Here is a 144,179-nt window from a genome sequence, read left to right as displayed (position 1 = left end):
CCCTGTCTGTATCTCCCTCTCTATACATATCTCTGTCCGTGTCTCCCTGTGTGTATCTCCCTGTCTATATCTCCCTCTCTATACATCTCTCTGTCTGTGTCTCCCTGTGTGTATCTCCCTGTCTGTATCTCCCTGTCTATATCTCCCTCTCTATACATCTCTCTGTCTGTGTCTCCCTGTCTGTATCTCCCTGTCTATATCTCCCTCTCTATACATCTCTCTGTCTGTGTCTCCCTGTGTGTATCTCCCTGTCTGTATCTCCCTCTCAATACATCTCCCTGTCTGTATCTCCCTGTCTATATCTCCCTCTCTATACATCTCTCTGTCCGTGTCTCCCTGTGTGTATCTCCCTGTCTATATCTCCCTCTCTATACATCTCTCTGTCTGTGTCTCCCTGTGTGTATCTCCCTGTCTGTATCTCCCTGTCTATATCTCCCTCTCTATACATCTCTCTGTCTGTGTCTCCCTGTCTGTATATCCCTGTCTATATCTCCCTCTCTATACATCTCTCTGTCTGTATCTCCCTCTCTATACATCCCCCTGTCTGTATCTCCCTGTCTATATCTCCCTCTCTATACATCTCTCTGTCTGTGTCTCCCTGTGTGTATATCACTGTCTGTATCTCCCTCTCTATACATCTCCCTGTCTGTATCTCCCTCTCTATACATCTCCCTGTCTGCATCTCCCTCTCTATACATCTCCGTGTCTATATCTCCCTCTCTATACATCTCCCTGTCGGTATCTCCCTGTCTGTATCTCCTTCGCTATACATCTCCCTGTCTGTATCTCCCTCTCTATACATGTCCCTGTCGGTATCTCCCTGTCTATACATCTCCCTGTCTATATCTCCCTCTCTATACATTTCCCTGTCTATATCTCCTTCTCTATACATCTCCCTGTCTGTATCTCCCTCTCTATACATCTCCCTGTCTATATCTCCCTCTCTATACATCTCCCTGTCTGTATCTCCCTGTCTGTATCTCCCTCTCTATACATCTCCCTGTCGGTATCTCCCTGTCTGTATCTCCCTCTCTATACATCTCCCTGTCGGTATCTCCCTGTCTATACATCTCCCTGTCTGTATCTCCCTCTCTATACATCTCCTTGTCGGTATCTCCCTCTCTATACATCTCCCTGTCTGTATCTCCCTCTCTATACATCTCCCTGTCTGTATCTCCCTCTCTATACATCTCCCTGTCGGTATCTCCCTCTCTATACATCTCCATGTCTGTATCTCCTTCTCTATACATCTCCCTGTCGGTATCTCCCTCTCTATACATCTCCCTGTCTGTATCTCCCTCTCTATACATCTCCCTGTCGGTATCTCCCTCTCTATACATCTCCCTGTCGGTATCTCCCTGTCTATACATCTCCCTGTCTATACATCTCCCTGTCTATAAATCTCCCTGTCTATACATCTCCCTGTCTATACATCTCCCTGTCTGTATCTCCCGCTCTATACATCTCCCTCTCTATAAATCTCCCTGTCTGTATCTCCCTGTCTGTATCTCCCTGTGTGTATCTCCCTGTGTGTATCTCCCTGTTTGTATCTCCCTCTCTATACATCTCCCTGTCTGTATCTCCCGCACTATACATCTCCCTGTCGGTATCTCCCTCTCTATACATCTCCCTGTCGGTATCTCCCTCTCTGTACATCTCCCTGTCTGTATCTACTTCTCTATACATCTCCCTGTCTGTATCTCCTTGTCTGTATCTCCCTCTCTATACATCTCCCTGTCTGTATTTCCTTCTCTATACATCTCCCTGTCTGTATCTCCCTGTCTGTATCTCCCTGTCTGTATCTCCCTGTCTGCATCTCCCTGTCTGCATCTCCCTCTCTATACATCTGCCTGTGTGTATCTCCCTCTCTATACATCTCCCTGTCTGTATCTCCTTCTCTATACATCTCCCTGTCGGTATCTCCTTCTCTATACATCTCCCTGTCTGTATCTCCCTGTCTGTATCTCCCTCTCTCTATCTCCTTCTCTATACATCTCCCTGTCGGTATCTCCTTCTCTATACATCTCCCTGTCTATACATCTCCCTGTCTGTATCTCCCTGTCTATATCTCCCTCTCTATACATCTCTCTGTCTGTGTCTCCCTGTGTGTATCTCCCTGTCTGTATCTCCCTGTCTATATCTCCCTCTCTATACATCTCTCTGTCTGTGTCTCCCTGTCTGTATCTCCCTGTCTATATCTCCCTCTCTATACATCTCTCTGTCTGTGTCTCCCTGTGTGTATCTCCCTGTCTGTATCTCCCTCTCTATACATCTCCCTGTCTGTATCTCCCTGTCTATATCTCCCTCTCTATACATCTCTCTGTCTGTGTCTCCCTGTGTGTATATCACTGTCTGTATCTCCCTCTCTATACATCTCCCTGTCTGTATCTCCCTCTCTATACATCTCCCTGTCTGCATCTCCCTCTCTATACATCTCCCTGTCGGTATCTCCCTGTCTGTATCTCCTTCTCTATACATCTCCCTGTCTGTATCTCCCTCTCTATACATCTCCCTGTCGGTATCTCCCTGTCTATACATCTCCCTGTCTATATCTCCCTCTCTATACATCTCCCTGTCTGTATCTCCCTCTCTATACATCTCCCTGTCGGTATCTCCCTGTCTATACATCTCCCTGTCTATATCTCCTTCTCTATACATCTCCCTGTCTGTATCTCCCTCTCTATACATCTCCCTGTCTATATCTCCCGCTCTATACATCTCCCTGTCTGTATCTCCCTGTCTGTATCTCCCTCTCTATACATCTCCCTGTCGGTATCTCCCTGTCTGTATCTCCCTCTCTATACATCTCCCTGTCGGTATCTCCCTCTCTATACATCTCCCTGTCTATATCTCCCGCTCTATACATCTCCCTGTCTGTATCTCCCTGTCTGTATCTCCCTCTCCATACATCTCCCTGTCGGTATCTCCCTGTCTATATCTCCTTCTCTATACATCTCCCTGTCGGTATCTCCATCTCTATACATCTCCCTGTCTGTATCTCCCTCTCTATACATCTCCCTGTCTGTATCTCCCTCTCTATACATCTCCCTGTCGGTATCTCCCTCTCTATACATCTCCATGTCTGTATCTCCTTCTCTATACATCTCCCTGTCGGTATCTCCCTCTCTATACATCTCCCTGTCTGTATCTCCTTCTCTATACATCTCCCTGTCAGTATCTCCCTCTCTATACATCTCCCTGTCGGTATCTCCCTGTCTATACATCTCCCTGTCTATACATCTCCCTGTCTATAAATCTCCCTGTCTATACATCTCCCTGTCTATACATCTCCCTGTCTGTATCTCCCGCTCTATACATCTCCCTCTCTATAAATCTCCCTGTCTGTATCTCCCTGTGTGTAACTCCCTGTCTGTATCTCCCTCTCTATACATCTCCCTGTCTGTATCTCCCGCTCTATACATCTCCCTGTCGGTATCTCCCTCTCTGTACATCTCCCTGTCTGTTTCTCCTTCTCTATACATCTCCCTGTCTGTATCTCCCTGTCTATACATCTCCCTGTCGGTATCTCCTTCTCTATACATCTCCCTGTCTGTATCTCCTTGTCTGTATCTCCCTCTCTATACATCTCCCTGTCTGTATTTCCTTCTCTATACATCTCCCTGTCTGTATCTCCCTGTCTGTATCTCCCTGTCTGTATCTCCCTGTCTGCATCTCCCTCTCTATACATCTCCCTGTTTGTATCTCCCTCTCTATACATCTCCCTGTCTGTATCTCCCTCTCTATGCATCTCCCTGTCTGCATCTCCCTCTCTATACATCTCCCTGTCTGTATCTCCCTGTCTGCATCTCCCTCTCTATACATCTGCCTGTGTGTATCTCCCTCTCTATACATCTCCCTGTCTGTATCTCCTTCTCTATACATCTCCCTGTCTGTATCTCCTTCTCTATACATCTCCCTGTCTGTATCTCCCTGTCTGTATCTCCCTGTCTGTATCTCCCTCTCTATATCTCCTTCTCTATACATCTCCCTGTCGGTATCTCCTTCTCTATACATCTCCCTGTCTATACATCTCCCTGTCTGTATCTCCCTGTCTATATCTCCCTCTCTATACATCTCTCTGTCTGTGTCTCCCTGTGTGTATCTCCCTGTCTGTATCTCCCTGTCTATATCTCCCTCTCTATACATCTCTCTGTCTGTGTCTCCCTGTGTGTATCTCCCTGTCTGTATCTCCCTCTCTATACATCTCTCTGTCCGTGTCTCCCTGTGTGTATCTCCCTGTCTATATCTCCCTCTCTATACATCTCTCTGTCTGTGTCTCCCTGTGTGTATCTCCCTGTCTGTATCTCCCTGTCTATATCTCCCTCTCTATACATCTCTCTGTCTGTGTCTCCCTGTCTGTATCTCCCTGTCTATATCTCCCTCTCTATACATCTCTCTGTCTGTGTCTCCCTGTTTGTATCTCCCTGTCTGTATCTCCCTCTCTATAAATCTCCCTGTCTGTATCTCCCTGTCTATGTCTCCCTCTCTATACATCTCTCTGTCTGTATCTCCCTCTCTATACATCTCCCTGTCTGTATCTCCCTCTCTATACATCTCCCTGTTCGGTATCTCCATCTCTATACATCTCCCTGTCTATACATCTCCCTGTCTATAAATCTCCCTGTCTATACATCTCCCTGTCTATACATCTCCCTGTCTGTATCTCCCGCTCTATACATCTCCCTCTCTTTAAATCTCCCTGTCTGTATCTCCCTGTCTGTATCTCACTGTCTGTATCTCCCTCTCTATACATCTCCCTGTCTGTATCTCCCTCTCTATACATCTCCCTGTCTGCATCTCCCTCTCTATACATCTCCCTGTCTATATCTCCCTCTCTATACATCTCCCTGTCGGTATCTCCCTGTCTGTATCTCCTTCTCTATACATCTCCCTGTCTGTATCTCCCTCTCTATACATCTCCCTGTCGGTATCTCCCTGTCTATACATCTCCCTGTCTATATCTCCCTCTCTATACATCTCCCTGTCTGTATCTCCCTCTCTATACATCTCCCTGTCGGTATCTCCCTGTCTATACATCTCCCTGTCTATATCCCCTTCTCTATACATCTCCCTGTCTGTATCTCCCTCTCTATACATCTCCCTGTCTATATCTCCCTCTCTATACATCTCCCTCTCTATATCTCCCTGTCTATACATCTCCCTGTCTATATCTCCCTGTCTATACATCTCCCTGTCTGTGTCTCCCTCTCTATACATCTCCCTGTCTGTATCTCCCTCTCTATACATCTCCCTGTCTGTATCTCCCTGTCTGTATCTCCCTGTCTGTATCTCCCTCTCTATACATCTCTCTGTCTATATCTCCCTCTCTATATCTCCCTGTCTATACATCTCCCTGTCTGTATCTCCCTGTCTGTATCTCCCTCTCTATACATCTCCCTGTCGGTATCTCCCTGTCTGTATCTCCCTCTCTATACATCTCCCTGTCGGTATCTCCCTGTCTATACATCTTCCTGTCTGTATCTCCCTCTCTATACATCTCCCTGCCGGTATCTCCCTCTCTATACATCTCCCTGTCTGTATCTCCCTCTCTATACATCTCCCTGTCTGTATCTCCCTCTCTATACATCTCCCTGTTCGGTATCTCCATCTCTATACATCTCCCTGTCTATACATCTCCCTGTCTATAAATCTCCCTGTCTATACATCTCCCTGTCTATACATCTCCCTGTCTGTATCTCCCGCTCTATACATCTCCCTCTCTTTAAATCTCCCTGTCTGTATCTCCCTGTCTGTATCTCCCTGTGTGTATCTCCCTGTGTGTATCTCCCTGTCTGTATCTCCGTCTCTATACATCTCCCTGTCTGTATCTCCCGCTCTATACATCTCCCTGTCGGTATCTCCCTCTCTATACATCTCCCTGTCTGTATCTCCCTCTCTATACATCTCTCTGTGTGTATCTCCCTCTCTATACATCTCCCTGTCTGTATCTCCCTTTCTATACATCTCCCTGTGTGTATCTCCCTCTCTATACATCTCCCTGTCTGTATCTCCCTCTCTATATATCTCCCTGCGTGTATCTCCCTCTCTATAAATCTCCCTGTCTGTATCTCCCTGTCTGTATCTCCCTGTCTGTATCTCCCTCTCTATACATCTCCCTGTCTGTATCTCCCTGTCTGTATCTCCCTCTCTATACATCTCCCTGTCTGTGTCTCCCTCTCTATCCATCTCCCTGTCGGTATCTCCCTCTCTATACATCTCCCTGTCTATATCTCCCTCTCTATATATCTCCCTGTGTGTATCTCCCTCTCTATACATCTCCCTGTCGGTATCTCCCTCTCTATACATCTCCCTGTCGGTATCTCCCTCTCTATACATCTCCCTGTCTGTATCTCCCTCTATATATATCTCCCTGTGTGTATCTCCCTCTCTATACATCTCCCTGTCTATATCTCCTTCTCTATACATCTCCCTGTCTGTATTTCCTTCTCTATACATCTCCCTGTCTGTATCTCCCTGTCTGTATCTCCCTGTCTGTATCTCCCTGTCTGCATCTCCCTCTCTATACATCTCCCTGTTTGTATCTCCCTCTCTATACATCTCCCTGTCTGTATCTCCCTCTCTATGCATCTCCCTGTCTGCATCTCCCTCTCTATACATCTCCCTGTCTGTATCTCCCTGTCTGCATCTCCCTCTCTATACATCTGCCTGTGTGTATCTCCCTCTCTATACATCTCCCTGTCTGTATCTCCTTCTCTATACATCTCCCTGTCTGTATCTCCTTCTCTATACATCTCCCTGTCTGTATCTCCCTGTCTGTATCTCCCTCTCTATATCTCCTTCTCTATACATCTCCCTGTCGGTATCTCCTTCTCTATACATCTCCCTGTCTATACATCTCCCTGTCTGTATCTCCCTGTCTATATCTCCCTCTCTATACATCTCTCTGTCTGTGTCTCCCTGTGTGTATCTCCCTGTCTGTATCTCCCTGTCTGTATCTCCCTCTCTATACATCTCTCTGTCCGTGTCTCCCTGTGTGTATCTCCCTGTCTATATCTCCCTCTCTATACATCTCTCTGTCTGTGTCTCCCTGTGTGTATCTCCCTGTCTGTATCTCCCTGTCTATATCTCCATCTCTATACATCTCTCTGTCTGTGTCTCCCTGTCTGTATCTCCCTGTCTATATCTCCCTCTCTATACATCTCTCTGTCTGTGTCTCCCTGTTTGTATCTCCCTGTCTGTATCTCCCTCTCTATAAATCTCCCTGTCTGTATCTCCATGTCTATGTCTCCCTCTCTATACATCTCTCTGTCTGTGTCTCCCTGTGTGTATCTCACTGTCTGTATCTCCCTCTCTATACATCTCCCTGTCTGTATCTCCCTCTCTATACATCTCCCTGTCTGCATCTCCCTCTCTATACATCTCCCTGTCTATATCTCCCTCTCTATACATCTCCCTGTCGGTATCTCCCTGTCTGTATCTCCTTCTCTATACATCTCCCTGTTTGTATCTCCCTCTCTATACATCTCCCTGTCGGTATCTCCCTGTCTATACATCTCCCTGTCTATATCTCCCTCTCTATACATCTCCCTGTCTGTATCTCCCTCTCTATACATCTCCCTGTCGGTATCTCCCTGTCTATACATCTCCCTGTCTAAATCTCCTTCTCTATACATCTCCCTGTCTGTATCTCCCTCTCTATAAATCTCCCTGTCTATATCTCCCTCTCTATACATCTCCCTCTCTATATCTCCCTGTCTATACATCTCCCTGTCTATATCTCCCTGTCTATATATCTCCCTGTCTGTGTCTCCCTCTCTATACATCTCCCTGTCTGTATCTCCCTCTCTATACATCTCCCTGTCTGTATCTCCCTGTCTGTATCTCCCTCTCTATACATCTCTCTGTCTATATCTCCCTCTCTATATCTCCCTGTCTATACATCTCCCTGTCTGTATCTCCCTGTCTGTATCTCCCTCTCTATACATCTCCCGGTCGGTATCTCCCTGTCTGTATCTCCCTCTCTATACATCTCCCTGTCGGTATCTCCCTGTCTATACATCTCCCTGTCTGTATCTCCCTCTCTATACATCTCCCTGTCGGTATCTCCCTCTCTATACATCTCCCTGTCTGTATCTCCCTCTCTATACATCTCCCTGTCTGTATCTCCCTCTCTATACATCTCCCTGTCGGTATCTCCATCTCTATACATCTCCCTGTCTATACATCTCCCTGTCTATAAATCTCCCTGTCTATACATCTCCCTGTCTATACATCTCCCTGTCTGTATCTCCCGCTCTATACATCTCCCTCTCTATAAATCTCCCTGTCTGTATCTCCCTGTGTGTATCTCCCTGTGTGTATCTCCCTGTGTGTATCTCCCTGTCTGTATCTCCGTCTCTATACATCTCCCTGTCTGTATCTCCCGCTCTATACATCTCCCTGTCGGTATCTCCCTCTCTATACATCTCCCTGTCGGTATCTCCCTCTCTATACATCTCCCTGTCTGTATCTCCCTCTCTATACATCTCTCTGTGTGTATCTCCCTCTCTATACATCTCCCTGTCTGTATCTCCCTTTCTGTACATCTCCCTGTGTGTATCTCCCTCTCTATACATCTCCCTGTCTGTATCTCCCTCTCTATATATCTCCCTGCGTGTATCTCCCTCTCTATAAATCTCCCTGTCTGTATCTCCCTGTCTGTATCTCCCTGTCTAGATCTCCCTCTCTATACATCTCCCTGTCTGTATCTCCCTGTCTGTATCTCCCTCTCTATACATCTCCCTGTCTGTGTCTCCCTCTCTATCCATCTCCCTGTCGGTATCTCCCTCTCTATACATCTCCCTGTCTATATCTCCCTCTCTATATATCTCCCTGTGTGTATCTCCCTCTCTATACATCTCCCTGTCGGTATCTCCCTCTCTATACATCTCCCTGTCGGTATCTCCCTCTCTATACAACTCCCTGTCTGTATCTCCCTCTCTATATATCTCCCTGTGTGTATCTCCCTCTCTATACATCTCCCTGTCTATATCTCCTTCTCTATACATCTCCCTGTCGGTATCTCCCTCTCTATACATCTCCCTATCTGTATCTCCCTCTCTATACATCTCCCTGTCTGTATCTCCCTCTCTATACATCTCCCTGTCTGTATCTCCCTCTCTATACATCTCCCTGTCGGTATCTCCCTCTCTATACATCTCCCTGTCTATATCTCCCTCTCTATACATCTCCCTGTCTGTATCTCCCTGTCTGTATCTCCCTCTCTATACATCTCCCTGTCTGTATCTCCCTGTCTGTATCTCCCTCTCTATACATCTCCCTATTTCAAACCCTCATGCAATGTGTTTCTCATGCATTCATTCAAATAAATGATGGAAAAAGACATCCAACAAAATACTGTAAGTATCTTCCTATGGACTGGTTTCCTGCACCTCCCTCTCCCTCTCCACACTTAAATGTTCTGTTCATGGCACTCTGGAGATGTGCTTAAAGTAGGTATGTGTATGAGCTGAAAAACATAATTTTACTGCTTTTACAGACTCCAAGAAGGTCATATGGAGAGACAGTATGATAAGCAAACAAATGTTCTGACTGTAATAGGGTAGAACTGTTGTCTACTCTTGCGAATGCAATCCACTGGCATGATACATCAAGATATGATTTGTTATAAGTTATTACACAATGTTCCACATTCTGATTAAATGTGTCAGAGATGGACAAGGAAGTGGGACAAAGATCTTGCCACGTTGTTGCCTAATCTCTCACCCACATTTCTCTGCCTGGGTTAGTGCCCTACCCTCGTTATCAGCTGTCAATCATATTCTCAGTCTCCGCCCACGTCCCTGCCGAGCAACAGAGCCACTGGCCAAAAACCTCAACTAAATCAAACACCCCCTCTCCTTCCTATCAACTAAAGCATCATTATAAAAGATTGTGTCAAGCCCAAATGTGGAAGGGGAGAAATTAAATGAAAGGGGACACAAATTACAGAAAAATAAACAGACATCAATGGGGGAATTAAAAAAAATATATCAAACACAGTCCCCGGAGAAGGCTTGATCTTTCTGGGGACAATTTCTTTCAGTAACAGGGAGGGGTGATCGGGCCCTGGAGATTTCTCTCTCTTGCTTTTTCCCTCTCGCTTTCTCTCTCTCTCTATTGCTCTCTCTGTATCTCTCTCTTCTTCCCCCTAACCTCCTCTCTCTCTTTCTCTCTCTCCATCTCTCTCTTCTTCCCCCTAACCTCCTCCTCTCTCTCTTTCTCTCCGTCTCTCTCTTCCACCAGACTTACTCCCTCACAGGCTACCATTTCTTCAAGAGGCTGCTGCTTGCCTTGCAGCAGAGTGAGCTGGAGCACAATGGGAGGTCTGCCACACACACACACACACACACAGACAAACACAGACACACACACAGACACACACACACACACACACACACACGCACACACACACACACACACACAACCCACTGGGGGAGTTATTTACAGACCTTAGGAACCTTAATACAGGGACTTTAATTTGCACAATGTGGAAAACCCCGGTTTTAGTTGTTACTTTGTTTTTAAAGCCAGAGGGAGGGCTTTTATTGAGATTGTGAAGGTGGACTGGTTGTGTGCTCTGTAATGATAAGGACTGTAGCAGTTAGGCTCTCACATAATAAACCCAGACTGTGTACACCTCCATTATAGTTGACATGAGTCAATAAACAGATACAAATACAGTGTACAAGCAAATGAACTACCCTGCAAACTAACAGAAGAATGAAACCAACTAAATGAATGGATTGTACCTAATCAGTGTACACACTGAATTAAATATATTAAATATTGTTATTGTGGCCGTTTAACAATGCCACATTTCAGAACAAACCGTTTAACCTAATTATAAAGTTTACCTAACACATCTGTTGTTTACCAAAAGTAATGCCAACGGGATTGAGCTACGTCCTGCCAACTCGCAAATCATCTAGCTGCAGACTTGTGGAGCAAGAACCAAAGGGGGGGAGAAAGAGAGAGACGAGAGAGAAAGAGGGGGAGAGAGAGATACGGACCGGGACTGCAGCCGTGGCTTGGCAGGACCTGCTGCTGGCATGGTGCACTGACTATCAGCGCTGACTGACCCACTTTGCTCATTATTGCCAGACTAGAGTGAAACAGACCAGCTGTGGGTAGCCTGTTTAACCATGACACCCAAGGGGGAAACTGCTGTCTGACAAAACGTAAACAGCCCCTGTCAGGGCTTTGCATATCTAGAGAGGATGAGCGATACATAGGTGAGTCTTTGAACAGAGGAACGCTGATAGAGCAGGAAACAGAGACAGAGAGGGATCTAAAATTGATTATACAAGAGAGAGAGGATGAGAGACAGAGAGAGGATGAGAGACAGAGAGAGGACGAGAGACAGAGAGAGGACGAGAGACAGAGAGAGGATGAGAGACAGAGAGAGAGGATGAGAGACAGAGAGAGAGGATGAGAGACAGAGAGAGAGGATGAGAGACAGAGAGAGAGGATGAGAGACAGAGAGAGAGGATGGGAGACAGAGAGAGGATGAGAGACAGAGGGAGGGGATGAGAGACAGAGAGAGAGGATGAGAGACAGAGAGAGAGGATGAGAGACAGAGAGAGGATGAGAGACAGAGAGAGAGGATGAGAGACAGAGAGAGGATGAGAGACAGAGAGAGAGAGGATGAGAGACAGAGAGAGAGGATGAGAGACAGAGAGAGAGGATGAGAGACAGAGAGAGGATGAGAGAGAGAGAGAGAGAGAGAGAGAGAGAGAGAGAGAGAGAGAGAGAGAGAGAGAGAGAGAGAGAGAGAGAGAGAGAGAGAGGATGAGAGACAGAGAGAGGATGAGAGACAGAGAGAGAGGATGAGAGACAGAGAGGGGATGAGAGACAGAGACAGGGGAGAGTGAGATATAGGGGAGGAGAGAGAGAGAGGGGAAGAGAGAGAGAGAGGGGAAGAGAGAGAGAGAGACAGAGAGAGAGACAGAGAGAGAGAGAGAGAGAGAGAGAGAGAGAGAGAGAGAGAGAGAGAGAGAGAGAGAGAGAGAGAGAGAGAGAGAGAGAGAGAGAGAGAGAGAGAGAGAGAGAGAGAGAGAGAGAGAGAGAGAGGGAAGAGATAGAGATACAAAGCGAGAGAGAGAGATGCAGGAGAGAAAGAGAGAGACAGAGATGCGGGAGAGAGAGAGAGAGAGAGAGAGAGAGAGAGAGAGAGAGAGAGAGAGAGAGAGAGAGAGAGAGAGAGAGAGAGATGTACAGAGCAAGAGCTGGACTGTGGGCTACGCTTCTTAGCTGCTGGTTGTGTATTTGGTGTCAGCAGCGTGATTTAGTATTCTGTCTGTGTCTTAGGTGGGTAGCTGGAGCCTGACGGGCTAGTGGCTGAGGCTGAAGCTGAGGCAGAGGGAAAAGAGAGGGATTCATGAGATGGGCTGGTCGGTTGACTCACAACAAACACAGGAGCCCAGGGGCCCCAGCTGCCCAGGATGACTGGAGATCTGGGGGTGTCTGGGAGGCCGACTGAGAGCTTGAGCTGGTGGTGAATTGATCTGGGTTAAAGTTAGGAACCGCATTGCTCCTATCTAACCCAATCTGAATTATTGAGTCCATAGAGTCAGGAAGAAGGGGGGGGGGGGGGGGGGGGGGGCTGAAACTAACACACATAAAAACAATCTGAAACTCCTTCAAAGATAGATGGGGTCAGTCAAACGCTGCCACCTGCCTGATGTTCATACTCCTGGGTCCATAGAGTTACCGGACAGGGCAACTGAAACAAACTACTTCACTAGTACCCACCCTTAACCACCGGTTGTTTAAAGCTATGGTGTGTGTTCTGTTCAATCCAACCAACGTCAGGGTGATACTACACAACAAATGCCAATGAGTGATAACGATCAAGGCAGTAAGCATAACAGGTAGCTACTGTATTGTTGGCAACAGTCTATGGAATATACTTGAAACATAGCAGAGAGGAAAATGTCTGTCACCTCAGAGAGGTGTTCTAGGTGATGATTGGTAGGCTACGTGACATTTGACCCCAGAGAGGTGTTCTAGATGGTGATTGGTAGGCTACGTGTCATTTCACCTCAGAGAGGTGTTCTAGATGGTGATTGGTAGGCTACGTGACATTTCACCTCAGAGAGGTGTTCTAGATGGTGATTGGTCGGCTACGTGACATTTCCCATCAGAGAGGTGTTCTAGATGGTGATTGGTCGGCTACGTGACATTTCCCATCAGAGAGGTGTTCTAGATGGTGATTGGTCGGCTACGTGACATTTCCCATCAGAGAGGTGTTCTACATGGTGATTGGTAGGCTACGTGACATTTCCCATCAGAGAGGTGATCTAGATGGTGATTGGTCGGCTATGTGACATTTCACCTCAGGGAGGTGTGTTCTAGATGGTGATTGGTCGGCTACGTGACATTTCACCTCAGAGAGGTGTTCTAGATGGTGATTGGTCGGCTACGTGACATTTCCCATCAGAGAGGTGTTCTAGATGGTGATTGGTCGGCTACGTGACATTTCCCATCAGAGAGGTGTTCTAGATGGTGATTGGTCGGCTACGTGACATTTCACATCAGAGAGGTGTTCTAGATGGTGATTGGTCGGCTACGAGACATTTCCCATCAGAGAGGTTTTCTAGGTGGTGATTGGTAGGCTACGTGACATTTCCCATCAGAGAGGTGTTCTAGATGGTGATTGGTCGGCTACGTGACATTTCCCATCAGAGAGGTGTTCTAGATGGTGATTGGTAGGCTATGTGACATTTCACATCAGAGAGGTGTTCTAGATGGTGATTGGTCGGCTACGTGACAATTCACCTCAGAGAGGTGTTCTAGATGGTGATTGGTCGGCTACGTGACATTTCACCTCAGAGAGGTGTTCTAGATGGTGATTGGTCGGCTATGTGACATTTCACATCAGAGAGGTGTTCTAGATGGTGATTGGTCGGCTACGTGACATTTCACCTCAGAGAGGTGTTCTAGATGGTGATTGGTAGGTTACGTGACATTTCAAACATCTCTACTGGCCTGTGATTCATTCATCTGCTGGGGAGAAGGTAGAGACGGAGTAAATTAAGTTTGAGCCAAAGGTGAGTGACCACTTTGAAAGGGGCAGGTTTTGAAGAATCCTGCCAGGACCGTGTTATTAAGGGGAACGTTATGGAAGCACACGCTTTATTACACTTTTTGTTGCTTGATTACAGAGGAAAATAGTAATTACATGGATAATTAGGGATGTGAACGCTAAAGATTATAATGTAGCTGTACGGACAGAACAGACGGACAGAACAGACCCAGAACCTAAACAATTCACCACAATCCACCCTTTAACATGAGTTATTTCTTCTTTAGAGGAGACATCAACAGATGTTCACTGATGTTGTCCGTAGGATGAATCGCAACACATCAAAGACCCTCTCATCACACACGCCACATCCACACCACAGAGATAATCTAGTCCTATCCCTGCATTTCCGTCAACATCAAAAGTTGTAGTATGTGCTGCTTCGGCAAGCATAAAATAGCAACGTTTTGGTTCGCTTTTGACTGAACAGAATGGAATTGATCACCGTCTAGGTTTTCGGAGTCACCTGCTATAAGAGGACATTACGTGCACAAAGGAGGACATTATGTCTCCGCTCAAGAGCCACCTGCACGGATCAATGTGGGTGTTCCTGTTGGACTATGTAACCGGCAGCTGATTCATGTCACGTAGAAACGCATTAAAGTGCGCCAGGCGTATGATTATGCTCCTGCAATATTATAGACCTGCAAATAGATCCTCTCCCAGCCCTGTGGGCCCCTCTGTCCCCGTACACTCACCCAGTACAACTGCTGTATATCCACAAAGCATCTTCCTTAGAATGGCAATTAAATCTGGGTTTAATAAGCAAGAACCTACGTTTGAATGACAATTATGTCTAAATCGACTAAGTGCCCATTTTAGTGAATGACAATGAAATCAAAATTCAGGAAGTATTTCCGTGCAAGTGAGAATAGTTTGTCGTCAAAGCAGGAATGATGGTGCTGCAGCCTATTGATTTGATTTGACATGCTAAGCTTTTGTGTTTTGTTTGCATTATTGTGACAGCGTATTTACCCTGCGTTGTGCAATCACCTGTGCAAAGCATTTTAATGAGCTGGAAAAGATCAGGTAGTATCGTCTAACCATGCAATTATGGTCTAACCATGCAATTATGGTCTAACCATGCAATTATGGTCATCCGGGAACAAAGACGCCATGATTAATGCTTCCCCAGTAATGGATTATTCACCTGCGATTATGCTACACTTCACCACCGCTACATATTTACATAAATATTGGCTGCTGCATGCAAGGCTAACTATCGTATATCGTTTCAAGTAGCCAGTCGGCAAGGCTCCAACAGCGTTATCTGACCAAGTTACATGTCCGGTGTTTGGAGGCCCACCCATGTGAATCTGAACACTTTAACACGTATCAAGTTTACAGTAATGTACTGTTAAATCAAAGTTTATTTGGAATTGAAGGTAACATACTGTTTTTTTACAGCAACTTACAGGTAACTGTCTGCCGGTAAATTACCGTAAAAACAACAGGATTAGGAGGATAACAGTTTATATCTTGTGAAGCTGACATAACAGCCATTGCACCTTCACAATGGGGAGCCTTGACTATTGGGACGACAAGCAGCCATTTTCCCAAGAATTTTATTAAACAATTATATACTCTTTCAAACACACACGTGTAAATATACACACACAGATATCACAAGTAAACACACACACACACACGTACACAGAGAGAGAGGGAGAGAGCGAGACAGACAGACACACACAGTCCTTGGGCACAAGCTCAACTAATCGACGTAGGGAAACAGTTCCTAAGAACAGCTCTTACTGACATGCTGTGTCTCAGACGTGTTGATTTGACTGTAAAAGCTCTCAATAGAGGAAATGTCTTAACATGAAGAGGGGATGATTCTAGACACAGTAACATCCTCACTAGTCTGACATACTGTCGGGCAGTTAGAAAGTGAATGCTGACATTATATCAGGCAGTTAGAAAGTGAATGGGCTGAATTGTAACCCACAGCCTACCTATTAACCGCTTATAGCAGTGTAATGATATAGATAAATATATAACAAAGTGTTATCTTTTAATTTCCACAGGAAGTGCCTACAAAATACCCAAGATAGACAGGCCCACTGGGCTAAAATTGGACCAGTCCATCTGGCATTTGCCCGAAATGGCAGATGGCCAATCCATCCCTGCTGGGAGCCTGGTGAGCAGTTGTTGTGGGGGGGGGGTTCAGTGCCTTGCTCAAGGGCACAATGACAGGCAATGGCATCTAGGAATTGATGCCAGCCATCCTCTGGTTGCCACAATTGCTAAAAAAAAAAAAAAAAAACAGGAAACTAAGCTATCCCTAGTGCCATTAAACATTGTGTACTATCACCTGTAAAGGATCTGGTAACTAAATGCTTATCTTCGTCTCATCAGTCGGTAAATACTAACCTGTCTCTACTCACCACTGCTGGGAAATGGCTCTCTAGATGAGCGTGCACCGTAGATGGACTTGGTTTCTTCTGTTTGGGGGCGTTTTCATTATTCACCAAAAACGCTAGTTTCTGCAAAATATGTCTTTATTTTGATTAAACGTGTCAATTTGCAATTGTTATATTTGTTCAGAATGTACTAGGATTGAATATTTTCGGTATTTTACAAATGTCCCATCCCGAGAATAAATCACTTTTCTTCCGGGTTTCCCGCCAAAACCGGAAGTGTCATTCGAAAGCATTACAAAGCATATAAACACAGTATGTCTGGATTTGATTAGAGCTTTGATCACCATGACAATTCTAACCCGATGCTAGCTGAGCCTGATTAGCTATATATTAAGTACATTTTATGAGTTCTACATTAACATCATTTAATGAGCCCAAGACCAAAAAAGCCAAATGACTGTGCCATTATCCAATACATATATTATATAGGCTATTGCACATTACGCACAACCGAAAACACACAAAAGCCCATAGATGTAGTGTGGATAAATATAATGGATAAATACATCAAACTATCTCCAGGCTAATCTTTTTGAGTGTGAACTGTATTACTGTACAGTATTGTATTATACTCTATTATATGGAAGGGAATTACGCACATCGTTCAAAACATGACAGAACAGAAGAGAACATGTGATTCTGGTGCATCACATTCAGCCTACAAAGTTACAAGTATAGGCTAGCGAATTTGATTTGGAAATATGATGGGGCCTATTTCTATAATTAATAGGCTGACGCATATATACCTTTCATAATATTTCCACTAATGTTATTAGCCTCCCTCCTCTTTCTATTTTTTATTATCGCTTCATTCCTTCCTGGCATTCAACAGTTAAATGAAATACATTTTGTTGTCCTAATCTGCATCCTTCTAATTCTAATCATCATTCTAATCATCATATCGGCATCATTCTAATTACATCCTTGGATAATATAAGACTAGAATTAGATTCAGAAGGCGTTCACTTCTCTTCACGAAGATTGAATGGTTATGGGTCTGAATAAATTACTGCTGAAGCCTAATGCCATCATGAGTTCGCCCTTCTTTCAAACTACTGCTATATTTAACGTTCAGCAAAAAAGAGCATGCGTCCCTCTTCGAATAGTCTATTGGTATAAGAAATGCACACAAAAAAAGGATGTCCAGCAAGATATTCTAGTCTAGATTTTCCTGCATGGGACTCCAACAGCTAAGGAGAGTTTTTTTAAGGAGAGGCCAGTGGAGCACAGGTGTGTGCGTATTGCGCAAGAGACAGATGCTATAAGTTAGAAGCTTATTATGCATAACTCATCATTAACTAGTTAAATATAAGGCTAATACTGCATTGAATTTATTACCTGAAAGAGGTAGGCTAGGACATGTACAGTATACAGTGCATTCGGTCAGTATTCAGACCCCTTGACCTTTTCCACATTTTGTTACATAACAGCCTTATGCTAAAATGGATTAAATAAAACATTTTCCTTATCAATCTACACACAATACCCCATAATGGCAAAGTGAAAACAGGTTTTTAGAAATGTTGGCAAATTTATTACAAATAAAATAGTGAAATAACTTACTCACATACGTATTCAGACCCTTTGCTATTAGACTCTAAATTGAGCTCAGGTTCATCCTGTTTCCATTGATCACCCTTGAGATGTTCCTACAACTTAATTGGAGTCCACCTGTGGTAAATTCAATTGATTGGACATGATTTGGAAAGGCACACACCTGTCTATATAAGGTCCCACAGTTGACAGTGCATGTCAGAGTGAAAACCAAGCCATGAGGTTGAAGGAATTTTCCGTAGAGCCCCGAGACAGGATTGTGTCGAGGCACAGACCTGGGGAAGTGCACCAAAAAATGTCTGCAGCATTGAAGGTCCCCAAGAACACAGTGGCCTCCATCATTCTTAAATGGAAGAAGTTTGGAACCACCAAGACTCAATAGTGCTGGCCGCCCGGCCAAACTGAGCAATCGGGGGAGAAATGCCTTGGTCAGGGAGGTGACCAAGAACCTGATGGTCACTCTGACAGAGCTCCAGAGTTCCTCTGTAGAAATGGGAGAAACTTCCAGAAGGACAACCATCTCTGCAGCACTCCATCAATCAGGCCATCATGGTAGTGGCAAGACGGAAGCCACTCCTCAATAAAAGGCACATGACAGCACCACTTGGAGTTTGCCAAAAGGTACCTAAAGGACTTTCAGACCATGAGAAACAGGATTCTCTGCTCTGATGAAATCGAGATTGAACTGTTTTGCCTGAATGCCAAGCATCATGTCAGGAGGAAACCTGGCACCATCCCTACAGTGTAGCATAGTGGTGGCAGCATCATGCTGTGGAGATGTTTTTCAGTGGCAGGGACTGGGAGACCAGTCAGGATCGAGGGAAAGATGAACGGAGCAAAGAGATCCTTGATGAAAACCTGCTCCAGAGTGCTCAGGACCTCAGACTGGGGCAAAGGTTCACCTTCCAACAGGACAATGACCCTAAGCACACAGCCAAGACAACGCAGGAGTGGCTTCGGGACAAGTCTCTGAATGTCCTGGAGTGCCCCAGCAGCGACGCTCCCCATCCAACCTGACAGAGCTTGAGAGGATCTGCAGAGAAAAATGGTACAAGTGTGATATTGGTGTGCCAAGCTTGTAGCATCATAGCGTCATACCCAAGAAGAATCGAGGCTGTAATCGCGGCCAAAGGTGCTTCGACAAAGGACTGAGTAATGGGTCTGAATACTTATGTAAATGTGATATTTCTGCTTTTCACATTTTTTTATTAGCAAAAACATCTAAAAACCTGTTTTTGCTTCGTCATTATGGGGTATTGTGTGTAGATTGATGAGGTTGGGGAAAAAACGATTTAATCCATTTTAGAATAAGGCTGTAATGTAGCAAAATGTGGGAAAAGTTTTGGCCAAATAACCTCATTGTTTTGCTCAACCTTTTTGTCAACAACCTCATGTTTATAATTTGTCGGATTTTTGTAGATATATTTCTCGATCCAGTCTTCTCCATCATCTGCACTACATACAATCAGCCTACTGCCTCTCTCTCGACTGTTACCACGGCAACTAAATAGTTCTGCCAGGGCGCTCTGTCATAACAGTCTCCTTGAAGTGGACGCTGCACAGAGTACGGCCAGCCTCGGCAGGCAGACAGACAGACAGGCCGGCAGACAGACAGACAGACAGGCAGACAGACAGGCAGGCAGACAGACAGACAGACAGACAGACAGACAGGCAGACAGACAGGCAGACAGGCAGACAGACAGACAGGCAGACAGACAGACAGACAGACAGACAGCCTCGGCAGGCAGACAGACAGACAGGCAGGCAGACAGCCTCGGCCGGCAGACAGACAGACAGGCAGACAGACAGGCCGGCAGACAGACAGACAGACAGACAGACAGGCAGGCAGGCAGGCAGGCAGGCAGACAGACAGGCAGGCAGACAGACAGACAGGCAGACAGGCAGACAGGCAGGCAGACAGGCAGACAGGCAGACAGACAGACAGACAGACAGACAGACAGACAGGCAGGCAGACAGGCAGACAGACAGACACACACAAGCTCCTTGGGCACAAGCTCAACCGATCAACTAAGGAAAAACAATTCCCTAAAAGCAGGCCTCCCTGACCTTTCTGACGTGGACAAATCAGTTGGGATTGACATTTTGCCAGAAACCCACTTCTGAATAACAATCGGACAGGTGTCCACCTGTTCACACTACAGAAATTCAAAATATACAATAGATCCCTGATAGTAGGGTTGTTTACTCAATTCAGAATGTATGAATACTTCATGGATGTTGGACACAGCAGGAATACCCCAATCTGACCGATACTGTTTACGTGTTATGTATCCGTATCTATCTGGTGGTATGCTCTTGAGAGCACCTGGTTGTTTACTGAACTGAGTGAGGACAGGAAGTGTAAACTTGTTCTCCTTGTTCTCCTCAGCCTGCAGGAGTGAGTACAACAGATTTTGTGAACTAATGGCATCTTACGAACCCATTAAGATGAAGACCCATTTCTTTTCCATTTACAAGAGAGAATAAATTGACTATCATTACGACAAAATTGTTCTTGTACTGTTGTTGAGAACATTGCTGTCCGCAATTGATTCTAAAGTAGCACAAACACACAAAATGGTGGGGGATTGCTCCACACGTGTGTTGTGTGGCGCAACCACAAATCCCTCAGATTACAGTGGAGAGGCATACAGCCAACCGCAGAACACAACCACCACTCAGCCTAGCCATCGTACTGACAACCACTAATCACCACCAAGAATCTCAGCCTCAAAACCCCCAAACCCCTTGCAACTCACAGGATATAAGATATGAGTCTTCCAGGGCTTGTAAGGGATAACCGGCCAGGCCGTACCCAGCTCGAGGAGAACATTCTGGGGCAAGATCCAGGGCTGTGGTGTGGGAGCCCTGGAGTTCAGCCAGCTAGGCTGTGGGACCAGAGACGGATGTTAACCAAACACACCCCCCAGGGAGGTCAACTCAGTGTTTATTCTCAGACCTAGACCCTATTTTAACTCATTCAATCTGGAGTATTCCCCTTATTGAACCCACTTGGTTTCCTTTAAGTTGTTTATGGGAGGCATTTTTCTTCAGGCATGATGATGGACAGCTGTGTCTCTTTGACAGGATGTAATGACGGGGGCCATTTTGTCTCTGTCTCACAGTGACCTTCCCTTCATGCCTGTCTGTGTTTATAAGGCACCATTTCACCGACTATGGCTCTCCCCCTGAATGCACAAGGAAGCAATCAGCCTAACTCGTTCTGGTTAAGTAATTGGTGAGAACAAGATTGGAATAATTTTCTCTCGTCAAAATCACAGACCGGGGAAAAAACACTCATCAACACATTCCCTTTCATCTTCCTTTCTTTTTTTTTACGAACTTGAGGGTTGTTATATATTCCAATCCCATTATTCCTGCATGGTCAGGTATTAAAATGTATCTCACAGATTCATTTAAAACATGCAGGTTTCTTTGAGGGAGAAAAGCTCAATAAATGATCTTTACAGAATGTTAAGTAGCTGTTTGGAGAGAAAATAAATCTCTCTCTGGTTATTTTTCGTCGTCCAGGAATGCAAGCAATGCTCTTAGATCAGTGTCATAACATATACGGTCCATTGTCCCACGAATTCTCAATGTCTTCGACCTACGAAGAAAGTAAAGATCAGGATAGAGGACAGAGGACAGGGAATACTGGCACTCTATGGTACAAATTGATTCCAGAGGTTTTCTGACATGGACATGGCACTAGAATGAGGGATTGAGACATTGAGAAGTGTGTGTGTGTGTGTGTGTGTGTGTGTGTGTGTGTGTGTGTGTGTGTGTGTGTGTGTGTGTGTGTGTGTGTGTGTGTGTGTGTGTGTGTGTGTGTGTGTGTGTGTGTGTGTGTGTGTGTGTGTGTGTGTGTGTGTGTGTGTGTGTGCACGTGTGAGTTCGTGTGAGTGCATGTGTGAGATCGTGTGAGTGCGTGTGTGTGTATGTGAGTGTGGACTGTCCCCCACTGATCTCCCATTGGGTCATGACGGCCTGGCCCGAACCATTCTCACGCTCTGACTGAGCCTCCCCAAAATACAACAGGAAGTTAGTGGGTCAGACCGTGGAAAGAAGGCTCTGTCAACGGGAGGAGCAGGGGCCTGGTAGCCTAAAGTGTGTGTGTGTGTGTGTGTGTGTGTGTGTGTGTGTGTGTGTGTGTGTGTGTGTGTGTGTGTGTGTGTGTGTGTGTGTGTGTGTGTGTGTGTGTGTGTGTGTGTGTGTGTGTGTGTGTGTGTGTGTGTGTGTGGTTCTTCTCACTGCGGGGTATTTTTAGAGTCTATCAGGCTCCAGCTGAGTCTCATCCAGGACCAAGCAACAACACACACCCACACGGAGCCCTGACGACACAACCTAACCGTGACCACAGCTTTGACCCGCCGTTTGTCGTACCCTCTAGTAGACTAAAAACTGGGCCAAAAAAAGGGTACTCCTTTCTCCCCAAGGGGCTACGGTACTCTGGGAGATCATTCAAAGCAACACTTAAACATTCAAAGAAAACCACATGAGGTCCTTAGAGTGAGGAACACAGCCGTTGCTTCTCAAGCCACAGAACATATTCAATTAAACTGTCTAAATGTGTAATCACATCATTATTAACCCCTCCCATCCCAAAAAACGATGATGTCTATGACGTTAGTAATCCACTCTGAGTAAGGTCTATTTTGATCTAGTACTATACAAATGTACATTGATGTCTGTGAAACGTAAGTACGGTAGGACAAATCTAGGCCTACAGGAGTAGATAGAGGACAGGAAAGAGGTGAGTCATTCTCACAGTGTTTTATAGACGGACCCCATGATCCATCTGCAGGCGCCGAGTGCTTTCAGCATGTTGGTGCGATTAAAGAGAATAGCAGGGGGCTGTATTACACTCATCGTGGCCCCTGTCTGAGCTGTTTGTGTGAGAGAGGAGACGTTCCTTATAACTCCCACTATTAGGGGGAATTTAGACCGACCTGCTGCAAAGACACATCCAAAGGATGTCTTGAAGACCTTGAGTTAAGGGACAATTGGAGACGTTTTACAAAACAACACTGCCGGAGGCTGTTGGTGGATAAACTTACATTTGGCTTCTGCTGAGTTAGATATTTGAATTGAGTAGATGTGGTATTTCAATATAATTTTCAGTGAGAGGAGGCAATTTACCCTGTTGGATTTGAGCAATTCCAGTCCTGTAGTATACAGACATTTCAACAACAAAAAATGGCTGTGCAAAGAACACTCCAACAAAACCGTCAATGACAACAGTCTCAGAAAGTGATCATCAAAACTCACAATTTCTTAGTGGGTCCCAAATATTGTATGACTTCCAGCCTAAACAAACGATTGATCATCCTGTTTCAAATAGGAGACCAGAGGATCAAGTGCTGAAGATATGGGGAGTGGAGTCAGACTCACATCTCCCAGTCTGTCAGTAGTCCTTAAGGCTGCATGCCTTAAAAGGGAAAAAAACACCATATGACTAAAGAATATTATACAGGCAGGCCCCAATGTAAAATTGGACTATGACTCTCGCTGTCGCTGTCAGAGAATCTGTGGAATTTCTGTGTTCGTGTCAAGCCCGAAGAAGCGTAGGCGAAGAAGAGGATAAATAAACTAGAACAACACAAATAAGAAGCCAAATACCCTTGAGAGGATGAATGACTGTCGAGCGCAGTGGACATCGCTCAGAGACATCTTCTTCTCCAGGAGGAGAGAGCAAAGGAAAGGGAAAGATAAAAAAAGACAGAGGGATTAGGGATGTACAGTACTGTTCCTCCTCCTAAGGGAGTGCCTACTTGCCCCCAAAGCAAATGAGAAAGGGGGTCAGAGAAAAAGAAAGCGAGAGAGAGAGAGAGAGAGAGAGAGAGAGAGAGAGAGAGAGAAAGAGAGAGAGAGATGATGGATGGATGGACTATCACCCGAAGGGACCCCCTTCTCGTCCCCATCCCACTCTGTGTGAAACTGTGACCAACAGAGGAATTTGGGGACAGTTAGTCACAGCGGTGATGTTTAAGGGTTTGTGTGGACTCTATTAATAGATGATCATTCTAAGACCGAGTGGGAACATCTTGTACTCGTCACCGCAGGGGGCAGGCGGAAGAGTGGGAACGGACGATAACCAGAAGAGATCACATCACCGATCACAGCTTCTCTCCTCGGCCGCGTCGCTCTTATGTTTCTTACTTTCGTGTCACACCCTGATCTGTTTCACCTGTCTTTGTGCTTGTCTCCACCCCCCTCCAGGTTTCGCTCATCTTCCCCAATATCCCGAGTGTATTTATACCTGTGTTCTCTGTTTGTCTGTTGCCAGTTCGTTTTGTAGACAAACATTGGCATTAGAATGGCCTTATTGAAGAGCTCAGTGACTTTCATAGGATGCCACCTTTCCAACAAGTCAGTTCATCAAATTTCGATCCTGCTAGAGCTGCCCCGGTAAACTGTAAGTGCTGTTATTGTGAAGTGGAAACAAAGCAACAAAGGCTCAGCCGCGAAGTGGTAGGCCACACAAGCTCACAGAACGGGACTTCAGAGTGCTGAAGCTCATAACTATCATCTGTCCTTTGTTGCAACACTCACTTCCTAGTTCCAAACTGCCTCTGGAGGCAACGTCAGCACATGAACTGTTCGTCTTCATGAACTGGGTTTCCATGGCTGAGCAGCCGCACACAAGCCTAAGATCACCATGCGCAATGCCAAGTGACGGCTGGAGTGGTGTAAAGCTCGCCGCCAATGGACTGGAGTGTAAATGCGTTCTCTGGAGTGACGAATCACGCTTCACCATCTGGCAGTCTGACGGATTCATCTGGGTTTGGATTTGTGCCCCCCCCCCACCCCTCTTTTTACGCTGCTGCTACTCTCTATCACATATACATAGTCACTTTAACTATACATTCATGTACATATTACCTCAATTGGCCCAACCAACCAGTGCTCCCGCACATTGGCTAACCGGGCTATCTGCATTGTGTCCCACCCACCACCCGCCAACCCCTCTTTTACGCTACTGCTACTCTTTGTTCATCATATATGCATAGTCACTTTAACCATATCTACATGTACATACTACCTCAATCAGCCTGACTAACCGGTGTCTGTATGTAGCCTCGCTACTTTTATAGCCTCGCTACTGTATATAGACTGTCTTTTTGCTGTAGTTTTATTTCTTTACCTACCTATTGTTCACCTAATACCTTTTTTGCACTATTGGTTAGAGCCTTAAGTAAGCCTTTCACTGTAAGGTCTACTACACCTGTTGTATTCAGCGCACGTGACAAATAAACTTTGATTTGATTTGATACCAAGAGAATGCTACCTGCCCGAATGCATAGTGCCAACTGTAAAGTTTGTTGGAGGAGGAATAATGATTTGAGGCTGTTTTTAAGGGTTTGGGCTAGGCCCCTTAGTTCCAGTGACGGGAAATCGAAACGCTACATCATCTAATGACATTCTAGACAATTCTTTGCTTCCAACTTTGTAGCAACAGTTTGAGGAAAGCCCTTTCCTGTTTCAACATGACAATGCCCCCGTGGACAAAGCGAGGTCCATACAAAAATGGTTTGCCGAGAACGGTGTGGAAGAACTTGACTGGTCTGCACAGAGCCCTGACCTAAACCCCATCGAACACCTTTGGGATAAATTGGAACACCGACTGCGAGTCAGGCCTAATCGCCCAACATCAGTGCCCAACCTCACTAATGCTCTGGAGACTTGCAACTATATTATGTGCAGATTCCATCAACTCACTACAATCAACTCAGAGTATTCCCACGGTTCGACTGGTTTTGGAAACAGACCGGTCATGTTGATGGCAAACACAGCCTAAGTACTGGCACCATTTAACAAGAAAACTAAAAGCTTTTTCAAAAGCACAACAAACAACCGACCTGAGTCTTTTATCTTGGAGAATCTGAATACTGGCCCTTGGAGACATCTTAGTCAATGTCCTTTAGAGTGACCCATAAGGCAAATCTCTGTTCATTAGCCAGAGCCATTGTGACTTAAATGTCTCTGCTTGCGTAATCGTGATGACTCATTGAAATGTGGCGGGTTGAGAGAAAAACTGATCGGACCGACTCGTATCTCGCAGAGCCCAGCTAATGAATGCAGATGTGTCTATCTGTAATATGGAACTGCCGTTGATGTGTTTACGTCAACATTTTACACATTGTACACTATTACCGTTATTGACTAAAAGTGACTCGTTTCAATAGGGGTGCCAATAAATCAAATCAAATCAAAGGTTATTTCTCACATGCCCTGAATACAACAGGTGTAGTAGACCTTACAGTGAAAGGCTTACTTACAGGCTCTAACCTGCATGCATACGGATGCTTCTATAAGATAGCCATTAGCCATCCCCCAAAATTGATTGATTTATTCATCCATTCTGTATATCATATAAATAATTAATGAGAAACCGGGTAATGAACCAAATTGGAGACACGGTTGGAAGACTTATGCCTCATTAAGGGAGAAACTCACACCACGGTCAATATGGCTCTTTAACATTGTAGAATTGATAGTGCAAACAGATCATTAATTAATGAGAGCCCACACGTCGTCTCATCGGATATCTGTTAGATGTCGCTCGCAAACAACCTTGACACACACACACACACACACACACACACACACACACACACACACACACACACACACACACACACACACACACACACACACACACACACACACACACACACACACACACACATACACTGATTAGTTGGCCATTGAAGTCCAATTACTTCATCAGAATGTATCCCTTTCCACTTACAGCCCCACTCTGTAGCCCTGCAGGCCCTTTTCCACTTACAGCCCCACTCTGTAGCCCTGCAGGCCCTTTTCCACTTACAGCCCCACTCTGTAGCCCTGCAGGCCCTTTTCCACTTACAGCCCCACTCTGTAGCCCTGCAGGCCCTTTTCCACTTACAGCCCCACTCTGTAGCCCTGCAGGCCCTTTTCCACTTACAGCCCCACTCTGTAGCCCTGCAGGCCCTTTTCCACTTACAGCCCCACTCTGTAGCCCTGCAGGCCCTTTTCCACTGACAGCCCCACTCTGTAGCCCTGCAGGCCCTTTTCCACTGACAGCCCCACTCTGTAGCCCTGCAGGCCCTTTTCCACTTACAACCCCACTCTGTAGCCCTGCAGGCCCTTTTCCACTTACAGCCCCACTCTGTAGCCCTGCAGGCCCTTTTCCACTTACAGTCCCACTCTGTAGCCCTGCAGGCCCTTTTCCACTTACAGCCCTACTCTGTAGCCCTGCAGGCCCTTTTCCACTTACAGCCCCACTCTGTAGCCCTGCAGGCCCTTTCCACTTACAGCCCCACTCTGTAGCCCTGCAGACCCTTGACGTTGGTATAATCACCATATGTAAATCTTGCAAATGTACATAACACATGGCTACCTTCCTCATTACACTGGAGCAGTAGGGATATACAGTATATTTCTAATAGATTGGTCTTCCATGCATTTTTATGGGTCCATAGGGTGCAGTGACTGTGTAGCAAGACAAGCACAGATTTATTGGGAAAGACTGCTAGGGAACTTTCCTCCCCAAAAGCCATTGAAAATCTCACTGAGAAAATACACCCTCACCGACATAGGCGTCAGGAACAACAACAGGCGAGGAATCCCAATGAACATCAACAAGCCATACAAGGAACCTAATACATTCCAATGGAGGCCAACTAAAGAGTGGGGATTGAGAAAATTAGAAAACTCTTAGCCTAGCAAGTCTATAACCTGTAGAATGAGCAATCTATCCATGGCTCATTCCGGAATTCCCAGGTCCCGCTGCTGTCCGGTTAGCAGAGCCTGAGAATGGAAGGTTAGTGGAAGAGGCCGGGACAGATGTGGGAAAAGTGAGAACAGGGGCTGCCTCAGGCCCCTTATCCAAACACTGGTTTAATGAGTTGACTAATGGTGGTAGTGGTGTGTGTATCGGGTGGCGGGGAAGGGAGGGGGTCCCTGGTACAGTTCTGTGTCAGTCGCCACATATTGTTGACCCTGTGAGGTTATCAGATCCTACACAAACACACAAGCTAGAAGCCTTTATGGCCACAGGGTCTGTGTGTCTGTCCAATGTGTGTGAGGGCATTCCAACAGGCAGAGCATCATGGGAGATTCTACTGTGTGTCTGTCGGAGCTCAGGGGAGAAATTAGAGACAGGTCCAATAAGTCAAAGGTCACCAGATGACAAGGCTACTAGGATCTGGAATTTGTCCTTGTTAGGTTACGTGAGGAAACAGACATTTCTCATTCGAAATATGTCAAAATGCTGACATTTATCCAAAGTCATTATACTGTACGTCACCCAAAATGACACCTTAGTGATATGTCTGTTACAAGAAAAAAACGCATGGCCCTAGGTGTATAACAGTTTGTGCTCAGTGGGTCAGGCACATACACTTGAGGAAATGCAAATGCCATTAGGCCGGAAACATTTCCTCAAATGCTTCAGTATCCTGGACTTAACTAGACTTAAGTAAACTTAACTAGATACCGCCCCTAGTTAATTTTCAGCTCAAAACACATAAGCCGAAGACTGAAGCTATGTGGATAACTTCCTATAGTTTTTACTGTTGGGTGGTCTCTACGTTCTAAAGCTGGTGTAGATTTCCAAAGACATATACAGACAGTGCCTTCGGGAAGTATTCAGACCCCTTGACTTTTTCCACATTTTGTTATGTTACAGTTGCGTCACAATCCTTATTCTAAAATGGATTAAATAAAACATTTCTAAAAAACTGTTTTTGCTTTGTCATTATGGGGTATTGTGTGTAGATTGATGATGGGAAAAAATGATTTAATCAATTTTATAATAAGGCTGTAACGTAACAAAATGTGGAAAAAGTGATGGGGTCTGAAGACTTTCCGAAGGCATTGTATTGAAGGACATAGCTTATACGGCAGCATTTCTGATGACACATAAGGGTTGCGAATGCAAATCTATATCGAAAACTGTTTATTTAACTGTCAGGGAGCCATATTTTGTGAAAATATTAAATCAACAATCAGGAAACTCCTATCAAATTCTCTGCAAATACAGTATCAGCACAAACAATGATTGTGAGAAATTGGAATCATGTTTAATTGTTTGTGTAGTTGTGTGAAACATTAGTTGTAGACAGAAAAGGAGACATTGTTTCAAGTTTCATGTGCAGAAAATAAATAGACCTGAAATTTTCCATACGCACACAAAAGCATATTTCTCTCAAATTTTGTGCACAAGTGTATTTACATCCCTCTTACTGAATATTTCTCCTTTGCCAAGATAACCCATCCACCTGACAGACGTGGCTTATCAACAAGCTGAATAAACAGCATGATCAATACACAGGTGCACCTTGTGCTAGGGACAATTAGAGGTCATTCTAAAATGTGCAGTTTTGTCACACAACACAATACCATGGATGTCTCAAGCTTTGAGGGAGCATGTTCCCGTTCCAGCTAATATCCAGCAACTTTGAACATCCATTGAAGAGGAGGGGGTCAACATTCCACAGGCCACAATCAACAACCTGATCAATTCTATGTGAAGCAGATGTGTTGCGCTGCATGAGGCAAATGGTGGTCACACCCTGACCGGTTTTCTGATCCACACCCTTAGCTTTTTTTAAAGGTATCTAATGTGAAATCCATTTCCTTAAATGAACTGTAACTCAGTAAAACCTTTGAAATTGTTGCCTGTTGCATTAACATTTTTGTTCAGTATATTAGCCTCAGGTTATACAGCACTTCAATTCAGTTTTATCACCTGTGCCAATATGTGATAGAATTCAGGGCCAGACTGGGACAAGAATTCGGGCCTGGCATTAGCCACATCACTGCGCAAGCCCCCCCCCCCCCCCCCGAGTCAATACTCAATATTTTGTAGAAGCACCTTTGGCAGCGCATACAGCTGAGAGTCTTTGGGTAAGTCTCTAAGAGCTTTCCACACCAGGATTGTGCAACATTTGCCCATTATTATTTTCAAAATTCTTCAAGCTCTGTCAAATTGGTTGTTGATCATTGTTGGAGAACCATTTTCAGGTCTTTCATAGATTTTAAAGTAGATTTAAGTCAAAACTGTAACACGGCCACTCAGGAACAGTCACTGTCTTCTTGGTAAGCAACTCCAGTGTAGATTTGGCCTTGTGTTTTAGGTTATTGTCCTGCTGAAACATGAACTGAAACATAAAACTGACATTTATTCCTGATTATTATTTGACCATGCTTGTCACTTATGAACATTTTGAACATCTTGGCCATGTTCTGTTATAATCTCCACGCGGCACAGCCAGAAGAGGACTGGCCACCGCTCATAGCCTGGTTCCTCTCTAGGTTTCTTCCTAGGTTTTGGCCTTTCTAGGGAGTTTTTCCTAGCCACCGTGCTTCTACACCTGCATTGCTTGCTGTTTGGGGTTTTAGGCTGGGTTTCTGTACAGCACTTCGAGATATTAGCTGATGTACGAAGGGCTATATAAAATAAACTTGATTTGGTTTGATTTGAATTCATCTCTCAGTGTCTGGTGGAAAGCAGACAGAACCAGGTTTTCCTCTAGGATTTTGCCTGTGCATTCAGTTTATTTTTTATCAGTCCTTAACGATTACAAGCATATCCATAACATGATGCAGCCACCACTATGCTTGAAAATATATAGCATAGTACTCAGTATTGTATTGTTGGATTTGCCCCATACATAACACTTTGTATTCCAGACAAAAAGTTAATTGCTTTGCCAAATTTTTTGCAGAATTACTTTAGTGCCTTGTTGCAAACAGGATGCATGTTTTGGAATATTTTTTATTATATACAGGTTTCCATCTTTTCACAAAGTAAATGTGTTTAGTATTGTGTAGTCTCTACAATGTTGCTGATCCATCCACAGTTTTTTCCATTGACAGTCATTAAACTCTGTAACTTTTTTCAAGTCACCATTAACCTCATGGTGAAATCCAAAAACAGTTTCCTTCCTCTCCAGCAACTGAGTTAGGAAGGATGCTTGTATCTTTATAGTGAATGGTTGTGTTGATACACCATCCAAAGTGTAATTGATAACTTCACCATGCTCAAAGGGATATTCAATGTCAGTTTTTTTTTACCCATCTACCAATAGGTGTCCTTCTTTGCAAGAAGTGGTTCAACGCCTGAGGAGGTGGAAACTCAAAAAATAGACCGCTAACTATAAATATAATACCCACTGCTAGTAGCCATCTATTCATCCAAAAGTAAATGTAATGTCCTAAAAAAAACGTAGCAGTTGTAGACTATTACCCATGAAAACTATAAGCCTATGCCCTCGCAATGGCTGGTGCATATCTCAAAGCTATATCATATCTTGGCTATTAAGCTGAATATTGAAAGTTAAGAAATAAAAATTATACATACAGAAAGCTTTGACGGGGACAAAAGGACAAAGCTTTCAAAACTGTGTTTTTCCCACAGTTGCATTTTGAAATGTAATACGATCAGAGCACATTTTTCTCTGGAGAGCGTGGGGGGAGAGAAGAGTGGATCGCTCATCACAGCGAAACAGGCAGAGAGAGGGCAGGCAGAGGGGCAGGGCAGACAATTTCATTACAGGAATTTTTGTGTGACAAATGTAGAATGTTTCTCTGTTTATAGTCACCGTATTCGTTTTTTAAGATCTGTCTGATGACAGAGCCAGAGCAGGTCTCTCTGCTGATGTCGCGTTTGACTTTGAACGTGAGTTTGCGTGACCTCAGCTCAGCCTATCAGTGTAAAGGTAGTCATTGTTGTTCTCCCCCTTAGACGAGGAGGAGCATGGATAGGACCAAGATGCGGATTGAGGGAAATAAGCCATCTTTTAATGAAAACAAGACACTACAAAACTACAAAACAACAAACGTGACTAACCTTCAACCGTCCATGTGTGGACACAGGAACAAACACCCACAAAAGCCTACTGCCTATGGCTACCTTAAATCTGGCTCCCAATCAGAGACAAATGAATGACAGCTGTCTCTGATTGAGACCCAATCTAGGCAGCCATAGACATAACTAGACAACCTAACAAACACTATCCCATACACATACAACACCCATGGACTAACCAAACACACACAACATACAATGCCCACCCCAACTCTCGCCCTGACCAACTAAACATAATCAAAATAACATAAAAATAGGTCAGGAACGTGACATAACCCCCCCTCAAGGTGCGTACTCCGAACGCACCACCAAAAGTCTAGGGGAGGGTCTGGGTGGGCATCTGTCCACGGTGGTGGCTCCGGCTCTGGACGCTGTCCCCCCACCACCATAGTCACTCCCCGCTTCCGTATCCCCCACCCAATGACCACCCTCCAACTAAACCCACCTAACTGAATGGGCAGCACCGGGACAAGGGGCAGCACCGGGACAAGGGGCAGCACCGGGACAAGGGGCAGCACCGGGACAAGGGGCAGCACCGGGACAAGGGGCAGCACCGGGACAAGGGGCAGCACCGGGACAAGGGGCAGCACCGGGACAAGGGGCGGCAGGTCTCTGGCAGGGACTCTGGCAGGTCCTGGCTGAGGGACTCTGGCAGGTCCTGGCTGAGGGACTCTGGCAGGTCCTGGCTGAGGGACTCTGGCAGGTCCTGGCTGAGGGACTCTGGCAGGTCCTGGCTGAGGGACTCTGGCAGGTCCTGGCTGAGGGACTCTGGCAGGTCCTGGCTGAGGGACTCTGGCAGGTCCTGGCTGAGGGACTCTGGCAGGTCCTGGCTGAGGGACTCTGGCAGGTCCTGGCTGAGGGACTCTGGCAGGTCCTGGCTGAGGGACTCTGGCAGGTCCTGGCTGAGGGACTCCGGCAGGTCCTGGCTGAGGGACTCCGGCAGGTCCTGGCTGAGGGACTCCGGCAGGTCCTGGCTGAGGGACTCCGGCAGGTCCTGGCTGAGGGACTCCGGCAGGTCCTGGCTGAGGGACTCCGGCAGGTCCTGGCTGGACGGCTCTGGCAGGTCCTGGCTGGACGGCTCTGGCAGGTCCTGGCTGGACGGCTCTGGCAGGTCCTGGCTGGACGGCTCTGGCAGGTCCTGGCTGGACGGCTCTGGCAGGTCCTGGCTGGACGGCTCTGGCAGGTCATGGCAGGACGGCTCTGGCAGGTCATGGCAGGACGGCTCTGGCTGGTCATGGCAGGACGGCTCTGGCTGGTCATGGCAGGACGGCTCTGGCTGGTCATGGCAGGACGGCTCTGGCTGGTCATGGCAGGACGGCTCTGGCTGGTCATGGCAGGACGGCTCTGGCGCTAGGCAGACGGCAGACTCTGGCCGGCTGAGACGCACTATAGGCCTGGTGCGTGGTACCGGAACTGGAGGCACCGGGCCGTGGGGACGCACCTCAGAGCGAGTGCGGGGAACAGGAACTGGGCACACTGGACTCTCGTGGCGCACTCCAGGCCTGGTGCGTGGTACCGGAACTGGAGGCACCGGGCTGGAGACCCGTACCATAGGGAGAGTGCGTGGAAGAGGAACAGGGCTCTGGAGATGCACTGGAAGCCTGGTGCGTGGTGTAGGCACTGGTGGTACTGAGCTGGGGTGGGAAGGTGGCGCCGGATATACCGGACCGTGAAGGAGGACACGTGCTCTTGAGCACCGAGCCTCCCCAACCCTACCAGGTTGAATGGTCCCCGTAGCCCTGCCAGTGCGGCGAGGTGGAATAGCCCGCACTGGCCTATGCAGGCGAACCGGGGACACCACCTGTAAGGCTGGTGCCATGTACGCCGGCCCGAGGAGACGTACTGGAGACCAGATACGTTGGGCCGGCTTCATGGCACTCGGCTCGATGCCCAACCTAGCCCTCCCAGTGCGGCAAGGTGGAATAGCCCGCACTGGGCTAAGCACGCGTACTGGGGACACCGTGCGCTTTACCGCATAACACGGTGTCTGACCAGTACGACGCCCTCTTACTCCACGGCAAGCCCGGGGAGTTGGCTCAGGTATCCAACCCGGCTTCGCCACACTCCCCTTTAGCCCCCCCCCCAAGAAATTTTTGGGTGAGCCTCTCGGGCTTCCAGCCTCTCCTATGTGCTGCCTCCTCATACCAGCGCTCCTGGGCTGTGGCTGCCTTCCTCTCCTCCCGAGAGCGGCGATTCTCTCCAACCCTTCCCCAGGGTCCCTTTCCGTCCATGATCTCCCAAGACCATTCCTCCTGTGTCCAGTGCCTTAGTTCCTTTTCTCTCTCCTCAATCCGCTTGGTCCTGTTATGGTGGGTGTTTCTGTAAAGGCAGTCAATGTTGTTCTCCCCCTTAGACGAGGAGGAGCATGGATAGGACCAAGATGCGGATTGAGGGAAATAAGCCATCTTTTAATGAAAACAAGACACTACAAAACTACAAAACAACAAACGTGACTAACCTTCAACCGTCCATGTGTGGACACAGGAACAAACACCCACAAAAGCCTACTGCCTATGGCTACCTTAAATCTGGCTCCCAATCAGAGACAAATGAATGACAGCTGTCTCTGATTGAGACCCAATCTAGGCAGCCATAGACATAACTAGACAACCTAACAAACACTATCCCATACACATACAACACCCATGGACTAACCAAACACACACAACATACAATGCCCACCCCAACTCACGCCCTGACCAACTAAACATAATCAAAATAACATAAAAATAGGTCAGGAACGTGACAATCAGAAAACCAGGCCGGCCTATCTTGATAGGGTGGGGCCAGCCGTTGTCCACTATATAACTAAGAAATTGCGCAAAGACCTTTAAAAAAATATCTTAACAGGCCCATGGGCTGCTGGCCATGTTAACTTTTTCTATATCATTTATTTGTTGGTGTGTGTGTGTCAATTTCGACCAGCCCACCCAACTAAAAAATGGTTCAGCCTATCTGGCATTTGCCAGAATTGCCAGATGGTAGTTCTGCACTATTAGGACAATCTGCAGTCTACTAAATCAATAGTATCCATGTAATGCTAAGTTTCTAACATGGATGAATCACATACGAAAACTTTGCTGGTGTTCCGTTACTATCACCCCTATGACAAAATGAAAACAGGTTTTTAGACATTTCTGCAAGTTTATTAAATATAAAAAAATGAAATACCTTATTTACATAAGTATTCAGACCCTTTGCTATGAGATTTGAAATTAAGCTCAGGCGTATCCTGTTTCCATTGATCATCCTTGAGATGTTTCTACAACTTGATTGGAGTCCACCTGTGGTAAATTCAATTGATTGGACATGATTTGGAATGGCTCACATCTGTCTATATAAGGTCCCACAGTTGACAGTGCATGTCAGAGCGAAAACCAAGCCATGAGGTCGAAGGAATTGTCCGTAGAGTTTCGAGACAGAATTGTGTCGAGGCACATCTGGGGAAGGGTACCAAAACATTTCTGTAGCATTGAAGGTCCAAGAACACAGTGGCCTCCATCATTCTTAAATGGAAGAAGTTTGGAACCACCAAGACTCTTCCTAGAGCTGGCCACCCGGCCAAACTGATCAATCGGGGGAGAAGGGCCTTGGTCAGGGAGGTGACCGAGATCCCGATGGTTACTCTGACAGAGCTCCAGAGTTCCTCTGTGGAGATAGGAGAAACTTCAAGAAGGACAACCATCTCCTTGAGAGGCCCAGCCAGAGCCCGGATCGAACATCTCTGGAGAGACCTGAAAATAGCTGTGCAGTGACGCTCCCCATCCAACCTGACAGAGCTTTAGAGGATCTGCAGAGAAAAAAACTCCCCAAATACAGGTGTGCCAAGCTTGTAGCATCATACTCAAGAAGACTAGAGGCTTTAATTTCTGCCAAAGGTGCTTCAACAAAGGACTGAGTAAAGGGTCTGAATACCTATGTAAAAACCTATTTTTGCTTTGTCATTATGGGGTATTGTGTGTAGATTTATGAGGGGGAAAAACACTATTTTATCCATTTTAGAATAAGGCTGTAACGTAACAAAATGTGGATAAAGTCAAAGGGTCTAAATACTGTCTGAATGTACTGTATATTACCCTATAATGTTATTTTCACGTAATACATATGGAGGTCCGTGTTACACGCCCCTGCCTATTACCATAGCTACGGTGAGGTCATAATTTCACAACCTCACAGACAGTAAAGCTCATGTCCCCGTTCCTTAGCAGGTGAGAACAATTTCAATGATAAAACCATAATACCACTACCACCATCTAATGCCTGTCCTTCAAAGGCGGATGCTATAGTTATTTCTTGTCACGCGTATGTGCCCTTTCAAAGGGAAGGTGGAGATTTGTTCCATCTCATCTGAGCTTCCAGGAGAGATGGAGAGTGACGACTGATGGAGTGACGACTATTACAGGCTATCACGCCTGGTTGTCTGTCACACACACAGACGCACGCACGCACACACACACAACCAGCACCATCCCCAAGACCTAATCTAGTCCAGATGTTGACCCCCAGTGACCCTTTTCCTATACCGTCCTCCCCACTCCAGGCACCCTAGGCTCGGGTCAGGGGGTAAAGAATGTCACGTAGGAGTGGTAGGACATCTCCAAGTGTTACATTCCTCACCGTATGGGGCCCCGACTGGGGGGAAAGAAGAGGGGGAGGAGAGGAGAAGAGAGGAGGTGCTGCTGTGTTCACTCGGAGTTTGACCCAGGTGTCTCTGATTGCTATAAGAAGAAGAGCCTGCACAGTCACAAGGGGCCTTTTGTATTGGAATGGAAGGGCAATACCTCAGCCGTGTTGCAGACTTCTCTATAAGACAGTGCCTTGGCTATGGTCATAGGAGGAAATGGGGAAATGCTTTAGCCGATGTAGCCAAAACCAATTTTGACTAGACTGCAGGCTGTCCTGGTGTGAATACAAAATATCTCTAGCTGACATTGACAGGGGTAGACTGTTACTGGAGATATGGCATGGCTGACACACACTTACACACACACACACACACTTACACACACTTACACACACACACACACACACACACACACACACACACACACACACACACACACACACACACACACACACACACACACACACACACACACACACACACACACACACACACACACACACACACACACACACACACACACACACACACACACACAGCCATGCAGTGTTATCAACACTGACAGGTCAACATCACAGTGTTCCATAACGAGAGGGTCCTGTGAATCATGACAAGGTGTCACGCTCAACAAAAGCCATGAAGCACTGATATGAGAAGAGTTAAGTGGCTACATGAGAGGTGAGATCACCCAATTATGGACTGTCCGTACATATTATCTCCTGTCCTAAGACAGCATGTTATCAAGTGGTTTAACATGCACTGGCATGTGATGTCATAGTGACAATACTGTCATGTGCTCTCAGAACTGAACTGTCCATTGCTATGAAAAAAAACAAATTGGAATTGGAAGGAGTCCAGTTTGAAGAACTAAAATCAAACAACACATTGTGGGCCTTGTTTGTCCCCAGTGCTGATACCTGTGTTTTGTTTCTGTGTTTTGTTTGTGTGTTTGTGTGTTTGTGTGTTTGTGTGTTTGTGTGTGTGTGTGTGTGTGTGTGTGTGTGTGTGTGTGTGTGTGTGTGTGTGTGTGTGTGTGTGTGTGTGTGTGTGTGTGTGTGTGTGTGTGTGTGTGTGTGTGAAAACCTAACAAGAATATCTGGCCTGCTCCCAATACAATATGTATGCATTGCGTGATCCCTCCCTCAGAAAAAGAGGAACATTTCATCAGATCTGATCAGTTTTTCTTTAATATGATCTTGTCCGTCTGAGCTGGAGGCGCACGTTGTTGTGTTACTCAACGAGTTTCACAGGATACTGAATCACATCTAAGCCAAATCCGCTCAAAGGCATTTCTCTTTACAGGCTGACGGTTTTTTTTGTATTTCTTTGCAATGCACTTCCCTGGGGATGTTCATCTGGGGTATGGGATGCCAATGCCAAGACCAAAGGATTCGACTGTCTCGACATTCTCCAGCGAATAGTATTAAAGACAACACATGTATCCACTCAGGTTATCGCAAGGCTGGTTATGCTGTGTAGTGGGGTTGTGAAATAAATTGAACGATATGAAATACTGACCTAAGAGCAGTGGTGACATCAGTTTGGCGTCCAGGATAAAAAGGCACTTGTGCACGAGATCAACACTAGAATGGGGTTTGACACGTTACACACATGGGCATAGCTGTAGGCTGCACAATATACAATTCATTCTGGGTTTTACAATGATCTCTGGTACTTGGGATCCCATTGGACAAAGGCAAAGGATTGTCATCACAATACTAGTCCATGGTTCCAAATCGCAGTGTGCAGCAAAGGCTTACATACATGGAGGCAGGCATGCATACACACACACACACACACACACACACACACACACACACACACACACACACACACACACACACACACACACACACACACACACACACACACACACTTCACAGCCTCACACAGGGGGAAAGAGCCGTTGACAGAAGTTGCTTCCACTCTCCTTCAACATGTGTACTAGGGGGGTTACAACATGTGTACTAGGGGGGTTACAACATGTGTACCAGGGGGTTACAACATGTGTACTAGGGGGGTTACAACATGTGTACCAGGGGGTTACAACATGTGTACCAGGGGGGTTACAACATGTGTACCAGGGAGGTTTCAACATGTGTACCAGGGGGTTACAACATGTGTACCAGGGAGGTTTCAACATGTGTACCAGGGGGTTACAACATGTGTACCAGGGGGTTACAACATGTGTACCAGGGGGGTTACAACATGTGTACCAGGGAGGTTTCAACATGTGTACCAGGGGGTTACAACATGTGTACCAGGGAGGTTTCAACATGTGTACCAGGGGGTTACAACATGTGTACCAGGGAGGTTTCAACATGTGTACCAGGGGGTTACAACATGTGTACCAGGGAGGTTTCAACATGTGTACCAGGGAGGTTTCAACATGTGTACCAGGGGGTTACAACATGTGTACCAGGGAGGTTTCAACATGTGTACCAGGGAGGTTTCAACATGTGTACCAGGGAGGTTTCAACATGTGTACCAGGGGGTTACAACATGTGTACCAGGGAGGTTTCAACATGTGTACCAGGGGGTTACAACATGTGTACCAGGGAGGTTTCAACATGTGTACCAGGGAGGTTTCAACATGTGTACCAGGGAGGTTTCAACATGTGTACCAGGGAGGTTTCAACATGTGTACCAGGGAGGTTTCAACATGTGTACCAGGGAGGTTTCAACATGTGTACCAGGGGGGTTACAACATGTGTACCAGGGGGTTACAACATGTGTACCAGGGAGGTTTCAACATGTGTACCAGGGGGTTTCAACATGTGTACCAGGGGGGTTTACAACATGTGTACCAGGGGGGTTACAACATGTGTGCCAGGGGGGTTTCAACATGTGTACCAGGGGGGTTTCAACATGTGTACCAGGGGGGTTACAACATGTGTACCAGGGGGGTGACAACATGTGTACCAGGGGGGTGACAACATGTGTACCAGGGGGGTTACAACATGTGTACCAGGGGGGTTACAACATGTGTACCAGGGGGGTTTACAACATGTACCAGGGGGGTTACAACATGTGTACCAGGGGGGTTACAACATGTACTAGGGGGGTTACAACATGTGTACTAGGGGGGTTTCAACATGTGTACCAGGGGGTTTCAACATGTGTACCAGGGGGGTTACAACATGTGTACCAGGGGGGTGACAACATGTGTACCAGGGGGGTGACAACATGTGTACCAGGGGGGTTACAACATGTGTACCAGGGGGGTTACAACATGTGTACCAGGGGGGTTTACAACATGTGTACCAGGGGGTTACAACATGTGTACCAGGGGGGTTACAACATGTGTACCAGGGAGGTTTCAACATGTGTACCAGGGGGTTACAACATGTGTACCAGGGAGGTTTCAACATGTGTACCAGGGGGTTACAACATGTGTACCAGGGGGTTACAACATGTGTACCAGGGGGGTTACAACATGTGTACCAGGGAGGTTTCAACATGTGTACCAGGGGGTTACAACATGTGTACCAGGGAGGTTTCAACATGTGTACCAGGGGGTTACAACATGTGTACCAGGGAGGTTTCAACATGTGTACCAGGGGGTTACAACATGTGTACCAGGGAGGTTTCAACATGTGTACCAGGGAGGTTTCAACATGTGTACCAGGGGGTTACAACATGTGTACCAGGGAGGTTTCAACATGTGTACCAGGGAGGTTTCAACATGTGTACCAGGGAGGTTTCAACATGTGTACCAGGGGGTTACAACATGTGTACCAGGGAGGTTTCAACATGTGTACCAGGGGGTTACAACATGTGTACCAGGGAGGTTTCAACATGTGTACCAGGGAGGTTTCAACATGTGTACCAGGGAGGTTTCAACATGTGTACCAGGGAGGTTTCAACATGTGTACCAGGGAGGTTTCAACATGTGTACCAGGGGGGTTACAACATGTGTACCAGGGGGTTACAACATGTGTACCAGGGAGGTTTCAACATGTGTACCAGGGGGTTTCAACATGTGTACCAGGGGGGTTTACAACATGTGTACCAGGGGGGTTACAACATGTGTGCTAGGGGGGTTTCAACATGTGTACCAGGGGGGTTTCAACATGTGTACCAGGGGGGTTACAACATGTGTACCAGGGGGGTGACAACATGTGTACCAGGGGGGTGACAACATGTGTACCAGGGGGGTTACAACATGTGTACCAGGGGGGTTACAACATGTGTACCAGGGGGGTTTACAACATGTACCAGGGGGGTTACAACATGTGTACCAGGGGGGTTACAACATGTACTAGGGGGGTTACAACATGTGTACTAGGGGGGTTTCAACATGTGTACCAGGGGGTTTCAACATGTGTACCAGGGGGGTTACAACATGTGTACCAGGGGGGTGACAACATGTGTACCAGGGGGGTGACAACATGTGTACCAGGGGGGTTACAACATGTGTACCAGGGGGGTTACAACATGTGTACCAGGGGGGTTTACAACATGTACCAGGGGGGTTTCTGTACCAGGGGGGTTACAACATGTGTACCAGGGGGGTTACAACATGTACCAGGGGGGTTACAACATGTACCAGGGGGGTTACAACATGTGTACCAGGGGGGTTTCAACATGTGTACTAGGGGGGTGACAACGTGTGTACCAGGGGGGTTACAACATGTGTACCAGGGGGGCTTCAACATGTGTACCAGGGGGGTTTCAACATGTGTACTAGGGGGGTTACAACATGTGTACCAGGGGGGTTACAACATGTGTACCAGGGGGGTTTCAACATGTGTACTAGGGGGGTTACAACATGTGTACCAGGGGGGCTTCAACATGTGTACCAGGGGGGTTTCAACATGTGTACTAGGGGGGTTACAACATGTGTACCAGGGGGGTTTCAACATGTGTACTAGGGGGGTGACAACGTGTGTACCAGGGGGGTTACAACATGTGTACCAGGGGGGCTTCAACATGTGTACCAGGGGGGTTTCAACATGTGTACCAGGGGGGCTTCAACATGTGTACCAGGGGGGTTTCAACATGTGTACCAGGGGGGTTTCAACATGTGTACCAGGGGGGTTACAACATGTGTACCAGAAGGGTGACAACATGTGTACCAGGGGGTTACAACATGTGTACCAGGGGGTTTACAACATGTGTACCAGGGGGGTTACAACATGTGTATGAGGGGGGTTTCAACATATGTACTAGGGGGGTTACAACATGTGTACCAGGGGGGTTACAACATGTGTACCAGGGGGGTTACAACATGTGTACCAGGGGGGTTTACAACATATGTACCAGGGGGGTTTCAACATGTGTACGAGGGGGGTTTCAACATGTGTACTAGGGGGGTTATAACATGTGTACTAGGGGGGTTACAACATGTGTATGAGCGGGGTTTCAACATATGTACCAGGGGGGTTATAACATGTGTACCAGGGGGGTTACAACATGTGTATGAGGGGGGTTTCAACATATGTACCAGGGGGGTTACAACATGTGTATGAGGGGGGTTACAACATGTGTATGAGGGGGGTTTCAACATGTGTACCAGGGGGGTTACAACATGTGTACTAGGGGGGTTACAACATGTGTACCAGGGGGGTTACAACATGTGTATGAGGGGGGTTTCAACATATGTACCAGGGGGGTTACAACATGTGTACTAGGGGGGTTACAACATGTGTACCAGGGGGGTTTACAACATATGTACCAGGGGGGTTTCAACATGTGTACGAGGGGGGTTTCAACATGTGTACTAGGGGGGTTATAACATGTGTACTAGGGGGGTTACAACATGTGTACTAGGGGGGTTTCAACATGTGTACCAGGGGGGTTACAACATGTGTACCAGGGGGGTTTCAACATGTGTACCAGGGGGTTTCAACATGTGTACCAGGGGGGTTACAACATGTGTACCAGGGGGGTTACAACATGTGTACCAGGGGGGTTTCAACATGTGTACTAGGGGGGTTTCTGTACCAGGGGGGTTACAACATGTTTATCACACAGGATTATCATTTCTGGGAGCTGAACCGGGACAGGAGACCCCGTGTAAATATTAGAGCCAGAAAAACGAAAATCTAGAAATGTGTGTTGAATTGGAGAAGATATTTCCTGGCGAGCTCAGTAAAAAGTTACAATGGAAGAAGCTGTCCATTTAGATAACAGAGATGAGCATAACAGAGAGGCTGCAGAGAGCATTATCAAGTGTGTGTGTTCAGTTTTTCGGTTTATTTTCATAATAATTCTTAACATTCTAACCAATTGTGCCCTAGGAAACGGAGAGAGAGATATGAGAGATTTTCTGAGCTTCGGAGGCCAGGTGAATACGGACACTTACTGCCTGGATGATGCACCTCCCATATGAAACACTTTCTCTCCCCTTCTGATAGATGTCCTGAGACAGAAGCGTTTGGCTTTCTTGCAAAGATAAATGATCAAGTAAAGTTAAACTCTTTGTCTGGCTGATGGGTAGATATTGAGATGCCTCTAAAATGTTCAAATCACTCTCCTCTGCGATGGATTCGCAAATTGTGTCAAAAATACTTCTAAGACCAAGAGAAACAGGGTGTCAGGGAGAGAGACAGAGAAACAGAGCTCCTGTCTATCATCCCTAAGGCAGGACACTATCTTGGAAAAACTAGACAACTTATACGGCATACCTTACATAATCAAGAAATTAGATAATTAGGACATTTAAAAGTGCATTTTCCCCAGTCAGTTAAAACTCCTGAGAATAATCATTGATTATTGAACAACAAAAAAAGCCTGGCATGTCTGTCATTTAACTCCCATGTCAACAAGGACCGTCTAGACCAATCAATCACGTAAGGGAGAGATTCCATCACCACAGAAGCTCCATTCTCCTATCAAAATGAATGTACTGGCACGTATAGTGAATGTACTGGTATGTATAGTGAATGTACTAGAATGTATAGTGAATGTACTGGTATGTATATTGAATGTACTGGTATGTATAGTGAATGTACTAGTATGTATAGTGAATGTACTAGAATGTATAGTGAATGTACTGGTACGTATAGTGAATGTACTGGTACGTATAGTTAATGTACTAGAATGTATAGTGAATGTACTGGTATGTATAGTGAATGTACTGGTACATATAGTTAATGTACTAGAATGTATAGTGAATGTACTGGTATGTATAGTGAATGTACTGGTATGTATAGTGAATGTACTGGTACGTATAGTTAATGTACTAGAATGTATAGTGAATGTACTGGTATGTATAGTGAATGTACTGGTATGTATAGTGAATGTACTGGTATGTATAGTGAATGTACTGGTATGTATAGTGAATGTACTGGTATGTATAGTGAATGTACTAGAATGTATAGTGAATGTACTGGTACGTATAGTGAATGTACTGGTACGTATAGTGAATGTACTGGTACGTATAGTGAATGTACTGGTATGTATAGTGAATGTACTGGTATGTATAGTGAATGTACTAGAATGTATAGTGAATGTACTGGTACGTATAGTGAATGTACTGGTACGTATAGTGAATGTACTGGTATGTATAGTGAATGTACTAGAATGTATAGTGAATGTACTGGTACGTATAGTTAATGTACTAGAATGTATAGTGAATGTACTAGAATATATAGTGAATGTACTGGTACGCATAGTGAATGTACTAGAATGTATAGTGAATGTACTAGAATTTATAGTGAATGTACTAGAATGTATAGTGAATGTACTGGTACGTATAGTGAATGTACTAGAATGTATAGTGAATGTACTAGAATGTATAGTGAATGTACTAGAATGTATAGTGAATGTACTAGAATGTATAGTGAATGTACTGGTACGCATAGTGAATGTACTGGTATGTATAGTGAATGTACTAGAATGTATAGTGAATGTACTGGTACGTATAGTGAATGTACTAGAATGTATAGTGAATGTACTAGAATGAATAGTGAATGTACTGGTACGTATAGTGAATGTACTGGTATGTATAGTGAATGTACTAGAATGTATAGTGAATGTACTAGAATGTATAGTGAATGTACTAGAATGTATAGTGAATATACTGGTATGTAGAGTGAATGTACTAGAATGTATAGTGAATGTACTGGTACGTATAGTGAATGTACTAGAACGTATAGTGAATGTACTAGAATATATAGTGAATGTACTGGTATGTATAGTGAATGTACTGGTATGTATAGTGAATGTACTGGTACGTATAGTGAATGTACTGGTATGTATAGTGAATGTACTGGTATGTATAGTGAATGTACTAGAATGTATAGTGAATGTACTAGAATGTATAGTGAATGTACTGGTATGTATATTGAATGTACTGGTATGTATAGTGAATGTACTGGTATGTATAGTGAATGTACTGGTATGTATAGTGAATGTACTGGTACGTATAGTGAATGTACTGGTATGTATAGTGAATGTACTAGAATGTATAGTGAATGTACTAGAATGTATAGTGAATGTACTAGAATGTATAGTGAATATACTGGTATGTAGAGTGAATGTACTAGAATGTATAGTGAATGTACTGGTACGTATAGTGAATGTACTAGAATGTATAGTGAATGTACTAGAATATATAGTGAATGTACTGGTATGTATAGTGAATGTACTGGTATGTATAGTGAATGTACTGGTACGTATAGTGAATGTACTGGTATGTATAGTGAATGTACTGGTATGTATAGTGAATGTACTGGTATGTATAGTGAATGTACTAGAATGTATAGTGAATGTACTGGTACGTATAGTGAATGTACTGGTATGTATAGTGAATGTACTAGAATGTATAGTGAATGTACTAGAATGTATAGTGAATGTACTAGAATGTATAGTGAATGTACTGGTATGTATATTGAATGTACTGGTATGTATAGTGAATGTACTGGTATGTATAGTGAATGTACTGGTATGTATAGTGAATGTACTGGTACGTATAGTGAATGTACTAGAATGTATAGTGAATGTACTAGAATGTATAGTGAATGTACTGGTATGTATAGTGAATGTACTGGTATGTATAGTGAATGTACTGGTATGTATAGTGAATGTACTGGTATGTATAGTGAATGTAATAGAATGTATAGTGAATGTACTGGTACGTATAGTGAATGTACTAGAATGTATAGTGAATGTACTAGAATGTATAGGGAATGTACTGGTACGTATAGTGAATGTACTAGAATGTATAGTGAATGTACTGGTACGTATAGTGAATGTACTAGAATGTATAGTGAATATACTGGTATGTAGAGTGAATGTACTGGTATGTATAGTGAATGTACTAGAATGTATAGTGAATATACTGGTACGTATAGTGAATGTACTGGTATGTATAGTGAATGTACTAGAATGTATAGTGAATATACTGGTATGTAGAGTGAATGTACTGGTATGTATAGTGAATGTACTGGTATGTATAGTGAATGTACTAGAATGTATAGTGAATATACTGGTATGTATAGTGAATGTACTAGAATGTATAGTGAATATACTGGTATGTAGAGTGAATATACTAGAATGTATAGTGAATGTACTAGAATATATAGTGAATGTACTGGTATGTATAGTGAATGTACTGGTATGTATAGTGAATGTACTGGTACGTATAGTGAATGTACTGGTACGTATAGTGAATGCACTGGTATGTATAGTGAATGTACTAGAATGTATAGTGAATGTACTAGAATGTATAGTGAATGTACTAGAATGTATAGTGAATGTACTGGTATGTATAGTGAATGTACTGGTATGTATAGTGAATGTACTGGTATGTATAGTGAATGTACTGGTATGTATAGTGAATGTAATAGAATGTATAGTGAATGTACTGGTACGTATAGTGAATGTACTGGTATGTATAGGGAATGTACTGGTACGTATAGTGAATGTACTAGAATGTATAGTGAATGTACTAGAATGTATAGTGAATGTACTGTTACGTATAGTGAATGTACTGGTATGTATAGTGAATGTACTGGTACGTATAGTGAATGTACTAGTACGTATAGTGAATGTACTGGTATTTATAGTTAATGTACTAGAATGTATAGTGAATGTACTGGTATGTATAGTGAATGTACTGGTATGTATAGTGAATGTACTGGTACGTATAGTGAATGTACTGGTATGTATAGTGAATAAACTGTTATGTATAGTGAATGTACTAGAATGTATAGTTAATGTACTAGAATGTATAGTGAATGTACTGGTACGTTTAGTTAATGTACTAGAATGTATAGTGAATGTACTGGTACGTATAGTGAATTTTCTGGTATTTATAGTGAATGTACTAGAATGTATAGTGAATGTACTGGTACGTATAGTGAATGTACTAGAATGTATAGTGAATGTACTGGTATGTATAGTGAATGTACTAGAATGTATAGTGAATGTACTGGTACGTTTAGTTAATGTACTAGAATGTATAGTGAATGTACTGGTACGTATAGTGAATTTTCTGGTATTTATAGTGAATGTACTAGAATGTATAGTGAATGTACTGGTACGTATAGTGAATATACTAGAATGTATAGTGAATGTACTGGTACGTATAGTGAATGTACTAGAATGTATAGTGAATGTACTAGAATATATAGTGAATGTACTGGTATGTATAGTGAATGTACTGGTATGTATAGTGAATGTACTGGTACGTATAGTGAATGTACTGGTACGTATAGTGAATGTACTGGTATGTATAGTGAATGTACTAGAATGTATAGTGAATGTACTAGAATGTATAGTGAATGTACTAGAATGTATAGTGAATGTACTGGTATGTATAGTGAATGTACTGGTATGTATAGGGAATGTACTGGTACGTATAGTGAATGTACTAGAATGTATAGTGAATGTACTAGAATGTATAGTGAATGTACTGGTACGTATAGTGAATGTACTAGAATGTATAGTGAATGTACTAGAATATATAGTGAATGTACTGGTATGTATAGTGAATGTACTGGTATGTATAGTGAATGTACTGGTACGTATAGTGAATGTACTGGTACGTATAGTGAATGTACTGGTATGTATAGTGAATGTACTAGAATGTATAGTGAATGTACTAGAATGTATAGTGAATGTACTAGAATGTATAGTGAATGTACTTGTATGTATAGTGAATGTACTGGTATGTATAGTGAATGTACTGGTACGTATAGTGAATGTACTAGTACGTATAGGGAATGTACTGGTATTTATAGTTAATGTACTAGAATGTATAGTGAATGTACTGGTATGTATAGTGAATGTACTGGTATGTATAGTGAATGTACTGGTATGTATAGTGAATGTACTGGTATGTATAGTGAATAAACTGGTATGTATAGTGAATAAACTGTTATGTATAGTGAATGTACTAGAATGTATAGTTAATGTACTAGAATGTATAGTGAATGTACTGGTACGTTTAGTTAATGTACTAGAATGTATAGTGAATGTACTGGTACGTATAGTGAATTTTCTGGTATTTATAGTGAATGTACTAGAATGTATAGTGAATGTACTGGTACGTATAGTGAATGTACTAGAATGTATAGTGAATGTACTGGTATGTATAGTGAATGTACTAGAATGTATAGTGAATGTACTGGTACGTTTAGTTAATGTACTAGAATGTATAGTGAATGTACTGGTACGTATAGTGAATTTTCTGGTATTTATAGTGAATGTACTAGAATGTATAGTGAATGTACTGGTACGTATAGTGAATGTACTAGAATGTATAGTGAATGTACTGGTATGTATAGTGAATGTACTAGAATGGATAGTGAATGTACTGGTACGTATAGTGAATGTACTAGAATGTATAGTGAATGTACTGGTACGTATAGTGAATGTACTGGTACGTATAGTGAATGTACTGGTATGTATAGTGAATGTACTGGTACTTATTGTGAATGTACTGGTACGTATAGTGAATGTATTTATTTATTTTTATTTTACCGTTATTTTACCAGGTAAGTTGACTGAGAACACGTTCTCATTTGCAGCAACGACCTGGGGAATAGTTACAGGGGAGAGGATGGGGTATAGACCCCATAGGACAGTACTCTCCTGTAACTAAAGGCTGTGTTTAGAGTGTGTCCACTCAGCCCTGTTGCTTACAGAAGGAGGTAATTATAAAAACAGCACAATGCCCCAGGAACAAGACAGGATGGATAAACCTCCCCCTTAAGAGCCGGCCGGTCACATATCAACCAATTCCCAGTTGTATCAGACCAGTTTAAGCTGGGACAACTGAAATGCAGGAGGACCGTAAAGGGACAGCTCAAAGAAGAGGTATGGTCGACCACGTGGTGAAAGCATTACGCTCCGAAACCACTGAAAAAGTTAGGAAGAGTGCCACATGAAACAGTGATGAAAGAATCACCGTTACGACAGCCTCTCAAATCACCCACTTCCCAACACAAAACCATGATTTTATTGGACGGGAGTGGTGAAGTAGAGTCTATCTAGTAGTTGTATGGTATGAATTAATCGGGTCAAATCGAGCAGGATCAAGCATGTTGTGTAGAGGGTTTGGGTTTTAAATGCGGAAGACACATTTCAGTTGAATACATTCAGTTGGACAACTGACTAGGTTTCCCCTTCCCTTTAATAGACCCCGGAGGTAAGCTGCTCCGGGGTCTATTAAAGGGAAGGGGAAACCTAGTCAGTTGTCCAACTGAATGTATTCAACTGAAATGTGTCTTCCGCATTTAAAACCCAAACCCTCTACACAACATGCTTGATCCTGCTCGATTTGACCCGATTAATTCATACCATACAACTACTAGATAGACTCTACTTCACCACTCCCGTCCAATAAAATCATGGCCTTTATGTAAATGTGATCTAGCATGGATTTATAACTTCAGTTGAAAGCCATACAGCGTCATTTGGAGTGCAGTGTCCATGTTAGGGGATGTTGTCAATGGGGGAAAACCTTTCTTATCAGCACCAGAGGAAGATGGACGACTCAACGTATAGCAACTATGACTGAATTAAATGACACACTACTTTCCCAGTTAATGACCGACCTTAACCTTTAGACAGTAAACCATTACATAGACCGTCTGCCTCTCTAGTCTGGAACATAGACCGTCTGCCTCTCTAGTCTGGAACGTAGACCGTCTGCCTCTCTAGTCTGGAACGTAGACCGTCTGCCTCTCTAGTCTGGAACGTAGACCGTCTGCCTCTCTAGTCTGGAACGTAGACCGTCTGCCTCTCTAGTCTGGAACATAGACCGTCTGCCTCTCTAGTCTGGAACGTAGACCGTCTGCCTCTCTAGTCTGGAACGTAGACCGTCTGCCTCTCTAGTCTGGAACATAGACCGTCTACCTCTCTAGTCTGGAACATAGACCGTCTGCCTCTCTAGTCTGGAACGTAGACCGTCTGCCTCTCTAGTCTGGAACGTAGACCGTCTGCCTCTCTAGTCTGGAACGTAGACCGTCTGCCTCTCTAGTCTGGAACGTAGACCGTCTGCCTCTCTAGTCTGGAACGTAGACCGTCTGCCTCTCTAGTCTGGAACGTAGACCGTCTGCCTCTCTAGTCTGGAACATAGACCGTCTGCCTCTCTAGTCTGGAACGTAGACCGTCTGCCTCTCTAGTCTGGAACGTAGACCGTCTGCCTCTCTAGTCTGGAACGTAGACCGTCTGCCTCTCTAGTCTGGAACGTAGACCGTCTGCCTCTCTAGTCTGGAACGTAGACCGTCTGCCTCTCTAGTCTGGAACGTAGACCGTCTGCCTCTCTAGTCTGGAACGTAGACCGTCTGCCTCTCTAGTCTGGAACGTAGACCGTCTGCCTCTCTAGTCTGGAACGTAGACCGTCTGCCTCTCTAGTCTGGAACGTAGACCGTCTGCCTCTCTAGTCTGGAACGTAGACCGTCTGCCTCTCTAGTCTGGAACGTAGACCGTCTGCCTCTCTAGTCTGGAACGTAGACCGTCTGCCTCTCTAGTCTGGAACGTAGACCGTCTGCCTCTCTAGTCTGGAACGTAGACCGTCTGCCTCTCTAGTCTGGAACGTAGACCGTCTGCCTCTCTAGTCTGGAACGTAGACCGTCTGCCTCTCTAGTCTGGAACGTAGACCGTCTGCCTCTCTAGTCTGGAACGTAGACCGTCTACCTCTCTAGTCTGGAACATAGACCGTCTACCTCTCTAGTCTGGAACATAGACCGTCTGCCTCTCTAGTCTGGAACATAGACCGTCTGCCTCTCTAGTCTGGAACGTAGACCGTCTACCTCTCTAGTCTGGAACATAGACCGTCTGCCTCTCTAATCTGGAACGTAGACCGTCTGCCTCTAGTCTGGAACATAGACCGTCTGCCTCTCTAGTCTGGAACACAGACCGTCTGCCTCTCTAGTCTGGAACGTAGACCGTCTACCTCTCTAGTCTGGAACGTAGACCGTCTACCTCTCTAGTCTGGAACATAGACCGTCTTTACCTCCCGGCAACCATAACAACAGGAAGCTGGGAGTCATGCGTTCGTAATGGCTATAGTTCGACCTCGAAAAGAGGACCAAGAGCGGATAGTAGGCCGGGTTAGAGGGTCATCTTACTGAATAGGCTGCATAGCTTCCCTTCAAATTGAATTAGGAAGAATGCCTACACTCACTTCAGAGACCCAGGCACTCAGTGAGGCCAAACATCGGGCTTTGTTTCCCCTCTCTGGTTACCATGTATTGGGCCTGTCCATTAGAGTGACTGGGATGACAGCTGGGGGATCACATTCTGCAAAACACTTTGTTTCGTAATCCCATTTCTCGATCACCTAAGGCTCTCAACCTCAACTCTGGGCCTTGAAGCCAGTTCCACGGCATTTTTTCATTGTTCCCCTCTAATCAGGGACTAATTTAAACCTGGGACACCAGGTGTGTGCAATTCATTATCAAGTAGAACAGAAAACCAGCAAGCTCCAGACTTCGTAGTGTAAGATATTCTTACCCCTGACTTAAGGGAAGCGACGTCCCCAGTTTTCTATACTTTTACTGTTTTTGCTGCACTAATGTAGTTCCAAACCCCTCTATGTAGGCGTGCACGTCTGTGTGAAAAAACCAAACATAGACAGACAAAGCAGTGGCACGTCTGAATCCACATATATGCCCAACCATTCACTTTCCATGGGTTTTTAAAGATGTAAGGATTTATTTAAGACTCTCACTAGAAGAGTGAAACCCCCCTCTGGGTGGCTTTAACTTCCCCTCAGCTCTGGTAGGGGACCAAAGCCCTAAACCAAGCAGGAAGACATTCCTTCTGCATATCTTTCACCCAGGGAGAGGGAGAGAGCGCCAGGCGCTCAGTAAGAAACATAGAGAGGTCCTGTGAAGCCCCCATAATGAAAAAACTGACCTGACCCTATCCTGTCCAGGTTGAGAGGTGAGCAGACTGGCATGGGGCAAACACACACACACACACGTGCCTGCACATACACACGCATACACACTGAGGGAAGGCATATACACACATACACATGTTCACACACACAACACCCTTCTCTCTGTCTCTCTCTTTTCTCATAACAAACACACTTCACACGTCTGGGCTCTGAGCTGACAGCCGTCTCCCACCGCGTGACTCACAGGGGCAGGAAATATCTGCCTTCACGCCTGTATGGATGAATAGGCCTTTATCAGTCTATCAGTCCTCTCTGGTATGTGATCGTAAAGAGACAGAGACAGGGGGGGGGGGTGTGTGTCTGCATGTGTGCGTGCGTGTGTGTGTGTATATGTAAGTGTGCACATATGTGTGTGAGCATGAATGTGTGTGTGCTTGTGTCTTTATTGAGACAGAGAAAGAGAGCGACTGGAACCCAAGGGTGTGGGTTAAGCAAACACTCCTCATTACCCGTGGGGTGCTGGGTGTCTTCATATCATCCAGCCTAGAGAGTTGGGGTGATGCTCTGGTCTTCATATCATCCAGCCCAGAGCGTTGGGGTGATGCTCTGGTCTTCATATCATCCAGCCCAGAGCGTTGGGGTGATGCTCTGGTCTTCATATCATCCAGCCCAGAGCATTGGGGTGATGCTCTGGTCTTCATATCATCCAGCCCGGAGAGTTGTGGTGATGCTCTGGTCTTCATATCATCCAGCCCAGAGCATTGGGGTGATGCTCTGGTCTTCATATCATCCAGCCCGGAGAGTTGTGGTGATGCTCTGGTCTTCATATCATCCAGCCCAGAGAGTTGGGGTGATGCTCTGGTCTTCATATCATCCAGCCCAGAGCGTTGGGGTGATGCTCTGGTCTTCATATCATCCAGCCCAGAGCGTTGGGGGGATGCTCTGGTCTTCATATCATCCAGCCCAGAGTGTTGGGGTGATGCTCTGGTCTTCATATCATCCAGCCCAGAGCGTTGGGGTGATGCTCTGGTCTTCATATCATCCAGCCCAGAGCATTGGGGTGATGCTCTGGTCTTCATATCATCCAGCCCAGAGCATTGGGGTGATGCTCTGGTCTTCATATCATCCAGCCCGGAGAGTTGTGGTGATGCTCTGGTCTTCATATCATCCAGCCCAGAGCGTTGTGGTGAGACTCTGGTCTTCATATCATCCAGCCCAGAGCGTTAGGGTGATGCTCTGGTCTTCATATCATCCAGCCCGGAGAGTTGTGGTGAGACTCTGGTTTGTGTGTGAAGGACAGAGACGTGACCTCATAGACACCATGCTACAGAACACACTCTATATGTATGTAGAGAGGAGGTACTATGAAGCTCTGCTCAACCAGCTGGTGAGTTTCAAAATGGCTGCATGAATTCTCTCACTAGTAGGATGACGACAGGTAACGTCATTACAAGTCACTGGCTATATAACTGCCAGCCATTTCCTCATACTCCCTACTTTAATTGGAATATTACTGGACAGGTAGTTTTTTCCTGAGCTGACCATCTAACCTTAGTAGGAAAAACTCTGAACGTTCCAACTAAAATCTAATCATTCGAAATGGAAGATACTGAGAATAGCAGTAACATCATGGAATAATCGACCATATTACCACAGAAAGAGAATATGTGCCGTATGCATATCATTCTTTAGAAACAGAGGAAAGACATACTTATTACTTGTATGAGGGTGTGTGTGCGTGCGTGTGTGCATGCGTGTGTGTGCGTGTGTGTGTGCGTGCGTGCGTGCATGCGTGCGTGCGTGCGTGCGTGCCTGCGTAACATCATTTCATATTCCCTTCATGATGGTGCGAATTTGGATTGCGCCTCGGATTAATCAATCTGATTTTACAGTGATTTTACACTGATTTACAGGTGTTGCCACTGTAATTAGTCTGCGGGTCACAGTGACCCAGTGTGGTGGATATGAGGCTCCATCCTCACACAGTCACACTCTCATAACACCGCTGGAGGGACACTAGTCCCCATCACAGCACAGTACAGTGACCTAGACAGCTACTCTACAGGGACATGAGTCCATGTCATGATGTTACGCCACCCATCATAGCCTTCACAGGACCAACAGCACAGCTATTCAATACGGTGTGATTTATTAACACCACCTTACACTGACATACCCTCACGACCAGCAGCGCTTTGCCCTAGAGTCCTGGGATGCTCTCTGTACACAACAATCCCTCCTCCATTACCCTATGGATCCTTGAGGTACTTGCTGATAAAAACAAATTCAACCAGATTAAGAAAACAGATAAAAGAACACTTTACGACACGACGGGGACTGTGAAGAGACACACAGAAATGTTTTTTCAGTTTGTATTGTATTATGTATGTGATACATGGTTGGGATACGACTGTGATACACTGTATATACAAAAGTATGTGTGGACACACCTTCAAATTAGTGGATTTGGTGTATAAAATCGAACACACAGCAACACAATCTCCATCCCCACACTGGCAGTAAAATGGCCTCACTGAAGAGCTCAGTGACTTTCAACGTGGCACCGTCATAGGATGCCACCTTTCCAACAAGTCAGTTCATAAAAAAATGTCTCGGTGCTCCAATCCAGGGCGAACAATTTACTATTACTACTTGACCAACACCTCCCCCACCGTGTTAATTTTGTAACATTTAATTTGGAATCGAACCTAATTTACTAATCTGGCTTTTTTTTCGTACATTTTTGGACTTTTAATCGTTAAATGTTAAATGGCCACAAAGGAGCAGGCCTCTGCTGAAACCTCGGGACACCTGACACGGACTCTGATTGTAACTGCAGCCTTCCTCCTCTTCGCCTGAAGAGGAGGTGTAGCAGGGATCGGACCAAGACGCAGCGTAGTTGGTGCTCAACATATTTAATAATACGAACTGTGAACACTACAACAATACAAAAATAACAAAATGTGGCAAACCGATACAGTCCTAGCTGGTGCAGAGAAAACACAGAGACAGGAAACAACCACACACAAACCCCAACACAAAACAAGCCACCTATATATGATTCCCAATCAGAGACAACACAAAACACCTGCCTCTGATTATTAGAGGCCAAACATAGAAACAGACAAACTAGACACACAACTTAGAATGCCCACCCAGCTCCCATCCTGACCAAAACTAAAACAAGCAAAACACACAAGAACTATGGTCAGAACTTGACACTGATTGCCCCGACCGAGCCATACTAATGGCGGCTATCATTAAATCTGAACAGACTGTGCTGGCTAAGGTGGAGTCATTATCCACTGACTTATCCTCACAAATAGCTATCGCCCCGAGATCAACATAAAGATCGACTCCGTTAACGAAGACTTGGCGAGACATGACACCTGTCTGAAGATGGAGCAAATATTTACTCCGACAAAGTGGTGACACTGGAAGAGTAAGTCACCCGGCTATCATCAGATGTCGTCAAACTCACTTCCAAGGTTGAGGACCTCGAGAACAGACAGCGCCAGGGGAACGGTTGCATTTTCGGTGTGAGAGAGGGACTCGAGACCGTAGGCGGACTGCGGCCTACTCTGTCCATAGCTAACCTGCTACAGGATATTCTAGGCCTCGATTCCGCCCCCACCCTTGACCGTGAGCACAGAAGCATACAGTCCCCACCGAAGAATGGGGAGCTGCCCAGAACCACAGTAGTTCAATTCCACTACCTTTAGGAGAAGGAGGGTGTCTTCCGTAAGGCAGCGTGAGCGGCACCCATCACCCACGGCGGCCAGAATATTCGCATTTACCCAGACTACACAGCGACAGTCATGAAGAAGAGGTCAGCCTTCAATGAGGTGAGGGGGCTCCTACACTGCTGTCTGGACACCAAGTTCTTCATTCTTTACCCAGCTATACTGAAGATCACTACTCCTGAGCAGATGACACTCTCAGACATTCTTCTTAGACATTCTTAGACCCAAACAAGGACCAAGAATACATTGTCGCGCACCTACATCCACAGGAAGACAGGCAACATAATACTAATTAGCCATTGTGGGCTCGTACTGCGACCCTGCACTAGCCGTGGAAACGCGACCAAGTCCTAGAACCAAGAATACATTGTGGCGCACCTACATCCACAGGAAGACAGGCAACATAATACTAATTAGCCATTGTGGGCTCGTACTGTGACCCTGCACTAGCCGTGGAAACGCGACCAAGTCCTAGAACCAAGAATACATTGTGGCGCACCTACATCCACAGGAAGACAGGCAACATAATACTAATTAGCCATTGTGGGCTCGTACTGTGACCCTGCACTAGCCGTGGTAACGCGACCAAGTCCAAGGACCAACTAGTGAATTCGTATCTTGATTAGAAATGTGCCTCCACCCTGCTGCTGCAAAAAAAACAAGTATTCATCCAGGAACTTAACGTTATGAACAATGATGGTATGTATAGGGTGACATGGTCTCACAAGGACAATATAGTTTGAAAAGTATTTTATTTACAGCACAATTAGCTTTTACCAACTACCAGCAGCTGTACAGCCACGGTGCTAGGTGGTGCGGTAATAATTAGCCTAGTCGCTACCTAAGGCTAGCCACTGAGCTCTCTTTCTATGCCTTAGTAGGATACGCTACTAACATACGGTGAGCATGTTTAATACATACAAGTTTATACTCCCAAAGGACCATGTGTATTATTCCCTACTGTTTAACTGGTTGGTCCGACCTGGTGCTTGGTGGGAATGGCATGGGTTTGCAGGTTGTATAGCCGAGCGAACACTGCAGCTCTGCAGGACGGGTATTAATTACCAAGCGTTTGCCAGTCAATTTTCCGGGTTCTGGCTTGTTAGGATATTCAACAGAGGGTTACATTATACCTCCTTTTTTATATGTTGTTTATTATACCTCGGATGACTGAGGTGGTTCCCTCCAGAATCCCCTTCCCTATGTCTAAACTTGATTGGCCCTGGATAGAGCTCTACTGAGGATCAGTTTAACATGGTAGTATTTTGCTCTAGTCTAGGAGAGGTAGATGCAGACTTCCAACAGGGGGAAGGCCAGCATAGGGGTCCAAGGTTTTCTTCTGGGTAATTCGTTGTTTTTTTATTTATATTTTATTATTCTGACCTTTCAGCACACTGGCTATGTGATCGTACTAACATTTCTGATTACTATGACTACGCCTAATTCACATACTCTGGGCTCCACTTGCTTTATCAGCTGGAACGTGAAAGGTATTACCCAGGTGGTCAAGCGTAGCCGAGTGGATTCTCATCTTATGTCCTTAAGTCCGGACATTGTTTTTCTCCAAGAGACCCATCTCCGGTCCAGCGACCATGATAAACTAAAGAGAGGATGGGTAGACCAAATATTTCACTCCACCTTTGGTACTAAGGCCAGAGGGTCAGCCATCCTTATCAGAAAAAGCACTTACCCTCCAAAGTAATTTCAGATACTAATGGCGGATATATTATAGTGATGCGGAAATAGTTTAGCACACAGGTTATTCTCTATGGTCCTAATTGGGATGACGCTCAACTTTTCTCTGACGTCATCGCAACACTTCCCGACCTTAACTCTCATCATTTGATATTGGGCGGAGATTTCAATTGTGTATTGCATCCAAGTATTGACAGATCCAGACCGAAACTCAACAATGTAATTTCAAAATCAGGTGCAGTAATCAACTCATTTCTAGGAGCAATCCCACTGCTAAACAGTACTCCATTTTTTCTCCAGTCCACCGCTCATACTCTAGGATTGACTTTTTCCTGCTGGACAATATAATTCTTCCTTTTGTAACTAATAGCCAATATCACAGCATCATTATCTCAGACCATAGCCCTGTCCAGCTAGATATCCTCTTTCCGGACAGTACAGTGTCACAACGCGCGTGGCAACTTGACCCACTACTACTATCCTGTAGTGCCTTTAAAAAATACATATCAACTGTGTCTCTACTGTGTGGGAGTCATTAAAAGCATATCTAAGGGGCTAAATTATTTCATACACAGCGTATGACAACAAACAGCTCACCAAATGCTTATCGGAGCTATCTCAACTCATTCTAGATGTAGACAACAGATATGTTTCTTCTCTGACTCCTGAACTCTACAAAGAGAGACTGCTACACCAATCGGAATTTGACAATCTTTCCACCAAACAAACGGAGCAGCTTCTGTTTAAGTCGAAGCAAATATTCTATGAACACAGAGAGAAAGCTGGCAAGTTGTTATCTCACCGGCTTGGACAATCCGCTGCTAGCACACCATACCTGAAATCTGTGTTGCAGCTGATTTAACTACTGTCAATCCCAACGAAATCAACAATCAATTTAAGCAATTATATTCTGCTCTTTACTCGTCAGAGGCTCATCCTGACACATCTCGTATGCATGCATTTCTAGACAATCTGGACATCCCTTGTCTCAATTCAGATGAACAAACCAACATGGATGCCTCAATACGTGATGATGAAGCTACTCTGGCAGTCCAGTCCATGCAGAGCCGTAAAGCCCCTGATGGCTTCCCTATTGAATTTTATAAAGCCTTCTCCTCTAAAGTATCCCCTATCCTCAGCTCAATGTACAAGAAATCCTTTCTAGTCAGAAATTTCCCCAGACACTTACCCAGGCGACTATTTAGGTTTTTCTTAAAAAAGACAAGAATCCCCTAGACTGTGGCTCATACCGCCCTATAAGCCTTTTGTGCTGCAATTATAAAATTCTCACTAAGGTCCTCGCGTGCCGTTTAGAGACAGTGATGCCCAATGTAATTAACTCTGACCAAACAAGATTTATCTCAGGTAGGAAATCTTTCTATAATATGCTCCGGCTATTTAATGTTCTTTATTCTGCCCACTCAACTCGACAGCCAGAGGTTGTCATCACTCTTGATGCTGAGAAGGCTTTCGACGGGGTTGAGTGAGAATATCTATTTACAGTACCAGAGAGATTTGGGTTTGGCCCGTCATTCCTTTCCTGGATTAAGAATGTGTACTCGTCCCCAGTGGCTTCTGTTCACACCAACAATGTTACCTCCAGCTACTTCCCTCTCCACAGGGGGACCAGGCAGGGTTGCTGTTTATCTCCTTTCCTATTTGATATGGCTATTGAGCCTCTTGCTATCGCCCTGCGGGCAGAGGAGAAGGGAATATTGACAGGCAACATAACTCACAAGGTGTCCTTATAGGCAGACCATCTTCTTGTATACATCTCTAACCCTGTGGAGTCTATACCCTATCCCTTGGACATGCTACAAGGTTTTGGGACATTTTCTGGTTATAAGTTAAGCCTAACAAAAAGTGTGCTCCTCCCCATGAATCACTTAGCAGAAGGAATTGGGTATGCCCATTCAGGTCTTTACTTATTTGGGGATAAAGTTTACACGCTCATTTAAGGCTCTGGTTAAACATAACTTCAAAACCCTCCTGGTGCACATTAAGCAGGATTTCATACGGTGTTCGTCTCTTCCCATTTCATTAACCGGTTCGCATTCATTCTGTTAAGATGACTGTACTACCTAGGGCTTTCTACTTATTCCAAATGAATCCCATTTTTATGCCAAAGTTGATGTTCAAACAACTGGATAGCTACACTTCCAGCTTCATTTGGAACAAGTCAAATCCACAACTGAGAAAAGTATATACAGTTGAAGTCGGAAGTTTACATAAACTAGTTTTAATGACTCCAACCTAAGTGTTTCAACCACTCCACAAATTAATTGTTAACTAACTATAGTTTTGGCAAGTCGGTTAGGACATCTACTTTGTGCATGACACAAGTAGTTTTTCCAACAATTGTTTACAGACAGATTATTTCACTTATAATTCACTGTATCACAATTCAAAAGGGTCAGAAGTTTACATACACTAAGTTGACTGTGCCTTTAAACAGCTTGGAAAATTCCAGAAAATTATGTCATGGCTTTAGAAGCTTCTGATAGGCTAATTGACATAATTTGAGTCAATTGGAGGTGTACCTGTGGATGTATTTCAAGGCCTACTCAGACATCATGGGAAAATCAAAAGATATCAGCCAAGACCTCCACAAGTCTGGTTCATCATTGGGAGCAATTTCCAAACGGCTGAAGGTACCACGTTCGTTCATCTGTACAAACAATAGTACGCAAGTATAAACACCATGGGACCACGCAGCCGTCATACTGCTCAGGAAGGAGACGCGGTCTGTCTCCTAGAGACAAACTTATGTTGGTGCAAAAAGTGCAAATCAATCCCAGAACAATAGCAAAGGATCTTGTGAAGGTGCTGGAGGAATCAGGTACAAAGTATCTATATCCACAGTAAAACGAGTCCTATATCGACATAACCTGAAAGGCCGCTCAGCAAGGAAGAAGCCACTGCTCCAAAACCGCCATAAAAAAGCCAGACTACAGTTTGCATCTACTTTTTGGAGAAATTTCCTCTGGTCTGATAAAACAAAAATATAACTATTTTGCCATAATGACCATCGTTATGTTTGGAGGAAAAAGGGGACGCTTGCAAGCCAAAGAACATCATCCCAACCGTGACGCACAGTGTCACGTTTGTCGTAGTGAGGAGACCAAGGCGCAGTGTGATTGGAATACATTCTTCTTTTAATGAAGAATAAACACAAAACAAACTAACAAAGTAACAAAACAAACGTGAAGCTATAAACACTGAGTGCTGACATGCAACTACACATAGACAATAACCCACAAAAACAAAATGGAAAATGGCAACCTAAATAGGATCCCCAATCATAGACAACAATAAACAGCTGTTTCTGATTGGGAACCAATTCAGGCCACCATAGACCTACATTACCTAGACAATACCAAAACCCCACAAAAACACACATACCACCCTCGTCCCACCCTGACCTAACCAAAATAATAAAGAAAACAAAGATAACTAAGGTCAGGGCGTGACACACGGGGTGGCAGCATCATGTTGTGGGGGTGCTTTGCTGCAGGAGGGACTGGTGCACTTCACAAAATAGATGGTCTCATGAAGGAGGAAAATTATGTGGATATATTGAAGCAACATCTCAAGACATCAGTCAGGATGTTAAAGCTTGGTCGCAAATGGGTCTTCCAAAAAGCATACTTTCAAAGTTGTGGCAAAATGGCTTAAGGACAACAAAGCCCTGACCTCAATCCTATAGAGAATTTGTGGGTAGAACTGAAAAAGCGTGTGCGAGCAAGAAGGCCTACAAACCTGACTCAGTTACACCAGCTCTGTCAGGAGGAATGGGCCAAAATTCACCCAACTTATTGTGGGAAGCTTGTGGAAGGCTACCCGAAACATTTGACCCAAGTTAAACAATGTAAAGGCAATGCTACCAATGTCACGTTCCTGACCTGTTTTCTGTTGTTTTGTATGTGTGTGATGGTCAGGGCATGAGTTTTGGGTGGGCAGTCTATGTTTTCCGTTTCTATGTTGGTTTTGGGTTGCCTGGTATGGCTCTTGATTAGAGGCAGGTGTTTTGCGTTTTCCTCTAATTGAGAGTCATATTAAGGTAGGTTGTTCTCACTGTTTGTTTGTGGGTGATTGTCGCTGTGTCTGTGTTTGTTGCACCACACGGTACTGTCTCGTCTCGTTCATTCGGTCGTTCCTGTTCATGTGTTCTTCATTTCATGTAAGTTCGTAGTTTAGGTCTGTCTTCATCGTTTATTATTTTGTAGGTTTTCAAGTTTAGTTTGTTATAGTGTTTTCGTGTTTTTTCCCGTCTTGTTTAATAAAGTCATTATGTATTCACAACCCGCTGCGCCTTGGTCTACTCACTCACCGAAAGAGAGCCGTTACAGAATCACCCACCAAACCCAGATCAAGCAGCGGGTTAACGGACAGCAACGACAGCAGCAGTGGGAAAAGGAGTATTGGACATGGGAAGAGATCCTGGACGGTAAAGGACCCTGGGCACAGCCAGTGGAGTGTCGCCGCCCCAAAGCGGAGCTGGAGGCAGCGAAAGCGGAGAGGCGACGTTATGAGGAGGCAGCACGGAAGCAAGGCTGGAAGCCCGCAAGTACTACCCTAAAATTTCTTGGGGGGGGCTAAGAGGTAGTGGGCCTAAGAGGTAGTGGGCCGAGGGCAGGTAGGAGACCTGCGCCCACTTCCCAGGCTAACCGTGGAGAGCGGGAGTACGGGCAGACGCCGTGTTACGCAGTAGAGCGCACGGTGTCTCCTGTACGGGTGCATAGCCCAGTGCGGGTTATTCCACCTCCCCGCACTGGTAGGGCTAGATTGGGCATTGAGCCAAATGTCATGAGGCCGGCACTACATATCTGGCCACCAGTACGTCTCCTTGGGCCGGCTTACATGGCACCAGCCTTACGCATGGTGTCCCCGGTTCGCCAACACAGCCCAGTGCGGGTTATTCCACCTCCCCGCACTGGACGGGCTACGGGGAGCATGCAACCAGGTAAGGTTGGGCAGGCTCAGTGCTCAAGGGAGCCAGTACGCCTACACGGTCCGGTATTTCCGGCGCTACCTCCTCGCCCCAGCCCAGTACCACCAGTGCCTACACCACGCACCAGGTTTCCAGTGCGTTTTAAGAGCCCTGTTCCTCCTCCACGCACTCTCCCTATGGTGCGTGTCTCCAGCCCAGTGCCTCCAGTTCCGGCACCACGCACTAAGCCATCTGTGCGTCTCCAGAGCCCTGTACGCACTGTTCCTTCTCCCCGCACTCGCCCTGAGGTGCGTGCCCTCAGCCCGGTACCTCCAGTTCCGGTACCACGCACCAGGCCTATAGTGCGCTTCGAGAAGTCAGTGTGCCCTGTCCCTGCTCCCCGCACTAGCCTTGAAGTGCGTGCCGTCATCCCGGTACCTCCAGTTCCGGCACCACGCACCAGGCCTACTGTGCGCCTCAGCAGGGCAGAGTCGGCCGTCTGCCCAACGCCTTCTGCACTGCCTGTCTGCCCAGCGCCGTCTGAGCCATCCGTCTGCCCAGCGCCGTCTGAGCCATCCGTCTGCCCAGCGCCGTCTGAGTCATCCGTCTGCCCAGCGCCGTCTGAGTCATCCGTCTGCCCAGCGCCGTCTGAGTCATCCGTCTGCCCAGCGCCGTCTGAGTCATCCGTCTGCCCAGCGCCTTCTGAGTCATCCGTCTGCCCAGCGCCTTCTGAGCCATCCGTCTGCCCAGCGCCTTCTGAGTCATCCGTCTGCCCAGCGCCTTCTGAGCCATCCGTCTGCCCAGCGCCTTCTGAGCCATCCGTCTGCCCAGCGCCTTCTGAGCCATCCGTCTGCCCAGCGCCTTCTGAGCCATCCGTCTGCCCAGCGCCTTCTGAGCCATCCGTCTGCCCAGCGCCTTCTGAGCCGTCCGTCTGTCCCGAGCCATTAGAGCCGCCCGTCTGTCCCGAGCCATTAGAGCCGTCCATCAGTCAGGAGCCACTAGAGCCATCCGTCAGTCAGGAGCCGCCAGAGCCGCCAGCCAGTCAGGAGCCGCCAGAGCCGCCAGCCAGTCAGGAGCTGTCAGAGCTGCCCTACAGTCATGAGCTGCCCTACAGTCATGAGCTGCCCTACAGTCATGAGCTTCCCTACAGTCATGAGCTGCCCTACAGTCATGAGCTGCCCTACAGTCATGAGCTGCCCTACAGTCATGAGCTGCCTTACAGTCATGAGCTGCCCTACAGTCATGAGCTGCCCTACAGTCAGGAGCTGCCCTACAGTCAGGAGCTGCCCTACAGTCAGGAGCTGCCCTACAGTCAGGAGCTGCCCTACAGTCAGGAGCTGCCCTACAGTCAGGAGCTGCCCTACAGTCAGGAGCTGCCACTCAGTCCGGAGCGGCCACCCAGCCCGGATCTGCCGGAGCCCCTACCCAGCCCGGACCTGCCGGAGCCCCTACCCAGCCCGGACCTGCCGGAGCCCCTCAGCCCGGACCTGCCGGAGCCCCTCAGCCCGGACCTGCCGGAGCCCCTCAGCCCGGACCTGCCGGAGTCCCTCAGCCCGGACCTGCCGGAGTCCCTCAGCCAGGACCTGCAGCCCCTTATCCCGGTGCTGCCCCTTATCCCGGTGCTGCCCCTTATCCCGGTGCTGCCCCTTCATTTAGGTGGCTTTAGTTGGAGGGTGGTCATTGGGAGGGGGATACAGAAGCGGGGAGTGACTATGGTGGTGTGGGGACAGCGTCCGGAGCCTGAGCCACCACCGTGGTCAAATGCCCACCCAGACCCTCCACTGAACTTTGTGCTGGTGCGCCCGGCGTTCGCACCTTGAGGGGGGGGGGGGTTCTGTCACGTTCCTGACCTGTTTTCTGTTGTTTTGTATGTGTGTGATGGTCAGGGCGTGAGTTTTGGGTGGGCAGTCTATGTTTTCCGTTTCTATGTTGGTTTTGGGTTGCCTGGTATGGCTCTTGATTAGAGGCAGGTGTTTTGCGTTTTCCTCTAATTGAGAGTCATATTAAGGTAGGTTGTTCTCACTGTTTGTTTGTGGGTGATTGTCGCTGTGTCTGTGTTTGTTGCACCACACGGTACTGTCTCGTCTCGTTCATTCGGTCGTTCCTGTTCATGTGTTCTTCGTTTCATGTAAGTTCGTAGTTTAGGTCTGTCTTCATCGTTTATTATTTTGTAGGTTTTCAAGTTTAGTTTGTTATAGTGTTTTCGTGTTTTTTCCCGTCTTGTTTAATAAAGTCATTATGTATTCACAACCCGCTGCGCCTTGGTCTACTCACTCACCGAAAGAGAACCGTTACAACCAAATACTAATTGAGTGTATGTTAACTTCTGACCCACTGGGAATGTGACAAAATAAATAAAAGCTGAAATAAATCACTCTCTCTACTATTATTCTGACATTTCACATTCTTAAAATAAAGTGGTGATCGTAACTGACGTAAGACAGGGATTTTTTACTAGGAATAAATGTCAGGAATTGTGAAAAACGAAGTTTAAATGTATTTGGCTAAGGTGTATATAAACTTCCGACTTCAACTGTATCGAGAGACCTAAGCCCGCAGGCGGGCTGGGCCCTCCCTAGTTTTTACACTACTACTGGTCAGCAAATATATCTAAATGTGCTTATTGGGTTTCTACATTTGAAAACTATGATGGCTAGCATGGAGTTACAGTCCAGCCTTCCAACTTCTCCGGTCTCGCTCCGGTGCTCCCCACTGCCCATGAATCTTGGCACCCATGTTTTGAACCCCCTTTTTAAGAACTCCCTTCAAATCTGGTCCCAATTCTGAAGTAACTTTATCCTTAAACAAGCAAGCGGCTTCTCTCCATTAACATCTAATCATCTCTTCCCAGCGTCACAGATTGACACGGCATTCCAGGTCTGGTGTTTTTTTGTGACCTATTTGTTGATAACACATTAGTCTCATTCGATACTCTGAGGTTTGACCATAATATTTTCAATACCCACTTTTTTTTTTAGATCCCTGCAAACTCGCAGCTTTGCAAAAAAAACATTTCCAACATGCTTAGATCTTAACCCATATCTGAAGGGCACAATATCCAGATTATACGACATAATACAGAACATTCATCCGCCTTCCTTTGCAAATAAAAAATCTGCATGGGAGCAAGACATAGGTGTGGCGAGCTACCCGATGATATATGGCGATATACGATATAGGTATTGAGTGTATCCACACATCATCATTTTGCATAAGGCATGGGTTTATTCAGTTTAAGGTTTTGCACCGTCTCCATTTCTCAAAATGACAGATTGGCAAAAATATACCCAAATGTTGACCCGAAGTGTTTGAGATGCCACCAGAGTCCAGCGACTGTGGGACACATGTTTGGGTCATGCCAATCTTTGAGTGGCCTCTGGGACCCCATTTTTGAGGCATTCTCACAAATGTGTAATACAACTGTTAGCTCCAACCCGGTCACTGCCATTTTTGGGGTACTTTCCCTAGACCAGAATGCTACCACGCATCAGACAAATGCCATAGCTACTAACTCGCTGCCTTGTCCTCTTTCACTGGAAGTCTGCAAAGCCGCCCTCCTTGATGCAGTGGGTTAAGAAGGTGATGTCATCTCTTCCTCTGGAGAAGGTTAGGTACACTGTGCATGGGTCCCGACAATAGTTTGACTTAACCTGGTCCCCATTAATACAATACGTGGAGAGCCTGTCTTTTACTTAGGGTAACTTGCATATTTTGGTAAGCAGTCATGTCTGTTCTAGTGGCCATTTGTGCTGATAAGACGTTTTATTTAACTTTTTTCTCTCCATTGTTTTCATTTCTATTACTGTTTGTTTCTGATTTTCTTTCCTATTAAACTTACTCTTATGGATGCCTTGGTGGGTTGGAGGGAGGGAGGGAGGGAGGGTTGGTTGGATGTATGGGAGAATGAGGGGTTGGGTTTGTACTGTTTTTGTTGTTATATCTGAAAATCTATAAATAAAGTAAAGATTAATTCTGCCCTGCTAGAGCTGCCACGGTCAACTGTAAGTGCTGTTATTGTGTAGTGGACACGTCTAGGAACAACAATGGCTCTGCCGCAAAGTGGTAGGCCACACAGGCTTGGTGCGTAAAATTTGTCTGTCCACGGTTGCAACACTCACTACAGAGTTCCAAACTGCCTCTGGATGCACAGTAACTGTTCGTTGGGAGCTTGATGAAATTGGTTTCCATGGCCAAGCAGCTGGAAACAAGCCGAAGATCACCATGGACAAAGCATCGGCTGGAGTGGTGTAAAGCTCGCCGCCGATGGACTCTGGAGCAGTGGAAACACGTTCTCTGGAGTGATGAATCCCGCTTCACCATCTGGCACTCCGATGAACTAATCTGGTTTTGGCGGATGCCAGGAGAATGCGACCTGCCCAAATGCATAGTGCCAACGGTAAAGTTTGGTGGAGGAGGAATAATGGTCTGGGGCTGTTTTTCATGGTTCGGTGCTAGGCCACTTAGTTCCAGTGAAGGGAAATCTTAACGCTACATTCTAGACAATTATTTGCTTCCAACTTTGTGGCAACAGTCTGGGGAAGGCCCTTTCCTGTTTTAGCATGACAATAGCCCCATGCACAAAGCAAGGTCCATACAGAAATGGTTTGTCGAGATCAACGTGACAAGTCCCCGCAGCAATGTTCCAACATCTAGTGGAAAGCCTTCCCAAAAGAGTGGAGGCTGTTATAACAGCAAAAGGGGGGACCGATTCCATATTAATACCCATGATTTTGGAATGAGATGTTTGATGAGCAGGTGTCCACATACTTTTGGTCATGTATGTGTTTGTCTCACCCGGCTATCTCCAGATGAAAGGGGGTGCACTGGCTGTGGGTCGCTCTGGATGGGAGTGTCAGCTGAATGGATAAATTGTAATGTAAATGTTGTGCTATGTATATTTATGTATATTTTTGTATTTTTATTTGTTGTGTTGTTTCCTGTTTGGACCCCAGGAAGAGTAGCCGTTGCTCGGCAGCAGCTAATTGGGAATCCTAATAAATACTAAATAAATACCAATTAGGTTATGGATCATTTGATAGGGAGTGGAAAGCCTCTCTCCAGTCTGTCTTCTAGTAACTACCTGCATAGTAACTACCTGTGTATATTCTCTTCTAACACGGGGCTGACATGTTCCACTGGAAGAGAAAATCCTCCTCTCAGGCCCTCATGATGCATAACAGCTCCAGTTGCCCTTGAGAAGGGAAGAATAAGTAATACCATGTTTAAAATTCTATGCACACACAGATGTTGGTGGCACAGAACACACGCACACAATCACACACACTTTTTCTCCCTCTCACACACACTGCTACGTAATGCAGTTCACCCTCAATATCAACCTGATGGCAGAAAATAGTTTAATATTCTGTGATGAACTTCCAAGGTTTACTGCCTTCCCTTTCCTTCCAGTGGTGTATGATGAAGAGCTTACTCATCATCACCAATTCCTGAGCCTTTTAAATCTCTCCCTCTTCAGCTCTCCTTCTCCCTCCCTCTCGCTCCTCGCTATTTGATTGCCCAGGCCTTCTAAAGTATGGAGATAGAGCGTCAGATTGCGAAGGAGGAGGAGATTGAGTAGGCAGGTTCGAGGTTGGAGAGGCCACTTCTAATCTATCCAATTCAGTCACAAACTATAGGTTTCCTCACGAGATGGACATCGGAAGCAGTATGTTTGAAGAGCCTGTACACCCGTGCTAGCTATCTAATTTCCACAGATTACTGCATCTATCCCAGACAACTAGTTTACTCACCGTGGGTCTCCTCTCCATTGGATTTGAACTGCTAGGAACTTGGTGTTATGAAGGCTATGGGCTAATATACATTAATATGTCCCTGATTTCTGAGCAACTGAGCCATCCAATCAAATGCTGTGCCGAATACTTACATATATGCCCTTAACACTTATTTTTCTTAAAACTGCATTGTGGGTTATGTTAAAAATAGAAAGTAACAATAAGCAGCAGTAAAATAACAATAGTGAGTCTATATACAGGGGGGTACCGGTACAGAGTCAATGTGCGGGGGCACCGGTTAGTCGAGGTAATTGAGGTAATATGTACGTGTACACTACCGTTCAAACGTTTGGGGTCACTTAGAAATGTCCTTGTTTTTGAAAGAAAAGCACATTTTTTGTCCATTAAAATAACATCAAAATGATCAGAAATACAGTATAGACGTCATTTACAACATTAGCAACTATTGTAGCTGGAAACGGCTGATTCTTTATGGAATATTATTGCTTCTTTAAATCAGAACAGTTTTCAGATGTACTATCATAACTGCAAAAGGGTTTTCTAATGATCAATTAGCCTTTTAAAATGATACACTTGAATTAGCTAACACAACATGCCATTGGAACACAGGAGTGATTGTTGCTTATAATGGGCCTCTGTATGCCTATGTAGATATTCCATAAAAAATATAATAAAATCAGCCATTTCCAGCTACAATCGTCATTTTCAACATTAGCAATGTCTACACTGTATTTACACTATATTTCTGATCAATTTGTTGTTATTTTAATGGTCAAAAAAGTTACCTTTTCATTCAAAACCAAGGACATTTCTAAGTGACCCCAAACTTTTGAACGGTAGTGTAAGGTAGAGTTAAAGTGACTATGCATAGATAATAACAAGAGTAGCAGCAGCGTAAAAGAGGGGGGAGGGGACAATGCAAATAGTCTTGGTAGCCATTTGTTTAGCTGTTCAGGAGTCTTATGGCTTGGAGGTAGACGTTGTTAAGAAGCCTTCACCCTCTGTTTAACTGCAATAACCTGAGAGTTACAGTTAAGAGGGACTGGCTCTGGATTTAAAGACCAAGACAGAGAAACATTACATCTGGAAGCTGTGAGGACAGGCCAGTAAAAAAATATCCATCCAAACCCATACGTCAGGAACAAGTATGAATGATAACCTACAGATGACATTCCGACCAGCTGCCATCACTCAAATCATTGGTGTATAAACCTTTATTCAATATTGATACAAGCTCGTCATTTGTTGAGTTACTTCATAGTCATATCCAGATCCTGGTGAGGAGGAATCTAAATGAAGTAATACTAGAGCCTCCATAATCATCTGCTTTCATGCTGCTGCAATAAGAGACAGTAAGGCTGCATTTACACAGGCAGCCCAGTTTTCCACTAATTGATCTTTTGACCAATCACATCAGATCTTCTCTTTTTCTTAGCTGATCTTAATAGCTGATCCGAAAACAGAAATTGGTCTGCCTGTCTAAAAGCAGCCGAAGTGGAATCGAATGTGACACAGACATCATAAAAATCCATGATGGGAGTCTTATGTAGAGCTACATCCACGCGTATGACACACATTTACACATTACCGCAAGCTAGTTTCCCGGCTAGCACTAATTCATTTAGATATGAACATATACATCAAGGTTGGAAGATGCACTGATGATCGAATTGGAGAAGCTGTTTGCTTGCGCCCACGCCGACCATTCAGATTAAAAAATTATTTTTGTTGACGGAGTGAATAATGTTCTCGCTCTCCTTTGAGATGTTTTCACGAAGCCTGATTCACAGCCCTTGAACAAGGGCAGCTTTAGAAAAACAGAGTTCTACAAAGTGTATGAAAACACAGAGAGACAAAGGGTGGGTGGGGTAAGACGTGAAAGATGCCACAGGGGACGATGCAGGAAGAGGAAGTAGAAAACTATCCGAAAATATAATAGGAATGAAGTCAGTAATTGACAGATCCGGACCCCCCCCCCCCCCCCCCCCCCCCCTCCCCCCTCCCCACACACACACACAATTCATACTAGTGCAACTGTGCCACTGATGAATCAGTGTCACATACAAACACACACAAAGTTTTAGCCAACAGTGTCCTCACATCGCCTTTCTGCCATGTCTCATCTCCATGCAGAGAACTTCAAGCCATCTGTGTGTCTACTCGTCTTTTCCAATATGATGGAGACCCAGCACAAAGAGACAACTTTCCATTGTGTCAACAACAAAAAAGTGTCTGCAGCACCACTGAATGGAGCCTGGCCTTTAACGAATGGTAAATCATTTGCTGGGCTTTTCTTGTGTTGACAATGGCAAGGATGATTATTCTGTGTGTAATGTGGTAACACGTGTGTACCAGGAATAAATGGATTCTAGTTACACAACTCCACCATGTGTGTACTGATAAAAGATCTATCGATCAAATGGATTTATAAAGCCCTTTTTACATCAGCAGATGTCACAAAGTGCTTATACAGAAACTCAGCCTAAAACCCCAAACAGCAAGTGATGCAGAAATGCCTACCTTGTAGTTCATAGAAAAATCAAGACAAATTGTATCAGTAACATAAGAATGTGATGATGAATACCACATGGACTATGGGTCTACTTGATGTGGTTGGCTCACATAACTCTCTGTGTGCTTCAGACATTGAAATGTTGTTCCAAACCATAGAGGTTTGGAAACTCGACATCAGTTAGACACAGACTCAATACAAATCGTTAGCCAGTACGTTGAGCGCTCAATAACTGGGGACGGATTCAGGAATTCAACCATTGAAGTCAAATGATTTAAGTGAAAAGCAAAACATTGGGCACAAAGATGTTCAAAAAAACAGAGACATTTTATAAAATAAGCTTGTTTATTTCCAAATTCTTGAGCTTTTTGCAGTGTGTGATTTCTATAAGATCTCATAAAAGATTGTCGTCATAAAACACTGTTTGTTCAATATTGATAAGTCTCCAAAAAAATTGCATTGTACACTGTGGCGGGAAACCCAAATACACCATCAGTAGATTCAAGGCCATGTGACTAAAATAGATTTGATTACAAAATATAGTATTCAATATAAACATGTGCATCGTCTTTTTGTCTTCACAACCAGCTCAGAGTCAAAGCACGTATTCAACTACTCTGAAATATCCAATCTTTAAATACTATGTCATTCTTCTGTTGTGTCATTTTAGTAAAAAGAGAGCTTCATATTAACTTGCAAAAATATATATTCCTGTCTCTACCGCTGTGCGTCCGCTTTATGCATGTACAGGAAGTCACTACTTTGAGAGTACTGTAGACGGGATTGTTTGGCTCGGACATTTTAGAGAGAAAACACGTAAAAAGACAAAGTGAAAGTGTTGTCAAGCAGGAAAGGGGAGTCAGCGTTTTCTCCCAAGTGCCTTGCAAATGTAGCCTACGGATTTCAATTCAAGTCAATATCAGGAAAATAAAAAATAACATTCTGGTGAGAAGCAGCCTAACCCGTGACAAGGCAGGATTCAGACACTTCCAGCCAGTGACAAAATATATGTTTCCAAAAGGGTACAAGGTTAATGATGTGGGAGAATGAGATGCTAGATGAATTGATGAAACAGCTCTCTCTAGGCTGTAGATGTACGGTCTCCTGACAACATTAATCTGTAGATGTACGGTCTCCTGACAATATTAATCTGTAGATGTACGGTCTCCTGACAACATTAATCTGTAGATGTACGGTCTCCTGACAATATTAATCTGTAGATGTACGGTCTCCTGACAACATTAATCTGTAGATGTACAGTCTCCTGACAACATTAATCTGTAGATGTACAGTCTCCTGACAACATTAATCTGTAGATGTACGGTCTCCTGACAACATTAATCTGTAGATGTACAGTCTCCTGACAATATTAATCTGTAGATGTAAGGTCTCCTGACAATATTAATCTGTAGATGTACGGTCTCCTGACAATATTAATCTGTAGATGTACGGTCTCCTGACAACATTAATCTGTAGATGTACAGTCTCCTGACAACATTAATCTGTAGATGTACAGTCTCCTGACAACATTAATCTGTAGATGTACGGTCTCCTGACAACATTAATCTGTAGATGTACAGTCTCCTGACAACATTAATCTGTAGATGTACAGTCTCCTGACAACATTAATCTGTAGATGTACGGTCTCCTGACAACATTAATCTGTAGATGTACAGTCTCCTGACAACATTAATCTGTAGATGTACAGTCTCCTGACAATATTAATCTGTAGATGTAAGGTCTCCTGACAACATTAATCTGTAGATGTACAGTCTCCTGACAATATTAATCTGTAGATGTAAGGTCTCCTGACAATATTAATCTGTAGATGTACAGTCTCCTGACAACATTAATCTGTAGATGTACGGTCTCCTGACAACATTAATCTGTAGATGTACAGTCTCCTGACAATATTAATCTGTAGATGTACAGTCTCCTGACAATATTAATCTGTAGATGTAAGGTCTCCTGACAACATTAATCTGTAGATGTACAGTCTCCTGACAATATTAATCTGTAGATGTACGGTCTCCTGACAATATTAATCTGTAGATGTACAGTCTCCTGACAATATTAATCTGTAGATGTACGGTCTCCTGACAATATTAATCTGTAGATGTACAGTCTCCTGACAACATTAATCTGTAGATGTACGGTCTCCTGACAATATTAATCTGTAGATGTACGGTCTCCTGACAATATTAATCTGTAGATGTACGGTCTCCTGACAATATTAATCTGTAGATGTACGGTCTGCTGACAATATTAATCTGTAGATGTACAGTCTCCTGACAATATTAATCTGTAGATGTACGGTCTCCTGACAATATTAATCTGTAGATGTACAGTCTCCTGACAATATTAATCTGTAGATGTACGGTCTCCTGACAATATTAATCTGTAGATGTACAGTCTCCTGACAATATTAATCTGTAGATGTACGGTCTCCTGACAACATTAATCTGTAGATGTACGGTCTCCTGACAACATTAATCTGTAGATGTACGGTCTCCTGAGCCTACCTAATAAGAATTTGACACAGCCTCGTGATGTATAAATTTGTATGTGTAAATTTCGACAACAAAGGCAATCTAGCCGCTATCTGAACCAGATTGTTCGTCTCTGTAGGGGGAATCAACGGTCATCTCTGTAGGGGGAAATCAACGGTCATCTCTGTAGGGGGGACACAACGGTCATCTCTGTAGGGGGACACAACGGTCATCTCTGTAGGGGGAAATCAACGGTCATCTCTGTAGGGGGACACAACGGTCATCTCTGTAGGGAGACACAACGGTCATCTCTGTAGGGAGACACAACGGTCATCTCTGTAGGGGGACACAACGGTCATCTCTGTAGGGGGACACAACGGTCATCTCTGTAAGGGGAAATCAACGGTCATCTCTGTAGGGGGAAATCAACGGTCATCTCTGTAAGGGGAAATCAACGGTCATCTCTGTAGGGGGAAATCAACGGTCATCTCTGTAGGGGGAAATCAACGGTCATCTCTGTAGGGGGAAATCAACGGTCATCTCTGTAGGGGGAAATCAACGGTCATCTCTGTAGGGGGAATCAACGGTCATCTCTGTAGGGGGAAACAACGGTCATCTCTGTAGGGGGAATCAACGGTCATCTCTGTAGGGGGAATCAACGGTCATCTCTGTAGGGGGAATCAACGGTCATCTCTGTAGGGGGAAACAACGGTCATCTCTGTAGGGGGAAACAACGGTCATCTCTGTAGGGGGACACAACGGTCATCTCTGTAGGGGGACACAACGGTCATCTCTGCAGGGGGAATCAACGGTCATCTCTGCAGGGGGAATCAACGGTCATCTCTGCAGGGGGAATCAACGGTCATCTCTGCAGGGGGAATCAACGGTCATCTCTGCAGGGGGAATCAACGGTCATCTCTGCAGGGGGAATCAACGGTCATCTCTGCAGGGGGAATCAACGGTCATCTCTGCAGGGGGAATCAACGGTCATCTCTGCAGGGGGAATCAACGGTCATCTCTGTAGGGGGAATCAACGGTCATCTCTGCAGGGGGAATCAACGGTCATCTCTGCAGGGGGAATCAACGGTCATCTCTGCAGGGGGAATCAACGGTCATCTCTGCAGGGGGAATCAACGGTCATCTCTGTAGGGGGAATCAACGGTCATCTCTGCAGGGGGAATCAACGGTCATCTCTGCAGGGGGAATCAACGGTCATCTCTGTAGGGGGAATCAACGGTCATCTCTGTAGGGGGAATCAACGGTCATCTCTGTAGGGGGAATCAACGGTCATCTCTGTAGGGGGAATCAACGGTCATCTCTGTAGGGGGAATCAACGGTCATCTCTGTAGGGGGAATCAACGGTCATCTCTGTAGGGGGACACAACGGTCATCTCTGACTCTACTGAAGTTATTGGTTGGACTCCCAAAATGACATCTTAGGCCAGTGCCTCAAAACATTCACATGCATTTTGTGACGTCAAGATAGTTTAGAGTTCGACTCCAAAAAGGGAGGCTAGATCCTACAGTCTTTGTTTAATTGAGCTGAGAGATTACTCAACAGAGCGAAGGTAGCTAGCCGATCTGTATCACTAAGTTGTTAGGTTCAAACCCACTTTCTCTTCTCTGAGCCTATATCCGTCCTGTCTATTGGATCAAGGCTTGTGGGAGGAAAAAACGGAATAAAAACAGAGTTTTTTCAAGTGACGGATGACTACCTGTCAAGAGAAACCCAATGAACAGCCTGTGTGAAAGTCCCAGGTTCATGTGCTTCACATTACAACGGCAGTACGCCCAGACATGGTACTCTTGCGCCCTCTGACGTACATTTCAGGTCATTACAGATGGTCTGGACGCACCATGCAGGTTTATTCAAGAGGATGTCTATTGAACCTTCAACTAGGAGATACATGGCTCATCTGAGGTTGGCCAAAACATCAATTCAAACTATCAATTCAAAATAATGGCTGGTCATTATTCTGAAATCTCCAAGCACCTCTAAGCAACAAGAATGGTCTTCCTTAGCTTTTTCAATTCACATACACACCCAATTTCAGATAATTCCCTGATTTTGGTCATTTTCCATCGACTAGGTTATTGCTAAAGAACCATAATGTAACTCATTCATAGCTTATACAGTACAGTCCTCACTGCTGTGGTAGATAGCTTCACAGATTTATCTTTGTCAGTGAATGTTAGCGTCTCCTGCATGGGACACTCCAGAGATAAGGTTCCAATTTACACAGTGAAGTCCGTTTATAATCGGACCAGTGACTTCATCTGCCTCGACATCCCGTTGCAATACATTCAGTGTGATTCAATCTGCTGGTTCATGAACCACACCACACTTCTGTTCTAGTCAGGTGGAACTGTTATATAGTATTACACCAGGTGCCATTACAATTCCCTATAGAAATCAACAACCCACCCTGAATCTAAACTACACCCTGACTATATAGTGCAATGGACTACAATGGTCACAGCCTGGTCAAGTAAATAACATGTATTTTCACAAACAACGCAAAGTATCATTTGCGGTGAGTGAGTGAGTTAGCATTGCGATGTAACACTGTCTGTGTCTGTACATTACCTTCTTTTGGGTAATACAGTGCATTTGGAAAAGTAGTAAGACCCCTCAACCTTTCCCACATTTTGTTACATTACAGACTTATTCTAAAACGGATTAAATAGTCCCCCCCCCCCCAATCAATCTACACACAATAACCAATAATGACAAAGCAAAAACAAGTACACTTTTGTCAAATAAATTGTTTTAGAAATAAAATATCACATTTACAAAAGTATTCAGACCCTTTACTCAGTACTTTATTGAAGTAACTTTGGCAGTGATTACAGTCTTGAGTCTTGGCTATGACGCTACAAGCTTGGCACACCTGTATTTGGGGAGTTTCTCCCATTCTTCTCTGCAGATCCTCTCAGACTCCGCCAGGTTGGATGGGGAGCATCGCTGCACAGCTATTTTCAGGTCTCTCCAGAGATGTTTGTTCGGGTTCTAGTCTGGGCTCTGGCTGTGCCAGAGACTTGTCCCAAAGCCACTCCTGCGTTGTCTTGGCTCTGTGATCAGGATCATTGTGCTGTTGGAAGGTAAACCTTTGCGCCAGTCTGAGGTCCTGAGCGCTCTGGAGCAGGTTTTCATCAAGGATCTCTCTGTACTTTGCTCTGTTCATCTTTGCCTCGATCCTGACTAGTCTCCCAGTCTCTGCCACTGAAAAACATCCCCACAGCAAGCTGCCGCCACCACCACCATGCTTCACCGTAGGGATGGTGCCAGGTTTCCTCCGGACGTGACGCTTGGCATTCAAGACAAAGAGTTCAATCTTGGTTTCATTGGACCAGAGAATCTTGTTTCTCATGGTCTGAGAGTCCTTTATGAGCCTTTTGGCAATCTCCAAGCGGGCTGTCCCATGTGCGTTTTACTGAGGAGTGGCTTCCATCTGGCCACTCTACCATAAAGGCCTGATTGGTAGAGTGCTGCAGAGATGGTTGTCCTTCTGGAAGTTTCTCCCTTCTCCACAGAGGAACTCTGGAGCTCTGTCAGAGTGGCCATCAGGTTCTTGGGTCACCGCCCTGACCAAGCCTCTTCTCCCCAATTGCCCAGCTCTAGGAAGAGTCTTGGTGGTTCCAAAATTGGAGGCCAATGTGTTCTTAAGGACCTTCAATGCCACAGGAATCTGTGCCTCAACACAATCCTGTCTCGGAGCTCTACAGACAATTCCTTCAACCTCATGGCTTTGTTTTTGCTCTGACATGCACTGTCAACTGTGGGACCTTATTTAGACAGGTGTGTGCCTTTCCAAATCATGTCCAATCAATTGAATATACCACAGGTGGACTCCAATCAAGTTGTAGAAACATCTAGGATGATCAATGGAAACAAGAGGCACCTGAGATCAATTTCGAGTCTCATAGCAAAAGGTCTGAATACTTATGTAAATAAGGTATGGTTTTTTATGTGTAATTAATGTGTAAAATATATATATTTTCTGTCATTGAGGTATTATGTGTAGATTGATGGGGGGGGAAATATTTAATCAATTTTAGAATAAGGCTGTAACGTAACAAAACGTGGAAAAAGTCAAGGGGTCTGAATACTTTCCGAATGCACTTTAGCTTGGTGTGCGTGTGTGTCCATCTGTAGAAGAATATAGACCTGTCATCTTGTCTGACAACCATATTGCAACATATAGCAGCATGCAAAGTAGTGGTTAGATAGCATTCAAACCTACATACGACTACAGTACACCTGAGTCTTACAAGGGTTCAAGACCCTTAAAGGGGTTAAGTGTCTGTCATCCCACCCCACCTTAAGGTACTTCCCCCTTCAAATCGCTCAAATAAAAAAGCAGTTCTAGAACAAAGAGCCACGAACATAGATAACCCTTGTAAAAGGTCAAACTGTGCAGCGAATGGTAGGGGCCCAGAGTTTTTCCTGATCAGGTTCACATAGTCAGGGAAAAACTCCTGGCCCTAAGAATGGTAATGTTAGCTTGGTGATTATAGGCTTCTATCGGCATGACTTGGAATGGATGCTTGGAATGAGCGACAACTAGAGTGAATGACTGGATTCAGGGCTGGGTAAAGACTGTACACTTTGTGATCTCGCCAAACACCAATCGTCTGGTGTCTTAAAAGCCTGAGAGGAAGACTGAGAACCGTGGCTAAACTATCCTGGACAACTACAGTCCAACTGTAACAACCCAACTATCCCCCACCAATAAAACACTACAGTATAGAACCATGCAGATGTGTAAATAAATAACTCTTATTCAGCATCTAGAACAGATGAAAACCCTGATGTCACTGATGTTATTACTGATGACCACCAAAATGTCTTACTACTACAGCGCCTCACGTCTTGGCCAGATACGGTTCCTTTGTTGAGTCTACACTACAGACCACATATTGACTGACTGGCTAACTGACTGACTTAAGCGCCAATGTACCCTGAACATAGGGAATGGCTGTCTAAGTTACCCTGTTGCCCCTAGTAGCATACATAGTAGAGACAGCCGATAGTACTGAATGTCCATAGCTGACAAAGCCTTAACCCTTCCCACCTCCCCCCAGAGAGAGCCCATCCAAGCAGGCATGACCGAAGAGCTAAAACACCCCTAGTGCTAGGACTACTTGGACCGCTCCTCCTTTCGGCTGCTGATGGGTGGTAGAATCAGCAAACCGGTCCATCAAGTACAGAGGGGTGTGTGTGGTGGGTGGGCGTGGGATCAGGAGATGCATAGGGAGCTGGGGACAGAGGCCAGGGTGCAGACGGGGGTGGGCAGGCCGTAGTAGAGGGGGTCTGTGAGGGGGAAAAGGAGGAGGAGGAAGAGGAGGACCCCCAGCAGGTAGCAGGAGAGGATGGTGAAGCGGTGGTGGTGCTCCAGGGCCGTGCTCAGGGCAGGGAAGCCCATGTGATTACAGAAAGAGTGGCACAGCACCGGACCCACCAGGTGACCTGAGGACAGAGAGAAAAGAATAGCTAGAAATATTAACCAATATTAGGTAGATAGAAATATTCAAGGTGACAAAATGGTTGCACACACACACACACCTACCAATCTGACCACAAAGAGGCCCAGACAGACCTAGCTAGTGCCCACAAACCCAGACAGACCTAGCTAGTGCCCACAGACCCAGACAGACCTAGCTAGTGCCCACAGACCCAGACAGACCTAGCTAGTACCCAGACAGACCTAGCTAGTACCCAGACAGACCTAGCTAGTACCCAGACAGACCTAGCTAGTACCCAGACAGACCCAGAAAGACCTAGCTAGTACCCAGACAGACCTAGCTAGTACCCAGACAGACCTAGCTAGTACCCAGACAGACCCAGACAGACCTAGCTAGTACCCACAGACCCATACAGACCTAGCTAGTGCCCCAGACCCAGACAGACCTAGCTAGTACCCAGACAGACCTAGCTAGTGGCCAAAGACACAGACAGACCTAGCTAGTACCCAGACAGACCTAGCTAGTGCCCAAAGACCCAGACAGACCTAGCTAGTACCCAGACAGACCTAGCTAGTGCCCACAGACCCAGACAGACCTAGCTAGTACCCAGACAGACCTAGCTAGTGCCCACAGACCCAGACAGACCTAGCTAGTGCCCACAGACCCAGACAGACCTAGCTAGTACCCAGACAGACCTAGCTATTGCCCACAGACCCAGACAGACCTAGCTAGTACCCAGACAGACCTAGCTAGTACCCACAGACCCAGACAGACCTAGCTAGTACCCAGACAAACCTAGCTAGTACCCAGACAGACCTAGCTAGTACCCAGACAGACCTAGCTAGTGCCCACAGACCCAGACAGACCTAGCTAGTACCCAGACAGACCTAGCTAGTGCCCACAGACCCAGACAGGCCTCATGTAGGTCATGTAGTGTAGCTAGTACCCACCTGTTCTGATAAATATGAAGGCAGTGTAAGCTCCAAAGACAGCGGTGTAGGAAAACTGGAACACTGCAACACAAACATTAACACAAACCATTAATAATCATATACAGTCTATTTAACCGTCAGTGGAAACGAAGAACACATAGCTAGGCTACAGGAGCCATCTACCACATGGGAGACAAAGTAGAAAAGCTGAAGCTAATCGGTTGGTCCTTACCTGCAGCGAGAAAGATCCCAGACACACTGCCCTGTCTGAATCGCAGCAGTTCGATCACATGATGAAAGTGAGCTGTGAAGACAACATCTTTAGAGTTTCCGGCCGAAAAAATACGACCATGGACAGAGTTTTTTTTTTAATGATGTCATCATCCAAATGTATTCTCCATTTACATTTTGTTTACCACGTTCACATGCATCATTTTCGCAGTACTGGTGAGAGCTACGGGTTCATTATTTCAAAACAATGTATCTAGCTAAAACTTGTTTGAAGAATTTTTTAGTGGCAGAAAAAAACATTGCTTTCCAGCGGCAGTTGAGGACAGTTGGTCTGACTGAAAATCGTCTCGTTTTCTCCTATATTATTAAGAACATATCAGGTCAATAGAGGTTTAAGCCTACTGCCTTCCTGTAATATTAATAATATGAATCAAAACAATAATTATATGAATAATAATAATATGAATAATATTAGGAATATGAATAATAATACTATGAATGAATAATAATTAGATGAATAATTATAATATGAATAATAATATGAAGAATAATACTATGAATACTACTAATAATATGAAGAATAACAATAATATGAATAATAATCATAATATCAATAATCATAATAATAATTATAATTATAACATTAATAATAATAATAATAGATTGGATTTATGTCCAGATGCTCAAAGCACCTAAATGAGTTTAGCGAAGGCCAAAAACTAGTAGAGAAAAGCAGAGTGCTTCTCTCTCTCTCTCGCTTTGCGTTGATATGCCAGGTGTTCCATTTGCATGAAAATTATTAGTCAAGAGTCAAGACACACAAAACTACAGTGCCTTCGGAAAGTGTTCACACCCCTGGACTTTTCCCACATTTTGTTAGGTTACAGCCTTATTCTAAAATTATTTACATTTGTTTTTTCCCTCCACACAATACCCTATAATGACAAAGTAAAAACAGTTTTATTTTTTTTGCTAATTTATACAAAATAAAAATTGAAATACAACATTTACATAAGTATTCAGACCCTTTACTCAGTACTTTGTTGAAGCACCTTTGGCAGTGATTACAGTCTCGAATCTTCTTGGGTATGACGCTACAATCTTGGCACACCTGTATTGTACTGTTTCTCACATTCTTCTCTGCAGATCCTCTCAAGCTCTGTCAGGTTGGATGGGGAGTGTTGCTGCACAGCTAGTTTCAGGTCTCTCCAGAGATGTTCGATCAGGTTGAAGTCCGGGCTCTGCCTGGGCCACTCAAGGACATTCATAGACTTGTCCCAAAGCCACTCCCATGTTGTCCTGTTGGAAAGTGAACATTCGACCCAGTCTGAGGTCCTGAGTGCTATGAAGCAGGTTTTCATCAAGGATCTCTCTGTACTTTGCTCCCTTCATCTTTCCCTCGATCCTGACTAGTCTCCCAGTCCCTGTCACTGAAAAACATACCCACAGTATGATGCTGCCACCACCACCATGGTTCATCATAGGGATGGTGCCAGGTTTCCTCCAGACGTGATGCTTGGCATTCAGGCCAAAGAGTTCAATCTTGGTTTATTCAGACCAGAGAATCTTATTTATAGACAGGTGTGTGCCTTTCCAAATCATGTCCAATTAATTTAATTTACCACAGGTGGACTCCAATCAAGTTGAAGAAACATCTAGGATGATCAATGGAAACAGGATGCACCTGAGATCAATTTCGAGTCTCATAGCAAAAGGTCTGAATACTTATGTAAATAAGGTATCGCTTTTTTGTTTGTAATAAATTAGCAAACATTTCTAAAAACCTGTTTAGCTTTGTCATTATGGGGTATTGTGTATAGATTGCTGAGATTTGTATTTATTTAATCCATTTTAGAATAAGGCTGTAACATAACAAAATTGGAAAAAGTTTAGGGGTCTGAAGAGTTTCCGAAGGCGCTGTGTGTGTTGGCTGCAGCTGTAGCCCCCCTGGTGTACAGCACAGCTTTTGCATCAATATTTATGTCGGTCAAAATGGCAGATGGTGTTCGTATTGACTCGCACAGACATTAACTGACATGACACATACATTAAAGGGGCTGCTATAATTTAATGGAATGAAATGCTGCTAAATCCAATACATTATTTGTTCAATGCAGTTGAGGCAAGCAGATTTTTCTGAATGCAAACCAGATCTAGCCGATCCCGCGGTGCTGTATGTTGATGGGACTTACCTACTCCAAAGAAAAGGGGACAGGTCAACATGGCAGTGGAGGGGCTGGCGCAGGGTACCAGCATGGGCAGCATACAAGCCCTGAACACCAGCTCCTCAGTCAGAGGGGCCACCACCTGGTTCCTCAGCCAGCGCATGTCCCTGAGGCACAGAGCCCAGAACCATGGGTCTGTTGGAGTGGGGGGAGGGGGAGAGAGAGAGAGATGGTCTCCAGGATAACGCAGTAATAACCATATTGTGTGAATAATCATCTCTAGACAGTCTCTCACCAAGGGCCACTCGTATCCCATCCATGAAGCCCCAGGGGCAGTCCATAGCCAGTTGGATGAGAGGGCCAAGAAACAGAACCTACCAGAGCAAAGGTCAGAGGTTAACTACTGTAGGTCAGACAATACCAAAAGTATATCTACAACAGTCTGGTGTGTCTGTTACCATTGTGAGCAGTAGAGGCAGTATGATGGCTGGGATGAGGCCCTCGAAGCGAATGCCCATCAGAGCCAGCAACGACGGGCCGGGCTATAGGGGAACAAGAGAAGTAGTGATGGAATTCATGGAAATGTTCTCATGTGTATAGCATAACACGTCATGAACAGACCAGGAAATAGGCTGTAATCAGTTGTTATCCTGGGCCCCAGCCTTAAAGGAACTGGTTGTGTCATGCATCTGTGCCCAGATAAATGGAAAGCAATGTATCAAGTCCAATATAGGCCAGGGGGGCAAGAGGTTTCTTGGAAAGCTGGCTTCGGTGTAGATGTACTGTATTGGCGTAAGCTGCTCTACTTTTTCTAATACATTAGGTAAATGTGATGCACTAAGCTAATATAACCCATTGTTTCCCCATATAAAACTACAGCAGACTGCTATTCAAAGGCACTTGAAAGCATCAACACAGACTCAGCTGTCATTTCCAATCATGAACTTTGTCACCTAATAGCAGTCGGCCTATAGCAGTCGGCCTATAGCAGTCGGCCTATAGCAGAGACAGCGCGGCGTAGAGACTCACCATCACACCAGTGTATACCTTCCATGTCCACACGAAGACAGGCGACAAGGCAGACACGATCAGGACACTGGTGAAGCGCCTCTTGATAACGGCCGGGTGGTCCCTGGAGGCAGGCACGTGATGCACACACAGGAGATGCACATGTCAACATTACATTTTGTAAACAAACCAGCACCTCAAGGAGCAAGAACACTGCAGTTAAGCAGGAAACTAAACAAATAAGCCCTCTGGTTAAGTTTGCTTGCTAATTTATCAGCAAATAATGAAAGGCTAGCAGACTGCTGCAGGGAAATTCCATGGTAACAGAATTACACTGAGACTCAAAATGTTCACTTTAAAATGTATACCAAACACAAACCATTGATTTCAAAGTTTAACAAACTATATAACTCTATGCACAACTCATTTTAACAATTTACACTGAATATTTTATAAAAACAGATACATTTGGTAAGAGAATAGACATTTGGGAGATGTTACAGTAATTCTGTTACCAAACTTTGCATCTGCACTAGAACAAAAGCCGGCAGATGGAGATATTGAGTCATTTCATGTTACTGTCCAAAGGGAATGTATGCAACACTGTTATTCTCATTAAAAAACCAGTCAAAAAAGTGATAGATCTGTTCTATTTCTATGCTTCCCGTTCTAAAGTTTAGTTTTGGCATCTTTTACTTTCGGTTTTGTACACCAGCTTCAAACACTATTTTTTTGGTTAAGGAAAATATAGTTCACAGTGGTTTAGAAGGTACAAATGATTCTCTACACTATACTTGCTTGTTTTGACACAAACTGACATTTAGGTTGAACTACTTGAATTTAGCAAACAGGAAACGGCGGAGAGATTTCTGCATATTGCACCTTTAAATACATATCAAACCACATTTTATTTGTCAAATGTGCTGAATACAACAGGTGTAGACCGGATTTAAATATTAGAAGATGTCATGGTTTGTTTTAGCCTTTCAATTCATCTTTAATAGAAAATGACTCAAGTAAAAGTGAAAGTTTACTTGAGTAAAAGTATCTGGTTTTAAATGTACTTAAATACAGTGATAGAAAAAGTACTAAATTGTCATACTTTGGTAAAAGTATCAAGTATAAGTAAATGCTATACATCAAATTCCTTTTATTCAGCAAACCAGATAAAACAATCTTCTTGTTTTTTACATTTATTTTACGGACAGACGGGCAAACTCCAACACTCAGACTTAATTTACAAACGCATTATTTGTGTTTAGTGAGACCACCAGATCAGAGGCAGTAGGGATGACAATGCTCTATATTGATAGGTGGGTGAATTGGACCATATTGCTGTCCTGCTTGAGCATTCTAAATGTAACTAGTACTTTTGGGTCTCAGGGAAAATGTATGGGAGTAAAAATTACATATTTTCTTTAGGAATGTAGTGGAGTAAAAGTTTTAAAATATATATAAAAAGTAAAGTACAGATACACCACTGTTCACTCTAAACAGAAAATGAACATAGCAGTTTCTATTGTACAAATTCAGGAAGGTCCCTCCCAGATTCGTTTGCTCTGTTTGGTTCTTAAACGGTTTACATAATGAATAAGCTTCCACCCCTAGTCTGATAGTTTCAAAATAAATAGTGGCTGCAACCTGATTGGCTGAACGCGATACGCAACATCTGGGACTAGCATTAGATATTCTAGCATGGTGGTGGAAAATGTTGTTTCATAAAGAAAGTACGCATATTTTCCCCGCTTTATTCCGCCTTCTCACCATTTGTATTTATTATGGATCCCCATTAGTTCCTACCAAGGCAACAGCTACTCTTTCTTGGGTTCAGCAAAAATGAAGGCAGTAATAGACATTATGTTACAACTTTTAAATATTAAATACATTTTACAACAGATTTCACAATACAATAAGTGTGTGCTCTCCGGTCACTAGTGTTCTACTACACACTATCCAGGTGTACATGTGTGTATAGTGTGTTTGTATGTGTGTGTGAGTTTTCACAGTCCTCGCTGTTCCATAAGGTGTATTTTTATCTGTTTAAAAAAAATCTGATTCTACTGCTTGCATCAGGTAGTCATGGCTCTATGAGGTACTGTGCGCGTCTGTTCTGGACTTGGTGACTGTGAAGAGACCTCTGGTGGCATGTGTTGTGGCGTATACATGGGTATACGAACTGTGTGCTAGTGAATCTCTCCATGATCCATGATGGATTGACATGCATATGATTAATGTTAGCTGTACATGTACATTTAAGAGCCAGCCGTGCTGTCCTGTCCTGGGCCAGTTGTAATTTTCCCAAGTCCTTCTTTGTGGCACCTGACCACACAACAGGGCCTGCCTTGCTAATCTTTAATAATGGAACACTAGTCACTAGGGAAGCTCGATATGTCGGTAAGCATATCGGAATTGGACGATATTAGCTAAAAATGCTAACATCGGCACAATGTCTAGTTTAACGGCGATGTGAAAAATCGATGTCAAAGCTGACGTGCATACCTACAGTGGGGCAAAAAAGTATTTAGTCAGCCACCAATTGTGCAAGTTCTCCCACTTAAAAAGATGAGAGAGGCCTGTAATTTTCATCATAGGTACACTTCAACTATGACAGACAAAATGAGAAAGAAAAGAAAAATCAGAATCACATTGTAGGATTTTTTATAAATGTATTTGCAAATGATGGTGGAAAATAAGTATTTGGTCAATAACAAAAGTTTCTCAATACTTTGTTATATACCCTGTTGGCAATGACAGAGGTCAAACGTTTTCTGTAAGTCTTCACAAGGTTTTCACACACTGTTGCTGGTATTTTGGCCCATTCCTCCATGCAGATCTCCTCTAGAGCAGTGATGTTTTGGGGCTGTTGCTGGGCAACACGGACTTTCAACTCCCTCCAAAGATTTTCTATGGGGTTGAGATCTGGAGACTGGCTAGGCCACTCCAGGACCTTGAAATGCTTCTTACGAAGCCACTCCTTCGTTGCCCGGGCGGTGTGTTTGGGATCATTGTCATGCTGAAAGACCCAGCCACGTTTCATCTTCAATGCCCTTGCTGATGGAAGGAGGTTTTCACTCAAAATCTCACGATACATGGCCCCATTCATTCTTTCCTTTACACAGATCAGTCGTCCTGGTCCCTTTGCAGAAAAACAGCCCCAAAGTATGATGTTTCCACCCCCATGCTTCATAGTAGGTATGGTGTTCTTTGGATGCAACTCAGCATTCTTTGTCCTCCAAACACGACGAGTTGAGTTTTTACCAAAAAGTTATATTTTGGTTTCATCTGACCATATGACATTCTCCCAATCTTCTTCTGAATCATCCAAATGCTCTCTAGCAAACTTCAGACGGGCCTGGACATGTACTGGCTTAAGCAGGGGGACACGTCTCGCACTGCAGGATTTGAGTCCCTGGCGGCGTAGTGTGTTACTGATGGTAGGCTTTGTTACTTTGGTCCCAGCTCTCTGCAGGTCATTCACTAGGTCCCCCCATGTGGGTCTGGGATTTTTGCTCACCGTTCTTGTGATCATTTTGACCCCACGGGGTGAGATCTTGTGTGGAGCCCCAGATCGAGGGAGATTATTAGTTGTCTTGTATGTCTTCCATTTCCTAATAATTGTTCCCACAGTTGATTTCTTCAAACCAAGCTGCAAACCAAGCTGCAGATTCAGTCTTCCCAGCCTGGTGCAGGTCTACAATTTTGTTTCTGGTGTCCTTTGACAGCTCTTTGGTCTTGGCCATAGTGGAGTTTGGAGTGTGACTGTTTGAGGTTGTGGACAGGTGTCTTTTATACTGATAACAAGTTCAAACAGGTGCCATTAATACAGGTAACGAGTGGAGGACAGAGGAGCTTCTTAAAGAAGAAGTTATAGGTCTGTGAGAGCCAGAAATCTTGCTTGTTTGTAGGTGACCAAATACTTATTTTCCACCATAATTTGCAAATAAATTCATTAAGAATCCTACAATGTGATTTTCTGGATTTTTTTTCTCATTTTGTCTGTCATAGTTGAAGTGTACCTATGATGAAAATTACAGGCCTCACTCATCTTTTTAAGTGGGAGAACTTGCACAATTGGTGGCTGACTAAATACTTTTTTGCCCCACTGTATATAAGGTAGGTAGATGGCGTAATGACGGCATGAAAAGTACAGCGCTACACAGAACAAAAGCAGAAAAATACTAAGCGCACACTTCCAACAGTCATTTGAAAGTGTAAGAAAATTTCAGCGAGACAACTCAAAAGGCGAAATCCATTAACGGCAAGATAATGAAATTAATTTACATTGACAATCACACTTATTGTTCTCTGTCGTGGATGATGTTGGTATTTGCCGACTGGTCGAACACCTCGAGCCCCAGTACACACTACCAAGTAGGCGCTATTTTTCAGATTGCTCTACTGGAGATACACAATATTGCTGAAACACACATCCATGAGCTACTTGCTATGGGCGTCACTGCTATTAGCTTCACGACTGACATTTGGACCAGCGATGTCAACCCCATGAGCATGCTGAGTCTGACAGCACAGTGGGTCGACAAGGATTTCCTACGGAGGAAAGCTGTATTGCATGCTCAAGAATGTGCTGGTTCTCATACCGCTGCAGCCATTTCAATGGGTTGAGAGTCAACCCAGAGACCATAGAACATTTCTTGATGCAAGAGAATAGCCGCTCTATCCTTTTGGAAAATGGAAGTATCATCTGCAAATTGACTGATATTTATATCTTGGCCAAAAATACAGATCCCTTTTAAAATCTCATATTTGTTAAGAAATACAACTAGTAAATCTGTGGCTAAAACAAATAAAAGAGGGGAGATTGGATGTGCCATTACTCATAGCCACCGAAATGCTAATATCATTATACATCATCACTTTACAGAAATTCTCCCCAAACCCAATAGTAGAGAGAGTTCTAAATAAAAAGTTGTTCTAAAGTGTCACAAAAGCCTTTTAAAAAATCTAAAAACAAAATAAAGCCATCATCTTCTATGAACTCGCAGTAATCTAAAATATCTAAAACCAATCGTATATGGTTATGGATACACCTTCCTTTAATGAAGGCTGATTGAGTTTCACTGATTATATAATTAAGGCCTTTTTTCAGCCTATTAACATAGACATGGGTAACTTATAGTCAGTTGCCAACAACGTGATTGGTCTCCAATTGTCCAGGTTAACAGAGTTCTTCTTTGGTTTGGTATAAGAACTATTAGTCCCTGTCTCAAAGAAGGAGGTAAGATAGCATTAGCAATACCCTCTTTGTAGACAGAAAAAAATTGCTCTCTAATACCAGGCCAAAAATGTCAATAGAATTCAGGAGTCAGACCATCCGGTCCAAGAGATTTACCTATAGGCATGTGTTTAATGGCTTGGTCCAACTCCGTAATATCTATATCAGAATCACAAATTTCTTAAACCTTTCTTCTATAGGCCAGAGTTATTAACTGAATCAAAAAATGAATCCAAGTCACCTTCTGAAAGATGAGATTGATGTAGTGAACTGTAGAAAGAGTATTTTCTTATTAATCACTTCAAGATAATCAGATAGTGTCATTTACATAAATGGATGTAATACTATTCCTAGTCTGCCTACTCTTCTCCAAACTAAAGAAATAAGTTGGGGGGGGGGGGTTCACCTTTTTCAATCCATTTGGCCTTTGAACAAATCAAGGCACCCTTTTTTTAAACTTTATTTAACTAGGCAAGTCAGTTAAGAACAAATTCTTATTTACAATGATGGCCTAGGAACAGTGGGTTAACTGACTTGATCAGGGGCAGAACAACATATCATTACCTTGTCATTTCGGGGATTCGATCTAGCAACCTTTCGGTTACTGGCCCAACGCTCTAACCACTAGGTTACCTGCCACCCCGCACTCTGTGCCTTATTGTTATATATGTCATCCAGATCACATTGGCATTTAGCAAGCTCTGGTTTTTCATTTTCATTTAAATCAAGTTTATTCCTCAGCCTGTTAATATCAACAATAATATCCATCTGCTTGGATAATCTTTTCTGAGCTAGCATTTTACGAGTAGTGAAGGCATTTTACCAGTAGTGATGGCAATTCTGAATTTAATAATTTCCCATTTGTTAGCAGAAGAAAGAACAGAATCGAGGCAGGTCTCTCTGATAAGTGCTTTAGACTGTAACCAAATGACGAATTCTTTAAAAGAAAATAGTTTAATTTCCAGTATGCTTTAGAAAATCCACTAATTATATGTAAACGACTCAATAACGCCATCTGCTGGCCTTTGGGCTTTTTTGTTGAAATTACTATGTAAATTGTTCAGAGTAGTATGGCTTGTTCAACTTTAAAATCGATGTTTTTGGTTTGGCATACATTTAAGTGAAACAACGGAGATTCGGCGTAATTCCGTTACCATGGAATTACCCTGCACGAAAGCCATGCTAGATAGTTATCTGCCGACAAGCTGGCAAACTACCACTTCCGTATGTCTTTAGAATCTTCTACGAATCAAGAAAGCAAAGAAATACGAGGCTTACCTTGGCAAATCACTTCTCCACACGTATAAGCTCCCAACGTAGGAGCAGGCAAGCAGCAAACATGACAGAACAGACACCCAGCATATTCCGTCAGGAGGAACAAACTCGCCATTGCTGCTCCACATTTGGCTTGACATAAGATTTGGCGTTAAATCGTCATCCTCTACCATGGCGAGGGTACAGAGTCAATGGTTGTGTTTGAACAAAGATATTATGCCGTGGTGTGATAATTCTTTGACCACCTTAATTCGTGAAAAAATATTCATAAACACGGGCTGAGAAAAATGTCAGTTCTTGCTCGCTCACATAACATATCCTGGGCGCTGTAATTTAACGTCATCATGTGGCGTCAGACGCACGCCTTCCCGTGACACATTCGAATGTCAGTGGATTATTAGGACTGTATAATAGGAGCGTAATGACAGTCAATTAACAAAAAAACATGAAGGAATGTTTGTATTAGAGCATTTTATTCATTTTTTTCACGTTTTATTAAGCTAACGAAAATCATAACTACATGCAAATGTTCTTAATTTTATTCTAGGCCTACTTTAAAAAAATATATACATTATTATTAATATAATTTACATATTTACCCATAATAGCAGGAAATTACCTTTTTTGCCTAGGGGAAAGGTAGCATATGTTGCTCAGCAAGTCAACAGCTTGCTCATTCTTCAAATTTACAGCCACGTATCATATCTCCCTAGAATATAGAGCAGTGAGGTTTCTGGAAGAAAAAATAAACTTGTCATTCACACAGACTAATCTACACACTGCCAATGCTACTGTACCTGCCTGAAGCGCGCCTTTTTACAGTAGTTTACCTACTGTACAGTACAAGTACCACGCGCAAGAATCAGCAAATAGCTGGAGCCAGCACGTTGTGCGAATCTGAAGACGGCCTTACGCAATAGTCGCGGAATCCTGACCAACTGCAGATACGCATTAATGTGGGCGATGGTGGATTCGTGTGACTACTGAGTTTTTACCAAAGGAGAGCAGCGCTAGAGAGAGATGGGCGTGACAACTGGGTGTCTGGACCACGACTAGTCTCCAGGGGGAAAGAGCATCTCGCAGTCTCCAATGTACCCGATGACAACGGAGAGGCAATGCCGACTGTCCGGTCCAATGGTTGTTCCATCCAATTTACCTTAGCAGGTGGTCTTTTAACAACGGCACGACGCCCGATATTGAGGCCACACGGGGATTGACACAATCTAAAAGGGAATAAAACATTTTACGGACCTACTTCGGAAAACATCAGCGGGTATTTATTGATTAATTTGGCTACCTGTTCAATTACTGGCCATCAATGTGTTTTTTGGTGCTGAAGTGGGGTGACAATTGGCCGGTCGTGTGCTTTTTTTCTTTTGTTACATTCATGACACGATACTAGGAGATAGGATAGCCTATTTTGTTGTCCGTGCGTGTGTGCTTGCGTGCGTGGTGATGTCTTACATTGAAGTATTTATTGTCTGTGCAGTGGGTTCCCTTGTGTACTTCCCTGCCTCATAGACTGCTGTGCTATGGAGCCGAGAAACGTTGAACAAAGAACAACATATTACAATGGATAGGCTATTAAAATAGACACTAACCTCATTAAGTTTAAAGATACTCTAATAAACAGACCATCACTTTCCACCATAATAACATTTAATTACATTTTTGATGTTATAATAACATAACAACATGTTTTCATATAGCTTAATATTTTTTTTCCAGTGATGGTTCTTTCAGCAAGCCTATACGCACATTAAACAAAGGTTGTTATAGCTACAATATGTATAACCAACGGAAATGTCATCATTCCATACTGTTACGGCTGTGATTATTTAAAGTCAAATGACAAGTCCTTTTTAACGCAACTGCATCTCCTTGGTTATAGCGATCATAGACGACCGTTGTGAGTGTGACAGAGGGAGACGCAATCCTCTGCAATCTGCCGGTTAAAGGCACAGAACCAGCCATGATCATTTTCTCATCTCTCAAATCAGTGTGTAGCTAGTTGGTTTACATACATATCAAAACATGTCTAGCTTAGCCTTATTGCAGAACCAACGGGCGTTGTGCATAGTTGATTTACTCTGATCATTGGTGCTTGGCAAATTCTGTTCTTTGGGGAGGCCTGCTTGATGAGACAGGCATGATGATAATGGGGACCAAGATGGCTCACAACTCCTGCATACTTTGGAGTACAAGTACACAGTGTGGAACCTGGAAGTGTGTCAATATTATGTAAGAACAATTATTGAGCATGTTTGGTTCCTTTAGGACCTCTTGTCCAACACACAAACATATTGTGAAGTTCTTACGATAAGCTGTATAGGTAGGTTGATCTGTACATTTAATAGATCTAGAAATAAACTCTAAGCCTCAGTCTAAGAAATCAGTGTTAATTTGGCATATACTGTATTGTGTGCACAGCATAACACACACACACACACACACACACACTCATTCACTCACACACACACACTCATGATTCAACAACTGTCACGTTCCTGACCTTATTTTCCTTTGTTTAACTTTGTTTAGTTGGTCAGGAAGTGAGCTGGGTGGGTAGTCTATATTATGTGTTTCTATGTGGGGTTAAATGTGTTGCCTGATATGGTTCTCAATTAGAGGCAGGTGTTTGACGTTTCCTCTGATTGAGAACCATATTAAGGTAGGCTGTTCTCACTGTTTGGGTGTGGGTGATTGTTCCTGTGTCTGTGTCCGTTGCACCACACGGGACTGTTTCGTTTGTTCATTCGTTTGGCTAGTCTTTCCTGTTTGTGTGTTCTTCGTGTCTATATGTAAGTTCTTATGTTCAGGTCAGTCTACGTCGTTGGTTTGTTATTTTGTTAATTATCAAGTGTAGTTCGTGTCAGTGTTCGTCTTGTCAAATAAATTCATTATGTCTACATTCAACGCTGCATTTTGGGTCCGACCCTTACTCCTCCTCCTCATCCGAGGAGGAGGCATTAGACAGCTGTTACAACAACGTGTTTTGAGACACTCATTTTCAATTTGTGTGCACCGTAACCAGTCTCCTATTCCCCATGATGTACAGTAGTCTTGTTAAAGAGGCCTCGGTGTTCTCTTGTTGTGTCCTTAATAGAGCCTACTGGGAGCCTGTCTGTTTTGTTTCTCCTTCTTCACTGTTTACTCCTCCTCTTCCTCCTATAGAGTAAATATACAACTTCATGAATACTGTTTATAACCACATTAATACTGTTTATAACCACATTAATATGGTTTACAACTTAATTAATACAGTTCACACCTTTATTAATACTGTTTACAACTACTGTTTAGAACTTAATTAATGCTGTGTACAAATACATTAATGCTGTTTACAACTTAATACGTTTTAGAACTTCACTAATACTGTTTAGAATGACATTAATACTGTTTACAACTTAATTAATGCTGTTTACAACTCCATTAATACTGTTTACAACTACATTAATACTGTTTACAACTTAATTAATACTGTTTACAACTTAATTAATACTGCTTACAACTACATTCATACTGTTTACAACTACACGAATACTGTTTACAACTACATTAATACTGTTTACAACTTAATTAATGCTGTTTACAACTTAATTAATGCTGTTTACAACTACATTAATACTGTTTACAACTACATTAATACTGTTTACAACTTAATTAATACTGTTTACAACTTAATTAATACTGTTTACAACTACAGTAATGCTGTTTACAACTACATTAATACGGTTTACAACTACATTAATACTGTTTAAAACTACATTAATACTGTTTACAACTTAATTAATACTGCTAACAACTACATTAATACTGTTTACAACTACATTAATACTGTTTACAACTACATTAATACTGTTTACAACTTAATTAATACTGCTAACAACTTAATTAATACTGCTAACAACTACATTAATACTGTTTACAACTATACGAATACTGTTTACAACTACATTAATACTGTTTACAACTACATTAATACTGTTTACAACTACATTAATACTGTTTACAACTACAGTAATGCTGTTTACAACTACATTAATACTGTTTACAACTACATTAATACTGTTTACAACTACATTAATGCTGTTTACAACTTAATTAATACTGTTTACAACTACATTAATACGGTTTACAACTACATTAATACTGTTTACAACTTAATTAATACTGTTTACAACTACAGTAATGCTGTTTACAACTACATTAATACGGTTTACAACTATACGAATACTGTTTACAACTACATTAATACTGTTTACAACTACATTAATACTGTTTACAACTACAGTAATGCTGTTTACAACTACATTAATACTGTTTACAACTACAGTAATGCTGTTTACAACTACATTAATACGGTTTACAACTACATTAATACTGTTTACAACTACATTAATACTGTTTACAACTTAATTAATACTGCTAACAACTTAATTAATACTGTTTACAACTACATTAATACTGTTTACAACTACATTAATACTGTTTACAACTACATTAATACTGTTTACAACTTAATTAATACTGTTTACAACTTAATTAATACTGTTTACAACTTAATTAATACTGCTAACAACTACATTAATACTGTTTACAACTACATTAATACTGTTTACAACTACATTAATACTGTTTACAACTACATTAATGCTGTTTACAACTTTATTAATACTGTTTACAGCTTTATTAATACTGTTTAAAACTACATTAATGCTGTTTACAACTTCAAAGAGCAAATAAAGACAACCATCATTTTTAAAATGTATTTAACCTTTACTTAACTAGACAAGTCAGTTTAGAACAAATTCTTAGTTACAATGACGGCCTACCCCGGCCAAACCCTAACTCGGACAACGCTGGGCCAATTGTGCACCGCCCTATGAGTAAGTTCCTTAAACTAAAACAGAATCCCACTTAAAATGCCTTATTAAATGGACTATTGTCTACTGTCTGCAGTCACAAAGATGAATCCTGCATGACTGATGCTTACTCATACAGACCGCTAGCTGGTTATCTGCTGTGACACGTGGGGGAGAGAGAGAGAGAGATGGAGGGAGGGAGGGGGGTGAGAGAGAGATGGAGGGAGGGGGGGAGAGAGAGGGTGAGTCAGAATGGCTGTGGAGAGTGTGTGTGGTAGAGGTAGAGAGGTGATGAGGTAACAGAGCCATCCACATGTGTCTTCCTGTAGAGGTGGAGAGGTGATGAGGTAACAGAGCGGCCCACCTGTGTCTTCCTGTAGAGGTGGAGAGGTGATGAGGTAACAGAGCGGCCCATCTGTGTCTTCCTGTAGAGGTAGAGAGGTGATGAGGTAACAGAGCCATCCACATGTGTCTTCCTGTAGAGGTGGAGAGGTGATGAGGTAACAGAGCGGCCCACCTGTGTCTTCCTGTAGAGGGGGAGAGGTGATGAGGTAACAGAGCGGCCCACCTGTGTCTTCCTGTAGAGGTGGAGAGGTGATGAGGTAACAGAGCGGCCCATCTGTGTCTTCCTGTAGAAGTGGAGAGGTGATGAGGTAACAGAGGTCTTCCTGTAGAGGTAGAGAGGTGATGAGGTAACAGAGGTCTTCCTGTAGAGGTAGAGAGGTGATGAGGTAACAGAGGTCTTCCTGTAGAGGTAGAGAGGTGATGAGGTAACAGAGGTCTTCCTGTAGAGGTGGAGAGGTGATGAGGTAACAGAGCGACTCACCTGTGTCTTCCTGTAGAGGTGGAGAGGTGATGAGGTAACAGAGGTCTTCCTGTAGAGGTAGAGAGGTGATGAGGTAACAGAGCGACTCACCTGTGTCTTCCTGTAGAGCCAGAGGGGTCAAGCAGGTGGGTGGAGGTGGCAATAACACAGAGAGGAGATTTAAAAAAAAATAATTACCTACTGGCAAAATATTATGAAGTCTTTAGGGGAATCTTAGGCCAAGTGTAGACCAAACCCATTTGAACCATTTGAGATATGAACCCATTTGAACCATTTGAGATATGAAACCAGTTGAACCATTTGAGATATGAACCCAGTTGAACCATTTAAGATATGAACCCATTTGAACCATTTGAGATATGAACCCAGTTGAACCATTTGAGATATGAACCCAGTTGAACCATTTGAGATATGAACCCATTTGAAATATGAACCCAGTTGAACCATTTGAGATATGAACCCATTTGAAATATGAACCCAGTTGAACCTGACAAAGAGTAGTCTCAAAGGAAGAGAATGTGCTGCAACTCTGAATCCCTATCTGTAAACAAGCAAAAAGGTACTTTGAACCAAAGATGAATCACCTAAAAAGACCTGACAAAGAGACCGTAATGCAACTTTAAGGGAAATAAATAGTGTTATCAATGAAAGAGGGACCCTTTCCAAGAGGTTAGAGGTAGAACGTTGACTAAGGTTTAGTATGGCATGGATGTTGGCCCTGGTAATGGATGTTACTGTTGTTGTTGTTTTCCAAGGCATCCTCTATTGCTACAGTCTGTGTGTCAGCTTAACGTGAAATGAGGATTTGTCTCCTTCTATTATCTAGTGTAGAACATTGAGTGGTTTTCCTAAACTGATTAGGTAGAACCCTCATAAAATTTGATGAAAGGAGAGAGGAAACACAGACACACACACACACACACACACACACACACACACACACACACACACACACACACACACACACACACACACACACACACACACACACACACACACACACACACACACACACACACACACACACACACACACACACTTTCTCTCTCTCTCTCTCTCTCTGAGGTGCTATGCTGTCCCCTCCACTGACTGTATACCCAGACAAGGCCAGTGAGGGACAGACAGGACTGAAGGACATTCTACTCCATCATACATACTGCATCACACAACACTGGTCGGTCACAGACATTCTCAGGTAGGGCCATTAGTACACAACACCGGTCGGTCACAGACATTCTCAGGTAGGGCCATTAGTACACAACACCGGTCAGTCACAGACAGTCTCAGGTAGGGCCATTAGTACACAACACCAGTCAGCCACAGACAGTCTCAGGTAGGGCCATTAGTACACAACACCAGTCAGTCACAGACAGTCTCAGGTAGGGCCATTAGTACACAACACCAGTCAGTCACAGACAGTCTCAGGTAGGGCCATTAGTACACAACACCAGTCAGTCACAGACAGTCTCAGGTAGGGCCATTAGTACACAACACTGGTCAGTCACAGACAGTCTCAGGTAGGGCCATTAGTACACAACACCGGTCAGTCACAGACAGTCTCAGGTAGGGCCATTAGTACACAACACCGGTCAGTCACAGACCGTCTCAGGTAGGGCCATTAGTACACAACACCGGTCAGTCACAGACAGTCTCAGGTAGGGCCATTAGTACACAACACCGGTCAGTCACAGACAGTCTCAGGTAGGGCCATTAGTACACAACACCGGTCAGTCACAGACATTCTCAGGTAGGGCCATTAGTACACAACACCGGTCAGTCACAGACAGTCTCAGGTAGGGCCATTAGTACACAACACCGGTCAGTCACAGACAGTCTCGGGTAGGGCCATTAGTACACAACACTGGTCAGTCACAGACAGTCTCAGGTAGGGCCATTAGTACACAACACCGGTCAGTCACAGACAGTCTCAGGTAGGGCCATTAGTACACAACACCGGTCAGTCACAGACCGTCTCAGGTAGGGCCATTAGTACACAACACCGGTCAGTCACAGACCGTCTCAGGTAGGGCCATTAGTACACAACACCGGTCAGTCACAGACAGTCTCAGGTAGGGCCATTAGTACACAACACCAGTCAGCCACAGACAGTCTCAGGTAGGGCCATTAGTACACAACACCAGTCAGTCACAGACAGTCTCAGGTAGGGCCATTAGTACACAACACCAGTCAGTCACAGACAGTCTCAGGTAGGGCCATTAGTACACAACACCAGTCAGTCACAGACAGTCTCAGGTAGGGCCATTAGTACACAACACCGGTCAGTCACAGACAGTCTCAGGTAGGGCCATTAGTACACAACACCGGTCAGTCACAGACAGTCTCAGGTAGGGCCATTAGTACACAACACCAGTCAGTCACAGACAGTCTCAGGTAGGGCCATTAGTACACAACACCGGTCAGTCACAGACCGTCTCAGGTAGGGCCATTAGTACACAACACCGGTCAGTCACAGACCGTCTCAGGTAGGGCCATTAGTACACAACACCGGTCAGTCACAGACAGTCTCAGGTAGGGCCATTAGTACACAACACCAGTCAGCCACAGACAGTCTCAGGTAGGGCCATTAGTACACAACACCAGTCAGTCACAGACAGTCTCAGGTAGGGCCATTAGTACACAACACAAGTCAGTCACAGACAGTCTCAGGTAGGGCCATTAGTACACAACACCGGTCAGTCACAGACAGTCTCAGGTAGGGCCATTAGTACACAACACTGGTCAGTCACAGACAGTCTCAGGTAGGGCCATTAGTACACAACACCGGTCAGTCACAGACAGTCTCAGGTAGGGCCATTAGTACACAACACCGGTCAGTCACAGACAGTCTCAGGTAGGGCCATTAGTACACAACACTGGTCAGTCACAGACAGTCTCAGGTAGGGCCATTAGTACACAACACCGGTGCTATCAGGATTTGTTGGTGTCTGCCTCGATAACAGGTGACGCCTTGGCTACCATAGACCATGACCGACCAGTGACTGGCAATCAATGCCATAACACAAGGTGAGCCAATAGCGTAGTATGTTCTCATGTGCCTGTGCACACAGTGTAGGCTAGATAACCTCTATCAGCTGGCATTGGGCAAAGTCAGGAATCGAGGTAGTGATATGAACGTCAACATACAGTAGATTTACTGTTTATCTCATGCCAACCATCTTGCTTTTCTTAGCAAGGTACTACGTCTAAGTCCCTGGCTTGTTTCCATCTTTGCCTCTGGAATCGGAGAGACCAGGACAGTATGGTCATCAGCAGCTCAGATTTATTCACTGTGATATTCAGCGTCGGGGAGAAGCTGTCTCTAGTCAATAACATGGAATGCACTACAGTAATAACCCTAATACTACAAGCAATGATAGTGGAGCTACTGTGCAAACATCAGTCCCACTGCTACGAATGATAAACCACAAACAATAACTCAACTGATATCCCAACCTCTATAATTGTATACTACTGATATGATAGTGGCAACATTTCTTCAGATATGGAAGAATATAAAAAAAGTATGTTTTTTAAATGGCTAAAGAGGAGAAAAATATGATCAATGTTGCGAGGAATTCATAATTTATTCCTGAGATCATTTCCTGGTGTATATATTTAGCTCTCTGTNCTCTCTCTTTCTCATCCTCTCGATTCACTCTTCTCTCTCTTTCTCTGTCTTTCTCTCTCTCTCTTTCTCTCTCTATCTTTCTCTCTTTCTCTTTTTCCCTTCTCATTCTTTTTCTATCTCTCCCTCCATTTCTCTCTCTCTCTCGCTCTCTTTTCTCTCTCTCACCCACACACGCTTACACTAACCCTTCCCCTGCAGTAGGAGGAGAGAGAATTGTGGGTGAATTGTGGTGGAAGGAGGGAGGGAGAAATTTAGAGAGCCAGAGAGGGGGAGTTACAGTTGAAAAATGTTGTTAATAAAACCAACCAAAGGTAATATAATAAACGTTAGATAACATTGTGATACCCTGTGTAATAACTGCAATGGAAACCTTGAAACATGTTTTCCTTTGTGTCTATTGACCAGTGTACTATCAGTGGTAGTTAGTCCTTTTCAGCTCCTATAGCCACCATCCCAGTATTTTACTGTGGACTGCATCTGTCTGTCTGTCTCTCTCTCTCTCTCTCTGTCTCTCTCTCTCTCTGTCTGTCTCTCTCTCTCTCTCTCTCTCTCTCTCTCTCTCTCTAATTCAATTTCCCTTTGTCACACTGCTCTTCTTTGTTTTTCTCCCCTCTTTCTCTCTATAACCCCCTCCCTCCTCTCTCTCTCTCTCTTCTCTCTCTCTCTCTCTCTCTCTCTCTCTCTCTCTACCCCCAGGTTGTGGTGTTGGGTTGATTAGAAAGTGCATAGCAGAGAACAAGCAATCCATCACCCTGCCAAACCCCTGCACCCACATGCATGCATACACATACACTCTCTCTCTCCTCTCTCTCTCTCTCATCTCTCTCTCTCTCTCTCTCCTCTCCTCTCTCTCCTCATCTCTCTCTCTCCTCTCTCTCCTCTCTCTCTCTCTCTCTCTCTCTCTCTCTCTCTCTCTCTCTCTCTCTCTCTCCTCTCTCTCTCTCTCTCTCTCTCTCTCTCTCTCTCTCTCTCTCCTCTCTCTCTCTCTCTCTCTCTCTCTCTCTCTCTCCTCTCTCTCTCACACACACACACACACACACACACACACACACACACACACACACACTGTAAGCCCTAGCCCCTCTCTCAATCCCACCCTCTGTCGGCCTGTCTGTCTGTCTTGTACACATCAGGACAAGGCTTTATGTCTGTCTCTCTGTCTTGTACACATCAGGACAAGGCTTTATGTCTGTCTCTCTGTCTTGTACACATCAGGACAAGGCTTTATGTCCGTCTGTCTGTATTGTACACATCAGGACAAGGCTTTATGTCTGTCTGTCTGTCTTGTACACATCCGCACAAGGCTTTATGTCCGTCTGTCTGTATTGTACACATCAGGACAAGGCTTTATGTCCGTCTGTCTGTATTGTACACATCAGGACAAGGCTTTATGTCTGTCTGTCTGTCTGTCTTGTACACATCCGGACAAGGCTTTATGTCTCTATCTCTCTTTTCTCTCTTCACCCCTCCAACCCCTCCATCCCACGTCTCCTCCCACTCCTCCTCCTCCATCCATCCATCCATCCGCCCATGCCGCCATGCTTTTTCCTTTTCCGTCTCTTCCTCCTCTCCCTTTTCAACACCTTTCTCTCTCTCTCTCTCTCTCTCTCTCTCTCTCTCTCTCTCTCTCTCTCTCTCTCTCTCTCTCTCTCTCTCTCTCTCTCTAGTTCTACCTCCCCTTTGTCCATTCTCTCTCTCTCTCCATCCCATGCCTCTACCATTCCATCTCCCAGCCATAGCAATGGAGAGCCGTAATGAAATGGTGATCGGCTGACTAAATCTGCTCTATGTCAGCCGTCATCTGATTACGAGGGGATATTCTACCTGCTGGCTTCCGATTAGACGTGTTTCTATTGAATAAAGTCTGATGTTCACATCATGATGCAACTGACAAGTCGTCGGTACAGCTGTAGTTCCCATGCTCTTTGTCTGGTCTGGCCATTCATTTTGAGGGATGAGGCTTTGAGGGATGAACGCACAAACTCAAGGTTATCTAGGATATCAGTCACATAGAAATAGAATAGAAATGGCCAGTTCTAGTAAATCGAATTCTATGATCAGATGTGCAGTATGTGTGCTGCTGGGGGAAGATAACATATTGGAGAGTTGGAATTCCAGTCTGTTTATAACCCTAACACTTTGATTTATTGTGTACATATACCATCTGCATGATCCATAAATAGGGGACAAGGCATTAGTCTATAAGGCTGGCTGTGTGATGTCACTGGCTTCATTGGGTTTGTGGTGTAGGTGGTCTCACCCACTGCTGATGAATAATACAGTTTTTATATTAAACATTGGCATGGAATTTGTGTTTGTCTCATTGCCAACACAGATAGCAATGTAGAGGTTTGTTTTACTTGTGTAGCGACATTTGCAAATGTCAAAGGATCTACATGTAAATTAATATTGTGAGTCATTTTCTAAATACATGCACACCCACTGTTTAGGATATCATTTCTTCCCCTCTGTTCGTAATTCATAAAATATGATGCTTGTTACTGTAAAGCGCCACAAAAAATGTAACCCTGTGGTATTATACGATTGCATTAGGCTATCATAAAAATGTATTTTTAGTCCAATTCCTTTAATGCCAAGTGCTTGTTTTAATTTGACAGGACCCCCAATCAAACCGTTGAAGTGCCTCAGGCAGCCAGACACCCATAAACCTTTAGTAAGAAATGAAAACCAATCATGTTGAACCGGGTCCACCCTTGGATTGGACCCGGTGCCTAGGGAAAGGTTGAAACTCTCACAGGGTTCGTTAAGAATCTCGGACAAGACAGAACATTGATTGATGGTTATCTGGTTGCTAACTTTAAAAGCTATAGGAAACACAAGTTAATTTAGAACAATGGTAGGATATGTCAGACAGATACACAACGCGGTACAAACTGAGGCTGTAGATTTAGCTGTTTGTTTTGCTGCCTGTGTGGAAATGCTAGGCCCAAATCCAGTCCCGTTAGTTTTGCCTGTCGTGGACTCACACAATTACACTGTAATGTAAATGCACCAAGTCAGCAAAGAAGAGACAGTACTTCTGTTCAGTCACATAATGCAGAATTACAATTAGGCGACCTAGTATAGCAACAACATCAGGATAACTGTCTGAGTCTGACCACAAATGCAGCGTCTTCGATGAGGGCCGCATTACATAGATTAAGCCTATTGGTTAGATATTTTAGGTGCAGGGGGCTTGAGCCAGTAATTAACCAACACAAATGGATGCCAAGAGGAAATTAGTTGTTTTCCTGACTTGACAAGCTGTCATGCTGAGAGGCTCCTTTGCATTAGGACTAACTGACATTCCCCCTCATGCCAGTAATTTGAAATGAATAGAGACTTTTCATGACATTGTCACCATTGAAAGGACAACTGACAGGTGGATGAGGGGAGGGAGACCCTGTTTGATACTGTGATGATACATCAGTGATGGTCTACAGTTGTATCATTCTCACTTTACTGATTGTCTTGCTTCTATCTTTCCCCTTCTCTCTCTCCCCTTCTCTCTCTTCACTTCTCTATCTCTCCCCTTCTCTCTCTCTCCACTTCTCTATCTCTCCCCTTCTCTATCTCCACTTCTCTCTCCCATTCTCTCTCTCCCCTTCTCTCTCTCTCTCCCCTTCTCTCTCTCCCCATTCTCTCTCTCCCCCCTTCTCTCTCTCCACTTCTCTCTCTCTCCCCTTCTCTATCTCTCCCCTTCTCCCTCTCCACTTCTCTCTCTCTCCGCTTCTCTATCTCTCCCCTTCTCTCTCTCCCCTTCTCTCTCTCTCCCCTTCTCTCTCTCCCCATTCTCTCTCTCCCCCCTTCTCTCTCTCCACTTCTCTCTCTCTCCCCTTCTCTATCTCTCCCCTTCTCCCTCTCCACTTCTCTCTCTCTCCGCTTCTCTATCTCTCCCCTTCTCTCTCTCCCCTTCTCTCTCTCTCTCATTCTCTCTCTCCCTTTCTCTCTCTCCCCTTCTCTCTCTCTCCCCTTCTCTCTCTCCCCATTCTCTCTCTCCCCTTCTCTCTCTCCCCATTCTCTCTCTCCCCCCTTCTCTCTCTCCACTTCTCTCTCTCTCCCCTTCTCTATCTCTCCCCTTCTCCCTCTCCACTTCTCTCTCTCTCCGCTTCTCTATCTCTCCCCTTCTCTCTCTCTCTCATTCTCTCTCTCCCTTTCTCTCTCTCCCCTTCTCTCTCTCTCCCCTTCTCTCTCTACCCATTCTCTCTCTCCCCTTCTCTCTCTCCCCCTTCTCTCTCTCCCAGCTGTGAGCCCACGTTGTGGCCGGTGGGCATGGTTTTGGAGGGTAGCTCGGAGGCCCTGTGTCCCCCACCCTCTCTGGAGCTGCGCCCGTCCTGCAACAAGAGCCCCCTGGGTTCATGCTCCACGCCCCACGACGGACTCTTCACCGGGGACAAGGAGCCCATCAAGTATGGGGAGCTCATGGTTCTAGGGTGGGTTATCTACCTGTCCCTCTGATGTGTGTGGTGTAGAGGTGGGGGGGGTGAAGGTTGTGGTTGTGAGTGCATGTGTGTACGTGTGTGGCTGTGAGGTTGTGTGTGTGTGTGTGTGTGTGTGTGTGTGTGTGTATGTATGTGTGTGTGTGTGTGTTTGCTTATGTTTCTTCGTTAGTGGTTGATATGTACAACAGTTGGTCCATTTGCCATACCATTCATCCCATTCCAGACTGTTTGACAAACAGCATGCCCTGAGAAAAAGTATTTTATATGGGGTTTCAAGTCTGAGTGGTTGTGTGTACAATAGACTTGTGTGTACCTTAGAACATTATTTTTTCCTAGCAATTAAAAGAAAACACTATTCATCCTACCAGAAAGACTCCTCTCCCTCCATTTCAGCGGCTAGTGAAAAATATCTAATTTGACTCCCTTACAAAGATGTCAATAAAATACGGGGACATGGAGCTGAATAGGAAAATTAAACCCTCATCGAGAGAGAGAGATCCACCACTATCGTGTTCATGAGAATGTCCCCTTTCCACAGTGGGGTCACATTCGTTTTGTAGGCCAAACGGTTCGGACAAAACAAACAGAAGTTGGCTCACCGACCGTACTGACATCAGACGAGTCTTGAGGGGGTCGTACCGCTGTAGATGAGGAATGTCACCAACATATCTCTAGCTTAAATTGATGGATTTTTTTATTATGTTACTTTGGCACACTGGTGCGTCAATAGACTCTAGGCGGTTTTAACAGAGAGTGTATTGCCAGCTGCAGACATTTTGTGATCCCCTATCCAATCATAACATAGACAGCTAATAGAATTTACTCAGACTAACCTAAATTAGGAATATTCCCCTTAGAACCCAAGGATTATGGATATAGATTCAGTACATTTGGTCCAGGTTTAAAGGGATAATTCGCCCCAAAACTAAACCCACTGGCCAAAAACTGGTTGAATCAACATTGTTTTCACGTCAATTCAACGACCAAAAATCTATGTGATGATGTTCACCCAACTTTTAAACTAAATCCAATGACGTGGTCATTGTTTTTGTTGATTTCACGTATAATTCACATTAGTTGACAACTCAACCAGATGTAAATCAACACTAAAAGTTGAAATGACGTCTGTGCCCAGCGAGAAGACATGTTTTTAATACCTCAAAAGTTGTCTAAAGTCGACTTCTCATTTCACATCATTTGTTGTGTAGATCCCACTATATATAACAGGATAAAACTGCCATCCTCAATCCCAACTGAATGGAATATAGGCACCATCTAATCAAAGTGTATATTTTGTTCATGTTGAATATTGGATACGTGTATTCTATTATGGCCCATACTGTACTCAGGCACAATGGTTCCTTGGCCAATGGGGACAAGGGACGGAGGAGAAGTCGCCTGGCCCTCTACAAGAGACCCAAAGCCAACGGGGTCAAACCTGATGTCATCCACAATGTCTCTACCCCTCTGGTGTCAAAGGTGAGAGGTCACATTATAATTATACAGTCTTCCACGGTATTAAACACTGTCTATAAAATGTTTACTGCAGGAATGATTAGTACATATATACGACTATGTTTATTACCTCTTACCAAGGTGTGGTACTAATACATTTTCAAACAGGAATGCCCTTTCCTAAGTAGCTGGCTATATGACCTGGTTCCTGTATATGTGTGTGTTCTGCATCGACAGGCTCTCAGCAACAAAAGCCAGCACAGCATCTCCTACACCTTGTCCAGGAGTCACTCGGTCATTGTAGAATACACCCATGACAGCAACACAGATATGTTTCAGGTGAGTCATCTTTAACATGACATGCCAACTCAGCCAGAGCCCCAAAGCTTCAGCAAAACAAGGACCTAGAAACTTACAACAGAGTTGACACTCCCTATGTGTTGCCATTTGGGATCAACACAGTCACAGCCTTATTGCAGACTCCCCTGTTCTTGCCTACACACTAGCCTGGTCCTAGTTCAGTTTGTACTTTATAGCATAACACCGGCCGTAGGAGTTGGCTATGCGGCACAAACTGATCTGGGACCAGTCTACCTACACACTCACTGTGAGCAGATGTCACAGTTCATGGAAAATGTCATTTGTTGGCAGATGCCATAGGGATTCTTAGAAATGCAGAGTCAGGAGAAGACTGTGGTGGTGTCTGCTCCTCTCCTGTCCTCCCCTCCTTTCTCTCCCCTCTCCTCTCCTCCCAGCCCCTATCTATCTCTCATCCCTGTGATGACTGTGGAGTCCCAACTCCTGCAGACTGAATGGATTTGAGGGGCTGGAGGCTCCAAGGCTGCAGTGAACCCATCTGTCCCTCTGTCAGCTCTCTCTCCTACCAGGGGCTGTGATGAGGCTGCCATTTTATCAGCCTGGGAGGGAGCTGATAGGAAATTGAACATTTTGAAGTGGAATTGGGCTTGGGACAGACTTGTTTACTGAAATGTTTTGGGAATTTGTCCACTGTGCCCCAGACAATATCATGACTTCAGTGGGATTGAAATGGAATTGGGTCTTTCTACCTCCCTCCTCTCCAATGACATATTTCCACTCGTATACATTTTATTCTATTCATGACCCTACTCCTCCCTACTCCTCCCTACTCCACCCTACTCCTCCCTACTCCACCCTACTCCTCCCTACTCCTCCCTACTCCACCCTACTCCTCCCTACTCCTCCCTACTCCTCCCTACTCCTCCCTACTCCACCCTACTCCTCCCTACTACTCCCTACTCCTCCCTACTCCTCCCTACTCCACCCTACTCCTCCCTACTCCACCCTACTTCACCCTACTCCTCCCTACTCCACCCTACTCCTCCCTACTCCTCCCTACTCCACCCTACTCCACCCTACTCCTCCCTACTCCACCCCACTCCTCCCTACTCCACCCTACTCCTCCCTACTCCACCCTACTCCTCCCTACTCCACCCTACTCCTCCTACTCCTCCCTACTCCACCCTACTCCTCCCTACTCCTCCCTACTCCACCCTACTCCTCCCTACTCCACCCTACTCCACCCTACTCCACCCTACTCCACCCTACTCCTCCCTACTCCTCCCTACTCCTCCCCACTCCACCCTACTCCACCCTACTCCTCCCTACTCCACCCTACTCCTCCCTACTCCACCCTACTCCTCCCTACTCCTCCCTACTCCTCCCTACTCCTCCCTACTCCACCCTACTCCTCCCTACTCCACCCTACTCCTCCCTACTCCACCCTACTCCTCCCTACTCCACACTGCTACACCCTACTCCACACTGCTCCACCCTACTCCACACTGCTACACCCTACTCCACCCTACTTCACACTGCTACACCCTACTCCACACTGCTACACCCTACTCCACACTGCTACACCCTACTCCACACTGCTACACCCTACTCCACACTGCTACACCTTACTCCACCCTACTCCACACTGCTACACCCTACTCCACACTGCTACACCCTACTCCACACTGCTACACCCTACTCCACACTGCTACACCCTACTCCACCCTACTCCACACTGCTACACCCTACTCCACCCTACTCCACACTGCTACACCCTACTCCACACTGCTACACCCTACTCCACCCTACTCCACACTGCTACACCCTACTCCACACTGCTACACCCTACTCCACCCTACTCCACACTGCTACACCCTACTCCACACTGCTACACCCTACTCCACACTGCTACACCCTACTCCACACTGCTACACCCTACTCCACACTGCTACACCCTACTCCACCCTACTCCACACTGCTACACCCTACTCCACCCTACTCCACACTGCTACACCCTACTCCACACTGCTACACCCTACTCCACACTGCTACACCCTACTCCACACTGCTACACTCTACTCCACACTGCTCCACTCTATTCTGCTGTACTTTATTCTATAATTCTATGAACCATCTCCTATGTTCTATCTCTGGTTCTAACTCCGATGTTCTATCTCCTATGTTCTATCTCCTATGTTCTAATTCCTATGTTCTAACTCCGATGTTCTATCACTTATGTTCTATCTCCTATGTTCTATCACTTGTGTTCTATCTCCTATGTTCTATCTCCTATGTTCTATCTCCTATGTTCTATCTCCTATGTTCTATCTCCTATGTTCTATCTCCTATGTTCTATCACTTGTGTTCTATCTCCTATGTTCTATCACTTGTGTTCTATCTCCTATGTTCTATCACATGTTTTATCTCCTATGTTCTATCACATGTTCTATCTCCTATGTTCTATCTCCCTCGACAGATCGGGCGTTCTACAGAGAACATGATTGACTTTGTGGTGACGGACACGGCAGGCAGCAGCACCAGTGGTGGTGGGGGGCAGGGCCAGGGTGCGGTGCCAGGGTGCGGGGCCAGGGGGCAGGGTCAGGGTGCGGTGGGCGAGTTGGGCGGAGGAGGAGGGCAGTCGGTCCAGAGCACAATATCCCGCTATGCGTGCCGTATCATGTGTGAACGCAGCGCCCCGTACACGGCCCGCATCTACGCCGCCGGCTTCGACTCCTCCAAAAACATCTTCCTGGGGGTGAGTCATCGCGGTGACGACCACAGTGTGAGTGACAGCATGGGCGACATCACACCCCGTTGATGTCATCGTTATGTGTGATATACTGGGGAGACGAATGGTGTGTGGTGGTGTGGTGTGGAGGAGTTGTAAGTGGCTGTGTGAATCGTCACCATGTGATCTGCTTCTTGGGAATGTTTTGTCGAGGTATACATTCATACACAGCCTTCGGTACTGGACAAACCCATTAGCACTTTGTTGTCCCCATCTTATGCACAAACACACACACACCTCTGGTCTCCACAGGAGGTTGGTGGCACCTTAATTGGGGAGGACGGGCTTGTGGTAATGGCCGGAGTGGAATCAGTGGAACTGTATCAAATGCACCGTTCCATTCGCTCCGTTCCAGCCATTATTATGAGCTGTTCTGCCCTCAGCAGCCTCCACTGGTACTGGAACAATGTGTGCTGAGAGTCGGGAAGCAAGTTCAGGGAGTGAGTGTTTTAAACGGAACATAATACAAAGAAAACACTAATGGCACACAGACATGATACAGAAACAATGACGCCTGGAGAAGGAACCAAAGGGAGTGACATAAATAGGGAACTAATCAGGGAAGTGATGGATGAGTCTGATGGTGAGTCTGATGACGCACAGGTGCGCGTAACGATGGTGATCGGCGTGCCCCATAACGAGCAGCCTGGTGACCTAGAGGCCGGAGAGGGAACACACGTGGCAAACACACATACACACTCCTCTGGTCTGGGGCATCTTTTTCGCCTTAGTGCTGTGGCTTCTAACGGTTGGCCCAGCTCCCAGCCACAGAAACAGCCCGGGCCTGCACTTTGTTTAAAGATCAACAGTACTATCAACGGTAATTATCAATAAACACACGTCCGGGACGGCCAAGCCGCATTTGCTTTGTCAGGCTCTAAGGGCCACAACTCTTTTAATGGATTGGATTTATGACAGCATTGTTGGATGCTATACACTCTCACACACACACACATTCACACAAACAGCAGGGAAATGAGAATTGTGGGAATCAAGGAGCTGTGATTAAATTGATATGAATGCATGTTATGTGTGTGTGCAAACACTTGTGTGTGTGAGTGTGAGTGTTCGTTTGCTGAAAACCGCTCCAATCAGCAAACACAACAATCGACTGGCATAAAATCACAGTGCAGTGGTCCAGTGTCGTCAAGTGGAGGGGGGGGTTACTTGCTTACTCATTGACAAAATAAGCTTTTGATCCATTCTGGCAGAGACACTCAGTTCTCCCCCCTCCCCTCTCCTCTCGCCCATACCATGGAATTAGCTATTGAAGGGGTTCTGCAAGATTAATTTGTAAACGGAGAGACAGAGAGTTGGCAAGGGGAGAGACAGGGAGGCCAGCGGGGGGGAAGGGAGGGAGGAAAAGAGAGGGAGGGAGGGCATTGTCATTGTGGAAGACATTGGAGGCAGGAGTCCAGCAGTACTCATCTCCATCGATGGGAGCCAGCCCCAGGGTCATAGTCAGACACACTGTACTGCCACTGACCTCCACTAGCACTTCATTATGAGGGGCAGGAAGGGCGGCCATATTGGATTGGATTAAGGAAGGTGGTAATGTTTTTTTTAAAGTTTGTCCCGGGGATGAATGCTGCGTCCTGTGCCAACAGTGACCAATGACAGGATGGTTAATACACCAAATGCAGTTATTAATTATGATACATGCAGTTGTGATACATTATATGTGTTTTAGTGAATATAACACAAGAAGGCATTGTTTATTCTGAAAATGGTTTTACTGACTACAGCCAGAGAAGCGAGAGGAAATATATTTTTTGCTCACCAAGCGAGGAATTTGAGAGCGTGTCGAATTTGGTTGAGAAAAAATATGTGGCTGTCACGATCGTGTACTGGAGAGAATGAGGACCAAGGCGCAGCTGGATATGAATACATCTTCTCTTTTTTTTATTTAAAAGACGAAGACGACACAAAAACACTTTAACAAAACAACCGTGAAGCTACAAACGTTGTGCACAAACATACAGGCTACAAACGTTCTTACATAGACAATTACCCACAACCAATGAGAGCCTATGGCTACCCTAAATAAGGCTCCCAATCAGAGACAACCGAAATCAGCTGTCTCTAATTGGGAACTCATTCAGGTAACCATAGACTCTCCTAGATAACTAACCACCATAGACAATGCTAAACATCTACACTCAACACAAAACCATATACTACACCCATTAACCCCTTTACCAAATAAACACCCAAAACAACAAAACATAAACATTCCCCATGTCACACCCTGACCTAACTAAAATAATAAAGAAAACAAAGAATAATAAGGCCAGGGCGTGACAGTGGCATATTTGCTACGTGTGGCTTATTTGATCAAATATACATTTCACAGTGCTTAGGTTTGTGCCCATTGTGCGTGGTGTTCACACCCGTATCTGCCCTTTTATTGGCTAGAATGGTCCCACCTGATCTTGCCTCATGCCCTGCCTTCCAGCTAACACAAAATTATGACGTTGATGACAATTATAGTGTGAGGTCACACTTTGTGACACTAAAAAGTCAACCCACAAGGACAATGCTACCAAGTCATGACATAATTGTGACATAACATTCAGATGACTAATCTAACCCAACTATAGAGACTTTAATAACTCATCTCAGCTTGGTAGCATGTTGTCGGGGGGCACGGCTATGCTAAACATACAGCTAGAGAACCGGATAATAGCTTAAGAGCTGCTAGCTGCTGTCAATGAAACGCAGGATGAATAACCTCCTCAATACTATAACTGGCACACGCAATGTCCTTGGCAGATAGCGGGGTCAGGCAGGCGGCTCGACACACTGCTAGTGTGGAGGTGGAGAGAGAGAGAGAGAGAGAGAGAGAGAGGGATGGAAAGAGAGAGGGGGATTTGTAAAAAATATAAGGACGTACAGTTACTGTAAAGCTTATACAATAATACCGGTTGAATGTCTTGCAGTCGTGACTGCTTTGAATTCTATGTCCACTGACAGAGAATATCAGAGAACACAGCTGCAGGGATTGAATGCCCTGCAATGTTTGTGTGTGTGTGCATCTCAGTATAGCAGTTCTACTCTGTGCTAAATATAGAAATACAAAAAAGCAATGTTAGCTGTTTTTTTCTCCCCCTCTTTCTCTATTTGCCCCAGCCTCTCTCTCTCTTTCTTTCTCTTCCACTCTCTGTCTCGCTCTACCTCCCTCATCTCTTGATCTCTCTATCTGCCTCTATCATCACCATCCCTTACCTTGGGTCTATGTCTGTCTCTTTGTGTGTGGGGGCGGGTCTCTCAGGAGCGGGCTGCCAAATGGCGGACGTCGGACGGCTTGATGGACGGCCTGACCACCAATGGCGTGCTGGTGATGCACCCAGCGGGGGAGTTTGTGTCTGAGCCGGCGCCGGGCGTGTGGCGGGAGATCTCGGTGTGTGGGAACGTCTTTGCCCTGCGGGAGACACGCTCGGCCCAGCAGAGGGGAACATTGGTGAGAGGGGGGTCATCAGTGGTATTAAAGCCTGTCTGATTATCAGGACTACTGTTATGCCTGGAGTTATCTCAAGGACACCTAGACTAGACTATGAATTATGAGATCATTTACGATATTTATAAATAAAATAATTGATAAAGTAAAGAGCCTCAACCTGTCTGGTTATCAAGACTATCACACTACTATATGTGTTTCTGAGGGGTTATATAACAGACTGCACAGTCAAACTAGACATCTGATGAGTTTCAGGGTTTCTCAACTATGAGAATTATTGAATTATGTTTTGTTAATCAATTATTAGCATTTTGATTGGATATTTGATGGTATATGAATCATTTGATTAGATTATTGATGGTATGTGAATCAATTGATTAGACTCTTGATGTTATGTGAATCATTTGATTAGATTTTTGATGGTTTGTGAATAATTTTATTAGATAATTGATGGTATGTGAATCAATTGATTAGACTCTTGATGTTATGTGAATAATTTTATTAGCTAATTGATGGTATGTGAATCATTTGATTAGAATCTTGATGGTATGTGAATCATGGCTTCAATGTCTATGGGATGATCACAGTGCCATCAAGTGATTGTTGGGAAGGGAAACAAAATTCCAGACACCGAAAAAGGAAACAACATATGCAAATAGTTATCGGTTTGTCAGTTACAGTATTTTCTGGGCTTGTTTACTAATCCTCCCCCTATCCCTCCTCACTCTCCCTTCTTCCCCCCTCCCCAGGTGGAGAACGAGTCCAACACCCTGCAGGACGGTTCTCTGATCGACCTGTGCGGCGCCACCCTTCTGTGGCGTACCCTGTCGGGCCTGCGCCGCACCCCCACCCTCAAGCAGTTGGAGACCCTCCGCCAGGAGCTGAATGCCGCACGGCCCCAGTGCCCCGTGGGTTTCAACACCTTGGCCTTCCCCAGCCTGGCCCGGCGAGAGATTGTGGACAAGAAGCAGCCCTGGGTCTATGTCAACTGTGGTCACGTCCACGGCTACCACAACTGGGGCTACCGGAAAGACAAGGTCCATAACGTGGGCCACGGAGGGACGGCTCTGGCGAGCACCGGGGAAAGGGAGTGCCCCATGTGCCGGCGCGTGGGCCCCTACGTGCCCCTGTGGATGGGCTGTGAGGGCGGGCTGTACCTGGACGCGGGCCCCCCGACGCATGCCTTCTGCCCCTGTGGCCACGTGTGTTCGGAAAAGACAGTGGCGGGCTGGAGCCAGATCCCGCTGCCACACGGCACACATGCCTTCCACGCTGCATGCCCCTTCTGTGGCACCTGGCTGACGGGCGAGCATGGGCACATCAAACTCATCTTTCAGGGGCCCGTCGACTGAGCCTGCCACTGGAGGGTGAGATAGAGGGCAGGGTGGAGGGAGGGTGTACTATGGAAAAGTCTAAAAGGAAAGATGAAGGGATAATCATTGGAAAGACTGTTGAAATGAAGATGGACTGAACTGAAGAGGCAAACGTGATGGAAGCAGATGAAGCATAAATGGTATTTAAGTTGTATTTGGGGAATATGTAAATAAAATGTGTTGAAATGAAAACGTGACGAGTGTTGGGTGATTTTTGGATTACTGATTGTAGATAAAAAGCGTGAATGAATAGTTTCATCATCAGATTAATTGAACTGGCTATGGTTTCATTGCCTGACCACTCATCCTGAATCGTGTGGAAAATAAACACTAGAGGGTGTGGCGATTGGCCGGAGCAGTGTGGATTGGTAGTCGGACTACTAGTTTTAGTCAATCCAGATGAATCAGATCTAATGATGAAACCATCCATTGTGTATGATGGTGTTTACAGGTCTATAAAACAAGTGAGTTTTTGAGCACTTAGTTCCTCATTGACTCAATGTTAGAGCTAGATCTGCTACCTGTTTCTATCCTGGTGATTGACTCATTAGATCAGATTCATCAGGATGGGTCTGAAGCAACATGATGGCTGACTTCCTACCAGGCCAGTAGCCAATCAACAGCATCCTCAACAGCTAATCGATGACATGAGTGGTTATCATCCTCCACTTGAGGAAACCCATTCAGTGAGGTTTGATTTCAACCTCCAGAACCTCCCTCTGTTTCTCTCTGTCTGTTCGGTCTCCCCCTGAGTAGTGTCTGGTACCCTGCTCCCAGTCTGCGGCGTCACCACACTATAAATAACTCACTCAAGGTCACCAGCGCCCTGCCACCACGACAGGAGGAGGGAGGGAGAGATGAAGGACAATGGGTGAGTTTAGTCATGAGATTCCACATAGGTCAGGGTCCTGGAGAGCTGATCTTGGATCAGATCCCCCCCCGTCCATGTAATCTTATTTACTATGATCTAAAATGCACAACTGGTCGTAGGTCAGCACTCCAGACGCTTTGTGAATACAGGCCCTGTTCAATGACCGTATCACACTCTTAGATCAGTGCATGTATCATCGGACTGATTTTGGACAATGTCCTAATTCTTAGCCTGACCGCTACTTAAGGATACGCGTCTAGACCAATGTCTGGCAGATGACTGAAAATAATGATGTATTTTACATCACAAAACCTAATTGAATTCAACATACAAATATGAATTTCAGTACACACACGACTGCAATTCTCCATTGTAGTGACTTTCAGATTGCCAAGCTAAAAGTAGCTTCATCATTGTTTCAATGTGGAATCCAAATAGTGCTAGAATGGAATTAGCTGCTATGTTTTTTGCTGAGAGGGTCTTCCTACGGTGATGAGCAGTCTGCAGCAGCAGTCCTAAGACTATATTAGAGTACTTTATATTAGAGCTGTCATTTCCCTGCCCACAGCAAACTCTCCCAAGCAATACTCATTGTGAACGATTCTATTTGAAGCAGCTCCATACTGAACACATTACTTCCCTCTCATGCAGAGTAAAAGAGTACACCATTAGATGAGCAGCTTTCTGGGTCTTCTTCACTCTCAATGTTTATTTATGCGTGTGTGTATGTGTATGTGTCAAATCAAGGACAAAGTAGAGCTGATAGGCAGGCTGCCAGGCAGATACTGGATCTGTTCCTGCCCTCCGGTGGTGATTCAGGGAAGGGAGTGACCTCATGCAGCACCTCCAGCAGAGTACCCTCCTGCAGACACACACGGTTGACATTGACTTGTACGTGTCAACACAGACCTTCATATAGCTGACAACACTGGTGTACTGATAATACACATTACATGGGAGGGGGGGAATAAGGGACAGTTTACCCATGTGACATTGATCTTTTTTATTCATTTTATTATATATATATTTATAATATGTACATAAAAAAACATCATGATCAAACTCAGCAGTGAGACAGAGAGCACCAAAGTGGACAAGCGAAAAACTGAAAAAAAGTGAGGATCAGGAGGAGACCTGCATGATGCTCGGTATTAAAGAACACGTGTTCCTTTATTAAGCCATGGGAGAGCCACAAAGATGTGAAAATTACACAGAAAAACACAAAAAAATAAGATTTTAGCAGTTCCATCATAATCACATTCATGAGCACGAGCCCAAACAAAGCCCGCCGCTAACTTTACCCCCACGTGTTGTCCCACCCACATTTCCTAAACCCCTCCCTCATATCCGTCGATGGACCGGACACAATATTACCACAGTATATTTTCAATTAATATATTAAAATCAGTAGAATATCAAGAATTCTTGATAAGAAAAGCACATTCAGAACAAATCAAAAAGGCCACTGTTATGGCGTGAAACGTTCAATTTAGCGAGTCTGTGTGACCGAGTGTGCGTGTGTCTGTGTGGAGAGTTGCAAACAATCGTTTCATTCGCAGAAGGACTTGTGAGATTTCAGAGAAAAGCCGACCTGTGCTCAGGGAGCAGGAAGGTCACGCACACAGACCGTCCCCGACCCCACACACTACTGTTCTCTCCCTTCCTTCCAGCGATTACTTTAGGCCTACCAGATCCTCAAATTCATCACACCAAACTGAATGAGCATAAAATGAGGGCTGGCACACAATCCAGTCTGGTTGAGTCTTGCATCGCGTCACAGGCTTGGTCAAACCACATCTGTAAAAGGCTCTACCAAAAAGACAACACGCTAACGTTAGTGCTAAGACGGCTGCTGTATCTACTACCCTAAAGAATCACATCTACAACAGATACTTTCTATGAACCCGCTTTCAGCCCTCGCGTCGCTCTTCTAGACATTAATGCCATAGACTGGTTGGTAGCCGTGTTCTGCAGACAGTAAGCGCTCACTAACTCGTCAGTATACATTGGACATCACAGTTTTTACAGGCTGCAATTTGCACGTTACTACATGGAGCTCTGAGCCGGGAGGCCGAGGCTGTGCCACCTTAACTTCAACTATCTGCCGAAGACCGACCGGGAGGCCGAGGCTGTGCCGCCTCAACTTCAACTATCTGCCGAAGACCGACCGGGAGGCCGAGGCTGTGCCGCCTCAACTTCAACTATCTGCCGAAGACCGACCGGGAGGCCGAGGCTGTGCCGCCTCAACTTCAACTATCTGCCGAAGACCGACCGGGAGGCCGAGGCTGTGCCGCCTCAACTTCAACTATCTGCCGAAGACCGACCGGGAGGCCGAGGCTGTGCCGCCTCAACTTCAACTATCTGCCGAAGACCGACCGGGAGGCCGAGGCTGTGCCGCCTCAACTTCAACTATCTGCCGAAGACCGACCGGGAGGCCGAGGCTGTGCCGCCTCAACTTCAACTATCTGCCGAAGACCGACCGGGAGGCCGAGGCTGTGCCACCTTAACTATCTGCCGAAGACCGACCGGGAGGCCGAGGCTGTGCCACCTTAACTATCTGCCGAAGACCGACCGGGAGGCCGAGGCTGTGCCGCCTCAACTTCAACTATCTGCCGAAGACCGACCGGGAGGCCGAGGCTGTGCCGCCTCAACTTCAACTATCTGCCGAAGACCGACCGGGAGGCCGAGGCTGTGCCACCTTAACTATATGCCGAAGACCGACCGGGAAAGTCCAAGCCAGATTTAGTTTTATCAATGAGTATTAGGAGCCATTCAGAGAACAATGTTGTAATATATTGATTGGCTTAAAGAGGAGGCTGATGGGAGTTCATATCCGGTCTGCATGCCAAAACCAGTCAGTCCCTGCTACCCCTGAACGTTCAAGCAGTCAAACTCACTCCGACCCAATCAACCAGAATCTAGGACTTTTTCTAAGACCGTAACATGACGACCGTAACGTGACCATGATGACATAACATGCTCAAAGCCAAACAACCATAAAAGAAATGCACTGTGGGACACGTGATGACGAATGGTGGATGGCAACACGGTCTGAGAAGTCGGTCATGGCCAAGGCGTAAAGAACCTGTGGTGTGACATGCTTCAGAAGTTACGCACACGGTCAGTATCTTTAGGAGTCCAGTGAGGCACAGGAGGGAACAGTAGCTTTCAGAGACAACTCCCTAAGTCCCCCGACCAAACCGAAAAACAACATCCCAACCCACCCGATAAAGTTGGACAACATTTCAAGCAATTTTTACAAGCTTTTTCAATTAGAAAAAAACTACAGAAAATACAAATATCAAATAATAAAATCATTGTAATAACAATAAAATAAGATGAACAATAATCTATGAATATGAAGACAGAATATTGCCAATTTCTTGTTTCATATGTCCTGTTAATTAGTTGAATATCACTTGCCCAAGCACCTACATACTCCCTCCACTAATCTAGTACTACGTCATGCCCCGTCCTCAGTGTGTGTGTGTGTGTACACTGTCTGTTTATGTTGAAGAACCACATTGGGCATACTGTAATATAGAGTCCTGACAACTTAAAGACATACAAACATGACTTAAGCATATCTCAAATATTTGTGTCATTTTTTTTTGTTTTGTCTTTACATGTGAAATCCTAACAAGAGGAGTGATGTGAGCTAACTAACACCGTACAGTATATTAAAACACTCAAAAACCAAAAGTCTCTCTCACTAAACCCTCCCGTCTGCATGTAGAGGGATGAAGGTAAGGAGTGATTCCAAGTTCAACCAAAAGTTATCCTGTTCTGTGTCGAATCCACCTAAAGCTCAGGCTCTACGAGGAGTCAGAGCTATCCATCCCAGCACCCTCTTCTCCACACAAAGTGTATGTCTCTCCCCTCTCTGCTGATGCCTTCAGAGTCCAGTCTACTCATTCTATTTCTATGATACCCGTAGCCTAGATACCCGTATCCTCTCAGTAGTTAGTACGCTGGTAGTGGTGCATGACTGTCTGCAGTCTGCCCCAACGCCAATTCAGTTCCTACAATGGATGGATGGATACAGGGCTTTAAATAGTGCATTAGTGTTACTATTGCATGTAGAACGTAGACCGTAGGCTAGATTGAACACGTCACTCACTTGATACCTATAAACAGACTTAAGATGGTGACACGTCGCCATGACTACAAGGCACCCCAGCAGTCTGAGATAAAAACAGGTCCAATACATAAATGACAGATTATTGTAGCACTCTAAACTGAATTTTGCTATTGACAGACATAGCCTAAAGGAAAGAAAACCTCACCTGTGACGACTTCCTATGGGAGAATCACTCCGCCCCCTGTTCTGTCTGTGTGTGTGTGTGTGTGTGTGTGTGTGTGTGTGTGTGTGTGTGTGTGTGTGTGTGTGTGTGTGTGTGTGTGTGTGTGTGTGTGTGTGTGTGTACACAGGAGAGGGAGAGAGATAACGCTCGCCGGAATCTAAAACCTAATCTTCTATCACCCAGTTCTCCTCTAAGTCAATACCAATCTTTTCTCATATCTGTTTACGTTCCTGACTCATCGCTCGGGAAAAAAAGAAGAAAAAAGTTCTCAACCTAACCCCCACTTAACTTTTCTCTTTACTTTTTGGGGGGGAGATACGGTCTTAAAGTCAGTCCCCAGTTCTCACCCCTCCTCTCAACCTCTCCCGATCCAACCACCCATCCCGCGGCAAGAGTAAGAGAACGGGAGATGGGAGGGAGGCTGAGGGATTAAGAGGTGGAGGAAGTGAAGCCCAGAGCAGGGAGAGTGAAGAAGAGGAGAGCATCCAGAACAGAGTCCAGTTTAACAGCACCCCCCTCCAGACTGCCTGACAGGGGTGCTGTCTATCTTCAGGTTGGGCTTGTCCCCTCCAGCCGTGGCCCCGGGGCCCATCCTCTTCTTGATCTCAGCAGCCATGGTCATGAAGGCCTGCTCCACGTTGGTGGCGTTCTTGGCACTCGTTTCCAGAAAGGGGATGGCCAGGGAGTCGGCAAACTCCTGCAGGCGACAGACAGGGACAGAATAGATAGGGATCAAACGTATGTATGTATGTATGTATGCATATATAAACTCAGCAAAAAAAGAAACGTTCTCTCACTGTCAACGGTGTTTATTTTCAGCAAACTTAACATGTGTAAATATCTGTATGAACATAACAAGACATAAACTGAACAAGTTCCACAGACATGTGACTAACAGAAATGGAATAATGTGGCCCTGAACAAAGGGGGGGTCAAAATCAAAAGTAACAGTCAGTATCTGGTGTGGCCACCAGCCGCATTAAGAACTGCAGTGCATCTCCTCATGGACTACAGCAGATTTGCCAGTTCTTGCTGTGAGATGTTACCCCACTGTTCCACCAAGGCACCTGCAAATTCCGGGACATTTCTGGGGGGAATGGCCCTAGTCCTCACCCTCCGATCCAACAGGTCCCAGACTTGCTCAATGGGATTGAGATCCGGGCTCTTCACTGGCCATGGCAGAACACTGACATTCCTGTCTTGCAGGAAATCACGCACAGAACGAGCAGTATGGCTGGTGGCATTGTCATGCTGGAGGGTCATGTCAGGATGAGCCTGCAGGAAGGGTACCACATGAGGGAGGAGGATGTCTTCCCTGTAACGCACAGCATTGAGATTGCCTGCAATGACAACAAGCTTAGTCCGATGTTGCTGTGACACACCGCCCCAGACCATGACTGACCCTCCACCTCCTAATCGATCCCGCTCCAGAGTACAGGCCTAGGTGTAACGCTCATTCCTTCGACGATAAACGCGAATCCGACCATCACCCCCGGTGAGACAAACCACGACTCATCAGTGAAGAGCACTTTTTTGCCAGTCCTGTCTGGTCCAGCGACGGTGGGTTTGTGCCCATAGGCAACGTTGTTGATGGTGATGTCGGGTGAGGATCTGCCTTACAACAGGTCTACAAGCCCTCAGTCCTGCCTCAGCCTATTGCTGACAGTCTGAGCACTGATGGAGGGATTGTGCGTTCCTGGTGCAACTTGGGCATTTGTTGTTGCTATCCTGTACCTGTCCTGCAGGTGTGATGTTTCGATCCTGTGCAGGTGTTGTTACATGTGGTCTGCCATTGCGAGGACGATCAGCTGTCCGTCCTGTCTCCCTGTAGCGCTGTCTTAGGCGTCTCACAGTACGGACATTGAAATGTATTTCCCCGGCCACATCTGCAGTCCGCATGTCTCCTTGCAGCATGCCTAAGGCACGTTCACGCAGATGAGCAGGGACCCTGGGCATCTTTCTTTTGGTGTTTTTCAGAGTCAGTACAAAGGCCTCTTTAGTGTCCATAGTTTTCATAACTGTGGCTTTAATTACCTACAGTCTGTAAGCTGTTAGTGTCTTAATGACCGTTCCACAGGTGCATGTTCATTAATTGTTTATGGTTCATCGAAGAAGCATGGAAAACAGTGTTTAAACCCTTTACAATGAAGATCTGTGAAGTTATTTGGATTTTTACAAATTATCTTTGCAAGACAGGGTCCTGAAAAAAGGACGTTTCTTTTTTTGCTGAGTTTACATATCAAACACATGGAACATACAAGGCAATGCCCAGCTGTTGTTGCATTGTCCGTGGTGTTAAAAAAAATGGTATTGTATGCGTTTAATTGTCAAAAAGTACTGTGTGTATGGTGCGTGATTTTGTCTGTGAATTTAATATGCACTAGTGGTGGGGGAAATATTTATAGAGTTGCATTTCACAATATTATATCTATACTTTTGACTCAAAGTATCTTTTTTTTTATCTGACCAATGAAAAAAAATAGAAAAAAAATCTAATAATATGCATTCGATCTCCTCAGGTTTTACCACATTAATGATGATATAGATTTCTAGAGATATTGAGCACTCAAAACAAATAAATTCGATAATTGATTTGTGTAGCCTGAAATCTCCTAAACACTACTCATTGGGAGTGCATTTCATCTGGGTTTGTAGGTGTTGTATGGTAGCTGTACCTTGGCTGTTGTGTAGTCCACTACTTTCTTGGTGGTGAGGTCACACTTGTTCCCCACCAGCAGCTTGTTGACGTTCTCGCTGGCGTAGCGGTCGATCTCCTGCAGCCACTGCTTCACATTGTTGTACGACTCCTACAGAGCAGGACGGAGATACACAAGACAGAGTGAGATTAGTGACAGTGTATGACTGCCTATCCTACAGGCATGTGAGAAACAGGTAGAGGGCTAATATGTGCATGCCAAACAACATTTTAGTATGTCAAAAGGACTTGGGAAGTAGAGCATTTGATTAAGAATGGTACAAACCCAGTAGGACTAGGTCTAAGCACAGATCGCCGCCAAACTAATAACCCACCTGATCTGTGACATCATAGACCACGATGATGCCGTGGGCGCCCCTGTAGTAACTGGAGGTAATGGTGCGGAACCTCTCCTGACCAGCAGTGTCCCACTGACAGAGGGAGGGAGTGGAGAACGACAAAAGTGAGATGGGAGGGGAGAGAGAGAGAGTTGTTTAATGCCAACAAACGAAACAGACTAGGTTCATTGAAATGACTAAACACACACTCGCCTGTCGTCACCCAAGTTCACATCATTCCTGTCCTGAAAGCCTCTGGATTAGCACTAGGTACGTATGGTCAATAGAATATCACACTAACATCTATAGTTCCTCTTGCTGGGAACAGAACTGGGTCCCTGTTGTTTAGCCTTAGGGCAAGTCGTTAAACTACAGAGCAAACACATGAGGTAAAACTTAGCAACATAACTAGGTTACTGAACCGTTTATCAAATCTAGTCAAGCCTTTATAACATCAGCAAATGGGTGTCACTGTTGGAATAAAGGCGGGGCGGAGTGGGCAGTAATGGTGGTGTTTTAATAAAATCAACTATATATATGCATTGAGCTTGTCTGATGCTTTAAGCTCGCTGTTTGATGAAATTAGACACAAATTACTCAAGAGGGAGCCAGAGATACAGCTAACCAGAAGGAAAAAAACCTTAACCTGTCCCGACCATCCTCTTCCCACTCCTACTGGCTTTCCCAGATTCTGGCGTTACTCTCCGGAAGTTGCCGGTAATAGGCTACACAAAGAGTCTGCAAACTGTCTCATGTGGAAAGTCCATTTATCTTACCATTTCTACCAATCTACGTGCCAGTTATGGTTTTCATATGCGTATACAGTTTCATTTCATCTATGTCTTCTTTTCTCAAAATCATTGTCAATTGGTTAATCAAAATTCTATCCAAACCTAAATGAAAATGATAAACATAAAAAGTTATTTCAGTTGCCAAATATGTAAAAATAGCCTATGAAGCCAACAAATAAACCCATTGCAGGTAGAAAATATCCCGATTAAAATAAATATTATATTAAATCATATTGGCTAAAAATGGCCTGTCTGCAATGAACTTAAAACATTGTATCAACTATTAACTTGGTTCAGACCTGAAGCTCCTTGCAACATTGTAGAAAATATTCTGGGTCTTTACCATGCCAGTGAGCTCGGGACAGACACACAGCTGTCGGCTACTTCGCACCTCTCTGATTCAGAGGGGTTAAATGTGAAGGACACATTTCAGTTGAATGCATTCAGTTGTACAACTGACTAGGTATCCCCCTTTCCTTTCCCTTATTTGCGCTTGGGATAAGAAGTAATCACGTAGGCCTAATTTATGAGGAACTATTGTAATTCTCAATGGATGTATAAACAGACTGTTTGCTTGCTGTTAGAGGTGAAGAAAACATTACTTTGACAAGCTCCAACAGCTCATTAGTGGTGGTGCATTAAGCCAATCAGAAATACTATCAGATCCCCAAATGGGCACATTTATATGCCTACATTTGCGAGCATGCCCGGTAGCCTATTGGCCAACTTCTATGCGTAATCAGGTGCGCGTCCTTACTCAACATGGACCGGAGCGCTCCAAACAACAGACAATAACTAAATTGACAAAACTCGTAAATGGAATGAAATAAACTAAAACAAGTTTCTCACAATTGTATCCTAGGTTGTGCACTCTGTAAACAACGTGTCCACTCCACAATGTGAACGGTAAAAAAGACTGGAATAATAACATATTGAACGCATTAACAGACATTACCGTAACCAAACAAACATTGTAGATTAGAAATGAAAGGAATTAACAGTAAAATGTACTACTGGTGATACTGTATGTAATGGGGAATTGATAGATACTAACAATCAAACGCAAACAATTCACACAATGAAGTTAAGAAACAATGAATGTGCACAAATTTGCAGGAGAGAGTGCCTTCTGGAGAGATGTGCATGGAACAGCCACACTCCCCTTCTTGGACTGTGCCTCCGCAAGGGATTAGTTCACTGAGATGGGCGCGAATAAGACAGGTGTCTCGTGTGTCAGAATAAAATATATACATTTGCTGCTGCTCGACACAACAACAGAAAATCTTGGTCGACCAACAGCCTATCGACCAAACATTCGACCAGACGAATAATTGGGGTCAGTGGTGGTAGTCACACTGTTGGTGTTGTCGGTAGTGGTGGTGTTGTCGGTGGTGGTGGCAGTGTTACTGGTGTTGTTGGTAGTGGTGGTGTTGTCGGTGGTGGTGGCAGTGTTAGTGGTGTTGTCGGTAGTGGTGGTGTTGTCGGTAGTGGTGGTGTTGTCGGTAGTGGTGGTGTTGTCGGTAGTGGTACTGTGGTTGGTAGTGGTGGTGTTGTCGGTGGTGGTGGCAGTGTTAGTGGTGTTGTCGGTAGTGGTGGTGTTGTCGGTAGTGGTGGTGTTGTCGGTAGTGGTGGTGTTGTCGGTAGTGGTACTGTGGTTGGTAGTGGTGCTGTTGGTAGTGGTGGTGTGGTTGGAAGTGGTAGAGGTGTTGGTAGAGGTGGTGGTAGTGGTAGAGGTGTTGGTAGAGGTGTTGGTAGAGGTGTTGGTAGAGGTGTTGGTAGAGGTGTTGGTAGAGGTGTTGGTAGTGGTAGAGGTGTTGGTAGTGGTAGTGGTAGAGGTGTTGGTAGTGGTAGTGGTAGAGGTGTTGGTAGTGGTAGAGGTGTTGGTAGTGGTAGAGGTGTTGGTAGTGGTAGAGGTGTTGGTAGTGGTAGTGGTAGAGGTGTTGGTAGTGGTAGTGGTAGAGGTGTTGGTAGTGGTAGAGGTGTTGGTAGTGGTAGAGGTGTTGGTAGTGGTAGAGGTGTTGGTAGTGGTAGAGGTGTTGGTAGTGGTAGAGGTGTTGGTAGTGGTAGAGGTGTTGGTAGTGGTAGAGGTGTTGGTAGTGGTAGAGGTGTTGGTAGTGGTAGAGGTGTTGGTAGGGGTAGAGGTGTTGGTAGGGGTAGAGGTGTTGGTAGGGGTAGAGGTGTTGGTAGGGGTAGAGGTGTTGGTAGGGGTAGAGGTGTTGGTAGTGGTAGAGGTGTTGGTAGTGGTAGAGGTAGAGGTGTTGGTAGTGGTAGAGGTGTTGGTAGTGGTAGAGGTGTTGGTAGGGGTAGAGGTGTTGGTAGTGGTAGAGGTGTTGGTAGGGGTAGAGGTGTTGGTAGTGGTAGAGGTGTTGGTAGTGGTAGAGGTGTTGGTAGTGGTAGAGGTGTTGGTAGTGGTAGAGGTGTTGGTGTTGGTAGTGGTAGAGGTGTTGGTAGGGGTAGAGGTGTTGGTAGGGGTAGAGGTGTTGGTAGGGGTAGAGGTGTTGGTAGTGGTAGAGGTGTTGGTAGTGGTAGAGGTGTTGGTAGTGGTAGAGGTGTTGGTAGTGGTAGAGGTGTTGGTAGTGGTAGAGGTGTTGGTAGGGGTAGAGGTGTTGGTAGGGGTAGAGGTGTTGGTAGTGGTAGAGGTGTTGGTAGTGGTAGAGGTGTTGGTAGTGGTAGAGGTGTTGGTAGTGGTAGAGGTGTTGGTAGTGGTAGAGGTGTTGGTAGTGGTAGAGGTGTTGGTAGTGGTAGAGGTGTTGGTAGTGGTAGAGGTGTTGGTAGTGGTAGAGGTGTTGGTGTTGGTAGTGGTAGAGGTGTTGGTAGGGGTAGAGGTGTTGGTAGGGGTAGAGGTGTTGGTAGGGGTAGAGGTGTTGGTAGGGGTAGAGGTGTTGGTAGGGGTAGAGGTGTTGGTAGTGGTAGAGGTGTTGGTAGTGGTAGAGGTGTTGGTAGTGGTAGAGGTGTTGGTAGTGGTAGAGGTGTTGGTGTTGGTAGTGGTAGAGGTGTTGGTAGTGGTAGAGGTGTTGGTAGTGGTAGAGGTGTTGGTAGGGGTAGAGGTGTTGGTAGGGGTAGAGGTGTTGGTAGTGGTAGAGGTGTTGGTAGGGGTAGAGGTGTTGGTAGTGGTAGAGGTGTTGGTAGGGGTAGAGGTGTTGGTAGGGGTAGAGGTGTTGGTAGGGGTAGAGGTGTTGGTAGGGGTAGAGGTGTTGGTAGGGGTAGAGGTGTTGGTAGGGGTAGAGGTGTTGGTAGGGGTAGAGGTGTTGGTAGGGGTAGAGGTGTTGGTAGGGGTAGAGGTGTTGGTAGGGGTAGAGGTGTTGGTAGTGGTAGAGGTGTTGGTGTTGGTAGAGGTGTTGGTAGTGGTAGAGGTGTTGGTAGTGGTAGAGGTGTTGGTAGTGGTAGAGGTGTTGGTAGTGGTAGAGGTGTTGGTGTTGGTAGAGGTGTTGGTAGTGGTAGAGGTGTTGGTAGTGGTAGAGGTGTTGGTAGTGGTAGAGGTGTTGGTAGTGGTAGTGGTGTTGGTAGTGGTGTTGGTAGAGGTGTTGGTAGAGGTGTTGGTAGAGGTGTTGGTAGAGGTGTTGGTAGAGGTGTTGGTAGTGGTAGAGGTGGTGGTGGTGGTGGTAGAGGTGTTGGTGGTGGTAGAGGTGTTTGTGGTGGTAGTGGTAGAGGTGTTTGTGGTGGTAGTGGTAGAGGTGTTTGTGGTGGTAGTGGTAGAGGTAGTGGTAGTGGTAGAGGTGGTGGTAGTGGTAGTAGAGGTGGTGGTGGTGGTAGTAGAGGTGGTGGTGGTGGTAGTAGAGGTGGTGGTGGTGGTAGTAGAGGTGGTGGTGGTGGTAGTAGAGGTGGTGGTGGTGGTAGTAGAGGTGGTGGTGGTGGTAGTAGAGGTGGTGGTGGTGGTAGTAGAGGTGGTGGTGGTGGTAGTAGAGGTGGTGGTGGTAGTAGAGGTGGTGGTAGTAGAGGTGGTGGTAGTAGAGGTGGTGGTAGTAGAGGTGGTGTTGGTAGAGGTGTTGGTAGAGGTGTTGGTAGAGGTGTTGGTAGAGGTGTTGGTAGAGGTGTTGGTAGAGGTGTTGGTAGAGGTGTTGGTAGAGGTGTTGGTAGAGGTGTTGGTAGAGGTGTTGGTAGAGGTGTTGGTGTTGGTAGTGGTGTTGGTAGTGGTGTTGGTAGTGGTGTTGGTAGTGGTGTTGGTAGTGGTGTTGGTAGTGGTGTTGGTAGTGGTAGTGGTAGTGGTAGTGGTGGTGGTAGTGGTGTTGGTAGAGGTGTTGGTAGAGGTGTTGGTAGAGGTGTTGGTAGAGGTGTTGGTAGAGGTAGAGGTGGTGGTAGAGGTGTTGGTAGAGGTGTTGGTAGAGGTGTTGGTAGTGGTAGTGGTAGTGGTGTTGGTAGTGGTAGAGGTGGTGGTAGAGGTGTTGGTAGAGGTGTTGGTAGAGGTGTTGGTAGTGGTAGTGGTAGTGGTGTTGGTAGTGGTAGTGGTGTTGGTAGTGGTAGTGGTGTTGGTAGTGGTAGTGGTGTTGGTGTTGGTAGTGGTGTTGGTAGAGGTGTTGGTAGAGGTGTTGGTAGAGGTGTTGGTAGAGGTGTTGGTAGAGGTGTTGGTAGAGGTGTTGGTAGTGGTGTTGGTAGTGGTGTTGGTAGTGGTGTTGGTAGTGGTAGAGGTGTTGGTAGAGGTGTTGGTAGTGGTGTTGGTAGTGGTGTTGGTAATGGTGTTGGTAATGGTGTTCATTGTGTCAGACTCACAATCTGTAGTTTGATGGTCTTGCCGTCCAGCTCGATGGTGCGGATCTTGAAGTCTACACCGATGGTGCTGATGTAGCTCTCTGTGTAGGTGTCATCCTGGAGGGAAGAGAACACAGTTAGACAGATCCAGGAACCTGCATTTTTGACAGAAGGCACCAGAACGCCACTTACTAAATAGCTGTGAACAGTAATAGTCTATACAGTGAGTATACTTACAGCAAAGCGGAGCAGAAGACAGGACTTTCCCACACCGGAGTCACCAATAAGGAGGAGCTTGAACAGGTAGTCACTGAAATGAAAGCATCCAGCATCAGACCAAAGACTAGACGTTCTAAACACTGTTGCTACTTGACTCCAGTAATAAGCCCTACTACTGATGTGAAGTTGCATCAATTTCTTCTATTTAGGATTAGTGTTGTCACAGTACCAAAGTTTTACTAACGATATGATACAGAGTAGTATCGCAATACCACGGGGCAATTATTTTTTTTATTTTTATAATCAGTGGCCTAGTGTCCTGTTCGCCCCGTCCCCCGGGCGGTTGTTTGCGTTTTCTAAACGTTTTACGCAAAAACCTGTCACTAAAATTAACACTTCTCACTCAATACAACACATTGAATTTAACTTCACACCGTTCAGTGTATAATAAAATACTGCATAGAATGGCTGATTTGCTCATATTTGCAAAGGCCTACCTGTGATTTGGTTGGAGGAATGGGAGGAAGGAATATATACTGAACAAAAATATAATCGCAACATGTAAAGTGTTGGTCCCATGTGTCATGAGCTGAAATAAAAGATCCCAGACATGATCCATACACACAAAAATCTTATTTCTTTCAAATCTTGTGCACAAATTTGTTTACATCCCTGTTAGTGAGCATTTCTCCTTTGCCAAGATAATCCATCTACCTGACCGGTGTGGCATATCTAGAAGCTGATTAAACAGCATGATCATTACACAGGTGCACCTTGCGCTGGGGGCAATAAAAGGCAACTATAATGTGCAGTTGTGTCACACAACACCACAGATGTCTCAAGTTGAGGGAGCGTGCAAATGGCATGCTGACTGCAGACATGTTCAACAGAGCTGTTTCCAGATATTGAATGCTAATTTCTCTACCATAATCCGCCTCCAACGTCATTCTAGAGAATTAAGCAGTACATCCAACTGGCCTCACAACCGCAGCCACATGTGATCATGCCAGACCAGGACCTCCACTTCTTCGCCTGAGGGATCGTCTGAGGAGGGGGGGGGGGGGGTGCTGAGAAGTATTTTGTTCTGTAATAAAGCCCTTTTGTGGGGAAAAACTCACTCTGATTAGCTGGGCCTGGCTCCCAAATGGGTGGGCCTATGCCCTCTCATGGCCACTGCCCAGTAATATGAAATCCATAGATTAGGGCCTAATTAATGTATTTCATTGGACTGATATACTTTTATGAACTGGAACTAAGTAAAATCTTTGAAATTGTTGTGTTTATATTTTCATTCAGTATACATGCATAATGATCTACATGTTATTGTATCAGTAAGGGGAAAACACTACATGAAACCTTCTTTACCCTTCAGTTAACAGACACACACACTTTCCCTCCGTTCCTCACTCTCCCTGGTCTCCCTCACTCATAAACACACACCACTCTCTCTCTCTCCCGCAAATACCCACACTGCTCCCAACTTTTAAGACGTTAGGAACCAAACAGAATTTAAAGAGCACTTGTCAGAAATTGATTTTTGATATAGTTATTAGGCCTATATGAATCCTACTTTTTGAAGCACATCTCAAGAGTAGCAGACCCTTTTCCTTTTTTCCTGGGCCAATCAAATGTGCCTAGACCTACTGTCAGCTAGCCAGGTAACATGACTGAAACACGTTGTTTGTTATCAAACCAATAATTGACGACCCAGGATTAGTTTAAAAGGGCCTGCGACATGGTTTGTGAAATTATATAAAATGTGTGCTAATCCCGATAGGTAATATGGGTCATATTTTAAGCATTTAGGCTAGAGACAAGCGGTTTCTTTGCTGTAAAGGTGCAAGCATGCCTGTCGCGAACGGTGCTCCAGTTTCCCTCTCTGGCACTCAGAGGCAGCATGACAGTAAACTTGCAAAGTCTACACAGGCTGGTCTGTGCTCTTGGTTATAACAGGCGATTAAATTATACAATGTATCAACATTGCACACTCTGCGCGCTGCTCCCAATGTAACAAATGTACAACTCTAAGAGAAGACTCATCAGGGTCTGCATACCCGCTCGCCATCACGGCTAAATGATATTTTAAAAACTGATGGAAAAATAGATGCACATGAAGAGCGGATGGAGAGAAGCAGGTGAGTGAGGGCTGGTAGAGGATGTAGCTCGATGATTACAGCTGCCACACGTGATATGCGCATGAAAGTGAAATGGATATTATTGGACCTGCGCATACAAGGAGACTAATGGCTTTTTCTTAAATTCAACTGAATTTATAAACAAAAAGGACTTTATAAACATCTTATAACAGACGCCAGCAGGTTCTTTCGGTCGGTAGGGCTGAAAAATGTGGTAGTATCATATGAAACGGTACTCTAAAATGTTGGTATCATAAGTTTAATTATATTTTGGTACCATGATACTGCGGTGGTACCAGTATACTTTGCAACACTACTTAGGATAGCTTAGGATTGTAGGCTTAGGCCCAATATAGAGAAAGTGTGGAGAAAAAGTCCTGAGGCAAGAAATGATCACATTATGGTGATACCAATATTAATTTGTTCAAGCAACTACTTCTGCATAGGGCATTTAGCTTCTGGCTGTACACAGAACTAAATGTTTAATATTATGCTAAGCAACTATCATCATTACTGCCATTACGCACAGTATGTACTCCCAAATCCACCTTCAGCCAAGTATGGCTAGCTGCAGTCCAATATGGCGACCAGAGTATGGGCGAGTGGGTGTTTCGAAAGGAGTGGGTGTATGTAAAGCGAATCAGCAGTCACTCAATTAGCCCGTGTCAGCTAACATTTTATAGATTGGTAAATTAGTTTAGCGGCCAACTATCTAAACCAATTGATCATCAGTAATCATATAAAAAACTGCAAACATTTGCCTCCACCCTATGGCAAAATGTGTAGAACTGCAGGAAATGAGCTGTTAAAACGTAAATGTTCTCTTCGCTGTCAAGAGGGGGGCTGCTAAAATGTTTTGCCTGCAAGGTGGGGGGTATCAATGTGGGTATGCAGACCCATGAGCCACTGGCCCCTCATGATGCGTTCCGTTTTTTGTGGCCCCCACCCCCATCAAAATGGCCCAATCCCTGGTCTAATCTATAGCAGAGTGCTTTTGACAAACCCACTCTGGGCTCCTTCTCCCTTCAGCACCTCCGATAAAAATCACTCATTACTGCCGCGCACTGGTCGACTGATCCAGCACCACTACAGTATCGCGAAAGAATATTGGTTTTATTTAGACCTTTTTTTTTTTTTTTAAGTACATAACGTTGGTAAGCGCAGTAATGACGATAGTTGTTCGGCGAAATTGCATATTCTTGTGAGTACCGAAAGGAATTGACATAACGTTTGCACAGCTGGTCAATGGCACTTTGAATTGAAGGATCCTGTGCGTCAGAGCAGATCTCGTCTCCTCAAGCCCATTTACTCAGATTCAGTAGCACCTAAGTTTTGGCCCGAACATTAACATAGTTATTATTAGCTAGTTAGCTACATTACGTTGCAACTAGAGACAAAGAACAAAGCGCCTTTACAGAACTGTGGGTGCGTGTGTGTTTCTGACAAAGCGATCTCAAAGCAAGACATTCTACTGTAACTACTGCACCGGTGTGACGTTCAAGCACAACGTCCTAATTCTCCGGTCGCCACCGTACCGAGCATTTCAGGGCCACACACAAGTGACAGATGTTTGAGGCACAAGCAAGCTAGCTTTATTTATTGACAATGCGTATATCAATGACGTGATAGCTAGCTAGCTATGTGTATGTAAAACATTATGCTAGCTAACGTTGGCTGGCACGGGAAAGAGATCAGCTGACGCTAGCTAGCTGAATAGCTACATACCGCTCGAAACTCAAATGTTATGGAACTGCCCGCGCCAATCAATAGCTTGTTTGATTATTCATGTACCATTACAGTAAAACATATTAGTGGTTCTCGGGGCGGCGGGTCTACTCACTATTCTGGATTCATGATTTGACTGACGTTCGGGATGTGTTTTTCTTTCGGCGATTTGACTGTCCCTTCCTCCTCTCACTCACAAGCAAAAGATGACTTGTCGGTCTCGATATCCGAAGCACTTGAATGTCTATTTCACCGTCTTGTTTACCTAACCTTGTCCTTCTTGGGTGTCTAATCGTTATGGGGCTATATAACGTTTAGCGACATTCCTATTGTCTTCTGATTTGACAGGTTTATTTGATCCTTTTGATTTCTTTCTGTGTACGCTCCTCGCTCGAAGTACAAGATGGCTGCGCAGGTGCGGCAGTGACATCAAATGACGTGGCACTACAGACAAATCTAGAAAGGGTCTGATGATGGGAGTTGTAGTTCAAAGTCTACTGCCGCGTTCAAAACAACTAGGAACTCGGAAATCTCCGACTTTAGTACGTTCAAGACAACTGGCAACTCAAAAAAATTAGCTCCAACTCGGTATTCCAAAATGGGAACTCGAATCTTTTTCTAGAGAGCTCCGACTTTCCGACCTAAAGATCACTGACGTCATGATTTGACCTCGTTTCTTTTCGAGTTCCCAGTTGTCATGAATACACCATACCTGGACATGGTGACGCCGCAGAGTTTCTTAGCCCAAAGGCGCAACATCGCGAGACTGCTGCGAACGCTTGCGAAACAGACCAAACAGACCGGCCGGGGTTTGAGAAGTCAATGAGAAAAGTGAAAATCTATTCCTTGGTTCTTACTTTTTCGAAATATTAAGGGACAACCTAGATCAGAGCCAAAACTTAAGGAGTTGAACATGTTATTACTCCAACCTAGCTTAAGTGACAAACTGACACGTTTACATTTTCGTGAAAAACAACTTTATAACGGAGTGCCTTTGATTTGACGGCCTGCACATGCGCAGTTCTGCTCGAGACGACCGTTAGACCCGATGACGTGCCCTACGCATGAGCATTGCAAACCAACGTCGCCATGAGCTCGCATACAAGTGTGATCGGGGATTTCTGTTGGAGAAGCAGTTTTAGCTTATCTTCATACTGTACTGTCTTTAGTGACACATCACACTATTCTTGCACAATATCACTCTTTCTTCATGCAAATTTCAGTTCAATGGAAAAATGTAATGCTTTTATGTAGCTATGGGTTTCAAAGATCATCCCTAAAACAATGTTCATTATTAAAAAAAACATAATTGATTATCAAACATTATTTACAGAAGTTGGAGAAACATTGTGGCACACCAATCATCAGTAGAGAAGGTAATGCCCAGCAATCTGTCCACACACACACACACACACACACACACACACACACACACACACACACACACACACACACACACACACACACACACACACACACACACACACACACACACACACACACACAAACAGAGAGAGAGAGAGATACTGTACATATAAAAGTGTCAAGGTGATTTGAATTGATCGATATTTGATATGTTGATTTGTGCCGTGGTATCTAACCACAGAGATAACACATGGAATAAACACATTCCGTAACCGTAGCTGACAGGACATAAAACACCAAACTGACTGAAACATAAAAACACCAGAGAACGCTTTTAAAAAGCAGAGTCTCTTTCACAAACATCATCTATAAAACACCCTCACAATGCCTTCCTAATCCACTGTCTACACAGTAGACACAGTAGACGTTTTCATACACAACAGATATCCTTCCTCATCTTTCTTGGGTGGTTTAGCATTAGCCCCAGCCCCCACAGGGGTGGGCAGGTACACGTTCCCCACTGCGCCCTCCTCGAAACCGGGGTTGTCATATCCATCGGCAACCCACGGAATGTGAGTGGCAGCCTCCAGGCCCTGGTTGATGTAGTGGGCCTCCTGGCTGGCCTCCAGCGGGGGCAGCTCAAACAGAAGGGCTTTGAGCGTCTCCCCCAGCTCCCTGAAACCAGGCCTGTGTCCCGGCTCCCTGTGCCAACAACTCAGCATCACCTCATAACTAGCGGGGAGATGAGAGGTGCAGGGAGAGAGATGAGTAGATATACAGTGCATATATATATATATATATCTACTCTCTCTCTCTCATCTCGCGAAATTGAGTGAGATGAGGGAGAGAGAGAGAGGGAGAGAGAGGAAGAGGGAGAGAGAGGAATAAGTCAGACAGCGCAGAAAGGAAGAGAGAAGGGGAGAAGAAGATGGATTGAGAGAGAGGGATGGAGAGAGAACAAAGGAAAAGTGAGACACCGTATCAGAGAGAGGAAGGAAGATGGATTGAGAGGGAGAGGCAGGGTTAACATATCATTAATTACACAGACAATATCATCTCTGTGGACATGCTCCATGTTGCCCAACTCTCAGTTACAGCCTGTCTAGCCCATAAGGCTCACATTGATTCAATTAGATAGAGCTACAGAACTACAGGGGAGGTCCAGAAGCTAGCCAATAAATATTTGGGGAGAAACCAGGCGCACTTTATGTCCCACTGGGCACAGACATCAGTTCAACATCTAGCTTGGATCTGTGGTTTAAAGTATTTCAGTAAAAAATACTTTAAAGTACTACTTAAGTCGTTTTTGGGGGTATCTGTACTTTACTTTACTTTTACTCCACTACATTCCTGAAGAAAATATGTACTTTTTACTCCATATATTTTCACTGGCACCCAAAAGTACTTGTTACATTTTGAATGCTCAGGCAGGGCAGCAATATGGTCCAATTCACGTACCTATTAATATAACGTGTTGTCAACCCTACTGCCTCTGATCTGGAGAACTCACTAAACACATACTGCATTTGTAAATAATGTCTGAGTGTTGGAGTGTGTCCCTGGCTGTCCGTACATTTAAAAAACAAGAACATCATGCCATCTGGTTTGCTTAATAAAAGGAATTTGATGTATAGCATTTACTTTTACTTTATACTTTTACTCAAGTATGACAATTTAGTACTTTTTCCACATCTGTACTTAAGTACATTTAAAACCAGATACTGTTAGACTTTTTCTCAAGTAGTATTTTACTGAGTGACTTTCACTTTTACTTGAGGCATTTTCTATTAAGGTATCTTTACTTTTACTCAAGTATGACAATTGAGTACTTTTTACACCACTGGCTGTGATTTACATTAGGTTGAGTTGTCAAATAACGTGAATTCAACGTGAAATTGTCCAAAATGTCACCCTGTCATTGGATGTAGGTTAAAAGTTGGGTATAACAATACTAAATTCCCTGACGTTGATGACTTTTTGGAAATCCAATCAGTTTTCCACATTGATTCCACATGATCATATTAAAGATTTTGGCTGAAATGACGTGGAAACAACATTGATTCAACCAGTTTTTGCCCAGTGGGGTTCAAACGTGGCCCAAGTTGTCAACAACTCTGTGTGAATCTGTAAACTGAAGTTTTCACTAAATACAGCTACACATTCAAATTCAATTAATTATTGCACTCACACATTACATTGTAAACAAAGGCTACTGGTTACCATATCTACGTTCACAAAACTAGCATCAGTTCTTGTGAACATGTATTGAGCTACATTCCGCCACTGATTCCATAACAAGTGAGGTCATACTACTAAACTAGACAAGAATAAAGTGAGGACTCACAGTTTGTCATCACACTCAGGAAGCTTGAGTCTGTGTCCAGCGTTCAGCAGCTCCAGGAGCTCATGGTTGTGGACCCCAGGATACGGTGTCCTTCCCCTGGACACTATCTCCCACATGGTGACTGCAAATGACCACTGTAGTAAAGGCACACACACACACACACACACACACACACACACACTTTCTTCAATTTAAACATGCATTGACATAACAGCCAGTTATTTATAGCCATCTTTATGATCACCCTCTGCTAGCTTCAGTAATGAGTAGCATACAGAATTTGTCCTGGTCAGGTCACAGGGTCAGCTCACACTGCTGGTCCAAGTGATGGGTCAGTCAGATGTCATGCCAGTCATCTCTTAGTCATGTGTGACTTACCACATCACTCTTGCTAGTAAAGATGGACTCTGATAGGCTCTCTATGGCCATCCACTTGACCGGCATTCGGATAATCACTGTCTGTCTGTAGTAGTTGTTGCTGTATGTCTTCTTGGAGAGGCCGAAGTCAGCCACACACACGTGCAAGTCATCCCCCAACCTGGAAAAGACACACACACACACACGTCATCCCCCAACCTGGAAAAGACACACACACACATCATCCCCCAACCTGTAAAAGACACACACACACACACACACACACATCATCCCCCAACCTGGAAAAGACACACACACACACACACACACACACACACACACACACACACACACACACACACACACACACACACACACACACACACACACACACACACACACACACATCATCCCCCAACCTGGAAAATACACACACACACACACACACACACACACACACACACACACACACACACACACACACACACACACACACACACACATCCTCCCCCAACCAGGGAAAGACAGACACAAGAGCGCAAACACACACAGATACAAACACAGCAAGTCTGACTGGTAGTCAACTACGTTCTAAACTATTTAATAATATGTACTTATAGCTACAAAGAAAACATGTTTACTACTGCATGGTGATCTGTAGGCATATTCACTGTGACAAGGCTTTGTTTCAATTGATTTACCAACTGGTGTATCCATCCTACTATCCTGATATCAGTCTGTGGCTTGGTACCATGTCCTCGAAGGTCTGGAAGAACCTTACCCATCCTCATTGAACATGTTGGTAGGTTTCATCGTAATATATTCCCTTAGCTGAATACCAATGGTGTGGACATAGATCAGTGGAGGCTGCTGAGGGGAGGACGGCTCATAATAATGGCTAGAATGGAGCAAATGGAATGGCATCAAACACATGTGTTTGATGTATTTGCTACAATTCCACTCCATCCATTTACCCGAGCCCGTCCTCCCCAATTAAGGTGCCACCGACCTCCTGTGACATAGATGCGGTCTTCCTTATCTGAGACTCCCGTGTAAGTACACTCTGATTGACTGGCACTCCCTAGTGGACTTACATGCAGTTGCGTGCAGCCAGGTCCCTGTGCAAAAAGCCATGTGAACTCAGATACTCCATCCCTGCTGCAATGTCAACCATGAAGCGCAGAAGACTCTGGTGAGGCACAAACTGTGAGGAGGGAAGAGGTATTCATTTAGATTATACATATTAGTCAGAGACCGTGCACGTGTGATGTGCGTCCTTGTGTCTATGCCTCTTTGTGTGTGGGTGTGTGTGTGTGTCTCTCACCATGGGAATATCCCCGTAGCGGGTAGCGATGAGGAACCGGCGCAGGTCTCCATGCTTCATGAAGGGTAGAATCACCAGAGGGACTGGCAAAGGAGAATCCTGCTCCAAAGTGACCCCTGCAGGACAAACACAGATACTTTCAGAGGATGCCAATACTGCAACAAGAATTTGAAGGATGAATGGAATGTTGAGTGATAGCATTAAAGTCGGCATTGAAATACGTTACAGAGTAAGGTGAGCTAGTAGGGCAGAATTACCAAGAAGTTTGACAACGTTGATATGGTCAAAGTGCTGCATGATCTCTGCTTCCTTCAGAAACGACTCTAAGTCCTCCTGCCTGTGGAGTCCAACTGAAGCCACACAGGGAGAAAACATACAGTATAAGCTGTATAAACCACAGGTGAGGGCGGGCTCATTAATGGCTGGAATGGAATAAATAGAATGGTATCAAAAATATCGGTTCCCATGTGTTTGATAAAATTCCATTCAGCCATTATTATGGGCTGTCCTCCCCTCAGCAGCCTCCTGTGCTACAGACATACAGTACTAAGGAATAGGCTGCATTCATGTTACATGGGGATATTTCAAGATATCATTCATGTTACATGGGGATATTTCAAGATATCCATTCATGTTACATGGGGATATTTCAAGATATCCATTCATTTTACATGGGGATATTTCAAGATATCCATTCATTTTACATGGGGATATTTCAAGATATCCATTCATTTTACATGGGGATATTTCAAGATATCCATTCATGTTACATGGGGATATTTCAAGATATCCATTCATGTTACATGCGGATAATTCCCTGAATGATGCGTACCTCTCATGGTCTTGACAGCTACTTTGATGTCCATCCCTTGCTCTGGAGTAAAGATCCCCTCGTAGACAGAGCCAAACTCTCCTGGAGGTACCGGCAAAACACATTATAATTCACTGGAACATGCTTCATTATCAGGATAGAATAGAAAAGCAGGCTGCAACTAGAATAGAATGTTATATGATAAGTCTCCTTGACTGACCAGCTCCCAGCTCCTTTCCCAGGGTCAGCTGGTTCCTGTCCACCAGGACATCCCTCAGACTGGTAAGTAGTTTGTCACCAACACTCTCCAGCAACTGAACCACACCAGGTACCACCACCACTATAGGAGACGGGAGAAAGGAGGGGGGGGGGGAATAATGAAGGGAGAGTCAAATGGGGACACAACACTGTTATCTACATAGTTAATCTGACAGTCCTGTCTATCTGAGTCAAATACTGTGTCTACTGTTTATAGTGAATTCTTGGCAGTGTCAGACTCACTGTTGACTTCCTGAGGGGCAGCGTGTGAGCCCTCATTACGACCATAGGTCACACCTGTGTGAGAAGGCAGCAGTTCCACCTCCTGGTCTTGACTGGAAAATAAATATATATATATATATATGAACCTCTACATCCAAGCTAGATCAAAAAGGCTCTGTCCCCAGCAGAGGAGGCTAGTGGGGGGGCCTATAGGAGGACAGGCTCATTGTAATGGCTGGAATGGAATTTTTGCAACAGAGTCAAACGTGATTTCCATATGTTTGATGTGGTTCCAATAATTCAATTTTAGACATTACAATGAGCCCGTCCTCCTATAGCCCCTCCCACCAGCCTCTGGTCACCAGGTGGGTATTCAGGTTTGCCTGAGTTATGTGTATTTACCTGAGCTTGGTGTATTTACCTGAGCTTGGTGTATTTACCTGAGCTACGTGTATTTACCTGAGCTACGTGTATTTACCTGAGCTTGGTGTATTTACCTGAGCTTGGTGTATTTACCTGAGTTTGGTGTATTTACCTGAGCTTGGTGTATTTACCTGAGCTTGGTGTATTTACCTGAGCTTGGTGTATTTACCTGAGCTTGGTGTATTTGCGCCGCAGAGAATAAACAGCAGCAGGGACCATAATCGACAGCAGAAGGACTCCCAGTACAGTTCCTATGATCACCCAGGGAGAGGGACCCTCCACATGGGAGTGGTGGGGATCCAGGGGGATGGGACCAGGGGTGTTTATCACTAAAGATTTCCCTGTAGACAGACGGGTATCTTCACATCATTTGAAGTGGGTTGGATTCATATCTGTCCTGACATTCCATGTCCTTCTACATCAAAAGGAAATGAGCTGTATATATTATCCATAACCTTGCACATGTGTGCATCGGCACAGTGAGGCTTTTAACAGCCAAGGTTAGTGCTCTGAGTCATGATTATCTTTAAGCAGCGTTGTTAGCATCAGCCGTTTCGGTTTTGTTAGTATACCGTAACAGCGATGCCAAATGTGATGACATCATCCAAACTCACTATGAAATGTTATGATATGATAAGGGTATGACCACAGTAGGATGGTACAATTCTTATCTTGATCATGACTCACACGTTCTTCCTTAGTTTTAACCAATCAGCATTCAGGATTAGACCCAACCGTTGTATCAGCAGCACCAGCTACAGCTGTGTTAGAATGAGGTAGTAGTAATGACATCATCCAGACAGACTCACATCTATGAATGATTATGGGTGCTGTTGATGATGCTGCTGCTGCCCCCTGGTGGAATGACACGTCATTTCTTGCCCGGACCGACAGCCGGTAGTCCGACCATGGGCTGACCCATGTGAGGTTGACTGCAGTGACGGTCAGTCCCGCTGAGGCAGGGAGAAAGATGACCGCCTCCCCACACACTGCCCACTGACCATCAGTCCCTCCCTCTCTCTCTGAGCATTCCACGTCATACATCACTTCCTGCCTCCCCCCCAGGTCAATGGGAGGGTCCCAAAGCAGAGTCAGTATTGAGTCATTGAGGCGCTGGACTGTTACATTTACAGGAGCAGAGGGTGGTCCTGTGGAAGAGAAATACTAAATGCCAAACAGCTCGAGATATTGGAACATAAGAAAATTAGGAAATGAAAGAAACATGGTTGTCACCTACAAACATGTTTCCCATTGTCGTTAAGATTCATGAATGACCCTCTCTGACTTCTCCAATATGGCACATCGTTATTCAGATGAAGCAAGTTGTTGAACTATTTACTACATTCTACACAACTCATCCATAAATCTTGTTTGATACTTCTGCGAAATTACAAAAATAATGTGGTTTGAGGAACTCGTCGGAGTGTCTTACGTGTGCACCCCATGACATACGGGTCACCCGGGAGGCTGAAGTACCCCTGACGACAGTCACACCCTTCTGCACCCTCCCTGTCCGTCTTCCTGTTGGGTGGACACGAGCGACAACCCCCACTCTCATTGGCTGCCTTGTAGTATCCAACTCTACAGGCTGTTGGAAGAAACCCAAATAAATCTGTCAAGGCTACTACACAGATAGATGGCTAGCCCTTATAAGATGCATGGGGCCAGGAGCTTTTCCCGACTTTGCGACCTGACCTGGAAAAACTCCTGGCCCAAAAAATATATTGTGTATCTACTAGAGTCAAACTCATCATAGTGATGTGTTTCGGGTTGGTCTTCACATACCTTCACAAGAGTCCCCCTTTTCTTGGTGACCCGGGGCGCAGGTGCACCCACCTTGCAGTGGACCCCACTTCCCATTCACCTGGCACTCCCTCTGAGGGGGCTCCAACTTCCCCTCTACCCCCACGGTGCCTTCAACACAGGACCCTGTCAATGACCCCGCTCCTGCAGACGCTCCCTCAAACCCAACCAGGTGGCTGACCAAAGGAGGACATCTCCTGTAGTACAGCCTGACTGAGGATAGGAAGATGCAGCGCCCTGAGTAGGTGAATCCAAGATGGAAGCCATCGTGTGAGAGAGGCTCAGTGTTTAACACTAATTCCAGGCTGTTTTTAAGGTACTCTTTGATCTGATGCACTTCTGTTGTGGTGCTGAAAGTCTGAGAAGTTTTTAGATTGAGGGGATTCTGGGATTCACTAAATTTGGACAGTGGAGAGTCTGATTCCAGAAGGTGGACCTGGAGTGGACTCAGCTGATTGGATGATGACTCCTCTTCCTGGGCGAATTGTAGGTCCAATAGCAGGTGCAGGGCATCCTTCCGTGCAATCCAATTAGTCAGTAGTGATCTTGAACTGGGTTTGTTGTTGACAGCGCAGGCTTGATAGACTGGGACTTGGGTCTCTGAACCCATCTTCAGTAATTTCTCACTCCACTGTAGTGACAGGAGAGGATGATACAGTATGTTATTAACCAAGTAATGGACTAAAAAGCATCTTCAACAGAGATTCTCGTGTGTCAGGGAAACCAGCCAAAAAATGTATTTCATGAATGATCTATAAAGTAACTGGTCTAAACCTCCACAGCATCTCGTGTTTCTGCTAGACAGAGAGAGCAGAATGGGTAGCCATCCTACTTACTGCTTTGGAGTTTGGATAAGATGTCCATTTCAGACTGGCCTGTTTGACTGAGTTGAAGAGCTCCACTGAAAGGAAGAGGAGAGAGGGGACAGAGGCGGGGAACGAAGGGAGAGGATTGGAAGTAAAAGTGGTTTATTTGACCCATAATGTAAGCCTATTGCAGCTCTCAAATAATATGGTGTTTTGGCATGAAATGTAAATACTGTAAAGTGCACAGACAGTGGCAGTCTATTTACATTATACAAAACTTTCTCTTCTATTTAAAAAATATATATAAATACAAGTATAATTTGGTTCATTTTAGCAGTGTAATGTACAATACAGTAGCATATTGCTACCAGGAGAATTGAAAAGAAAACTATTGTTAATCTGAAAATATTATCAAATATAGAGTACAGACTATTTGTGTGGCTAGTCAACGTATACACAGCAACGTATATCATTCGGACGTCATCTTAAACACCTGTATGAATGACTTACCTTCTTGCGAGGCTGTTTGCGCAAAGGTGCCGCCACAGTATAAACATAACCAAAGTACAACATTCCACCTGACGGCCGACATCGTCCGCACACTTCCCAGTCTTCTCAAGTTCTGTCAAAATACATCAGAACACACTGTCTTCAAGCGATGAAGAGGTGCTATTATGAGGAAGTTTAAACAGGAACCACCTTTTCCACAGTGCATTTGGTCTGTAAGACGTCTATAGCTAAACTGGCCTACATGTCAAATATTTTGGTGATATTGCGATAGCGGGAACTTCTTTCAGCCTGGAATCCTCAGTTTGACCATTAGAATGTCGCTACGCCTGAAGGCTATTACGTTACTTGAGTTCCCTCCCCCACCCACCCCTTGGTAGAATAACAATAGTACAGAAAGGAAGATTAGAGTGCTGAGGCCTGAAGTTAATTTGATAACCTACATTCTGTCACTCAAATATCCTATAGTAGTAGCTCCATTAAAAGTGCACAGATACCTAGTCCTACATTCTTTATCAAAATAATTTTATTTTGCAGAATATTTTTCTATTAGAATCATTTACATTAGAAGAATATTATAAATCTGAAAGAATCAGTGGGGGGGCTGTCACTGTTTTTGTTGATGATGATCCACTAATCAAATATTATTTATGAAGATGATTTTCAGTTTGTTAACTTCATCAAGCATGTTAGAATGGTGTAAAATCACATACAACACTGCTCATAACATGTCATATGAAGGCAGAGAAGACTTGAGAAGAGGCATATTATTCAGGCGTTTCTGCTGTCATCCTGACAGACTTACTGGTTTCCCATGAAGGATGCTTGTCCTCCCACTGATCAACACATGCCCAGTATTGGTCAATATCTTCCACTTCTTCTTTTTTCCCAGATCTTAAATCACATGACTTTGCTATTTGGGTCAATTTCTGCTTTCCACAGTACAAGTACAAAGAAAACAGATCAAATCAAATCAAAATCAAAGTTTGTCACATGCGCCGAATACAACCTTACAGTGAAATAATTACTTACAGGCTCTAACCAATAGTGCAAAAAAGGTATTATGTGAACAATAGGTAGGTAAAGAAATAAAACAACAGTAAAAAGACAGGCTATATACAGTAGTGAGGCTATAAAAGTAGCGAGGCTACATACAGACACCGGTTAGTCAGGCTGATTGAGGTAGTATGTACATGAATGTATAGTTAAAGTGACTATGCATATATGATAAACAGAGAGTAGCAGCAGCGTAAAAAGAGGGGTTTGGGGGGGCACACGATGCAAATAGTCCGGGTAGCCATTTGATTACCTGTTCAGGAGTCTTATGGCTTGGGGGTAAAAACTGTTGAGAAGCCTTTTTGTCCTAGATTGGCACTCCGGTACCGCTTGCCATGCGGTAGTAGAGAGAACAGTCTATGACTGGGGTGGCTGGGGTCTTTGACAATTTTTAGGGCCTTCCTCTGACACCGCCTGGTGTAGAGGTCCTGGATGGCAGGCAGCTTAGCCCCAGTGATGTTCTGGGCCGTACGCACTATCCTCTGTAGTGCCTTGTGGTCTGAGGCCGAGCAATTGTCTTACCAGGCAGTGATGCAACCAGTCAGGATGCTCTCGATGTTGCAGCAGTAGAACCTTTTGAGGATCTCAGGACCCATGACAAATCTTTTTAGTTTCCTGAGGGGGAATAGGCTTTGTCATGCCCTCTTCACGACTGTCTTGGTGTGTTTGGACCATTCTAGTTTGTTGTTGATGTGGACACCAAGGAACTTGAAGCTCTCAACCTGCTCCACTACAGCCCCATCGATGAGAATGGGGGCATGCTCGGTCCTCCTTTTCCCATAGTCCACAATCATCTCCTTAGTCTTGGTTACGCTGAGGAATAGGTTGTTATTCTGGCACCACCCAGCCAGGTCTCTGACTTCCTCCCTATAGGCTGTCTCGTCGTTGTCGTCTGCAAACTTAATGAAGGTGTTGGAGTCATGCCTTGCCATGCAGTCGTGGGTGAACAGGGAGTACAGGAGGGGACTGAGGAGGGGACTGAGCACGCACCCGTGGGGAGCTCCAGTGTTGAGGATCAGTGTGGCAGATGAGTTGCTACCTACCCTCACCACCTGGGGGCGGCCCGTCAGGAAGTCCAGGATCCAGTTGCAGAGGGAGGTGTTTAGTCCCAGGATCCTTAGCTTAGTGATGAGCTTTGAGGGTACTATGGTGTTGAAAGCTGAGCTATAGTCAATGAATAGCATTCTCACATGAGTGTTCCTTTTGTCCAGGTGGGAAAGGGCAGTGTGGAGTGCAATAGAGATTGCATCATGTTTGGGCGGTATGCAAATTGGAGTTGGTCTAGGGCTTCTGGGATAATGGTGTTGATGTGAGCCATTACCAACCTTTCAAAGCACTTAATGACTACGGACGTGAGTGCTACGGGTCTGTAGTCATTTAGGCAGGTTGCCTTTGTGTTTTTGGGCACAGGGACTCTGGTGGTCTGCTTGAAACATGTTGGTATTACAGACTCAATCAGGTACATGTTGAAAATGCCAGTGAAGACACCTGCCAGTTGGTCAGCACATGCCCGGAGCACGCGTCCTGGTAATCCATCTGGCCCCGCAGCCTTGTGTATGTTGACCTGTTTAAAGGTCTTACTCACGTCTGCTACGAAGAGCGTGATCACACAGTCGTCCGGAACAGCTGATGCTCTCATGCATGCCTCAGTATTGCTTGCCTCGAAGCGAGCATAGAAGTGATTTCGCTCGTCTGGTATGCTCGTGTCACTGGGCAGCTAACAGCTGTGATTCCCTTTGTAGTCTGTAATAGTTTGCAAGCCCTGCCACATAAGACGAGCGTCAGAGCCGGTGTAGTATGATTCAATCTTAGCCCTGTATTGACGCTTTGCCTGTTTGATGGTTCGTCGCAGGATTTCTTGTAAGCTTCCGGGTCAGAGTCCCGCACCTTGTAAGCGGCAGCTCTACCCTTTAGCTCAGTGCGAATGTTGCCTGTAATCCATGGCTTCTGGTTGGGGTATGTACAGTATGTACAGTCACTGTGGGGATGACGTCCTCAATGCACTGATTGATAAAGCCAGGGACTGATGTCGTGTACTCCTCAATGCCACCGGAAGAATCCAGGAACATGTTCCAGTCTGTGCTAGCAAAACAGTCCTGTAGTTTAGAATCTGCTTCACTTTTTTATAGACTGAGTCACTGGTGCTTCCTGCTTTCATTTTTGCTTGTAAGCAGGAATCAGGAGGATAGAGTTGTAGTCGGATTTACCAAATGGAGGGCGAGGGAGAGCTTTGTACGCGTCTCTGTGTGTGGAGTACAGGCGATCTAGAATTATTTTCCCCTCTGGTTGCACATTTAACATGTTGATGGAAATTTGGTAAAACTGATATTTGATATTTGTGGCCTGCTTATAAGACTGAGGTGTAGCAACAACAATTATGAAGTAATGATAAACAGTAATGATAAACAGTAGAAGAAGTAGAAGTCTAATGAAGAATAGCTACTTAAAATGCACTCCAGGTTTTAATTTAGTTCAATTCAGAGGCGTAGGTAGAAATCTACTGATGGCAGGGCCAGCTAAAATGTGCAGTATGTGGGCCAACTGTCATCGATGACAGTTATGTTGTACAAACGGTTATCTTGGCTGGTTTTGCTTGTAAATACTTTTTTAGTTGTATTACGAACTTTGAAATATTTTTTCTACTGTCATCTATCGCACACAACAAACAATCTGACGTGATTTCACTTTACAGACCAAGTAGTCTTGTAGGCA

General features: G+C 44.8%; 4 protein-coding genes across 5 annotated transcripts; 1 reads left to right on the top strand and 3 right to left on the bottom strand.

Moving 5' to 3' along the window:
• Positions 1-70,802: 70,802 nt before the first annotated feature.
• Positions 70,803-89,607, bottom strand: rce1a (Ras converting CAAX endopeptidase 1a). Its single transcript, XM_055938924.1, has 8 exons — positions 89,279-89,607; positions 82,789-82,891; positions 82,218-82,301; positions 82,055-82,133; positions 81,787-81,954; positions 79,596-79,667; positions 79,382-79,444; positions 70,803-78,435 (listed from the first exon to the last, which is right to left on the bottom strand). Exons 1-8 carry the CDS (start codon positions 89,446-89,448, stop codon positions 78,206-78,208), a joined length of 969 nt encoding a protein of 322 aa, XP_055794899.1. The 5' UTR covers positions 89,449-89,607; the 3' UTR covers positions 70,803-78,205.
• A 357-nt stretch (positions 89,608-89,964) lies between these two features.
• peli3 (pellino E3 ubiquitin protein ligase family member 3) lies at positions 89,965-112,619 on the top strand. Of its 2 annotated transcripts, none has more exons than XM_055938922.1 (7): positions 89,965-90,548; positions 102,839-103,027; positions 104,386-104,515; positions 104,729-104,830; positions 107,286-107,591; positions 110,869-111,057; positions 111,804-112,619. In XM_055938922.1, exons 2-7 carry the CDS (start codon positions 102,867-102,869, stop codon positions 112,404-112,406), a joined length of 1,491 nt encoding a protein of 496 aa, XP_055794897.1. In that variant the 5' UTR covers positions 89,965-90,548; positions 102,839-102,866; the 3' UTR covers positions 112,407-112,619. The 2 variants fall into 2 exon arrangements, with proteins under 2 accessions (XP_055794897.1, XP_055794898.1); XM_055938923.1 differs by having other exon boundaries at positions 89,966-90,548; positions 107,286-107,564.
• Positions 112,620-114,286: 1,667 nt separating this feature from the next.
• rab1ba (zRAB1B, member RAS oncogene family a) lies at positions 114,287-130,626 on the bottom strand. The gene is made up of 6 exons (XM_055938921.1): positions 130,307-130,626; positions 126,350-126,422; positions 126,134-126,229; positions 120,633-120,728; positions 120,278-120,409; positions 114,287-118,299 (listed from the first exon to the last, which is right to left on the bottom strand). The coding sequence occupies exons 1-6, from the start codon at positions 130,318-130,320 to the stop codon at positions 118,105-118,107; spliced, it is 606 nt and encodes a 201-aa protein (XP_055794896.1). The 5' UTR covers positions 130,321-130,626; the 3' UTR covers positions 114,287-118,104.
• Positions 130,627-131,151: 525 nt separating this feature from the next.
• On the bottom strand, positions 131,152-140,744 carry si:ch73-40a2.1 (tyrosine-protein kinase receptor TYRO3). Its single transcript, XM_055938920.1, has 15 exons — positions 140,415-140,744; positions 139,935-139,999; positions 139,081-139,729; positions 138,728-138,883; positions 138,105-138,443; positions 137,465-137,636; positions 136,894-136,985; positions 136,613-136,732; positions 136,414-136,494; positions 135,839-135,931; positions 135,582-135,697; positions 135,352-135,461; positions 134,279-134,438; positions 133,901-134,034; positions 131,152-132,288 (listed from the first exon to the last, which is right to left on the bottom strand). The coding sequence occupies exons 1-15, from the start codon at positions 140,494-140,496 to the stop codon at positions 131,961-131,963; spliced, it is 2,697 nt and encodes an 898-aa protein (XP_055794895.1). The 5' UTR covers positions 140,497-140,744; the 3' UTR covers positions 131,152-131,960.
• Positions 140,745-144,179: the final 3,435 nt, after the last annotated feature.

This window comes from Salvelinus fontinalis, chromosome 11 (genome assembly GCF_029448725.1).
Source record: "Salvelinus fontinalis isolate EN_2023a chromosome 11, ASM2944872v1, whole genome shotgun sequence".
Classification (NCBI taxonomy): Eukaryota; Metazoa; Chordata; class Actinopteri; order Salmoniformes; family Salmonidae; genus Salvelinus; species Salvelinus fontinalis.
Note: the sequence above shows the minus strand (reverse complement) of the source record. Positions and strands in the feature narration are given on the sequence as shown.

What these genes read in the sequence shown, in the direction of transcription:
- rce1a (XM_055938924.1), bottom strand. Translation starts at nt 89,448, where the DNA reads ATGGTAGAGGATGACGATTTAACGCCAAATCTTATGTCAAGCCAAATG. An exon ending in TGGAGAAGTGATTTGCCAAG is followed by an intron (nt 82,892 to 89,278) that starts GTAAGCCTCGTA and finishes GCCTGCCTCCAG; the next exon opens with GGACCACCCGGCCGTTATCA. An exon ending in TGCCTCTACTGCTCACAATG is followed by an intron (nt 82,134 to 82,217) that starts GTAACAGACACA and finishes TTGCTCTGGTAG; the next exon opens with GTTCTGTTTCTTGGCCCTCT.
- si:ch73-40a2.1 (XM_055938920.1), bottom strand. Translation starts at nt 140,496, where the DNA reads ATGTCGGCCGTCAGGTGGAATGTTGTACTTTGGTTATGTTTATACTGT. An exon ending in CGCAAATACACCAAGCTCAG is followed by an intron (nt 136,986 to 137,464) that starts GTAAATACACCA and finishes TTTATTTTCCAG; the next exon opens with TCAAGACCAGGAGGTGGAAC. An exon ending in GCTACGGGGATATTCCCATG is followed by an intron (nt 135,462 to 135,581) that starts GTGAGAGACACA and finishes CCCTCCTCACAG; the next exon opens with TTTGTGCCTCACCAGAGTCT.
- rab1ba (XM_055938921.1), bottom strand. An exon ending in TCTATGATGTCACAGATCAG is followed by an intron (nt 120,410 to 120,632) that starts GTGGGTTATTAG and finishes CCTGCTCTGTAG; the next exon opens with GAGTCGTACAACAATGTGAA. An exon ending in TGGACTACACAACAGCCAAG is followed by an intron (nt 118,300 to 120,277) that starts GTACAGCTACCA and finishes TGTCGCCTGCAG; the next exon opens with GAGTTTGCCGACTCCCTGGC.
- peli3 (XM_055938922.1), top strand. Translation starts at nt 102,867, where the DNA reads ATGGTTTTGGAGGGTAGCTCGGAGGCCCTGTGTCCCCCACCCTCTCTG. An exon ending in GGGGAGCTCATGGTTCTAGG is followed by an intron (nt 103,028 to 104,385) that starts GTGGGTTATCTA and finishes TACTGTACTCAG; the next exon opens with GCACAATGGTTCCTTGGCCA. An exon ending in CTACCCCTCTGGTGTCAAAG is followed by an intron (nt 104,516 to 104,728) that starts GTGAGAGGTCAC and finishes CTGCATCGACAG; the next exon opens with GCTCTCAGCAACAAAAGCCA.